General features: G+C 37.2%; 1 protein-coding gene across 1 annotated transcript; it reads left to right on the top strand.

The window, feature by feature from the left end:
• Positions 1-26,066: 26,066 nt before the first annotated feature.
• SH3BGRL (SH3 domain binding glutamate rich protein like) lies at positions 26,067-117,478 on the top strand. The gene is made up of 4 exons (XM_067722370.1): positions 26,067-26,336; positions 97,681-97,866; positions 102,288-102,368; positions 115,936-117,478. Exons 1-4 carry the CDS (start codon positions 26,292-26,294, stop codon positions 115,966-115,968), a joined length of 345 nt encoding a protein of 114 aa, XP_067578471.1. The 5' UTR covers positions 26,067-26,291; the 3' UTR covers positions 115,969-117,478.
• Positions 117,479-144,179: the final 26,701 nt, after the last annotated feature.

The raw sequence follows: 144,179 nt of genomic DNA, 5'->3' as shown, positions 1-144,179 counted from the left end.
TTCCAGCTTGTCCATGTTATTGGTGTAGAGTGGCTTACAGTAATCTCTCAGGATCCTTTATATTTCTGCAGTGTTAGTTGGTACATCCCCTTTTTCATTTCTAATTCTATTGATTTGAGTCTTCTCCCTTTTTTTCTTGATAATTCTGGCTAATGGTTTATCAATTTTTTTTTATCTTTTCAAAGAACCAGCATTTAGTTTTATTGATCTTTGCTATCATTTCCATCATTTCTTTTTCATTTATTTCTCATCTGATCTTTATTATTTCTTTCCTTCTGCTAACTTTGGCGTATTTTTTTGTTCTTCTTTGTCTAACTTCTTTAGGTGTAAGGTTAGGTTGTTTATTTGAGATGTTTCTTGTTTCTTAAGGTAGTATTGTATTGCTATAAACTTCCCTCTTAGAACTGCCTTTGCTGAATCCCGTAGGTTTAAGTTATCGTGTTTTCATTGTCATTTGGTTCTACGTATTTTTGATTTCCTCTTTGATTTTTTCAGTGATCTCTTGGTTATTAAGTAGTGTGTTGTTTAGCCTCCATGAGTTTGTATTTCTTACACATTTTGTCCTGTAATTGATATCTATTCTCATAGCGTTGTGGTTGGAAAGATGCTTGATACGATTTCAAATTTCTTAAATTTTCCAAGGCTTGATTTGTGACCCAAGATATGATCTATCTTGGAGAATGTTCCATGAGTACTTGAGAAGAAAGTGTATTCTGTTGTTTTTGGATGGAGTGTCCTATAAATGTCAATTAAGTCCATCTTGTATAATGTATCATTTAAAGCTTGTATTTCCTTATTTATTTTTATTTTGGATGATCTGTCCATTTGTGAAAGTGGTGTGCTGAAGTCCCCTACTATGATTATGTTACTGTCAATATCCCCTTTTATGGCTGTTAGTATTTGCCTTATGTATTGAGGTGTTCCTACGTTGGGTGCATAAATAATTACAATTGTTATATCTTCTTCTTGGATTGATCCCTTGATCATTATGTAGTGTGCTCCTTTGTCTCTTTTAATAGTCTTTGTTTTAAAGTCTATTTTGTCTGCTATGAGAATTGCTACTCCAACTTTCTTTTGGTTTCCATTTGCATGGAATATCTTTTTTCATTCCCTCACTTTCAGTCTGTATGTGTCCCTAGGTCTGAAATGGGTCTCTTGTAGACGGCATATATACGGGTCATTTTTGTATCCAGTCAGCCAATCTATGTCTTTTGGTTGGAGCATTTAATCCATTTACATTTAAGGTAATTATCGATATGTATGTTCCTATTACCATTTTCATAATTATTTTGGGTGTATTATTGTACGTCTTTTCCTTCTCTTGCATTTCCTGTGTAGAAAACTTCCTTTAGCATTTGTTGTAAAGCTGGTTTGGTGGTGCTGAATTCTCTTTGCTTTTACTTGTCTGTAAAGGTTTTAATTTCTCCATCAAATCTGAATGAGATCCTTGCTAGGTAGAGTAATCTTGGTTTTCTATTTTTCTCCTTCATCACTTTAAATATGTCCTGCCACTCCCTTCTGGCTTGAAGGGTTTCTGCAGAAAGATCAGCTGTTAAACTTATGGGAATTCCCTTATGTGTTATTAGCTGTTTTTCCCTTGCTGCTTTTAATATTTGTTCTTTGTATTTAATTTTTGATAGTTTGATTAATATGTTTTGGCGTGTTTCTCCTTCGATTTATCCTGTATGGGACTCTCTGTGCTTCCTGGATTTGATTAACTATTTCCTTTCCCATATTAGGGAGGTTTTCAACTCTGTTCTCTTCAAATATTTTCTCAGTCCCTTTCTTTTTCTCTTCTTCTTCTGGGACCCCTATAATTCGAATGTTGATGCATTTAATGTTGTCCCAGAAGTCTCAGAGACTGTCTTCTATTCTTTTCTTTGTTTTTTTCTTTATTCTGCTCTGTAATAGTTATTTCCACTAGTTTATCTTCCAAGTCACTTATCCTTTCTTCTGCCTCAGTTATTCTGCAACTGGCCCCCTCTAGAGAATTTTTAATTTCAGTTATTGTGTTGTTCATCACTGTTTGTTTGCTCTTTAGTTCTTTTAGGTCCTTGTTAAACAGTTCTTGTATTTTCTCCATTCTATTCCCAAGATTTTGGATCATTTTTCTGAATTATTTTACAGGTAGACTGCCTGTTTCCTCTTCATTTGTTAGGTCTGGTGGATTTTCTCCTTGCTCCTTCATCTGCTGTGTGTTTCTCTGTCTTCTCATTTTGCTTAACTTGCTGTGTTTGCGGTCTCCTTTTTGCCGACTGCAAGTTCGTAATTCTCGTTGTTTTTGGTGTCTGTCCCAGTGGCTAAAGTTGGTTCAGTGGGTTGTGTAGGCTTCCTGGTGGAGGGGACTAGTGCCTCTGTTCTCGTGAATGAGGCTGAATCTTGTCTTTTTGGTGGGCCATTCCACTTCTGGTGGTGTGTTTTGGGGTGTCAGCAGCCTTATTATGATTTTAGCCAGCCTCTGTGCTAATGGATGGGGTTGTGTTCCTCTCTTGCTAGTTATTTGGCATAGGGTGTCCTTCACTGTAGCTTGCTGGTCATTGATTGGAGCTGGGTCTTGGCGTTGAGATGGAGATCTCTGGGATATTTTCACCCTTTGATATTATATGCAGCTGGGAGGTCTCTTTTTTACTAGTGTCCTGAACTTGGCTCTCCCACTTCAGTGTCACAGCCCTGACACCTGTCTGGAGCACCAGGAGCCTGTCCTCCACACAGCTCAGAATAAAAAGGAGAAGAAAAAAAGAAAGAATAAAATAAAATAAAGTTATTAAATTAAAAAATAATTGTTAAGGAAAAAAAATTAGGTAATACAATAATAAAAATGAAAAAAAAAACCGGACAGACAGAACCCTAGGACAAATGGTAAAAGCAAAGCTATACAGACAAAATCCCACACAGAAGCATACACATACACACTCACAAAAAGAGAAAAAGGGAAAAAGAAAAAAAAAATATATATATATATATAATTGCTCCCAAAGTCCAGCTCCTCAATTTGGGATGATTCATTTTCTATTCAGGTATTCCACAGATGCAGGGTATATCAAGTTGATTGTGGAGATTTAATCCACTGCTCCTGAGGATGCTGGGAGAGACTTCCCTTTCTCTTCTTTGTTTGCACAGCTCCCGGTTTCAGCTTTGGATTTGGACCCCCCTTTGCGTGTAGGACACGTGAGGGCGTGTGTTCTTCGCTCAGACAGGACGGTTTTAAAGGAGCAGGTGATTCGGGGGCTCTGGGTCACTCAGCCCGGGGGCGAGGGAGGGGTACAGATGCTCTGCTGTGGCAGAGGCCAGCATGTCATTGCGCCAGCCTGAGGCACACCATGTATTCTCCCGGGGAAGTTGTCCCTGGATCATGGGACCCTGGCTGTGGCGAGCTGCATAGGCTCCCAGGAGGGGAGGTGTGGATGGTGACCTGTGCTTGCACGCAGGCTTCTTGGTGGTGAGAGCAGCAGCCTTAGCTTCTATTGCCCATCTCTGGGGTCCGCACTGATAGCCGCGGCTCACACCCGTCTCTGGAGCTCCTTTAAGCAGCACACTTAATCCCCTCTCCTCATGCACCAGGAAACAAAGAGGGAAGAAAAAGTCTCTTGCCTCTTCGGCAGTTCCATGGTTTTTCCCGGACTCCCTCCCAGCTAGCCGTGGTGCACTAGCCCCCTTCAGGCTGTGTTCACGCAGCCAATCCCAGTCACCTCCCTGGAGTCCTACCTCCGAAGCCCGAGCCTCAGCTCCCAGCCCCTGCCCACCCCGGCGGGTGAGCAGACAAGCCTCTCAGGCTGGTGAGTGCTGTCCGGCACTGATCCTCTGTGCGGGAATCTCTCTCTTTTTCCCTCTGCACCCCTGTTGCTGTGCTCTCCTCCGTGGCTTCGAAGCTTCCCCCCTCCGCCACCCACATTCTCCGCCGGCGATGGGGCTTCCTAGTATGTGGAAACCTTTCCTCCTTCACAGCTCCCTCCCACTGGTGCAGGTTCCGTCCCTATTCTTTGTCTCTGTGTTTTCTTTTTTCTCTTACCCTATCCAGGTACATGGGGAGTTTCTTGCCTTTTGGGAGGTCTGAGGTCTCCTGCCAGAGTTCATTCGGTGTTCTGTAGGAGTTTTTCCACATGTAGATGTATTTTTGATGTATTTGTTGTGAGGATGGTGATCTCCACGTCTTACTCTTCCGCCATCTTGAAGCTCCTCCATTTGTGTTTTTTTTTTTTTTTTTTTTTTTTTTTTGCGGTACGCGTGCCTCTCACTGCCGCGTTCTCGGGCCCAGCCGCTCCGCGGTATGTGGGATCCTCCCACACCGGGGCACGAACCGGCGTCCCCTGCATTGGCAGGCGGACTCTCAACCACTGCGCCACCAGGGAAGCCCCCCAATTGTGTTTTTATATTGCAGTTACAGACATTCTAACTTTTTGAAAGGAAATATAAATGACTACAAACAGACACTTAATGAAGAAGGCCACAATAGGAGAACTTGCTCTACAAGTTTTCAAGATGCCCGTCTCTGCGGTCTGCGCCAGAGGTGGGCATAGTAAAATTGATGGTAATTAAGGTAGTGTGGTTTTGACACAATGATAGATAAACAGACAAGTGGAATAGAAGGGAGATACCAGGAGCAGACACATGCATGTATGATCACTTGATCTTTGGCAAAAGTGACATTGCAAAGTGGTGCAAAAAGAATGTTTTTTTCAATTACTAGTGCTAGAATAATTTGATATCTATTTGGAAAAAAATTAAATTTTATCTATATCTCATACCTTACATGAAAATCAATTCTGGGTGGATTGTAGCTCTAAAAGTAATTTAAAAACCACCACAATAAAGCTTTTTAAATGAATATGAGAACATCTTCATGCCCTCAGGGTCTGGAAAGACTTCTTAAATAATTGACATGAAGCCAATTAACCATAAAGGAAAAGATTGATGTATTTAAATAAATTAAAATTAAGAGCTATTGTTTATAAAATGAAACTATTAAGTCAGGCTGGAAGACGTTATTTACAGTACAGATAAGGGACACAAAGCTGCTATTTGGGATACAGACAAAGAAAGGCACACAAACTTAAAAATGAGCAAAAGTTCTGAACAGATATACTGCAAAATAAAATATCAAAAAGACAATAAATGTATGAAAAGGTGCACAACTTCTTAGTATACAGGGAAATGCACAATAAGATTACCATTCCCCACTAACAGGAGAGCTAAAAGAGAAACACTGGGTCCTGAATGAGAGCCCCATAGTACTCTACATGATGCTAGTCATACCATGCTTGGAGCATGATATTCAGTTCTGGGGATCACCCTTTGCAGAAGAGAGAAATTGATAAACCAGAGCATATTCAGAGGAGAGACCTCTAGACATCTATCACAGCATATGGACAATGGTTAGAAAAACTGGAAATATAAACTTGGAGGAGAGAAGTCCTCCATTACAAAGGCTTTCACAAGAATAGAAATGAGTTAATAACTGGAAATTATTAGTATCAAAGAAAAATAAAAGAAAATAGTTCTCAGCTCAACCTCATAAATTATTTTCTAAAGTTTTGAGCTCACGCCAAAATGGAATGGGAATGCCTCAGGAATTGTGAGTTTACTGTAACTGGAGGTGTTCACAAGCATTGTCCAGGCAACTACTTGATGAGGTTATTATTACTAGGGTGTGGAGGAAGCTAGGGCTTTAGACTGACTTCTGAGGCCCTTTTAAGATTTATAATTACATAAATCATGGTGTGTTTGCATGTGTATGTGTGTGTGTGTGTGTGTGTGTGTGTGTGTGTGAGAGAGAGAGAGAGAGAGAGAGAGAGGGAATGGGACCTCAGAGCAGGCCACTCTTTGGAAGAAATAATACCTGAGAAATCACCCTCCACCCTAACTTCGTCACATTTCTTCTAAAGACAAATGAGTTAGCTTCACAGGTTGACTCACTACTCTTCTCGAATCAGTGATAACCAATGAAAGAATAAGGGGCCAGTGACCCTTACTCTAGGTATCAAAAGGTTTTCAGAAATAGTTGTTTCTCTTGCCTGGAGTCCCATTGTTCCCTGAGATATTTTCTTGTTACTGTTCAGGGACAATGGATGAAATGACATTCTAACTCTCTTCTGGAATTCTGTACAGAGCTAACAATGTTGTCTTGCTTTTCCAAGCACAGAACATTTTTCCCATGAGTATGTGGCACCCTCTAGCGGCCACAACTATGGACATAATGTCTTGGGAGAAATCAGAATTCTAGACCCAACCAAGACAATTTGTGGCACCAAGTCCTAAAGTCGTGTCCTGCTGATGCACAACACCATGTAGCAGGTGACTGAGACAGGCTTAGAAATCCTAAGTACAACACTCTGTCATTGACCTACCCTATTTCCACTGCAGATATTGCCCTTGCTGCTGAAACTTGGAAAGAACAACAGTAGGTCCTTCAGAGTGCAGGGGGGTTTTGTTTTTGTTTTGTGTTTTTGGATTTAGATATTTTTGTAATAATGTGCTGTCTCTTAATAGAAGAAAAATGTTATATTCCTAGTCTCCCATCTGCCAGAGCAGTCAGAGAGGTGGGGACCAGGGAATCATTGAATAACATTGTTGGTGGTTCCAGCTAACTATCAAGGCTCTTTGAATACCATCAAGATCCCAGCCACTGGGAGACCTTCAAGATGGCAAAGGACTAAGACGCAGAGACCAACTTCCTCTCCACAAATACATCAGAAATACATCTACATGTGGAACAACTCGTACAGAACACCTACTGAACACTGGAAGAAGACCTCAGATTTCCCAAAAGGCAAGAAACTCCCCAAGTACCCGGGCAGGGCAAAAGAAAAAAGAAAAAACAGAGACAAAAGAATAGGGACGGGACCTGCCGCTCCGGGAGGGAACTGTGAAGGAGGAAAGATTTCCACACACTAGGAAGCCCCTTCGTGGGCGGAGACTGCGGGTGGCAGAGGGGGAAAGCTTCAGAGCCACGGAGGAGAGCGCAGCAACAGGGGTGTGGAGGGCAAAGCGGAGAGATTCCCGCACAGAAGATCATTGTGGACCAGCACTCACCAGCCTCGGAGGCTTGTCTGCTCACCTGTTCACCTGCCGGGGTGGGTGGGGGTTGGGAGCTGAGGCTCAGGCTTCAGAGGTCAGATCCCAGGGAGAAGATTGGGGTTGGCTGTGTGAACACAGACTGAAGGGGGCTAGTGCACCACAGCTACCCTGGAGGGAGTCCGGGAAATAGTCTGTACCTGCCTAAGAGGCAAGAGACCATTGTTTCAGGGCGCGCTTTGAGAGGGGATTCAGAGCACCGCCTAAATGGGCTCCAGAGATGGGCACGAGCCACGGCTATCAGTGTGGACACCAGAGACTGGCATGGGACGCTAAGGCTGCTGCTGCAGCCACGAAGAAGCCTGTGTGCAACCACAGGTCACTATCCACACCTCCCTTCCCAGGAGGCTGTGTAGCCCGTCACTGCCAGGGTCCCGTGATCCAGGGACAACTTTCCCGGGAGAACACATGGTGCGCCTCAGGCTGTGGCAGCGTCATGCTTGCCTCTGCCACCTCAGGCTCGCTCCGCATTCTGTATTCCTCCCTCCCCCAGGCCTGAGGGAGCCAGAGCCCCTATATCAACTGCTACTTTAACCCCATCCTGTCTGAGCAAAGAAGAGACACCCTCAGGTGACCTGCACACAGAGGTAGGACCAAATGCAAAGCTGAACCACAGGAGCTGTGTGAACACAAAAGAGAAAGGGAAATTTCTCCCAGGAGCCTCAGGAGCAGTGGATTAAACGTTCATAATCAACTTGATGTACCCTGCATCCCTGGAATACCTGAATAGACAACAAATCCTTCCAAAATTGAGGTGGTGACATTGCGAGCAACTGTAGACTTGACGCTTGCTTTCTGCATGTAGTTTGTTTCTGGTTTTATGTTCATCTTAGTTTAGTATTTAGAGTTTACTACCATTGGTAGATTTTTTAATTGATTTGGTAGCTCTCTTTCTTTATATATATATACATATATATTTTTTTCTCTTTTTCTCTTTTTGCGAGTGGGCATGTGTATGCTTCTTTGTGTGACTTTGTCTGTATAGCTTTGTTTTTATCATTTGTCCTGGGGTTCTGTCTGTCCATTATTTTCTTTTTTTTAAATTGCTTTTTAATTTTTTTAAAATTTTTGTTAATTTTTAATTTTTTTTTACTTTAATAACTTTTCTTTCTTTCTTTTTTCCTTCTTTCCTTCCTTCCTTCCTTCCTTCCTTCCTTCCTTCCTTCCTTCCTTTCTTTCTTTCTTTCTTTCTTCTTTCTTTTCTTTTCTTTTCTCATTTTTCAACTGAGCTCTGTGGCTGAAAGGGCCTTGATGCTCTGGCTGCATGTCAGGCCTGTGCCTCTGAGTTGGGAGAGCCATGTTCAGGACATTGGGCAACCAGAGACCTCCTCGCTCCATGTAATATCAAAGGGCAAAAGCTCTCCCAGAGATCTCCACCTCAGCGCTAAGACCCAGCTCCACTCAATGACCAACAAGTTATAGTGCTGGACACCCCACATGAAACAACTAGCAAGACAGGAACACAACTCAACCCATTAGCAGAGAGGCTGCGTAAAATGATAATAAGGTCACAGACACCACAAATCACACCACCGGATGTGGTCCTGCCCAACAGAAAAAAAAAAAAGATCCATGCTCATCTATCAGGAAACAGGCACCAGTCCCCTCCACCAGAAAGCTGACACAACCCACATAACCAACCTTAGACACTGGGGACAGACACCAAACACAATGGGAACTATGAACCTGCAGCCTGTGAAAAGGATACCCCAAACACAGCAAATTGAGCAAAATGAGAAGACAGAGAATCACACAGCAGATGAAGGATCAAGGTAAAAACCCATCAGACCAAACAAATGAAGAGGAATTAGGCAGTTTACCTGAAAAAGAATTCAGAGCAATGATAGTAAAGATGATCCAAAATCTTAGAAATAGAAAGGAGAAAACACAAGAAAGTTTAAGGACTTAGAAGAACAAAAGAGCAAGTAAACAATGATGAACAACACAACAAATTAATTTTAAAATTCTCTAGAGGGAATCAATAGCAGAATAACTGAGGCAGAAGAACAGATAAGTGACCCAGAAGATAAAATATTAGTAATAACTACCACAGAGCAGAATAAAGAAAAAAGAATGAAAATACTTGAAGACAGTCTCACAGACCTCTGGGATAACATTAAATGCACCAACATTTCAATTATAGGGATCCCAGAAGAAGAAGAGAAAAAGAAATGGACTGAGAAAATATTTGAAGAGATTATAGTTGAAAACTTCCTTAATATGGGAAAGGAAATAGTGAATCACGTCCAGGAAATGCAGAGACTCTCATACAGGATAAATCCAAGGAGAAACATGCCAATACACATATTAATCAAACTATCAAAAATTAAATACAAAGAAAAAGTATTAAAAGCAGCAAGGGAAAAACAAAAAATAACACACAAAGGAATCCCCATAAGGTTAACAGCTGATCTTTCAGCAGAAACTCTGCAAGCCAGAAGGGAGTGGCAGGACATAATAAAGCAATGAAAGGGAAAAACCTACAACCAAGATTACTCTACACAGCAAGGATCTCATTCAGATTCGATGGAGAAATTAAAACCTATACAGACAATCAAAAGCTAAGAGAATTCAACACCACGAAACCAGCTTTACAACAAATGCTAAAGGAACTTTCCTAGGTAGGAAACAGAGGAGCAGGAAAAGACCTACAATAACAAACCAAAAACAACTGAGAAAATAGGAACATACATACAGATAATTACCTTAAATGTAAATGGATTAAATGCTCCAACCAAAAGACATAAACTGGCTGAATGGAAACAAAAACAAGACCTGAATATATGCTCTCTACAGACCTAGGGACACATACAGACTGAAAGAGTGGGGATGGAGAAAAATATTCCATGCAAATGGAAATCAAAAGAAAGATGGAGTAGCAGATCTCATATCAGTCAAAATAGATTATAAAATAAAGACTCTTGCAAGAGACAAGGAAGGACAGTACATAATGATCAAGGGAACAAATCAAGAAGCAGATATAACAATTGTAAATATTTATGCACCCAACATAGGAACACCTCAATATATAAGGCAAATGCTAACAGCCATAAAAGGGGAAATCAACAGTAATGCAATCATAGTTGGGGACTTTAACACCCCACATTCATCAATGGACAGATCATCCAAAATGAAAATAAATAAGGAAACACAAGTTTTAAATGATACATTAAAAAAAGATTGACTTAATTGATATTTATAGGACAGTCCATCCAAAAACAGCAGATTAAACTTTCTTCTCAAGTGCTCATTGAACATTCTCCAGGATACATCATATCTTGGGTCACAAATCAAGCCTTGGTAAATTTAAGAAATTGAAATTGTATCAAGTATCTTTTCAGACCACAACATGATAAGACTAGATATCAATTACACGGACAAATCTGTAAAAACTACAAACACATGGCGGCTAAACAATACACTTCAAAATGACCACGAGATCATTGAAGAAATCAAGGAGTAAATAAGAAAAATACCTACCCACAAATGACAATGAATATGTGATGACCCAAAACCTATGGGATGCAGCAAAAGCACTTCTAAGAGGGAAGTTTATAGCATTACAGTCCTACCTCAGGAAACAAGAAACATCTCAAATAAACAACTAATCTTAAACCTAAAGCAACTAAAGAAAGAAGAAGAAGAAAAAAAACAAAGTTAGCAGAAGAAAAGAAATCATAAAGATCAGATCAGAAATACATGAAAAAGAAATGAAGGAAACAATAGCAAAGATCAATAAACCTAAAGGCTAATTCTTTGAGAAGGTAAACAATATTGATAAACTATTAGTCAGACTCATCAAGAAAAAAAGAGAGAACACTCAAATCAATAACATTAGAAATGAAAAAGCAGAGGTAACACCTGACACTGCAGAAATGCAAAGGATCATGAGAGATTACTGCAAGCAACTATATGCCAATAAAATGGACAACCTGGAAGAAATGGAAAAATTCTGAGAAAAGCACAACCTTCTGAGACTGAACCAGGAAGAAATAGAAAATATAAACAGACCAGTAACAAGCACTGAAATTGAAACTGTGATTAAAAATCTTCCAACAAACAAAAGCCCAGGACCAGATGGATTCACAGGCGAATTCTATCAAACATGTAGCAAAGAGCTAACCCCTATCCTTTTCAAACACTTACAAAATATAGCAAAGAGACAAACACTCCCAAACACATTCTATGAGGTCACAATCACCCTGATACCAAAACAAGACAAACATGTTACAAAGAAAGAAACCTACAGGCTAATATCACTTATAAACAAAGATGGAAAAATACTCAGCAAAATACTATCAAACAGAATCCAACAGCACATTAAAAGGATCATACACCATGATCACGTGGGGTTTATCCCAGGAATGCAAAGATTCTTCAATATATGCAAATCAATCAACGTGATACACCATATTAAAAAATTGAAGGAGAAAAACCATATGATCATCTCAATAAATGCAGAAAAAGCTTTTGACAAAATTCAACACCCATTTATGATGCAAACCCTCCAGAAAGTAGGCATAAAGGGAACTTACCTCAACATAACAAAGGTCATATATGACAAACCCACAGCCAACATCGTTCGCAATGGTTAAAAACTGAAACCATTTCCGTGAAGATCAGGAACAAGAAAATGTTATCCACTCTCACCACTATTATTCAACATAGTTTTGGAAGTTGTAGCCACAGCAATCAGAAAAGAAAAAAAAATAAAAATTGGACAAGAAGAAATAAAGCTGTCACTGTTTGCAGATAACACGATACTATACATAGAGAATCTTAAAGATGCTACCAGAAATCTACTACAGCTAATCTTTGAATGTGGTAAAGTAGCAGGACACAAAATTAATGCACAGAAGTCTCTTGCATTCCTATACACTAATGATGAAAAATCTGAAAGAGAAATTAAGGAAACTCTCCCATGTACCACTGCAAAAAAAAAGAATAAAATACCTAGGAACAAGCCTACCTAAGGAGAAAAAAGACCTGTATGCAGAAAACTATAAGACATTGATGAAAGAAATTAAAGATGATAGAAACAGATGGGGAGATATACCATGTTCTTGGGTTGGAAGAAGCAACATTGTGAAAATGTCTATACTACCCAAAGCTATCTACAACTTCAGTGCAATCCCTATCAAACTACCACTGACATTTTTCACAGAACTAGAACAAAAACTTTCACAATTTGTATGGAAACACAAAAGACCCTGAATAGCAAAAGCAGTCTTGAGAAAGAAAAACAGAAGTGGAGGAATCAGGGTCCCTGACTTCAGACTATACTACAAAGTTACAGTAATCAAAACAGTATGTTATTGGCACAAAAACAGAAATATAGATCAATGGAATAGGATAGAAAGCACAGAGATAAACCCATACACCTATGGTTACCTTATCTTTGATAAAGGAGGCAAGAATATACAATGGAGAAAGAACAGCCTCTTCAATAAGTGGTGCTGTAAGAACTCGACAGCTACATGTAAAAGAATGAAGTTAGAACACTCCCAAACACCATACACAAAAATAAACAAGAAATGGATTAAGGACCTAAATGTAAGGCTAGACAGTCTAAAACTCTTAGAAGAAAACATAGGCAGAACACTCTGATATAAATCATAGCAAGATCCTTTTTGACCCACCTCCTAGAGAATGGAAATAAAAACAAAAATAAACAAATGTGACCTAATGAAACTCAAATGCTTTTGCACAGCAAAAGAAACCATAAACAAGATGAGAAGACAACCCTCAGAATGGGAGAAAATATTTGCAAATGAAGCAATTACAAAGGATTAATCTCCAAAATTTACAAGCGGCTCATGCAGCTTAATATCAAAGAAACAAACAACCCAATCCAAAAATTGGCAGAAGACCTAAATAGACTTTTCTCCAAAGAAGATATACAGATTATCAACAAACCCATGAAAGGATGCTCATCATCACTAATCATTAGAGAAATGCAAATCAAGACTACAATGGGGTATCACCTCACACCAGGCAGAATGACCATCATCAAAAAATCTACAAACAGTAAATGCTGGAGAGGGTGTGCAGAAAAGGGAACACTCTTGCACTGTTGGTGAGAATGTAAATTGCTACAGCCACTATGGAGAACAGTATGGAGTTTCCTTAAAAAACTACAAATAGAACTACTGTATGACACAGCAATCCCATTACTGGGCATGTACCCTTAGAGAACCATAATTCAAATAGAGTCATGTATCACAATGTTCATTGCAGCTCTATTTACAATAACCAGGACATGGAAGCAACCTAAGTGTCCATCGACAGATGAATGGATAAAGAAGATGTGGCACATATATACAATGGAATATTACTCAGCCATAAAAGGAAATGAAATTGAGTTATTTGTAATGAGGTACATAGACCTAGATTCTGTCATACAGAGTGAAGTAAGTCAGAAAGAGAAAATCAAATACTGTATGCTAACACATATATATGGAATCTAAAAAAAAAAAAGATTCTGAAGAACCTAGGGTCAGGACAGGAATAAAGACAAAGACATAGAGAATGGACTTTAGGACACTGGGATTGGGAAGGGTAAGTTGGGACGACGTGAGAGAGTGGCATGGTCATGTATACACTACCAAATGTAAAATAGTGGGAAGCAGCTGCATAGCTCAGGGAGATCAGCTCAGTGCTTTGTGACTACATAGACTTGTGGGATAGGGAGTGTGGGAGAGAGGCTCAAGGTGGAGGGGATATGGGGATATATGTATACATATAGCTGATTCACTTTATTATAAAGCAGAAAGTAACACACCATTGAAAAGCAATTATACTCCAATAAAGATGTTAAAAAAATATATAAAAGAGGCACTCTCATTTTGGAGACACTACTCCACAGTGTATCAAAATATAAAAATTCAAATGTACCTACACTCTTACCTAGATATAAATATTTAAAAAACTATTATTAAGATTTTATAGTTTGTTTTAAATTTAAAATCATTCAGCACCATGCAATTGATTAAATTATGCTTGACAGTTATTTCTCTGCAGCTATTGTATATACTTGGGAATTCTGCTGATGTAGAAAAAAATCTAAACTCCAAATTATTTTCAAATGAAATGAAATTTTTATGAATACCAAGTTTAATATTTAAAGAAGTTGACATGGTAATATTTTGTAGATATGTCATTAAATATTTCCTAATTGTGGTTTTATAGTCTTCTTTCTGTGTTATAGGGTAAATAATATATTAGCTTTCTCACAGTTTAAAAGTAGGGGAAATTTCTGCTCTAGCAATGGTGGACTTGGTAATCTGAACAGCCCTCTTATCAAAGGAACTTTAGAATTTTAGAACGCACTTAACAAAATCTTAAAAACTTCAAAGACCTTGACAAGAAAGAGAGGAATTACCAGTGTAAGAAAAGGGGATGAGAGAAAAGGGAATCGGGAAGATGGCAGAAGAGTAAGACGTGGAGATTTCCTTCCTCCCCACAGATACACCAGAAATACATCTACACGTGGAACAACTCCTACAGAACACCTACTGAATGCTGGCAGAAGACCTCAGACCTCCCAAAAGTCAAGAAACTCCCCACGTACCTGGGTAGGGCAAAAGAAAAAAAAGAATAAACAGAGACAAAAGAATAGGGATGGGACCTGCACAAGTGGGAGGGAGCTGTGAAGGAGGAAAGTTTTCCATACACTAGAAGGCCCTACACAGGAGGAAACTGTGGGTGGCAGAGGGGGGAAGCTTTGGAGCCATGGAGGAGAGCACAGAAACAGGGTTGCAGAGGGCAAAGTGGAGAGATTCCCGCACAGAGAATCGGTGCCAACCGGCACTCACCAGCCCGAAAGGTTTGTCTGCTCACCCACCGGGGCGGGAGGGGCTGGGATCTGAGGCTTAGGCTTCAGTCGGAGCTCAGGGAGAGGACTGGTGTTGGCGGCATGAACACAGCCTGCAGGGGGTTCGTGCACCACGGCTAGCTGGGAGGTAGTCCGGGGAAAAGTCTGGACCTGCTGAAGAGGCAAGAGACTTTTTCTTCCCTCTTTGTTTCCTGGTGCGCAAGGAGAGTGGATTAAGAGTGCTGCTTAAAGGAGGTCCAGAGATGGGCGTGAGCCGCGGGTAACAGCGCGGACCCCAGAGACGGGCATGAGACGCTAAGTCTGCTGCTGCCGCCACCAAGAAGCCTGTGTGCGAGCACAGGTCACTATCACCACCTCCCTTCCAGGGAGCCTATGCAGCCATCCACTGCCAGGGTCCCGGGATCCAGGGACAATTTCCCCGGGAGAACGCACGGCGCACCTCAGGCTGGTGCAACATCACGCTGGCCTCTGCCTCCGCAGGCTCGCCCTGCATCCGCACCCCTCCCTCCCCCCAGCCTGAGTGAGCCAGAGCCCCCGAAGCAGCTGTTCCTTTAACCCTGTCCTGTCTGAGCAAAGAACAGATGCCCTTCTGTGACCTACACACAGAGGCAGGGCCAAATCTAAAGCTGAGCCCCTGGGAGCTGTGCAAACAAAGAAGAGAAAGGGAAATCCCTCCCAGCAGACACAGAAGCAGCGGATTAAAGCTCCACAATCAAGTTGATGTACCCTGCATCTGTGGAATACATGAATAGACAACAAATCATCCCAAATTGAGGAGGTGGACTTTGAGAGCAAGGTTTTTTATTTTTTCCCATTTTCCTCTTTTTGTGAGTTTTTCTGTGTATGCTTGTGTGTGAGATTTTGTCTGTATAGCTTTGCTTTCAACATGTGTCCTAGTGTTCTATCTGTCCGTCATTTTTTTTCTTTAAAATTTTTTTTTCTTAATAATTATTCTTTATTTTAATAATTTTATTTCATTTTATCTTACTTTATTTTATTTTATCTCCTTCCTTCCATCCTTCCTACCTTCCGTGCTTCCTTCCTTCCTTTCTTTCCTTCCTTCCTTCTTTCTTTCTTTCTTTCTTTCTTTCTTTCTTTCTTTCTTTCTTTCTTTCTTTCTTTCTTTCTTTCTTTCTTTCTTCCTTTCTTTCTTCCTTTCTTCCTTTCTCTCTTTCTCTCTTTCTTTCTAATTATTCTCCCTTTTATTCTGAGCTGTGTGGATGAAAGTTCTTTGTACTGCAGCCAGGAGTCAGAGCTCTACCTCTGAGGTGGGAGAGCCAAATTCAGGACACTGGTCCACAAGAGCCCTCCCAGCTCCACATAATATCAAATGGCAAAAATCTCCCCGAGATCTCCATCTCAACACCACCACCCAGCTTCACTCAACGACCAGCAAGCTACAGTGCTGGCCACCCTATGCCAAACAACCAGGAAGACAGGAACACAACCCCACCCATTAGCAGAGAGGCTGCCTAAATTCATAATAAACCCACAGACACCCCAAAACACACCACCAGTACATGGACTTGCCCACCAGAAAGACAAGATCCAGACTCATCCACCAGAACAAAGGCACTAGTCCCCTCCACCAGGAAGACTACACAACCCATTGAACCAACTTTAGCCACTGGGGACAGACAACAAAAAAAACGGGAACTATAAACCTGCAGCCTGCAAAAAGCAGACCCCGAACACAGTAAGATAAGCAAAATGAGAAGACAGAAAAACACACATCAGATGAAGGAGCAAGCTAAAACCCACCAGACCTAACAAACAAAGAGGAACTAGGCAGTCTACCTGAAAAAGAATTCAGAATAATGATAGTAAAGATTATCCAAAATCTTGGAAATAGAATAGAGAAAATGCAATAAATGTTTAACAAGGACCTAGAAGAAGTAAAGATGAAACAAGCAATGATGCACAACACAGTAAATGAAATTGAAAATACTCTAGATGGGATCAATAGCAGAATAACTGAGGCACAAGAATGGATAAATGACCTGGAAGATAAAATAGTGGAAATAACTACTGCAGAGCAGAATAAAGAAAAAAGAATGAAAAGAACTGAAAACCGTCTCAGAGACCTCTGAGACATCATTGAAAACTTCCCTAATATGGGAAAGGAAATAGTTAATCAAGTGCAGGAAGGACAGAGAGTCCCATACAGGATAAATCCAAAGAGAAATACACCAAGACAAGTATTAATCAAACTGTCAAAAATTAAATACAAAAAAAAATATTAAAAGAAGCAAGGGAAAAACATCAAATAATGCACAAGGGAATCTCCATAAGGGTAACAACTGGTCTTTCAGCAGAAACTCTGCAGGCCAGAAGGGACTGGCAGGACATATTTAAAGTGATGAAGGAGAAAAACCTACAACCAAGATTAGTCTACCCAGCAAGGATCTCATTCAGATTTGATGGAGAAATTAAAACCTTTACAGACAAGCAAAAGCTGAGAGAGTTCAGCACCACCAAACCAGCTTTACAACAAATGTTAAAGGAACTTCTATAGGCAAGAAAAAACAAGAGAAGGAAAAGACCTACAATAACAAACCCAAAACAATTTAGAAAATGGGAATAGGAACATACATATTGATAATTACCTTAAATGTACATGGATTAAATGCTCCTACCAAAAGACACAGACTGGCTGAATGGACACAAAAACAAGACCCATATATATGCTACCTACAAGACACCCACTTCAGACCTAGAGAGACATACAGACTGAACGTAAGGAGATGGAAAAATATATTGCATGCAAATGGAAACCAAAAGAAAGGTGGAGTAGCAATTCTCATATCAGACAAAATAGCCTTTAAAATAAAGACTATTAAAAGAGACAAGGAAGGACACCACGTAATGATCAAGGGATTGATCCAAGAAGAAGATATAACAATTGTAAATATTTATGCATCCAATATAGGAGCACTTCAATTCATAAGGCAAATGCTAACAGCCATAAAAGGGGAAATCGACAGTAACACATTCATAGTAGGGGACTTAAACACCCCACTTTCACCCATGGACAGATCATCCAAAATGAAAATAAATAAGGAAACACAAGCTTTAAATGATACATTAAACAAGATGGACTTAATTGATATTTATAGGACATTCCATCCAAAAGCAACAGAATACACATTTTTCTCAAGTTCTCATGGAACATTCTCCAGGATAGATCATATCTTGTGTCACAAATCAAGCCTTGGTAAATTTAAGAAAACTGAAATTGTATCAAGTATCATTTCTGACCACAACGCTATGAGACTATATCAACTACAGGAAAAGATCTGTGAAAAATACAAACACAAGGAGGCTAAACAATACACTACTTAATAACAAAGAGATCACTGAAAAAATCAAAGAGTAAATCAAAAAATATCTAGAAACAACAATGGAGACACGATGACCCAAAACCTATGGGATGCAGCAAAAGCAGTTCTAAGAGGGAATTTTATAGCAATACTATCCTAACTCAAGAAACAGGAAACATCTCGAATAAACAACCTAAAATTGCACCTAAAGCAATTAGAGAAAGAAGAACAAAAAAATCCCAAAGTTAGCAGAAGGAAAAAAATCATAAAGATCAGGTCAGAAATAAATGAAAAAGAAATGAAGGAAACAATAGCAAAGATCAATAAAACTAAAAGCTGTTTCTTTGAGAAGATAAACAAAATTGATTAACAATTAGCCAGACACATAATGAAAAAAAGAGAGAAGACTCAAATCAATAGAATTAGAAACGAAAAAGAAGTAACAACTGACACTGCAGAAATACAAAAGATCATGAGAGATTACTACAAGCAACTCTATGCCAATAAAATGGACAACCTGGAAGAAACGGACAAATTCTTAGAAATGCACTACCTGCCAAGACAGAATCAGGAGGAAGTTGAAAATATGAACAGACCAATCAAAAGCACTGAAATTGAAGCTGTGAATAAAAATTTTCCAACAAACAAAAGCCCAGGACCAGATGGCTTCACAGGGGTATTCTATCAAACATTTAGAGAGCAGCTAACACCTATCCTTCTCAAACACTTCCAAAATATAGTAGAGGGAGGAACACTCCCAAACTCATTCTACGAGGTCACCATCATCCTGATACCAAAACCAGACAAGGATGTCAAAAGAAAGTAAACTACAGGCCAATATCACTGATGAACATAGATGCAAATACCCTCAACAAAATACTAGCAAACAGAATCCAACAGCACATTAAATGGATCATAGACCATGATCAAGTGGGGTTTATTCCAGAAATGCAAGGATTCTTCAATAGACACAAATCAATGAACATGATACACCATATTAAAAAATTGAAGGAGAAAAACCATATGATCATCTCAATAGATGCAGAGAAAGCTTTCAACAAAATTCAACACCCTTTTATGATAAAAACCCTGCAGAAAGTAGGCATAGAGGGAACTTTCCTCAACATAATAAAGGCCATATATGACAAACCCACAGCCAACATCATCCTCAATGGTGAAAAACTGAAAGCATTTACAGTAAGATCAGGAACAAGACAAGGTTTCCCACTCTCATCACTCTTATTCAACATAGTTTCAGAAGTTTCAGCCACAGCAATCAGAGAAGAAAAGGAAATAAAAGGGATCCAAATCAGAAAAGAAGAAGTAAACCTGTCACTGTTTGCAGATGACATGATACTATACATAGAGAATCCTAAACATGCTACTAGAAAGCTACTAGAGCTAATCAATGAATTATTAAAGTAGCAGGATACAAAATTAATGCACAGAAATCTCTGGCATTCCTATACCCTAATGATGAAAAATCTGAAAGTGAAATCAAGGAAACACTCCCATTTACCATTGCAACAAAAAGAATAAAATATCTCGGAATAAACCTACCTAAGGAGACAAAACACTTGTAGGCAGAAAATTATAAGACACTGATGAAAGAAATTAAAGATGACACAAATAGATGGAGAGATATACCATATTCTTGGATTGGAAGAATCAACATTGTGAAAATGACTCTACTAACCCAAAGCAATCTACCAATCAATGCAATCCCTATCAAACTACTACTGGCATTTTTCACAGAACTAGAACAAAACATTTCACAACTTGTATGGAAACACAAAAGACCCCGAATAGTCAAAGCAATCTTGAGAACGAAAAACAGAGCTGGAGGAATCAGGCTCCCTGACTTCAGACTATACTACAAAGCTACAGTAATCAAGACAGTATGGTACTGGCACAAAAGCAGAAATATAGATCAATGGAACAGGATAGAAAGCCCAGAGTTAACCTACAGACATGTGGTGACCTTATATTTGATAAAGGAGACAGGAACATACAGTGGAGAAAGGACAGCCTCTTCAATTAGTGGTGCTGGGAAATTGGACAGGTACATGTAAAAGTATGAGATTAGATCACTCCCTAACACCATACACGAAAATAAGCTCAAAATGGATTAAAGACCTAAACATAAGGCCAGAAACTATCAAACTCTTAGAGGAAAAAATAGGCAGAGCACTCTATGCCATAAATCACAGCAAGATCCTTTTTGACCCACCTCCTAGAGAAATGGAAACAAAAATAAAAATAAACAAATGGGACCTAATGAAACTTCAAAGCTTTTGCAAAGCAAAGGAAACCATAAACCAGACCAAAAGACAACCCTCAGAATGGGAGAAAATATTTGCAAATTAAGCAACTGACAAAGGATTAATCTCCAAAATTTACAAGCAGCTCATGCAGCTCAATAACAAAAAACAAACAACCGAATCCAAAAATGGGCAGAAGACCTAAATAGACATTTCTCCAAAGAAGAGATACAGACTGCCAACAAACACATGAAAGAATGCTCAACATCATTAAGCATTAGAGAAATGCAAATCAAAACTACAATGAGATATCATCTCACACCAGTCAGAATGGCCAACATCAAAAAATCTATAAACAATAAATGCTGGAGAAGGTGTGGAGGAAAGGGAACACTCTTGCACTGCTGGTGAGAATGTGAATTGGTACAGCCAGTATGGAGAACAGTATGGATGTTCCTTCAAAAACTACAAATAAAACTACCATATGACCCAGCAGTCCCACTACTGGGCATGTACACTGAGAAAACCATAATTCAAAAAGAGTAAATTACCAAAATGTTCATTGCAGCTCTATTTACAATAGCCCAGTGATGGAAACAACCTAAGTGTCCATCATCGGATGAATGGATAAAGATGTGGCACATATATACAATGGAATATTACTCAGCCATAAAAAGAAACAAAATTGAGCTATTTGTAATGAGGTGGATGGACCTAGAGTCTGTCATACAGAGTGAAGTAAGTCAGAAAGAGAAAGACAAATACCATATGTTAACACATATATATGGAATTAAAAAAATGTCATGAAGAACCTAGGGGTAAGACAGGAATAAAGACACAGACCTACTAGAGAATGGACTTGAGGATATGGGGATGGGGAAGGGTAAGCTGTGACAAAGTGAGTGAGTGGCATGGACATATATACAGTACTAAACGTAAAATAGATAGCTAGTTGGAAGCAGCCGCATTGTACAGGGAGATCAGCTCAGTGTTTTGTGACCACCTAGAGGGGTGGGATAGGGTTGGTGGGAGGGAGGGAGATGCAAGAGGGAAGAGATATGGGAACATATGTATATGTATAACTGATTCACTTTGTTATAAAGCAGAAACCAACACACCATTGTAAAGCAATTATACTCCAATAAAGATGTAAAGATGTAAAGAAAAAAAGTTCAAAAAAAAGATACTAGAAAACGAAAATCATATTAAAGCTAAAGCAAAAAAAAAGAAATAAGATCAATGAAGAAATCAATATGACTGAAAAAGAAGATAGAAAATCAGTGAAATCCAAATCTGTTTCCCTGAGAAGACCAACAAACTCAATAATCTTCTAGCCAAACAGATCAGAAAAAAAAATAAAGATGCAAATTTCCAATGTCAGAAATGAGAGAGGCGATACCACTAAAAATTCTACACATATTAAAAGGAGAATAAGACAATATTATGAACGACTTTATGCCAATAAATTCACAACTTAGGTGAAATTGAAAAAAAAAAAAGAAAAGAAAAGGGGATGAATTTTAACTTCAAAGAGCTCAGTGATGAGTTAGCACTGCTTTTGCCCAGAGTGGGAATTTGCTGAGCAAGATAATGAAGCTTCTAGGCAGACCTTCTCTTTCAGCATGCGGAATGAAAATAACCCACCTGGAGACAACTAACACTGAGAGGGTTGTGAGAGCATAAGCAGTCTCCACTTGCAAAAGGTAAAAGCTGTCCTGACGAAGTAGGTATCAGTTAAGGCAAGGAGATAGAAGGAAAATTCAGAGAAATGTTGATGTGGGAGAGTTTTCTCATCATAAAGCAGAACCTCTAGTGAATACAGCAAAAATGTTTCAGAGGAGTGAAGCATGGAGATTGAAACCTGAGGTAGAATTTCTGGATGTGAGACGTCTTCTAGTTTACATCCTATGTCATATGCACGACCCATATCTACCAGAATTTATTAGACACCTGTGTGAAACCATTCCATGTGACAGATATCCTCAATTCTGTAACCTTCATATTCTATCTGTTCACCTGTGCCCATGCCATTCACCCCAATTCTACCACTGTATGTACATCTCACTGAAACTGTCCTATGCCCTCCAGCTCAGCAGTTGGCCCAAAAATTCAGCACAGAGAACCAAAATGTATGTTTCTGTGTAGTGCTGTATTCATTCTAATGCCATTACCAGTATGAGTGCCTGGTGCATCTAAGGAGGTATGGGGCAGGGAAGTATATGTAGGAACTTACCTGCCACCTCAGCAAAGTTCCAAACGTTAGGGACTTATATCAGGAAAATCAGTGAGGGAGAAGAGGAGAGTAAAACCTGCCAAGAACTGTCCTTAGATTCCATTCTCTACAACCATGGCCATAAAGCCTCTACTCAAACCTCCCCAACCGAATTCTTGTGATTGGGAAAACATCAGCTAGTTTTTCAATGAAATCAACATTCTTTTCCTCTCAGATCAGGGCAATACTGGGTCCAAATTATAACATTATAACAATAGGCTAGAGTAACTCTCCAGTTTGCCAGCAATTGCACATCTAGGAATTTACTTTGAAAAAATTTTTAGAGATGTGGGCAAAGATTTATTGATAAATGTATACTGCAGTCCTAACTACATAGAATAATTAAAAACAAGCAATATGTTCAATAATACAGAAATGTTTAAATACATTTTGGTACATCTGTAAAATGGAATCATGTAAAGCCATTAAAATCATGTAGGATAATATTTTCTGTCCTGTGCTAAGTTTTAAAATATATTTTCTAAGTGACAAAGAGCAATTAAAAAATAGTATGTATCTTGTAATAAATTGGAAAAATACATTCTCTCTCTCTCTTCCTCTTTACCACTTCTCTCAACCCCTCAACCCACCCTCATCTATCTATCTCTGACTAGGTTGGAAATGCTTATGCCACCATATTAAAAGTAGTTATCTCCAGATACTACTTTTAATATAGTAGTATTACTATATTAAATAGTAATGTGGGTGATTTTTTTCTTGTCAATGTTTGTTAAGTTTTCTGCACACAGTATAAAATCATTTTATAAGTTATGAAAAATATTATTTCATTAAAAAATGAATAGATTTCCTGTGGCAATTGGTCACAAATACTGTTTGAAAACCCTTGATCCATCTTCTTTAATCAGACCTTAACCTTTCCAGTTGAATTATATGAACAGATGGTTTTGGAGACTGCTCTATGAACTATTAAAATGAAGCAAAAATGACCATTCTAAAATGTACATTCCAGAGATGGTTAACTATAGTAAGGAACAAGTATAATATAACCTACAATGTTATTTTCTAGGATAAAATCATTGGTAAAGCCCCCCTGCCCCTTGTATCCCAAGTATTGTTAATAAGGACCAATAGATTTTGTTTATATATGAATTTATGGGGAAAATTTTCACTTAGGTTAATACATCTGTATTTAAAAGAAATGAAACACCAGGAATTGTCTTCCCATTTCTCAAAGTTCCTGATAAGATCCACTGGACTCATTGCTAATCCTGTCTGCCACTCAGTTTTCTGGAGATGTTAATTTTGTCATATGCGTATGTAGAATACATAGAAGAGTTTTCCTTTCTTTCTCTTTATTTTTTTATCAATTCAAAATAAACTATAGGTCCAAATAGAATATATATTGACCACTGAGAGGTGGTAGGTTAGATTATGTTATTACATGGCAAATTATGCCCATTATGCCAAATCACAACCTGAAGGAAGATTTTCCTGTTCTGTGGTCTAGGAAGCACAATAACAGTCACCCTGATGTTGACCATGATGAGGGTGGCTAGGTCACCCTGACTTACTTCAGTCTGATCATTAGTATAAAGATTTTGATTTGCATCTAATAAAGGTAAGAGTTGGACAGATGGAGAAGGCAGAAAAGTATGACGATGTGGGGAAAAGGCAAAGAAAGGAACAGGAAGAGCAAAGGCATGGAAATGGTAATAAGTATGGTTATTGCAGTGGGGAGTCACCAATGATTATTCAAGGAAGTTAGTTTGGGGGAGCAATGGGTAAGACTGTATGGATAGTGTAGGGCCAGATTACGGTGGGAGCACTTTAGAAACATAATCTAGCAATGGAAACCTATCTTTTTTTTTTTTTTTTTTTTTGCTGTGTGCGGGCCTCTCATTGTTGTGGCCTCTCCCGTTGCTGAGCACAGGCTCCGGATGCGCAGGCTCAGCGGCCATGGCTCACGGGCCCAGCCGCTCCACGGCATGTGGGATCTTCCCAGACCGGGGCACGAACCCGTGTCCTCTGCATCGGCAGGCGGACTCTCAACCACTGCGCCACCAGGGAAGCCCTGGAAACCTATCTTAAGTATTTCAGCCTACATTGTCTTTAGTGACACATGAAACTGATATTTTAGGAAGAAAAATAGCTAACAATTATTGAGTACTTTCCCTGTTACAGGCAGTGTATTAAAATGATATTTAAGAGGGTGGCCTTTGGAGTTGGTTGGACTTGAAGACCAATCTTAACTCTGGAATTTACTAGCTAAATAACTTTAGGAAAAGTATTTTCCTGGGTTTGTTTCTTCATCTGAAAAATTGATGTGATAATATCCACCTCTTGAGGTTGTTGTATGGATCACAGAGTTTGGAGAAGGGAGAATCTGTGAACAGGGAACAGTTAGGAAGCTGTTACAATTACTGAACCTAGACAAAGATGATAAATCACTAGAATGGAGAGGGAGGACAAACTTCAAAGTAAAGGTAAAGAAGTAGGGCAGGCGACTGACACCCTTTCTCCACTCTCATTCATCTTGCAAGTTCCTTATTTCTGTTCATTTGACATAATTTGGGAAGGTGAAATTACACTTTTGAAGTATATAGTCCCTCTCTGGGCATTACCAATTGTTTGCTCATTTCCCTAGAGCTACAAATAACCATTTGCTCTCTCTGTTCACCATTTCCACATCTCCTGCAACATATGATACAAACTCCCTTTCCCCAGTCAGTTAGAAAGCAAACAAAACGTAACAGAAATCTTTCACGTTCTTACACTGTATTTTCCTTTTTTTTTTTTTTTTTGATTTGCAGTTTCTTCCTCCATTCTTGAGTTTGCCAGTCAATCAGGTTTCCTGCAAATTCTCACGGAAGCAGGATTCCGTAATTTAACAAAAAGCAAAACTCAAAAAGAAAACCAATCCTGCTGTTTCTGGGCTTTGGGAAACTTGACACTTTTCCTAAACCTTCCAAGGCAGCGCTCAGTGCTTCAAAGTCCAATTCCTGCCACCAGCTAACATCAGAACAATCACTACGTAATAGGAGTCTTAAAATGCACAAGGCTTTGAGACCTTGGTCTTTATCACTAGTGTCTGGATTCAACGCAGAACTTCCTCTTTTAAAGAAGACATCTTATTTGCATACACTTCTGAGCAGGAAGTTACACGCAGAACTTTGAGTCTACGTGGGAAAATATCCTTCATCGCAATCTAATTTAATTCAACGCTCTCTCTTTCTTTTTCTTTCTCCTTTCCCTCTTCTCAGAGAAGGAATGGTCAAAAATAAATGTTTCAACAGATCTCGCGGTGCTATTCGAGATTCCCAATTAAAAAAAAAATTTAGAAATGATGTAAACGAGCCTGTGCCTTCCGGGGTTTGGGGCTGGGACTGCCGCCCTCTGAGCCCAGTGAAAGCAGCCAAGGGAGGAGGCGGGGCTCTGGCGAGTTCCCCTTCCACCTTCCCCCACCCTTCTTTTCCAACCTCTGTAAGGCCCCTAGCTTGATTCCAGCCTTTGCTGCAGCTGCTTTCCAGGCGTTTGCAGGACTCAAACAACTACAGCCGCTGTTCCCAACCAAGATGGTGATCCGTGTGTATATTGCATCTTCCTCTGGCTCCACGGCGGTAAGGAGGGTGGGAAGCCCACCTTTGTTGTTTTTCTACACATCAGTCTCCTGCTGCCCCAGAACCGTTAAATTGCAGAAGTTAGTCTGGCAGTTTCTCCTTCGTTAGACACCCGCATTTCCCACCCCACCCCCTTCTTCCCTTTCTTCTCTTTGTTGCATCGATTTCATTTTTCCATGGAGTTTAGCTTTGTTTGCCTAGTGATGTTAGTCCCACATTTCTTCTCTGAAGAAAAAAGAAAGCTACCGAGTTTTGGTAAATGGGAGATGGTGGTATAGGGTCTTTGGGGTTAGGTGAAGAAGTCAAGAAAGTCTCACACTGGTAAGTTTCAAGAGTGGGACATTTCACATATTTGCTGTAGGTACTGAGGCAGGGGCAGGAGTGCACATCTGTAAAGGATGTAAAACATGCTGTTACTGATGATGACTGAGTGGAGGCCTACTGAGGCACTGTGATTATATTTCACAGAGTGAGACCCTTGTAATCAAATAGTTATATTTTGCCACTGTGTAGGAGGGGGTATTTAACTTCAGCCTAAAGAGTCTGTTAGAACTAGACAGAATGGGAGTAGAAGTTGGGAACAATGATATAAAGTTGTGGGTTTTCTTTTTAAACAATGTAACAAGGGACCTGTTTTTCCCTTCCATATTGTCCCTTATTTTGACCTTTTCTTTTCTTTCAAAAGATGCTACTTCAAACAGTTTCTAACTGCTTCAAATACATTGAGAACTGGAAGGGAACTAACAAGTGCCTTCTTGTGTATTTGCGGATTCCAGTGGTGGCTTCTTCAAATGATAGGGAAACCCTCTCTCATCCCCCGTGCTCTTAATTTAGAATAACAATTTTCACCAGTTGTGGGGAGAAATAGGCTAAGCTGGAGTGAAAGCAGAGTGTATATTCATGGTAAATGAAAGTGTCTCTGTGTTTCACAGCTCAGGAGAAAAGGCAACAGTGGCAAGAGCAGATGTGTGGGATCAGAATGTAGAATGTATGAACCCCCTCCCTCTTCTGAGCTTCAGAGCAGCAGCTATCCCATGTTTTCTGTTGCTGTTGTGTTTTTGTTTTTGTTTTGTTTACCCCCTAAGAGGGTTTGGAATAGAACTGAAAGTTGCGTGAAATCACAAGGAGTTTGAACCTTCAACTTGTCTTCTCTGGCTACCACTTGTGGGTGTGTTTAGACAGTTTTGAAATAGAATACTTAAAGTTACACTTTTGGAGCAAGTTTAGGTTGGAAAAAAGAAAACTTTTTATATTGTCTTTGAACTTCACTTTATGAGCCTCTTGCCTTATTATTTTCCATATATATTATGATATTTAAAATATGTTAAAGCTGCCCAGAGTCTCAATTCCAATAAAATAATTGTAAAATTTAAAACATCAGCTTAATACCTTTAGTTAAATCCCTAATTAGGTTGGGCAGATCAGGAAGCTAGTTTTGGTGATTTCACTTTGGGTGACGTGCAGTTTCAGTACTGCTATTTATTCTTTGCTTTCTTGCTCTTCTACCCCTCCCTGAAAAGCAGATTCAAGAAGAAACTCCTTTCAGAATTTCTATTCAAATAAGAACAACTATACCTCTCTCTTTGTTAAGACTTAAGTTTCTTAGGGCCTTAAAAATGACTACTGTCTCCTACTATGTACATTATTAGATTCCATTGTTGAAGACTATGCAAATAAGAAATATTTATGCTTTTTTTGTTTTGTTTCAATTGTTTTTCTTATGGGTAATTATAAATTTGTTTGTTGTTGCAGTAATTATAGTTCCTATGAACCTGATATCAAAATTCTACTGCATATTGCCAAAATAAATTCTATTGTATTATAATCTTATAGTACTTTTAAATAATATTAAAACAGGATAAAATGAGTATACTTCAGAAGAGCTCCTTTGTAACATAAATGGGGACTCTTCAGCTTGCAATACTAAGGTTTTTTCCTTTAAGAAAGCTGTCATGTTGTTTTTAACATACGGTTTAGAAATTTTGGGGCAAACATCCTAACACGAATCCAGCAATTGTACAAAGTGAGATGCTTCTATAAGTGACTAAGTGTAGTTTTCTGAAGAGCATTTAAAAGAAAGCTTTTGGTTTTGGATTATGAATCTTTGACTATTTTCTTACTCCTGCTAGTGATTTTCATAAAAATAACCAATACTAGATGTTGTATCAGGCAAGGGAGGATCTATGATGATTGCAACTTAGTGTGACCTTAAGACTCCCTTTCCTTCATAGACCAATTTAAAAAAAAAAACTTTTCAAACTTGTACTCAACTCTGCCGTAATACAGAGGTATAGCACTTGCTTCTCAAAAGTTTATAAATGAGGGCTTCCCTGGTGGCGCAGTGGTTGAAAGTCTGCCTGCCGATGCAGGGGACACGGGTTCGTTCCCCTGTCCGGGGAGATCCTACATGCCGCGGAGCGGCTGGGCCCGTGAGCCATGGCCGCTGAGCCTGCGCGTCCGGAGCCTGTGCTCCGCAACGGGAGAGGCCACAGCAGTGAGAGGCCACAGCAGTGAGAGGCCCACGGACCGCAAAAAAAAAAAAAAAAAAAAGTTTAGAGATGAAAGCAGGTATATTGGTTTTTTGTTTGTTTGTTTTGTTTTTTTTCTGCCTCTCCCGTTGCGGAAGACAGGCTCTGGACGCGCAGGCTCAGTGGCCATGGCTCACGGGCCCAGCCGCTCCAGAGCATGTGGGATCTTCCCAGACTGGGGCACGAACCCGTGTCCCCTGCATCGGCAGGCGGACTTTCAACCACTGCGCCACCAGGGAAGCCCAAGGTACATTAGTTTTTGCAATGGATTTCTTGATAGTAGCCATAATAGTGTTAGTAAGTAGGAACACTTAAGTGTGTCGGGTAGAATCTCATTTTTTCTTGGCAATTTCTAGTCCTATGAGTTAGATACTATGATTATCTCTGTTTTCAAGATAAGGAAATACAGGTTCAGAGAGGTTAAACAACTTTCTCAAGGTCACACAAATAGTAAGCCACAGAGCTTGAATTCAACACAAGCTGTTTGAATCCAAATGACATATGTTTAAAGAAATACATTGTCCCAGTGATGCATGACATCTAGGAGGCGTGCAGAGATAAATGTGAACATGAGATGAGAGGTACAGAAGGGAGTAAGTCCTGTAAGTGGAATTGCTTGGGCATATACATACAGGAGAATAGAAAAATGAGGAGCTAGTGTAGAGGAGGGATAGCATGTCTAAAGGTGAATGTCAGTAAGTAGGCTAAATTCACTGAAGGCCAGGAAGATAGAGAAGATGCAGATTTGGAACTGGTCTAGTATAGGTCAAGGTGAAAATTCAGGTCTTAATACTTTTTTTTTTTTATGAAAACCATTTAGCAAGAATGCACCTCCCAAGTTGTTTGTCAGTAGGAAGTGATTTCTGCCTGTTCAAAACTGTTTGTGCATGTTTTGACCTATTGTAAAAAAATAATATACGCCATATTTTTCCTCGAAATTGTAATGTCCTGTAAGTTTGCATTTAATGGAAAAAGACTAGTAAGCACAGAACCTATAATAAACTTAATAAATTTCAATAACTTTTAACAAAAATCAACATTGGCCTTTGATCAGGATTGCTAGAGAGATGATAGCTTGGAGAATTATAACTGGTTTGGAGCTTTCTTCCCATACTTCTTTTCCTCAGATCCATAATAATCTGCATTTCACAGTCTCTATGCATTTTAGGTGTACTTGATGTAGAAATTTTAAGATTGTGGTAGATAGATAGATTGTATATTTCTGAGGGTGTTATTTATGGTCTAACTTTTGTAAAATGATCTCTTTTATGACTGCTAAAACATAAACTAGTTGTAGCTTGGATTGTCCATATAGTAAATGAAATATATGTGATTTTCCTCTGTGGCATTATTCTGTGCACAAGTTATAGAAACAAGCAAATAAAATGAACACTTGCGATTGCCAAATCATTAGTCACTAGGCAGTATTTTCTTCATTGGGATAATATGGATGTAGAACAACAAGCCACAGTTCTTCATCTATATGATTCAAAAGTAATTGCATTTAGGTGAAGAGTATTTTGCTCCTCTGTCTCTTTTTTTTTCATGGGAAGGCATTTTATTTTAAATATGACAGTGTGTGTATGTCAATCCCAAACTCCCAATCTATCCCCCCCACATCCCCCCTGGTAACCATAGTTTATTCTCTAAGTCTGTGAGTCTGTTTCTGTTTTGTAAATAAGCTCATTTGTATCATTTTTTTTGATTCCACATATAAGCGATATCATATGATATTTGTATTTCTCTGTCTGACTTACTTCACTTAGTATGATAATCTCCAGGTGCATCCATGTTGCTGCAAATGGCATTATTTCATTCTTTTTAATGGCTGGGTATTATTCCATTATATATATATACCACATCTTATTTATCCATTAATCTGTCGATGGACATTTAGGTTGCTTCCCTGTCTTGGCTATTGTAACAGTGCTGCAGTGAACATTGGGGTGCATGTATCCTTTCCAACCATGGTTTTCTCTGGATATATGCCCAGGAGTGTGATTGCTGAATCATATGGTAGCTCTATTTTTAGTTTTTAATGAACCTCCATACTGTTCTCCATGCTCGCTGTACTAATTTACATTCCCACCAACAGTGTAGGAGATTTCCCTTTTCTCCACACCCTCTCCAGCATTTATTGTTTGCAGACTTTTTGATGATGGCCATTCTAACTGGTGTGATGTGATATCTCAATGCAGTTTCGATTTGCATTTCTCTAATAATTAGCAATGTTGAGTGTCTTTACATGTGCCTCTTGGCCATCTGTGTGTCTTCTTTGTAGAAATGTCTCTAGGTCTTCTGCATATTTTTGATTGGGTTATTTGTTTTATTTTTGATATTGAGCTTCATGAGCTGTTTGTAAATTTTGGAGATTAATCCCTTGTCAGTTGCTTTGTTTTCAAATATTTTTCTCCCATTCTGTGGGTTGTCTTTTCATTTTGTTTATGGTTTCCTTTGCTGTGCAAAAGCTTTGGGGTTTATTTAGGTCCCATTTGTTTATTTTTGTTTTCATTTCCATTACTCTGGGAGATAGATCAAAAAAGAACTTGCTGTGATTTATATCAAAGAGTGTACTGCCTACGTTTTCCTCTAAGAGTTTTATAGTGTCTGGTCTTACATTTAGGTCTTTAATCCATTTTGAGGGTTTTTTTGTGTGTCTGGTGTTAAAGAATATTCTAATTTCATTTTTTTATATGTAGCTGTTCAGTTTTCCCAGCACCATTTAGTGAAGAAACTGTCTTTCTTCCATTTTATAGTCTTGTCTCCTTTGTCATAGATTAATTGCCATAGTTGTGTGGGTTTATTTCTGGGTTGTCTATCTTGTTCCATTGAGCTATAATTCTGTTTTTGTGCCAGTACCATACTGCTCTGATGACTGTAGCTTTGTAGTATAGACTGAAGTCATGAAGCCTGATTCCTCCAGCTCTGTTTTTCTTTCTCAAGATTGCTTTGGGGCTTCCCTGGTGGTGCAGTGGTTGGGAGTCCACCTGCCGATGCAGGGGACACGGGTTCATGCCCTGGTCCAGGAAGATCCCACATGCCACAGAGCGGCTGGGCCCGTGAGACATGACCACTGAGCCTGCGCGTCCGGAGCCTGTGCTCCACAACGGGAGAGGCCACAACAGTGAGAGGCCCACATACTGCAAAAAAAAAAAAAAAAACACAAAAAACAAAAAAGATTGCTTTGGTTGCTTGGGGTCGTTCGTGTCTCCATACAAATTTTAAGATTTTTTTGTTCTAGTTCTATGAAGAATGCCATTGGTAATTTGATAGAGATTGCACTGAGTCTGTAGACTGCCTTGTGTAGTATAGTCATTTTGACAATACTGATTCTTACAATCCAAGGACATGGTATATATTTCCATCTGTCTGTGTTGTCTTTGATTTCTTTCATCAGCATCTTATAGTTTTCGGAGTACAGGTCTTTTGTCTCCTTAGGTAGGTATATTCCTAAGTTTGTTATTTTTTTTTTTGATGTGATGGTAAATGGTATTGTTTCTTTAATTTCTCTCTCTGATCTTTCATTGTTAGTGTATATAAATGCAACAGATGTCTGTATTAATTTTGTATCCTGCAACTTTACTGAATTCATTGATGAGCTCTAGGAATTTTCTGGTAGCATCTTTAGGATTTTCTGTGTACAGTATCATGTTGTCTGCAAACAATGACAGTTTTTCTTCTTTTCCAATTCGAATTCCTTTTATTTCTTTTTCTTCTGTGATTACCATAGCTAGGACTTCCAAAACTATGTTGAAAAAAGTGGCTAGAGTGGACATCCTTGTCTTGTTCCCGATCTTAGAGGAAATGCTTTCAGCTTTTCACCATTAGTATGATGTTAGCTGTAGGTTTGTCATATATGGTAGCTTCTCTGTCTTTGTATTTATAAATTGAACGTCAATTTGATGTATGCTATGGTCTTTGTCGTAGCTGCCAAGGTTTGTTTGAATGCTGTGTAAAGTTATTCATAAACTAAGAGAAAACTTAGAAACTCTTCATGAGATGACTGTTTGGATATGCTTTCTGGATGCCCTGAACAATGGAAAATGGCAGCTCTCCCATGGCAAATGCAGGAACTCAAGATCATTGCCTTCAGATTGGTGCCCTATATTTGGTGACTGATTTCCTTAAACACACAGCAACAATGGCAAAGCCTTTGGAATACTTTGGCCCAATTTAAAGAGGCTTGGGAAACACAGTTATCAATGATGGTGATTATATGGTACTTGAAAGTAGAATGGTTATAAGAAAGAATATATTGCAGAAGGGTAGTAAAAGTTTCCTAATCTGGTAGGATAAAGGGATAAAATAGGTTCATTTTTGCTCAAAGACTAGTTACTCTATTGAGGAAAGGGTTTTGATCAATAAACTGTAAGGTCAACCCTCCCCCTAGGTTGAGCTGGAAAAAAAAAATTGAAGCCCCAGACACAATCAGATAGAATGTTCTAATTCTCTGTAGTTAATCTCTAAATTCTTTTCTAAAATATATATTGTGCCATAAAACATATATATTTTACAGGAATATTTTCTGCTTTAATTGAATTTTCAAGGGTGAATGTTGTGTTTCATTTCTTACCGATAAAATTAAACAGGTTGACATTTGTTGATGACTATCTGACCATCTGTTTGCTTTCAGCTCTAATTTGCAACCCACCAGAAAACCTTTTAAACCCAGTACTTAATTACTTCTTCTGATGCAGACCAAAATTAAACAAACATATGTTTAGAGAGAAGGGGCAGCTCATTTATGATGACTATTTTTATTAATATGAGAGCAGAGCTGACTTTTCACACTTGGCCAATAGAGAAGAATTCTAAGCAAGGGGATTATTTTCTAGCTCAGTCCCTCACGTTCTGGCTTTATTAGTTTGTTTGAACTGTTTTAGGTTGCCAGAACATCAGGCAAAAGTTAAATATAAACTATAAAATATCATGACCAATTAAAAAATTATTATATTTAATAGTATTCAGTATTAGTGATGCTAGATTTTTGTTTCATTACTTTTCATTAATGTGACTAATCAAGATTTGACTTTAGTAATAGTAAAGCCTAACATTTATTTATGCATTGTGTATGTCAGGCACTGTACCCAGTGCTTTACATACTTTATTTCAATTAGTTCAATACTTGTGGTAACATTTTGAGGTAAGTACTAGTAATAGATCCATTTCATGTAAGTGGAAGGGATATCTCTAAGACCCAGAAACTAGGTACATTGCTCAAGATCAAACAGTTAAAAATGGCAGAACTGGGATTAGAACCCAGGTTGTTCTGACTCCAGAACTGGCTCCTAAACACTGTGCTATTTACACTCCCTTTTAGAGTAGAGATATTGGACAGAAATTGTGTCAATAATACATTAAAATCTTATCATGTGATTGGGAATCTATAACTGCCATTTAATAACTGGATGATGCCTGAAAAGAAAGAGAAAGGCTGGATGATGCCTAACTAGGCAAATGTGTCTTCATCCATAATCTGCATGTGAGAGTTAGGTGGAAGTGAGGGAGATAGGTTAGTAGCAACAATTTCATATACAATTTAGTTCTTTTTAAAATAAAATTGCCTAACCAAGGGCACATTTTTAAATAGCATTTGTGACACATATTGAACTTTTATGACTTTGGTTCTCTTCCCTGAAAACTATCTTTGTGTGGTTATAGACCAGCATAATTAAAATGTGGCTTTTTATGATTCTATAAATCTGAATTGATCAAGAAAGCAGTACATCTATGGCTTGTAAACTCTGGTTCTGGACTCTAGCCTTTGAGTTCTGTTCTTTTTGCTTAGTCCTTTCTGGAAATAAGACCCTATCATAGAGTTAGAGCAGAGCCAGTTTTGCTGAGGGAATTTCCAGCAGTGAGTCAAGACAAAAAGAACTTCACCTTTTAGACACCGGAGAAAGTTCATCCCAGTTAAGAGTTACAACATGGGAAAATTTTGTCTGTTTGTTTCACCACTACTCAGCCAATTGTTTTACCATTAGTGCAGCATATTTCTCAACACTGAAATTAAAACAGTAAATATATATTTAATAATGGCTGTATTTTATGAGAAACCATTCTATCCAGTGTGATTTGGAAGCAAGATGAGTGTAGACAAGTACTTAATATGTTAAAAATATGATAAAACATTGCACTTTAATTTCTCATGCAAATAATTTGTCAGCTTTAGTTGATAATAATAACAGCTATCATTCTTTGAGCTCTTAAAATGTGCCAGGCATAGTGGTAAGAACTTTAGGTGTGTTATTTAATTCTTGTGACAACCCAATGAAGTCAGTATTCCTATTATGTCCATTATTTTCTTCCTTTTTTTCCTTCGTTTTTATTGTGATATAGTTGGTTTACAATATTATATGTTTTAGGTGTACAACCAGTGATTCACAGTTTTTAAAGGTTGTGCTCCATTTATAGTTAATATAAAATATTGGCTATATGCCGTGTGCTGTACAATATATCCTTGTAGCTTATACATTTTACACATAGTAGTTTGCATCTCTTAATCCCCTGTTATTTTTCCTATTTTTAGGAAGAGGAAACAGGCTCAGAGAGCTAGCAATGTCAGAGAGCTAGCAAAGCACCCCTCGTGTCTGTCTGATTCCAGAGCCCATAATCTTAACCTTTATGCTGTTCTGCCTACTGAGTGTTATTTATTCATAACCCAGTATGAATGTAGCTATGAAACTACTTTAAAAGTCATTGTAAAATTGCTTTTCTTCTGAACTTGGAAAATCATGAAAAGTACTTCTTAATTGGTCTATAGCAGTACCAAGAATAATTCTAGTGGCCTGTTACATCATGTAAAAAACTTAAAATTCTTTAGAGCAGAAAATTAAAGTCATAATAGCTTAGTGTATATGATTAGTTAGATTGCATAACATGTACTTTTATCCCAATATAAGAAAATTACCTTGTGTAAGACAGTCTAACTAAAAGTAGATAAGACACATTGGTTGGGGAAGGGAATTTAAGTTTTTAACTAGAGCATGTAGATTTAGGGTGAGGTATGCGTTATGTCCTGTTGTCTGTGTGATTTGAGTACACCACTAAACCTTTGTTTCTCATTACCCTAACAAGTGAAATATAAATGACATAAAATTAAGAGTATTATGGAAGAAAACTTCTGCAAGTATCGTCATTGGAAATCTATTACTGAAAATTGTAGAACCTGATCTCCTACTTTCAGAAATTTAAACATAATTAATTGGTCTTGCACATCAACTAAATATTTTGAACTCAAAAAACGGAAGTGGTTGGGGTGAAGATTTTTCAATGAGTTTCTACTTAAAAAATTTAGAAATAAATGTCTTAACTTAAATCTTCAGAGCAATATTGAGGGGGCACTCAGGCGTGGTGGTGGTGATATAGAGACTGGGCCAGGCAATAAGACAAACACCTGGTGAGTTTTTTAACATCTTAATTGGAGTATAATTGCTTTACAATAGTGTGTTAGATTCCGCTGTATAACAAAGTGAATCAGCTATACATATACATACAACCCCATATCTCCTCCCTCATGCATCTCCCTCCCACACTCCCTATCCCACGCCTCTAGGTGGACAAAAAGCACCAAGCTGATCTCCCTGTGCTGTGTGGTTGCTTCCCACTAGCTATCTATTTTACATTTGATAGTGTATATATGTCCATGCCACCCTCTCACTTTGTCCCAGCTTACACATCCCCCTCCCCGTGTCCTCAAGTCCATTCTCTATGTCTGCGTATTTATTCCTGTCCTGCCCATAGGCTCTTCAGAACCATTTTTTTTTTAGATTCCATATATATGTGTTAGCATATGGTATTTGTTTTTCTCTTCCGGACTTACTTCACTCTGTATGACAGACTCTAGGTCCATCTACCTCACTACAAATAACTCAATTTTGTTTCTTTTTATGGCTGAGTAATATTCCATTGTATATATGTGCCACATCTTCTTTATCCATTCATCTGTTGATGGACTCTTAGGTTGCTTCCATGTCCTGGCTATTGTAAATAGAGCTGCAATTAACATTGTGGTACATGACTCTTTTTTTGTTGTTGTTTAATTAATTAATATATTTTTGGCTGTGTTGGGTCTTTGTTTCTGTGTGAGGGCTTTCTCTAGTTGTGACAAGCAGGGGCCACTCTTCATTACATTGTGCAGGCCTCTCATTGTCGCGGCCTCTCTTGTTGTGGAGCACAGGCTCCAGATGTGTAGGCTCAGTAGTTGTGGCTCACGGGCCCAGTTGCTCTGCAGCATGTGGGATCTTTCCGGACCAGGGCTCGAACCTGTGTCCCCTGCATTGGCAGGCAGATTCTCAAGCACTGCGCTACCAGGGAAGCCCTACATGACTCTTTTTGAATTATGGTTTTCTCAGGGTATGTGCCCAGAAGTGGGATTGCTGGGTCGTATGGTAGTTCTATTTTTAGTTTTTTGAGGAACCTCCATACTGTTCTCCATAGTGGCTTTATCAATTTATATTTCCACTAAAAGTGCAAGAGGGTTCCCTTTTCTCCATACACTCTCCAGCATTTATTCTTTGTAGATTTTTTGATGATGCCCATTCTTACTGGTGTGAGGTGATACCACATAGCAGTTTTGATTTGCATTTCTATAATGATTAGTGATGATGGGCATCCTTTCATGGGTTTGTTGGTAATCTGTATATCTTCTTTGGAGAAATGTCTATTTAGGTCCTCTGCCCACTTTTGGATTGGGTTGTTTGTTTTTTTGTTATTGAGCTGCATGAGCTGCTTATAAATTTTGGACATTATTCCTTTGTCAGTTGCTTCATTTGCAAATATTTTCTCCCATTCTGAGGGTTGTCTTTTTGTCTTGTTTATGGTTTCCTTTGCTATGGAAAAACTTTTAAGTTTGATTAGGTCCCATTTGTTTATTTTTGTTTTTATTTCCATTTCTCTCAGAGGTGGGTCAAAAAGGATCTTGCTGTGATATGTCATGGAATGTTCTGCCTATGTTTTCCTCTAAGTGTTTGATAGCGTCTGGCCTTACATTTAGGGCTTTAACCCATTTGAATTTATTTTTGTGTATGGTATTAGGGAGTGTTCTAATATCATTCCTTTACATGTAGCTATCCAGTTTTCCAAGCACCACTTATTGAAGAGGCTGTCTTTTCTCCATTGTATATTCTTGCCTCCTTTATCAAAGATAAGGTGACCATTGGTTCATGGGTTTATCTCTGGGATTTCTATACTGTTCCATTGATCTATCTTTCTGTTTTATTGCCAGTACCATACTGTCTGGATTACTGTAACTTTGTAGTATATTCTTAAATCGGGAAGCCTGATTCCTCCAATTCCGTTTTTCTTTCTCAAGATTGCTTTGGCTATTCGGGGTCTTTTGTGTTTCCATACAAATTGTGAAATATTTTGTTCTGGTTCTGTGAAAAATTCCATTGGTGATAGGGATTGCATTGAATGTGTAGATTGCTTTGGGTAGTAGAGTCATTTTCACAATGTTGATTCTTCCAATCCAAGAACATGGTATATCTCCCCATCTGTTTGTATCATCTTTAATTTCTTTCTTTCGTGTCTTATAGTTTTCTGCATACAGGTCATTTGTCTCCTTAGGTAGGTTTATTCCTAGGTATTATATTCTTTTTGTTGCAGTGGTACATGGGAGTGTTTCCTTAATTTCTCTTTCGGATTTTTCATCATTAGTGTATAGGGATGCAAGAGCTTTCTGTGCATTAATTTTGTATAGTGCTACTTTACCCAATTCATTGATTAGCCCTAGTAGTTTTCCGGTAGCATCTTTAGGATTCTCTCTATATAGTATCATGTCATCTGCAAACAGTGACAGCTTTACTTCTTCTTTTCCAATTTGGATTTCTTTTATTTCATTTTATTCTCTGATTGCTGTGGCTAAAACTTCCAAAACTATGTTGACTAATAGTAGTGAGAGTGGACAACATTTTCTTGCTCCTGATCTTAGAGGAAATGGTTTCAGTTTTTCACCATTGAGGATGATGTTGGCTGCGGGTTTGTCATATTTGCCCTTTATTATGTTGAGGTAAGTTCCCTCTATGCCTACTTTCTGGAGGGTTTTTATCATAAATGGGTGTCGAATTTTGTCAAAAGCTTTTTCTGCACCTATTGAGATGATCATATGGTTTTTCTCCTTCAGTTTTTAATATGGCTTATCACATTGATTTATTTGCATATATTGAAGAATCCTTGCGTTCCTGGGGTAAACCCCACTTGATCTTGGTGTATGATCCTTTTAATGTGCTGTTGGTTTCTGTTTGCTGGTATTTAGTGGAGGATTTTTGCATCCATGTTCTTTATTGATATGGGCCTGTAATTTTCTTTTTTTGTGGCATCTTTGTCTGGTTTTGGTGTCAGGGTGATAGTGGCCTCGTAGAATGTGTTTGGGAGTGTTCCTCCCTCTGCTATATTTTGGAAGAGTTTGAGAAGGATAGGGGTTAGTTGTTCTCTAAATGTTGATAGAATTCACCTGTGAAGCCATCTTGTCCTCGGCTTTTTTTGTTGGAAGATTTTAAATCACTGTTTCAATTTCAGTGCTTGTGATTGGTCTGTTTATATTTTCTATTATTTCTTCCTTGTTCAGTCTGAGAAAGTTGTGTTTGTCTAAGATTTTTTCCATTTCTTCCAGGTTGTCCATTTTATTGGCATATAGTTCTTGTAGTAATTTCTCATGATCCTTTGTATTTCTGCAGTGTCAGTTGTTACTTCTCCTTTTCATTTCTAATTCTATTGATTTGAGTCTCCTCCCTGTTTTAATCAATGAGTCTGGCTAATGGTTTATCAATTTTGTTTATCTTCTCAAAGAACCAGCATTTAGTTTTATTGATTTTTGCTATTGTTTCCTTCATTTATTTTTCATTTATTTCTGATCTGATCTTTATGATTTCTTTCCTTCTGCTAACTTTCAGGTTTTTTGTTCTTTTTTCTCTTATTGCTTTACGTGTAAAGTTAGGTGGTTTATTTGAGATGTTTCTTTTTTCTTGAGGTAGGATTGTTCTGCTATAAACATCCCTTTTAGAACTACTTTTGCTGCATCCCTTAAGTTTTGGTTCATAACGTCTTCATTGTCATATGTTTCTTGGAATTTTTTGATTTCCTCTTTGAGTTCTTCAGTGATCTCTTGGTTATTTAGTAGTGTATTGTTTAGCCTCCTTGTGTTTGTATTTTTACACATTTTTTTCCTCTAATTGATACATAGTCTCAGAGCATTGTGGTTGAAAAAGAAACTTGATACAGTTTCAATGTTCTTACATTTACCAAGGGTTGGTTTGTGACCCAAGGTATGATCTGTCCTGGAAAATGTTCCATGAGCACTTGAGAAGAAAGTGTAATCTGCTGTTTCTGGTTGAAATGTCATATAAATATCAATTAAGTTCATCTTGTTCAATGTATCATTTAAAGCTTGTGTTTCCTTACTTATTTTCATTTTGGATGATCTGTCCATTGGTGAAAATGGGGTGTTAAAAGTCCCCTACTATGATTGTGTTCCTGTTGATTTCCCCTTTTATGGCTGTTAGCATTTGCCTTATATATTGATGTGCTCCTATGTTGGGTGCGTAATATTTAAAATTATTATATCTTCTTCTTGTATTGATCCCTTGACCATTATGTAGTGTCCTATTTTGTCTCTTGTAATAGTCTTTATTTTAAAGTCTATTTTGTCTGATATGTGAACTGCTACGCTATCTTTCTTTTGATTTCCATTTGCATGGAATATCTTTTTTCCATCCCCTCACTTTCAATCTGTATGTGTCCCTAGGTCTGAAGTGTGTTTCTTGTTTTTGTATCCATTCATCCAGTCTATGTCTTTTGTTGGGAGCATTTAATCCACTTACATTTAAGGTTATTATCAATATGTATGTTTCTATTACTATTTTCTTAATTGTTTTGTATTTGTTATTTTAGATATTTTCCTTCTCTCTTGTTTTCTGCCTAGAGAAGTTCCTTTAGCATTTGTTGTAAAGCTTGTTTGGTGGTGCTGAATTCTTTTAGCTTTTGCTTGTCTGTAAAGTTTTTAATTTCTCTGTCAAATCTGAATGAGATCCTTCCAGGGTAGAGTAGTCTTGGTTGTAGATTTTTCCCTTTCATCACTTTAAATATGTCCTGCCACTCCCACTCCCTTCTGGCTGGCAGAGTTTCTGCTGAAGAATCAACTGTTAACCTTATGGGGATTCCCTTGTATGTTATTTGTTGTTTTTCCCTTGCTGCTTTTAATATTTATTCTTTGTATTTAATTTTTGATACTTTGAATAATATGCATCTTGGTGTGTTTCTCGTTGGATTTATCCTGTATGGCACTCTCTGTGCTTCCTGGACTTGATTGACTATTTCCTTTCCCATATAGTTTCCTATTTTCAACTATAATCTCTTCAAATATTTTTTCAGTCCTTTTATTTTTCTCTTCTTCTTCTGGAACCCCTATAATTTGCATGTTGGTGTGTTTAATATTGTCCTAGAAGTCTTTGAGATTGTCCTTAATTCTTTTCATTCTTTTTTCTGCTCTGCAGTAGTTATTTCCATTATTTTATCCTTCCGGTCACTTATCCATTCTTCTGTCTCAGTTATTCTGCTATTGATTCCTTCTAGAGAATTTTAAATTTCATTTAGTATGTTGTTCATCATTGTTTGTTTACTCTTTAGTTATTTTAGGTCCTCGTTAAATGTTTCTTATATTTTCTCCATTCTATTTTGGATCATCTTTACTATCATTACTCTGAATTCCTTTTCAGGTAGACTACCTATTTCTTTTACATTTGGTTGGTCTGGTGAGTTTTTACCTTGCTCCTTCATCTGCTGTGTATTTTTCTGTCTTCTCAGGTTGCTTAAGTTACTGTTCTTGGGTTCTCCGTGTCGCAGGCTGCAGATTCGTAGTTCCCGTTGTTTTTGGTGTCTGCTCCCAGTGGGTAAGGTTGGTTCCGTGGGTTCCATAGGCTTTCTGGTGGAGGGGACTGGTGCCTGTGTTCTGGTGGATGAGGCTGGATCTTGTCTTTCTGATGGGCAGGACCACGTCCAGTGGTTTGTTTTGGGGTGTCTGTGACCCTTTTATGATTTTAGGCAGCCTCTCTGCTAATGGGTGGGGTTGTGTTCCTGTCTTGTGAGTTGTTTGGCATAGGGTGTCCAGCACTTTAGCTTGCTGGTCATTGAGTGGAACTGGGTCTTAGCGTTGAGGTGGAAATTTCTGGGAAAGCATTTGCCCTTTGATATTACATGAGGCCAGGAGGTCTCTGGTGGACCAATGTCCTGAACTTGGCTCTCCCACCTCAGAGGGTCAGACCTGACACCTGGCCAGAACACCAAGACTGTTTCAGCCACATGGCTCAGAAGTAAAGTGAGAAAAAGAAAGAAGAAATAAAGAAAGAAAAGAAAGAAAGAAAGAAAGAAAGAAAGAAAGAAAGAAAGAAAGAAAGAAAGAAAGAAAGAAAAGAAAGGAAGGAAGAAAGGAAGGAAGAAAGGAAGAGAAAGGAAGAAAGAAAGAGATAAATTGATAAAATAAAATAATATTATTAAAATAGAAAAAAATATTTAAAATTAAAAATGAAAAGATCTAATAAAAAAAGAAAGAGAGAAAGAAAAAAGAAAGCAACCAAATCAAAAAACAAATTCACCAGTGATAACAAGTGCTAAAAAACATACTACAAAAAAACAAAATGAACAAAAAAAAGGACAGTCGGAACCCTAGGACAAATGGCAAAAGCAAAGCTATACAGACAAAAATCACACAAAGAAACATACACATACACACTCACAAAAAGAGAAAAAAGGGAAAAATAGATAGATAGATAGATAAAAAAGAAAGAGATCAACCATATCTATAAAGAAATCTACCAATGATAATAAGCTCTATATGCTAAACTAAGATAAACATAAAACCAGAAACAAATTAGATGCAGAATGCAAACCCCAAATCTACAGTTGCTCCCAGAGTCTACCACTTCAACTTTGGGATGATTCGTTGTCTATTCAGGTATTCCACAGATGCAGGATACATCAAGTTAATTGTGGAGATTTAATCTGCTGCTCCTGAGGCTGCTGCGAGAAATTTCCCTTTCTCTTCTTTGTTCTCATAGCTCCTGGGTTTCAGCTTTGGGTTTGGCCCCCCTCTGCATGTAGGTCGCCTGAGGGCATCTTTTGGGAAGTTTGAGGTCTTCTGCCAGAATTCAGTTGGTGTTCTGTAGGAATTGTTCCACATGTAGATGTAGTTTTGATGTATTTGTGGGGAGGAAGGTGATCTCCACCACTTATTCCTCCACTGTCTTGACGGTGCCCCCACACCTGGTGAGTTTTAAAGGGTATAAGTAGGAAGTGTGACAAGATCCAGAATAAGGCCAATTCTATACCAGACTTGGAGTTTATGTGATTTTTTAAAAAAGAAGTTGTTGAAAGGCAAATATAAAAATATTGTAGGATAATGTGACTAAATATTTACTTTGTCCAGTTGCATTAGGACTTATCATTATACTTTGAAGTTCAAATTGAAGAATGATTTTTGTTTAGTATGTATTTGTATCCCTTTTATTGTATGGTTATGATCAGGGTCTGCATGGGGGCTTAAGAGAGGTGTATGCATATATCTGTCTTGGCATTTAGTCTGACTCTACCGAAAAGTTGACCTTGAACTAAAGCTACACATCCCAGTGGATCCTTACACTGCCCAAATGTCAGGGACTGTGTGAGGGAGGTCCCACCAACCACACAGCATGTATATTCTTTCAGAAATTTGGTGACTCTAGATTTCATGAAAAGTGATGTACCATGTGATGTTTTGAAACACAAAGCATCTAACACAATATTATCTAAATAATTCATGTCTGGATACCTAAGTAGATTTACTATATATCAATATCTAATTACTTTTTGAAAATCATTCATTTACAGAGATGGATTTTAGTTTTTCACTGCATAACGTGGTTGAATAGAGAAGTATTAGAATTGTACCTTCAGGTTAATGTATAAAACTAGGGTCACAGTGCGTAAACGTCTTATTGCTTGGAATATATAGAGAACATCTAAAAAGGGGCTATCATTATAAGAATTAAATACCATATTGTGCAACAGCTTATGTTAAGAGATTCTGTGGGAAGAAAAATTGCATAACCTGAACTTTTGGGTTGTCAAAACATGTATCTGTCCAGTAAGCAATTAAAAGGAAAGGTAGTTAGACAATTTCCTAATGAGTGAGATAATTATGACCTAATTCTATACCCATGTTTGCAAAAGGACCACCATTTGATGTCCTTATAAGGCTTCATGAAAATATTTGAAGTTGCAATGGTGGACATTAATTTATGTGTCTATTTTGTTTTAATAAAAATGTATAGCAATTTTCATTTCATATGATTAGTTGTGAACCTTTATTATATGTAAAAGAATATGATAAAAAAGACAGATGCATGTTGTTGTATATAATAGCATTAATTTTTTTTCTAAATATTTTCTCAAGCTATAGAGATTGTTTCTACTATAGTAATTGTTTTCAAGTTACGTAATGCAGGTTTCTGTACATAAAAGAACAGATATTAAAGCCAAGTCAAAACATTGAACAAACTTAATAGTATATGTATACATACATACCATATAAACACTTGGCAGAGATGCTCAAGTGCAGAGCCTTACATAGGGTAGACAGTTTGAATAAATTATATGGGCAGGTCCTGCTAATGCTGGACCTATAGGCTGTGTTGGGAATTTTCTTCCTTTCACCCCCGAATTTATTAATTCATTGAGAAAATATTTATTGCCATCCACTGGGCTAGACTCTGGACCCAGGTCCTCAAGGGAAAAAAGCCAGGAATAAAGATTCCTCAGCCTCTTCCCTGAGCCAGAGGATGTGAGGTAGTATGGAGATGTCAATTTTAGGGACTATGTTATACAGTCTACAAATAAGGAGTTGTATGTGAGGGGCTCAAAGGCAGAAGTACCTCAGGAACTACTTGCCTGAAATTTGGTATGCTGTCTCACAGGAATCAACATTCTACCTCCCAACGAATGTCTCAAAGTACTTTGTCTACCCCTTCTAGTCACCCTGATGATGATCTCCTCCTTGAATAACTATTCTGAAAACAACAATAGTTTATTAGTTCAATTCAAGCTTTACTTAGTTTTCCTGCCATTTCACTAGAGAAGGGTGCGGGAAGTAGATCCTAGGCACAATTTGCACTTTCTTCTTATATGTGAACATTTTTCACAGGCATGATTATTATACAGTTATGATTAAAGCCAAATGTAGCAGTGATGACAAATTAAAGATTTGTGGTATCATTGCCTAACTATTTCTATCAGTTACCTTGGGATTCTGGAACAAAGCATGCTATGCCCCTTTTTCATTATCTGAAAAATGCCTTTTAGATTTCTCTATAATTCCTTCACTTTGGGACCACCCTGACCTTGAGCTTTTGTGTAAACAATTATGCCTTACAAAAATCTGAGGTGTATTCATTAACTCTGTTATTTATAACACCCCAACCATTTTATGTTCATTCTCCCTTCCTGTTTTCCTTGGCTGTTTCTTTTTTTTCCCCAAGGATTATAGGATTAAACCAACAATATGGTTTAATGTTTGGTTCAGGGTTCTACGTATCAATGCCCTTTATTTACTTTGGGTTTAACTCATGCCACTGCTATGCTAAATTTGATAAGGATCATCTCTTGAGCCAGACTTTCCAGTGTGGAAGCTATTCAGTGTTTGCCTTTGGTCAAGCATATAGCAAAGAGGCTAAGTGCTGAAATAATCAATATTTCTCCTTACGTTTCCACCAAATCATTAGATAAATAAAGAAAATTTTAGCTCCTCCTTCCCCCTCCCAACATATTTCTAACTCTCCTCACCACAAGCATTTGAACCTGATCAAAAATGGTTCCATCCATTACCAAGATTAATAGCATCGAAATCCAGTTGGGCCTTATTGTTCTTGTGGATAAATTTTCTCCTAGTACCAGACTGTTCTTAAAATAGCATTATGGGGAATTCCCTGGAGGTCCTGTGGTTAGGACTCCACACTTTCACTGCAGGGGACACGGATTTTGTCCCTCGTTAGAAAACTAGTATCCCGCAGGCTGCGTGTGGTGGCCAAAAAAAAAAAAATAGCATTATGGCTTTCAAATGTTTATAACAGTGCTTTAGTGGGCTAAAGCAACTATATCTAGATAGAAAGGGCATGGTAAAAATTAATCTATTTTTTGATTAATGTCACTTGTTATTAAGAAACCTAGAGTATAACACTGGAAGTCCCTTCTTCATTGTGAAAATAAAAATGGCTTTCACTCTTTTCCATTTTTCTCAGCATCAAACATGCTAAAAATAAAATATTAAAAGCATCTGGGTAGAAGGAATCATAGGAGGTCATCCAGTCTATACACATAATGACTGCCTGTGAACTGTCCCAGAAAGATCGTAATCAATTTTCTCTTAGAAAACTCTCCAAAGAAGGAAATATACAACCTCCCTTGATAATATGCTACAGTACTACTTTCTATTCCTTGTTGTTCTAGACTCTGGGACTAAGATTGTGGAAATCTGGGTGACCAGTGAAGGTTATTTTTTACCTCTTTTTGTATAGTGAAGAGAAAGATTAGATTCTTGAAGCCGTGGAAGCAAAGGAAGTAAAGCACTGTACAGTACATAGAGATCCACCAGTAATCAATTCAACACATATTTCCTGAATACCTGCTGATAAAAATATTCAGCTCTGTGGGGGACAAGGTATTCATCCTGAAAGAGTTTACAACCTACCTTGTTTTAGAAAGCTTAAAATAGGTCTGATTTTTTTTTCCTCTTCTCTTCTGCCCCTCTCTTTTTTAGGAAGCATTCTGGGCCGTGTTCATGCCTGTAGATTAGTACACTCTAAGATCATGCCATAAGAGAATATTCCCATATATTGGTTATTTTGTGAGATGTGATTTATTGAATTTATACTAATCTCAAAATCAGCATCAGAGTAAAAAAAAATCATGAAAAAACATTTTAAAATCAATAATCCCCTAAGTCCAAGTATTGGGCATTGTTCATTCATAATAGTTGAATGTGTTATTAATGAAAAAAATCATATGGCATGGCTAACGTAAGACCTAATGTGATGCCTTTAAAAGGTTCAATTTTGAGAAAAATATTTTGTTATAAAATTATGGATTATACTACTTACTGTTGTAGAGAAAACACAGCTGTTTTAGAACTCTGAACTGAAGGCTGTGATTTTTTAATGTTGTTTAATAGTAATTTGTTTGGAATCCTTCCGATCATTAGTGTACTAATCAACAAGGGAGCCTTGGATCAGGGAGTAAAGGCGTTAGGATAATGATTAATCTCTATGCTTTTTTTCCCCATGTAAAATAGAAGAAATGACCTTATCTCCACTTCCCATGAATGTTAGATTTTTTAAAATGTGATGAATAGCAAGTACTTTGAGTTTCTTTGAAAGGAAAGGATTTTTCTTTAGCAGCCTGAAACATTTTGGCAAAACTCTTAAGGCAGAATGGTCTTTTCTATTTTTCTTTTATAAGTTGGCATTTTGCATTTTGTTTTTAGTAGTCCAAGATTAGGCTTCAAGAGAACCTCAACTCCTTGTTTTCTTTTGAAATCCTAATATTGCACATGAGAGAGTTTTACCTATCATTCTTTTCCATTGAAAATTAACTAACCTGTCTCTCGCTTTGTCACAAGCGAGAGAGAGGCATGGACATATATACACTACCAAACATCAGATAGATAGCTAGTGGGAAGCAGCTGCATAGCACAGGGAGATCAGCTCGGTGCTTTGTGACCGCCTGGAGGGGTGGGATAGGGAGGGTGGGAGGGAGGGAGACGCAAGAGGGAAGAGATATGGGAACATATGTATATATATAACTGATTCATTTTGTTGTAAAGCAGAAACTAACACACCATTGTAAAGCAATTATACTCCAATAAAGATGTTAAAAAAAAAGAAAATTAACTAAACTGTTAAGGAGAAATACTATAGACTTTTATGTTGTCTCTCTCCTCTCTCTCTCTCTCTCTCTTTTCTTTCCTCCACTTCCTCCCTTCCTCTCTCCCTCTCTCTCTGATTCTTTTCTATGCCCTTGTAAGAATGCACAGTGATATGCAGTTAGTTGAATGTGACGTTTAATAACAAAGTTGAGACCTGAAGAAGTTACATTTTAAGCTAGGAAAAGGGTACTAAGAAAAGATTATACAGGACCTTCAACTCAACTCTAGAAAATAGGCTAATAATGCTGTTTGTGACATTCACATTTCCGAATTGGAGTTGACACATATAAAAACTTATAAATGTATATTATTGTGTTCTAGAAAGAGAATTTTATGCTATTGAAAATGATCACATTCTTTTCATTGATAATCACTCTTTTCGGATGATTTCCTCCTTATCCTTCATTTCTTCTGAATCTATGTCAGTAGCTCTTATGCTTATTTGTAAAATATTAAAAATCTACTCTCTTTGGGTATTTTTCAGCTATTTCAGGCAAATTTACAATAGGTTCCGGTCTCAAGACCTTCCTAAAATTTAAACAAATTTTGTGAAACCGTATTATATATACCCCAAATATGGCTTCTTTAAAGTAAAATTTATGAACCAGGAAGACAAGCTGAGGCACAGGTTATGTGCTTAACCCCAAACTACATAGTTCGAAGCAAAACTGTGAGTGAATCAAGAATAGACACTAAAAGGCCTTTTTGGGGGGGTCACAATCTGTGAGATTAAGATGGTTTGTATATACTAACTTAATTTTATACAAAAGCTTATTTTGAGTCTCCTTTATGATTCCACTGCATTTGTCTTAAACTCCATTTTTTGACATAGTATAATAAAAGGACCACTAATCATCCTTTGTTCAGCCTTTTTTTTTTTTTTGTCAACAGTCTTTTTCCCCAACTCTGGGACTGGGAACACAGTTTTGTTTTGCTTTTTGTGTTTTTTGAAAATTTTTTTGGCTGTACCTCATGGCATGTGGGATCTTAGTTTCCTGACCAGGGATCGAACCTTTACCCCCTGCATTGGAAGCACGGATTCTTAACCACTGGACTGCCAGGGAAGTCCCCAGTTTTGTTTTTTTTTTAAACAAAGTCATTACAGAAACCATGAGGGGGTGGTGGTGTTAGTTTCTTCTTGGAGATTGCTGCTTAAAGCTGACTCAATTTCTGTCTTTTCTAAAGAAGATAATAGATCAGATAATGACCTGATGAGTGAAATGTAGAGCTAAGTAAACCTGGCATCCTCCTAAAGGCCCTGCACAAATGGAGACTATATTTCACTCAACACCCATGCCTTTCTTCAAGGCTTTCAAGCCTGAAGAAAGTTCTGCCACCCCCAATACCAGTTCTATTAATTTTATATAATTAAGAGTAAGGAAACATAATGATCCTAGTTGGACTGTTAATCAAAATTTGGGCCACTACCAATTATATTGTAAATAAAGTCAAGGCCTCAGAAAGACGATTGCTGTACCTTAACCTAAGTATGGGTAGTAATTTAATTTTTCTTTGGAAAAAAATGAAGTTTCTTTTTAAAATTAGGCCTTTGTCACATTTTTAGGCATCTGCATTCAGCCCAATGTTCTTCTGAATATTCTTTGGTGAAACCGATGTATTTATAAATATTAGCTGACCTTTTGCTCCTATAAAGTTTTTTTCCCCATAATGAGTGAGGTTATGTTGATAATATTAATCTTGAGAAATAGGAGGACATGAATTAGGAATCTTAGCATCCATTTGATAATATATATATTTCTGAGAACTACAGGGTAAAATGCCAGCTGACTTAAATTGATACTTTATCTTTTATTGGGAGAAAAATCGTTCTCTCAATTTTCTCTCCCTCTGCAATCCATTCCACACAGTATCCTCATATTAACCTTCCTAAATATACTTTAATGTTTTCCAGAAGACACCCTCAACTTAGGTTATGTGTCTTTTTATAATCTAGTAGCACCTTGTGCATATTTTTATATCATAGCATATTGGATTGGCCAAAAAGTTCGTTCGGGTTTTCATATGAAAACCCGAACGAACTTTTCAGCCAACCCAGTATTATAATTTTCTGTTTATATCTGTCTTTCCCACTAGACTGTGAACTCCTTGGGCTCAGGGTCTTTGTTTTGTGCACCTCTGTTGTATTCTCAGTCTGTAGCACAGTGCCCAGTCCCCAGAACTATGTAATGAATACATGCTTATGGACTTAGTGGATGTATAAATGAATGCATGTGTGAATAAAGCACTTGATTTATCCCAAACAATGATTTCAGTAAAATCATGGATTTAATGTGCTAATTACCTATTTTTTCTATTACACATTAGCATAAACACATACAATTAAAGAAACATCTTTAATCAGGTACTAAAAATCACCTTGTGTGCCATCAATGGAAAGCGCTGCACTAGAGGCACTGTTTGGTCCAGACATCTGAGTTTACTACTTCATGCATGTGTCAGGTATATCATCACCTCTGTGCCTTTGCTTCCAGTGTTTCCTCCACCTGAGTTATCATTCTTTTCCCATTCCACAGGCCTTGGTCTTACCCATCTTTACCCCTCCTCCCTAATGAAGTCTTTTCTGGCTACTTAAAGTAAGGCAGTTCTCTCTACCTCTAAACTCCTTTAGCATTCATTTTCTATGTTTCATAAGGGGTACTCATCATACTGTTAGCTATGTTCTGATTACTCCATTAAAGTCTCTGAGGATGGAGACTATATCATATATGTCTTCAGTCCCTAGCCCAGAGAGACGTTCAGTAAATGCTTGTTGCTCAATTACTTTTCTCAGTGATGTTATTGCCTTAATAAAATAAGCAACATTAGTGTAAGATTTTATGTGAAAGGAATTGTATCTATCAGTGAAGTCTAATTCAAGACCCATATAATTTTTTAGGTGAACTGGACCTATAGCCCAATCTGTCTAACATTTTACCCAATGCAAACATGTTTTTTTAACAGCCTTTTAAATATTGACCTTCTCCATGGATACTTCTAGTAATTCTTCAAATAGATTGCTCCATTGTCAGAAAACTCTGGTTAATGTATACTAATAACTACTACTATTAACTCCTAAGTTAGTAAATAGAACTTCTAGAAGATATCCAAGTCCTAATTTCTGGAACCTGTGAAGATTACCTTAAAAAGGGTAAACTTCACAGGTTCCAGAAAAAGGGACTTTGCTGCTATGATTCAGTTAAGGATCTTGAGATAGGGAGATTATTCTGGATTATCTAGGTGGGCACTAAATGTAATTATAAGCGTCCTTATAAGAGGGTAGCAGAGGAAGATTTGATGACAGAAGGGAAAATAGGAGATATGATGATGGAAATAGGTTGAGAGTGATGCAAGGAAGGGGTCATAAGCCAAGAAATGCAGGTGGCCTCTAGAAACTAAAAGAGGCAAGGAAAACAGAATCCCTCCTAGAGCCCTCAGAAGGAACCAGCGCTGCCACCATCTTGATTTTAGCTCCATGAAACTAATTTCAAACTCTGACCTCTAGAACTGTAAGTGAATAAATCTGCATTGTTTTAACCTACTAAACTGGTGGTAATTTCTTTTTGTGACCATAAGGAACTAATAGAACTCCCAGCTCTGCCATTGATAAGTCATATATTCTTGGCCAAGTCACTTAACTCTGTCAATGTTTTTGTTTCTCTTAGGTAAAGAGAATGGATTTAACATTGCCTATATTACAGATCATTCAAGCCTGTTGTGAGGAAATTCGTAAAGTTGTACCTGAAATAAATGCTTTGGGCTTTTACAACAGAGATATCATCATGAAAAATGGAGGGCCAAAGACCAAATGAGAAATTGGTTGTTAGACCCCCAACACCAGTTAAAAACGTGGTGCAAATTTTTAGATACTTCATGGATTTTAGACTGCCACATTTTATTTTGATCTGAAGGAAATTCCAGAGCTATTACTAAGGCAATCAGTTAGTCTCTCATTTAAGAGTTCTATTTTATTTTTCTGCTTAAAAGCAACCAAAATGTTCTCTTCTGTACATTTCCCACCGCCATATGCCCTTACTCTGCTGATCTATTTCAGAACAGAGAGCCTGTCTCATTGCTTACAAAACCCTTGAGGCTCGAATCTATGTGGAGAATGCACAATAATTCCTGAACAAACTATCAGATGGGACTGTTGACAGCTTCCTAGTTTGAAGGAAACCAGTTGTCTTATGTTTTCACTTTTGCTTTAGAAATGAGTTATTTTTTACTTGCTGTCTTGATAAGTTTCTAAAAGGCACAATGATTTCATTTGCTTTTTAAGCTTTTAGTAATAATAATATTTTACTTGCAAATATTCTTTAAATCATAGGATTTTTGAAAATCAGTTGTTTTTTAGTTATTGTAAGCTAGACGTGCTATTAAATTGCCTAAACCAAGAGTGGGTTGAGTACAATGAATGGTGAAATAATGCTTGGAGTATTAACCCACATGATAACATATTTCACTCATTTCATGGATTTGCACTCTCTTGTAATTCACAGAAGTTATTACAAAATAAACTGTGACCATGTTCATATGTTCATGTTCTCTCATATATTTCACTAAGCAGGGAATTTTAGGTACTAGGGCTCTAGAAAATACGATTACAGTGATTGCACATAAATATGTATAGACATTTCTTTGTGATAGTTAATGTGTTTACAAGAACAGTCCATTTTAACAGTCCAGAGTATATAGCTAATCCACTTTGTTTATATGTTTTGTGTATATAACTCTAAATTCTTTGTTTCAACAAAATGACATGAAGTGTGACACATGAGGTATAGCTTGTGAGTTACATATAGAACTTAGAGGTTTTAAGATTAGCCCCACTGAAGTTTGGGAATCCTGAGTGGCCTGGATGGAATGCTGGTCCTCTTTTGAAAAGAACATAGATAATTGGTTAACTCTTTTTTAGGGAAGTCTGTGATGCATATTCATCTCAGCTGCCTAGAATTCATTTTCTAGGAGGCTACGGAGGAGGTATCAATGATTAAATTACATGGGGTTACTAGTAATTAGAGAGTTTCCGGCCATGTAGTATAGTGGAAAATATACTGGATTTGGAGTAGAAAGTTCAGAGGTTGAGTTTTAGTTCCACCATTCATAGCTATCTTATAGTTTCCCTAGTTTCTGTGAACCTCGGTGACCTCAACTAAAAAATGAATATACTAATACTTGTTCTACCTATTCCATTAGGTTATCGTAATGAATGAGTGAATATATATTAATTTATCAAGTATATTTTGAACATTTTCTATGTGCTTGGTTCTGTATTAGGCCCCAGGGATTCTGCAGTGAACACGATTGACATAACTCCTACTTTCATTAATCTTACATTCTGATGGAAAAATTAATAAACACATAAATAAATATGTAATTACAACTTGTGATAAGTGCCATGAAGGAAGAAGACAGGGTTTAGCATGAGAGAGTAACAAGAGACTTACTTTAGGTAGTGTGGTCAGGGAAGGTCCCACTGTGAAGGTGATAATTAAGCTTAGTCCTGAAGGAAAAAAGGAAGAACCTGGTAGATGACATGCAAGAAAAAGAACATTTCAGGCAGAGGAATAGCAACTGCAAAGACCAAGAGGAGGAAATGAGCTTGGCATACTTGAGGAATACAGACAATCCCTGGTGTAGCTGGAACAAATTGAAAAACTTGAAATAAAAATGGAGTAGAAGTCAGAAGATAGAACAAATAGAGCCTTGATAGTACAATGGCAAACTTTATGAACTCTAAAATCTTCTGTAAGTTTAAAGTGGTGATAGCATTGGTGGCACCACTATTATCAACATAATATCCCTGAGTTCTTTCATCCCTTTAATATGTGAGAGCTAAATGGGATGAAAACCAGATTTCTCTCACTTGCCTTAAGATCAAAAGTATGCTAGGTGTCTTCCATGATTACTTTCCCCCAAATGAGATTATTGGTTCCTTGGAGTTCCTAATTACTTCATACTAGGTTGAAGAGTTTTAGCTGTTTGTAACATCAACAGTTTCATTCATGTAAAATGAGTAGAGAATTCTTCTATCGAGAGTGGCCACTAGAAGGTATACGTCTTTACATAACACTTTTCAGGTAAAACAAGGGCTTACTTTTCCAACTAGTTTCTGGAGGAGATAGAGATTCAGGGAGAACTGCACATCCCTTACCCTACCTGGATTATCTGGTTGTTAAAATGGAAGACTTCTTGGGACAACAACATAGCAGAGTAGGAAGTGTCCTTAGAAATTAGCTATTTCATATTCCTTGTTATATATATAAAGAACTGTAGCTCAGGGACTAGACTCCAGGTCACCTGACTCCCAGGTCAGTGCTTTTTAGAACAATGTGTTCATATGTTGAAGTAAGGCAAATATGTTCTCTAGTTGGTGGTCTGTGGCTCTTCAGGGAGAGAAACCAGAAAAAGCATGTTGAATTGCCCTTGGAAAATTTTCAAGTAGAAATGGGTTTAAATATTGTTTTAGTAGAAGCCTGTGAACACAAGCATTGTTCACTCTTAATCTTTTATGAAAATAGTTTTCTGCCAACAAAAATAATACATTTCACCAGACATATCTAAAAAGATGGACTTGCAGATGAAGTTTTATTTGTAAATTCGGAGGCAAGCAAATACTTATCACTCCTAACTCCTTTTGTCATTTAAAACAGCTGTGAAGAACAGTGTCTTTTTTTTTTAAGTGAGGAGAGTTGAATTTCATTTTGTGTATATTATTAGCCTTTGAAGGTATCAGTATATATCGTTTGTCATTTTTAGAACAGAAAAATTAGGTTATATTTTTGGACACTTCCTTTTAATAATCTTTTCTATCTGAACCTAAGGATCTAAACAAAGTAGTAAACTGTATTATGGGATTTTTCCTCTGTTAGAAAGCAGTCAACTTGTTGCTATAGCTGATTAGAAGGGGGATTCCTAACTCTTAACAACTGCTAGTAGTTATCAATTTAACTGAATTGCTATCTGTTAAATGATGATTGTGTTGTCAATTTTTGTGAAGAACTAGTCAAATTTTTGCTGAAAAGTTAAGTATAGTTAAGTTCAAAAGAGATTATCCAATATGTGTAAGATTAAGGTGTGCTAGCAGTTTTCAAAATGACTCATAATTTAAGTATTTGAATAACATTGTGATATTATATATATATATATGTGTGTGTATATATATTTTTTGTCTGTCTCTGGTTCCTGGCACAGAACTCCTAAAACCTTTGGAGTATCCTTAGAGATAGGAGTGCCTTTTGTTATTCATAATGGCACCTTTCAACCACACCTGAGTTTATGCTGATGAGGTGGCTCTTGTCAGAGTGGGGCCTCTAGATAGCTTCCAGGATTGGGGGGCTGGTCTCCAGAGACACCAACCAATAGATTAGAGGGTTGGAACATTTACCCCCCACAACCCCGGGGAGGGAGAAGTTCTGGAGATTGAATTCAGTCACCAATGGTCAATGATTTAATCAATCATGCCTACATGAAACCTCCATTAAAAACTCCTAAATAACAGGGTCTGGGGAGCTTCCAAGTTTGTGAATACTATATTCACATTCCAGGGGGTGGTTCACCTTGACTCCACAGGGACAGAGGCTTCTGTGCATGGGACCCTTCCAACCCTCACCCTATTTACCTATTCAACTGGTTGCTTATTTGTATCCTTTATAATAAACTATAATAGGAAGTAGAGCACATTCCTGAGTTCTATGGGTTGTTCTAGTGAATTAGCGATGCTGAAGGGGGCTTGTGGGAGCTTGAATTTGTAGTTGGCCAGGCAGAAGTGTGAGTCACCTGGGAACGCTACTTGTGGTTGGCATATGAATTGAGGGCAGTCTTGTGGGACTGAGCCCTCTAATTTGTGGGATCTCATCTAACTACAGGTAGTGTCAGAACTGTATTGATGGATACCCAGTTGGTGTTGGAGAATTGGTTGTTGGTATAGAAAAATGACATGTAGTTGTCAGAAAAACCACACAATCATGTTGGTCAGTTTCTTTTGAGATTAGAATGTGAATATTTGCCATTTAAATTCCAAGAGTCTTTTTTGATTCTGGTTTCATAACCTTATTAGCTTCTGTAGGTTATAGCAGTAATATCTCTATGAGAACATTTTGGAGCCTTATACTATATGGAACTCAATCAGATAAAGACTAATGCCAAGTTGATAGAAGGACTCCAGTTGTAAAAATGGCTGCTTTGGGTACAAGACTGCAGTAGCAATATTCTCTGGGCATGAGCAAATGAAATTAAATGAGACAATGTATGTGGTACTTAGCATAATAATCTGCCACAAAGTAGATGCTAAATATATTACATATATGTTCATATATATGTGTACATATATATGTATCTATCTATCTATCTATCTCTATATATATGGTTAAAAATGATTAGATAAAAGAATTTAGGAGATACAAACTTTAACACTTCATGAAGCAGGCCGCCTCTATTCAGAGAACTGCAAAATGGGACAGAGGGCAGGAAACTTTTATAAGATAAAGAATAATGAACAAGGAAGAGAAAAATAGAAAATACTTAATTGGTTGGGACCACATAGTCAACCTTGTTTGGGGTAAGAAGGCCCAGGGTTGGCTTGGCGTTTGGGGATTGGCTGACTGGATATACTGCATTTCGGTCAAATGGAATATTTACAGGGACATGAAAATGGTCTATGTTTGGGTTTCCTGACACGGCACCCTGGGCAGGAGCAGCTCCATCTTGTGTCTAGAAATTTATTTCAACTATACAGTTGACCCTTGAACAGCAAGTTTTGGAACTGCACAGACCCATTTATAGGTGGATTTTTTCAATAAATATAGTATCTGTTTTTTTTTCATTTTACAGATCTTTAAGTTAACTAAGTTTGGGAAAAGTTAGTGTTTAATTAGAGATCACAATATGTGGAATCACAAGAACTAGGGTTTGAATCCTGATTCTATCCAAACTGTTTTAGCTTCCTGCTGGTGGGTGAGTCATTTATCAATCAATTTGTTTTTGAGGCAGAGATTTCCCCTGCTGTATGGGGATTTTTGACTGTGTCGGGACGCAACACCCCTAACTCCCACCTTCTGCAAGGGTCAACTGTGTGTGTGTGTGCACGCACGTGCATGCACACACACACACAGACACACAGAGAGTAAAAACAGTGATAGTTAAACCTAACTTCCTTGGCTGCTATAAAGTTTAAGTGAGATAAAATGTTTAGCACAGTGCTTAAAACAGTAACTGTTCAGTGTTATTTGATATTATTGTTTTTATTATTTTTAAAATTATTATTTTATTAGTTATTATTTATTTTTATTATTGTTTTTATTATTGTTATTATTTTAGGTATACCTGGATATATTCATATTGTCCCTAAACTTCTTTACTAGGTTCAACACTGTATACAAGTCATTTAATTCCTTCTGAAACCCAGTTAATAAAATGGGGGTAATAGTACATATACATCACAGAATCATTGTGATGACTAAACAGGATGAAGCTCTTAATGTAGTGTTTTGCATACCGTTAAGTATTCATCAAATAGTAGTGATGATGATGATGATGATAAAGAAGATGATGTCTCCTGCCCTCTGGAAAATAAGTGTAGGCTAGCTGTCACCTTTCCAAACAGTAAGACTTTTACTGCTTCACTGATACTCTCCCAGAACTCTTTTTCCTATTACTAAATTAAGACTTTCAACATGTATACCCATCTCTCTCTCTGTTCTCATGCCTTCCCCAGAGCTCTCATATTTGCAGTGTTCTTTGTGTGCCAACGGCAACTTTTTATTTGTGAAAGCACTCTCGGCATGGATTAGCTTACTCTTTTGGAGATCCAGCTAAAAACTGTAATGAACACTGTGTATTGTAAAATAATGGCCCAGTATTTGATTCTTCTTTAGACATTCAGGGTCAAATCCTCAAAATGCCTATGAACCAGAATCTGACCCTGCACTTGTCTGACTCATCTCATTTACCTCCCCACAATCCTGGCCCTGTCAGATCATGTCTTATTTAAAATTTTGGTATTTTGTTCATTATCTATATTTGCATTAATTTTTAATTAAAAATTTCTTTAACATGTTATCTATCTTGATTACTGAGCTTTTCTGTGACCCTCAAATTTTCAGTTGAAGTGAGTACCTCACTTCCTTCACCCTAGTCCAGGCTTGCTCGAAACAACTGGAGAATGTCATACAACAGTAGAAACACGTGACAGTGGGAGTCAGCTTTTTCAGAGTATAAATATGGAAATCTACCATAATATTAGTTAAATTTTTACTATCCTTTGGCTAAGAAAATAAATAACAAAAACTACTATACCACTTTCTATGGGGATATATGTGTAGCTGATTCACTTTGTTATAAAGCAGAAACTAACACACCATTGTAAAGCAATTATACTCCGATAAAGATGTTAAGATTTCAAAAAAAAAAAACTACCATAAATTTGCTAACACTTTGAAATGAATTTGTATTTTAATTTACACAACAGTATCTATACATATTAGAAAAGAGTTGTATGTTTTAGTGCAAAACTTATTCTTTTAGTCTCTAGAAAATGCTTTGTGTACTTAGAGATTTGTCGGCTTTTTGCAATAACTGTTCTTCCCTCTCCCTCCTCCTCCCCACAGTGATCTCTGGACCACAGATCAAAAACTACTGCTATAAGAATTCAGATCTAAGAAAAATCAGTGCGCCTAAAATATATTCTAGGGAAGGTAAGGCTTGAGTTAGAAGAATGAGTAGGACAAAAGGAGGAGATGGGTGTGGAAAGACTTTCTATTTATTGAGTGCCTTTGGGGATCCAGGCTCAAAGCCAGGCACTTTATATTCCTCATCTCATTTAGCCCTTACATCTCTAGGAAGTAGGTGTATTATGCCCATTTTACATATAGGAAAACTGAGTCTCAAAGTGCTTGAATAACTTGGCCTAGGACTTACAGCCAGTAAATTTGCAGAGCCGGTATCCATACCCAGCATTTTACATTATCGTTAATCTAATAAGAAGGGCAGAAGTCAGCTACTGTTAATGCTGGTAAAGAAAGTGTGAATTTGAACTGGTAAGCCTGGAGGCCATAGAAATTATAGCAGTTGTACTTTCTCACTTGGCAGACCCATCTTAATTACCTCAATGTTTTTGAATATCCTGTTGAGAAAGCTTATGTTGTTTCTAGACTATCATTCAACAGATTATTTCATCTTTGACTTTACTATTAATGTTTAAATCTACTGTCTGGACTCATTCTATGGTCCAGAATAATCTATTTTCAACAGGCCATCTGAAGCAGGGCATAAAAACATCAGTGGTCCTGTGATTGACTCTCTAAATTCCTCAAATTGCACATGAAGAAGTAGCTTCCCATTACAAATAGGTTGCGCCAAAATAGAAATACCTTAACTTGCTCACTTGCTGAAAATAATAAAGCAAGAAGTATAAAATCAATTCTGCATTATTCATGAGGAAATGGTTTTCCTTACTTTCTCTTTAGTTGTCTTTGATTAATTTTGCAAAGTGCATTTGTGAATAGTTCACTGAAACTTTTATTTTTAAGATTTCAATGATTCTTTTCTTCCAATGTTGTTCTGATTATTTTACATCCAAAGATAGCCAGTAGATGTGATTGTTGATTACATTATTTTAAGATTTCTGTTACAGCAAAGTGTTCTTCATTGAGTTTTTTTTCCCTATAACATGGAAGAACTTTCTTCTATTGTCAGAGGATACAGGACTTTTAACATAGTAATAGACTTTACGGAAATTTCAAAATTTTTAGATGAGATGTAATTGGAATTACTCATCATTGTATCTCCCCCATCCTGTCTCCCTCTAAAATTATTAAACCTTTCTGGATCTTGAGGCACACAAATACTTGATCATGATTGTAAAACTTGGTGGTAGAGGTTTACCAGGTATGTTTTAATATCATGAAGGATTTTAATTCTGGGCTTTAGACTGTGTCCTTTTTCCCTACCTTTAAAATTTGTGCATCAGTGTCTTTGCCTCATGCCAGTAGTTACTGAAGATATTTATGAGCTGGCAAGTAGTCATGAAACACCTGTGTTTCCACAGGCTGCATAAGTTCAAATCCCATGTAGTAGTTTAAACCACCATTTACTGGCAGTTGTCTTGAGTAGGTTACTCAACTTTTCCCGCTCAGAGACTCTGTTCCTTTATCTGTCAAATAAATATAATAATATCAACCTTACAGATTTCTTTTGAAGATTAAGAGAAAATGTGATATGCTTCACACTGTGCCTAGTGCATAGTGGATACGATAAAATGTAAGGGATGATGATGATGTTTAACTTTAGCAAAGTAAACGTGTTTATGAGCTTAAGGATTTGGGATCTAGTATGCCTGTCAGAGACCACCTACCAAGCTGTCTCAGAAACGTAGTTGTCCTTATCCTTTGGGAAGTTTAAAGGAGTTTCTTCCCATTTAGGTCACCACAGAGCATTGAGTAAAGTTCCCTGTGCTGTACAGTCAGCTCTCACTAGTTATATATTTTATTCATGGTATCAATAGTGTATATATGTCAATCCCAATCTCCCAATCCATCCCAACCCCCTCCTTCCCCACTTGGTATCCATACATCTGTTCTTTACGTCTGTGTCTCTATTTCTGCAAAGAAAAAGGAGTTTCTAATTTAAAAAACCCAGATCTTGGAAGAATGGGGCAAAGAGGACAGAGGGAAAGAGGTCAGAGAATTTATCTTTTTAATGCTTGGGGTTCCTAGGTAGTTGGGTATCTCTGAAAGGCTGAAGTGGAAATAGGGAGAAGGAGAGAAATAGTGCCTCAAGCAAACTGAGAAGCAGTAGTTCAGTTTCTTATACATGATTTACACACTGCTCACTTGCACCTAGAGGGGTGTTTTTTAATGCAGATCCCTGGGCCATGTCTAGAACTCCTGAATTATATTCCAAGTCACATTAAGGTTTGAAAATCCATTAGTACAGAGAAATCAGATTGATCTGGGTTCAGATCTCTATTTTGCCACTTATTAACTATACTCAAGGCTTCCATCCTTCTCAAGTGTCCCTGCCATCTCTGCTCTTAGCTCCCTCTTTCCCTTCTTTTCCCCTTATTATTTTATAACCTACACCAACCACACAAACTCACTTAGGCAGTTGTGCACTAGCCATCTTTTTCCCTGAGACCACTGAGATGTTATCACTTGACTAATCCTTACTGAACTTGTACAATTTTCTAGCTGACAGCTATTTTTATTTGTTTATTTCTCATTCTCAATCGTTGGTCCTGACATGGCTGACAGCCCTCCTTTCTAGTTTCTATGTGGTTTGAGTTACTACCCTGACCAATCAGATGCTGAGTATTTTTTTACTTTTCTATTAGTCTACCCAATTTACAGGCTTTATAGCAAACTTAACTCAAGGGCACAGACTCAGATGTAAAACTTCAGCTTATAAAATCTAAAGACCCTATCATCACTTCCTTGTACCCCAGTGCTGATAATGTCCCATAGCTTGTTCAATAGAAAAGAGCACATCTGCTGGGTATGGGGGAAATGGACCAGGAGGCTGCATTTGAGCTGGATCTCAAAAACTAAGCAATATTTTCATTATTAGAGAAAGGGAAAGATCATTCCTGAGAGAGGCAACAGTAAGAGCAAAGATATGACTAGGGGACTCAATGTCAGGTGTTCAATAAACATTTCATTGTTTCTCACAGTGTATATGGGGATCACCTGCTTCAGAAATCTCACAGGATGCTTGTTCAAAATTTCATTCATGGATGCTGTAAACCTATTGAATTAGAATCTATGGGAATATGACTCAAGAAGCTGCATTTTGAGCAACAGGGACAGTGTCAAAAAGCAACAAGTAGCTATGTATAATAAGGCTACAGAGCTGAGGACCTGGGAAGACAAAGCCAGCTGTTTTTTAAAGGGGTAAAAACTACATAATTTGGAGAATGAATACTGACTTTCTGAAAGAAGTGGCAGTGTTTGAAATTAGTCTCAGTCCATGGAACCAACCGAGATATAATACATAGGATTTTAGGAGAAAAGGAAGGAAACTGATCTGAAGTCCAGTAAGTTTTGTGGTTGTATGTGTGTATGTGTGTGTGTGTGTGTGTGTGTGTGAGAGAGAGAGAGAGAGAGAGAGAGAATAGGATAATAGTGCAAAGAATTACTGATATGGCTTTGAAGTACCAGGGAACCTATAGTAAGAAAGCAGACACAGCCTGGAGACTTTGAGACCATGGGAATTAGATAGACTTAAGTGAGGAGTACGATAGTGAAAGAAAAGTTGGATGATTATATTGAATTACATCTTTATTTGATTATATTTTCAAAGTTCTTTCACATACATTTGCAGTAATACTCATGATAACTTATAAGTGTAAGCACCCATGTTACTCTATTGGACATTAGGAAGCAGAGGCCCAGAAATTTAAGTGACTTGCTTATGATTACATATCTAGTAGGTAGAATAGACAAATTTTTAAACAAGCTTTCTGACTCAAAGTCCAGTATTATTGCCAATACACCAATACTGCCTCTCTCACCTCTGGATATAATAATAACTTCAGTAATAACAACAACTTAACATTAATTGAATCATATGTGTCAGACATTGTTTAAAGCACTTTATATATATATTAATTCATTTTGATCCTCTTTCTTATTGAGTGATTTTTGTCTGTCAAAGATTGGTTTCCCATCCTGACTTCTAAAATCTTTATATTTAACATATGTGCCTTTCCTATGTAGACCCGCATAACTCTATGAAACAGACCAAAAGAAAAAAAAAAGTGTGAGAAAAGCCAAGAAAAAGGAGTGGTGGAAGGACACATAAATTACAGAACTGGACAGGTCATGTTTACTTGAGTTATGTTCATGAAGCCATCTCTGCCAATCAGTTGTGATACAGTAGATAAGTAGTAAGGCACCACCTAATTTTAAAGTGTTGATCAACATGAAAATTTTAACTGAGCCTCATCTTTTATGAACCTTGAGGAATTATGACTATACGCAGCACATAATTTCATGCCTGTAGCTCAAAGGTATATTTTTCATCTTTGAATTGTTTCCCTTCTCAAAATAGACAGGGAGAGAGCAAAAAACAGTTGTGTATATATAGTAATCTTTGAACTTTAACCAATTCTAGATAGCTCTTCTAGTGGCTCATACATCAAGTATTTGGTTAACAGCTTTAAGAAAGAGTCTACTGTCCACAAACAGAGGACATTTTAGGAGTTGGGGAGAGGAAAATAAAATCCTAGGAGTAGTCAGAGATGTTAGCAAAGCATTTTTACTTACTTCACTCCTTTGCCTGACTCTTTTCTGGCTTAGTTCTTGGGCCTAAAAGTTCGTATATTCTGCTTTTCTTGAGTTCCTTTACTTCTTATTTAGAATTAGACCAAAACAGGCTTTGATTAAAAAATGAAAATACTGCTTACAGTGGTAACAGTGCCAATAGAATAAATCCAGTTAGTATTCTCAGGACAGGAGAACCATCAAAGTGATGCATTATGTTTTAAATAAGATCTTGAAGGGGTCTTTACTTAAAAGTATTTATTGAGTACTAGCAATGTATAAGGCATTCTGTTTGGTATTCTGAGGGACACAAACATAAATTAGGTATGTAACCTGCCCTTGAGGAGATTGTAATCTAGTAAGGATAACAAGACTTATATGTTAATATGTGTATATATTTTTTTCAGAATTTTTTTTCCACACAAGGACTAGTAGGATGAGCAAGCGTGCTTTTTCTCAACAGTTAACTGTGAGAGTAGAAAGCAAAAGAGAAGCACAGTGAATTGATTTACCAATTCTTCATTCTCTACTGTGAATAGCCATTATATGTTTATAATAAACTGAAACCTCTTCACTTGTAAAGATAGCATTTACTGAATATATCATCTTGTTTTGCTGTACCAAGGTAGTTTTAAAAAAATTCTGATAGTACATTTGTTATCATACTCATGGGTTGTTTCCTCCTGAAAATAGAAGTCTTCTAGCTCAATTTATTTAAAACTTAACTCATCGTCTTTACTCTCTGCCACTCCCCTCACCATTCTTCCCTTCTTAGATATACTGCCCCCCAACATATACAATACACATACATATCGAAGGTCTGCCTTCACAATGTCCTGTGTTTGCCAATGGTTCCATGTTATTGTAAGTATCATCTTTTAATTAAATGAGATAATTTGTCTTAAAAAGCCTAGTCCATTAATTAGTACATATTTAGTTCCCTTGCACTTGTCCCTTTGTATCCTGGAAGTCATCTTTCATACTGATACTTTGATAACTTATGGAATTTATCAGTTAATCACTGTCTGAAATTATTTTGTCTATTAATTTGTTTTCCTATTATTAGATTATAAACTGTTTCCTCTCATTAGATTATAAACTCTGTGGGGGAAGAAACCTTCCTTGTCTGTCTTGTTTATTGCTCTTTCTCTGATGCCTAGAACCAGTGCCAGGAACCTAATAGACTCGGCTCAATAAATACATGTTAAATGAGTGATTGATTAAATAAATCTTATTCCTTAAACTTTCCCAACGTATCCATCAGTGAAGCCTATCAATTTTTCTTTTAATAATGTCTCTTAGATTCTCCTCTGCACTTTTACAGCTCACACCTTCCAACTGACCCTGTACCCTTTAAACCTAAACAATAACTTCTTACCCATAGTCTGTTTTCAACTCATCCATATCAACTCATCCATCCTGCATACTACTGCTATTCTAATTTTCCTCAAACACTGTTTCCCTCATCTCATTTCATGGCTTAAGAACCTTCTCCAAATGCTTCTTGGTTCAAATGAAAGTAATGGGTGTAAAAGCTTAAAGTTCTATGTGAAGGTTGTCTTTCTGTTGCTTATTGGATTGTAAGATTTACCAGCAATCATTTCCATCCTGCCTCTTCCATTGTTATTTCCTTTCTAAAACACCTATGGATCTTTCACTGTAGTCACCCTGATAACCTGATGGAAGCTCTGGAGCTTCCTCCCAAAGACATACACATATACATTTTAGGGGAGTCACAGACCCTAAGTTCTAAGTTAAGAATCCCTTTCATAATCTCACAACTAAGCATTCCATCAAATAACGTCTTGTACTGCTGTAAAGTTTCACATGCCTATGAGCTCCCTTCTTATGTAGTATTTTTATCTTCTCTTGTAGTCCCCAGAGAATGTAGTGCAATGCTGGGCCCAGAACAAACGTTTCATAAATACTTGCTGACCTGACATACAGACCCTTATCCATTTGTTTCTGTGAAAAAGCTAATAATAAGAATTCAGCAAAAGGGTTGAGAGAAACTGAGAAACCAGTAAGTAACTAGTAGTTAAGAAGAATATCTGTGAACTGAAATTTTAATTATAAAGACTAATGCTGCAAGGGGGTAGCACAAGGGAATTTTCGGGGGAGTCAGAGAATTTTCTGATTGTGGTGGTGGTTACATGATTCTATGCATTTGTGAAAATCCATAGAAATGCATACCAAGTGAGTGAATTTCACAGTGCATAAGTAAAAATAAATTAAAAATATTTTTAATATAGTAGAGGTTTTTGTTTTTTGGCCACACCACGTAGCTTGTGGGATCTTAGTTCCCCAACCAGGGATTGAACCTGGGCCCTCAGCAGTGAGAGCATGGAGTCCTAACCACTGGACCGCCAGGGAATTCCCTATAGTAGAGGTTTTAACTTTTAAAATTCAGTCTACTAAGCAGCATTCTGGTCTCCATGCTTTAGAATTATGGACTTGTGATTATTCTAATCTAAGTCATAATACCTTCTATAATGCAAATTTGGTGTTGTACTTCCTCTTCCTCGTCTCTTTTTTCCTCCTCCTCCTTTAAAATTAATTTTTTGGTATGGTTGGTGAAAGTTTGCATTCATTGGTATACAATAGCCTAATTTATATAAAGTTTACAAACTTCAGCTAAATTTTTTTCCTTTAAAGAACAAATTTTCAGGGCCAAATTGTGGTTCTTCATAAGGGGAGCCATATGTGCATTAAAAATACAGAATTTAGACCTTAATTTAAGCTTTTTTTCCCCTCACTAAATGGTGTTCACAAACAAGCATATCTTTTTTTCAATTGTACGAGTAGATTTATTAGAATCATGTATTGAATGTATGCAAATGTGTTCCTTCCCTCTGCTGGATGGAAGAGCTAGAGACCTTCATTCTGTGTCCTGCTGCCCCCGCTGAATAAACAGAAATTATGGGTATCTCCTTTCTAGACCAGGCCATGCCATATAAATCAGTTCTCTTGCCATGAGGGAGGGTTTGGTGAGGGCCCTACTCTGTGCTAGGCTAGAGGGAAAATTACTCCGATATACCAGATATCTTGATAGAAAAGGGTGAAATAATTGCAGCTGTCCTTTCAATGGAAAATTTTAACATTGCAAATAAATTCCATCTGTGTCTGCACATGTAGTAGTTACAAAAAAATATGCCACCCTTAACTTTTGGTCAAACGACTTCACAGTGTTTCGATAAGAAAGACCAGAATTTCCAGATCTTCACTAAACACACCTTCATCTAGATGAATGCCACAGATCATACTGATCAGAAGTTGTAATGAGAATTGTTCTCCGAACTGGTCAGCAGCTGTGTTGATTTAGAAATGAATGTATTCAGTACAGCCTCAAGGGAAATATATTCGATAATATACCATCTGGTGGAGAGTAGAAACGAAATACAGTTTTAACTTATACCATAGATCTTACTCTAAATTTCTGATATTTCACAAAAAAAAAAGCCTGCTGGTTTTAAATGAATACTACATAATTAAAGAAATTTCCTAGGACTTTCCCAAAGCAGGGAACACCTAGCTCTCTCCTTTTTATCAGAAACTAAGTTGGGCAATCTAATAAATTGTATGGTTATTGCTTGCTTTTTATACATTTTAAATCCATTTTTAATTTTAGTTCTAGTTTTGAAAAGAAAGTAATGCTGGGAAAATGTATTAGACAAAAATATGTACTAAAATGGATAAAACTGCTTAAAGTATGTTTCTGTAAGTCTTAAAAGAAAGTAATTTTATATTTTAATCTTATACTTTTCTAAAGCCATTGGTTTTTTCATTGACTACTGGTTACCTTACTCCTTTTCAATCCTTAGAATGAAAACTTTCCTAATTATTTAAAATATACTAGCATTATTTTCTTATTTATACCTCAATTACTTAACTTCCATTTGTATAATGTGGTGGATTCAAGCAGCTGGAGTCAAGCTGCTTACTTTGAATCTCCATTCCACCATTATCTCACTGTGTCTTCTTGGGAAAGGTTAACTGCTCTAAGAGCTGTATTCTCATCTATTAAAATGAGATAATGCATGTAAAGTGCTTAGTGTAATATTTAGCACATGACATAAATATTTTAAAATATTTACCTATCACAAATATTTTACTGAAGTGTAGCAAATTGAATTTAGTGTCCTACTAAATTTTAAACTTTTCTAAAACAGGAATGGTGTTTTCTCCTTTTATGTTCCCTGAAGAGCTAGGCTGTGGAACAAGAACTTATCTACAAGATTTTGGGGTGGGCGGGGGGAGATTTCATGGACTGAAGAAAATAGAAAAAATATTTAAAATTATTTTTAAATTAAGTACAGTATAGCAGCAAATCTCTTTAAACTATGTTCAACACTTTTACTTGTTTTTACACTAAGAAAAGTAGATTTAGTGATTTTTCCCTGTTACCCTACAAGACTAGTCACCGAAGTGTTTATGTGTCTAAAACCTAATGTTAAAAATTTGCAGGATACTATGATGAAGAATCATTAACAAATACTTCTCATGTAGATCTTTTAAAAGTTCCATTAATGCTTAAGGAAACTGCATATCTGCCAATCAACAAACAGGTATTATGAGATTTTATTGCTTTGGTAGATTGCACAGAGTTAATAAGTAACATTCAAATTTTAGAAAGGCCATGATAGGCATGGATTCAATACTTGTTTTCTGTTAATTATACCTGTGATTCTTTTCTATAGAATGAGTGAGTCAGATGCTTAGGGAAATTAGATATATGTCAGTAAATTATCTACTATCAGATCATGAGGTGATTCCTTGGAATAATTCATTCCCCTGTGCGTATAAATTTTAATGAAGAGAATATATCTTATTGGCTTCCCATGGAAAATGTCCTATAATCTGTTGTAAGCAGTGAAACACTTTAAAAATCATAAGGTAAAATGAGTATTTTAATTTCAGCAATTTATATTCCTTACAATTTATGCTTCCTTTTAATATTGATTAAAATCAAAACAGAACAAAATAGAAAGCAATTATCCTACATAGCATTTTAGTAGTAACACCAGACATTAAAATCCTTCTTTCATATACTTTACTTTCAATAAGAATTCTGTAAATATAACTGCCGGGTTTTTTTCTTTTTTAAACTTGACTAGTATTAGATTTATTTCAACAAATCTTTTCCTGAATCAGGAACAAAATCCTTAGGGTAAAAGCATGTTTACAGAGAGAATAAATGCTTTGCAGCTTGTCTAGACTTTAAAATGAGATCATGATTTAGTTTCTGTCTTTTGGCACACATATGGATATTTGGGTTTAGAGTGAGAGAAGTTAAAGATGTAACATTGGTCACAAGAATTGATTTTACCAATAAACAACCCATATTATGAGGGACTGCTGAATGAATGTGTTATCCCTGGATGTAGAATAGTTCAGTCTTACAGAATCCATGATTTCTATTTTTAATTGAATTGCTATACAACTTCACTCCTACAATTTTCTATTCAGCCAGGTGGTGAAATTACAGGATTTCATCACCCAAAACTGCATTTAATGTTGATATTAGCTTCACCTTCAGAAATGTATAGGACAAGAGCTGAGAACTCTATAATAGCCAAATAGGTTGTACATGGTAGATGCTGGCAGACAGTTTTCCATTCATCTCTTGTATTTGCGTACATCTTGTAAGCAGAGGCAATGACTTTTTGTTCTGTATTATCTTTTCAAGGATGCAAACAGCCTTAAAAAATGAGATAGTGTCTGTCTCTAAAGCAAAGGGAAGATTTGCTTACTGCTCATTATGAAAGATCCAGGTTCCCTAACCTGGCACCCTGTGTCACCCTATAAGAATTGAGGATCAGGGAATAGGTACAAGAAAATGCTGATACTCTGGCTACTGCTGTTGCTATGACCCAGAAATCTCATGTTTTCTGCCACCATCCTTAAAACTGTGGCAGGTTTACTTATTAGTTTGCAAGTGGAGTAAAAATAGCAGACATTTCACCATCCTTGACAGCAGTTCCTATTGCTGGACATGCTGTTGTTCTCGATGGTCATAGTCCAAATAACAATGGTAGCAATTAAATTGCACCAAAAAGTCACTGATGAGCCCACAGAACTACCTGACTCAGGCCTCTTTTGTTTTAGCAGCCTTAGCTTGCTAGTTGGTTAATTTCTTGGACCATTTGATCTTAGTCTTATTTAACTAATTAGGTAATACATGGCAATTGTTCTCAGCTGGACAGTTTGGAATATGCTTTATGGCTTGAGTCTGGGAGTACATTCATATTGTTCTCTGGAATGTTCATGTGGGGCACACTGTTCAGGCTTCAGACTAATTTTTTCTCCTATGGCAAATGGATTTGTTTGGGCAAGGATACAGAATGCTCTGAGTTGCCATGCTCCCTTGAAAGGAAAGTGTTTAATTTCCTTTGTTATGAAATATTAATCACCTCACCAATTATAGAAGAAAAAAATCAGTACTACAGCGAAGTTAGTGTGAAATGGTAGTATTTGGGTTTTGTTTGTTTGTTTGTTTATGTGTTTTCTGAAATCACAGGCAGCCCTTTAGGTGTAAGGATTATGCTATGGACCCACCATTAGCTGGATGTGGTTAGCAGTTATTTTCCCAGAAGGGTCTAGAGAGAGTGACCAGGGACATGCAGTTTTTTGTGTATGTGAAGGTAACCAGACCAAGAATTATCTACCAACTGAGCCTACAACCCTGAAGAAACATTCATATAAAAAACTTTTAGATTGTTAAACATTTAGTAATATACATTTCTTTGTGGATATTCTCACAAATTCCATTAAAAAAGCAAAAAACATGTAATCATCATATGTTTGTGTAAGGCCACTTAAAGTCCTTTACCTTAAATAGACTGTAACTGAGGGTAGCTTTAAATTGGGTGGCTATATTTGTTTTCAGTATGAAAAAAAGTGAAGTCATACCTATTTGTCTCACTATATGACAGTAATAAAGCATGCTATTTAGTTAGATAAGGTTTTAATTATTTGGAAAGCTGACCCTGTGATCTAAAATCTGACAACTATTTGTGAAAATTGCCCCATTAGATAACGTATACAAAGATTCACTATCTCCTGTTATTACAGATTTGATAAAATAGTAATTTTAAGGGTAAATAAATTGAATTTAAGGAAGATGAACTGGAGCATTTTGTGCCATTTCCATGAATTTGATCAATGTGAAAAGATTATGGTTCTTTTCTGCATTTGATGCTTTGCTTCACGGTGGGTGTTAGACTGAGATTCTCTGCCTACTTTGAGTGATGCCATTAGCAATATGTCAGACCTCCCTGAAACATTCTTTATGTTTTGTTCCCCTTCTGTCTATTGCTACAATAATATGACTCTTGAATTTGAAAAAGTAATTGCCTTAAAGTATTTTTATTGTACTGAGGGAGAATTTGGTCATAGCAAAGAGATGTCTTTGGGTTGAAAATTCAGTAAGTCATATGTAAATACAGCTTCCTTTCCCTCTGAAAAAGTAAAAGGAAGTGGAGAAATCATTTTCTTTCAACCTAGAGTGATTAGAAATTGCATTTCTGAGAATGTGCATGTGTCTTTGTCTGTGTGAGTATTATTGTTTTTCTTCACAAAATGATTTGGGGGACTTTCAGAGATTGAGTCAATGACTTCCTTACTCATTGTTCACCAATATTTTTGGTCTTCCCTTTTTCACAGAAACAAATATTGGTGGATTTTTACAGTGAACACTAGCTGAGTATTGTGGGTATAAGTTTTGTGATTCAAGTTGACTTAACTTTGGAATTTTTTCTACTGCTTCAGATTTATTTATCAATTGGGAGCCTTTTAATAGATGCCAGGAAAAGAAGCCAATCTATGAAAAAGAACAATTTTACAATATGGCAGGATGTTTTTAATGGAAATTGACTAGGTCTCAAGGAATGTATTGCTAGACAATATTTAACTGCCAGTCAATTTTCTATTAGATTCTCTTATATTAGAAGTACTTTTTAATGGATTGTTACCAGAGTAATTTTTTTTACTTTGGAAGACACTTTTTCTGAACACAATGCTGGGATTTTGATGTAACGCAATAAATAGTTGCATCTTTCTGAGGTTTCTCATGGAGAATTTTACAGTCTCTGAGTGGTCCCTCAAACATTTCCTGGATGTGCTAAATAGCCCACCTTACTTCTCAAGAGCCCCATGAAGTGACTGAGGAAAGTCATTAGACATTACAAATGTTCAGGCATCAGTCCAGCATTTTACAAACCACTCATCGTGACTATCTAGTGACTACACTGCTTGATTTAAATACCTCTTTTATCATCTTCATATAAGTATATTTTCTATTGATATTGATAGCAGTTTATCGAAAGATTACATTGAATTGTGCAGATACAATTTTCTTATGTTTGATTCCAGAGTCTGGCTCCTTATCTGCATATCCTCACTATCATACTGCTCCAGAAAGGCTGTCCTATATTGTGATTGATGCACTATGGGGTAATTCATTGTTTTTAATACCTTGAAGGCAGGGGTTCTCTTTCAATTATGTATAACTACAGTTCCTTATGTATATTTAAAGTAGCTACATTTCCTTGAGAGCTTATCTCATTTATTTATTCATTTGGTGCATATTTATAGAACACCTGCTATGGGTCAGATATGATTATAGACACTGTATAGAATGATAAGCAAGATAGATGAGGTTTCAGCCTTCAGAGACCTTACAATTTACAATCTAGCATATTTTGTGGCAGTCAGTTTTAAAGGCACATTGCTTCTGTTGTCTGTAATTTTCTGTACAACAGTTCTGGGAGGCGAGTATTATTACTCTCAATTAATAAATGAGGAATTTGAGAGTCAGAGAGGTTAATCAACTTGCTCTGTCACACAGATAATAAGTGAAGGATCTGAGATTCAAACCCAAGTCATTTGAGTTCTGTATTAGTTTTCTATGCTGTTTAACAAATTACTATAAATTTAGTGGCTTAAAATAATACACATCTATTATATCACAGTGCCTGTAGGTCAGGAGTCCTGGTATAGCTTAGCTGGGTCCTACAATGCTGTAATCAAGGTGTCAACCAGGACAGGTTTCTCATCTGGAGACTCTACTATAAAAGAATCCATCTCAAACTCATGTGGTCATTGGCAGAATTCATTTCCTTGAAGCTGTTGTATTCTTGGCAGTTGCTTCTTTGTATCCAACAAAGGAGAGAGAGACTCTAGTGTGAGTCAGCTAGAAAGATAAAGCCTGGTGTAATAACATCATCACTAGAGTGACATCCCAACACTTTTGCCATATTCTACTGATTGGAAGCAAGTAACAGCTCCTGCCCACACTCCAGGGGAAGGGATTCTATAAAGAAGTAAATGCCAGGAGGTGAGGATCATGGGGGCTATAGTCAGTGGTCTTTCCATTATATTGTATTGCCTCTACTATGAGTTCAATATACATGAATTGATTTTTTTGAAATATTTTTTTAAAATTATGTAAAGCTATATAAAACCACTGGAAAAGTTTGGCAGCGGGAATTCCCATAATCTCATAATCCCAGCACAGCTTAATTAGTCGTCTGAGCAAGGTGCTAAACCCTCACTCCTGTTCTAAGAGGTTGTAATAATTGTGTTTGAATTCCTGTCTAGTCTTTTAAAAACATACATAGTTCTCCTTTTCACAGTTGGAATCACAGCTAAAACATGATTCTGTAGACTTCTTTTTTCACTCTTTATATCATAACTATTTTTCCTTGTTGCTACATAATTGTACAGTGGTCAGTTTTAATGTGTTCATAGCAATCTTTTGAATGATCACATCACTGTTTATTTAACTAAGTATAAATGGTTGGACATGCAGGCAACTTTCAATTCTCCACCACTAAAAAACAAACAAATTAATGAAAACAAGAAAAACACACCAAAACATTGCATAACCTCTTCAGGCACACAATTTCTACCCTCTTTTGGATTATTTACTTAGACTAGGAATCTAGAAGTGAAATTACTGGATCAAGGAACATGAAGGTTTCCATGGCTCTTGATGCACCCTCTCAGAATGCTTTTGGTTTTATTTGACTTTGACTGAATTAGCAGCTTTCAAAATTACCAAGGCATATTGATAATGCTAATTAGAATTCTATGATCATTGGAAAAAAGGACAGTATCTTACCTGCTGTTAATCATGGGGTTTTGGTAGTGAGAAGTAGGGGAAATTATCTTTTCTTTATGTTGTTCTATTCTTGAGTTTAAATGAGGACAAGGATCCCTGCAGGCCTTATCTTTAGTATCAAATGATGTCACTTATATGGATATTTTTCTTAGTCATAGTGTAGGACAGTGCCTTCCTTACAATGGGGCAGACACTATTCTCATGGAGCTCTTGGGAAATCTGTATTTCTTTCTGTAGGCAGATTGGACTAGTTTATTTAGATGTAATACCCTGTTGCCCACTTCGGCTGCACATTTCACAGTAGCCTTTCCTGCCGCAGAAAAGGAAAGGATGAAAAAGGCAAAACTGGTGTAATATACGGTAGACTGGATCATATTTGTCATCCAGTCAGCACTAATAAAAATAGATTAATTGCTTATTACTTTTCTTGTGATTCAAGAACTTGGAGTTCATGGTTGCAGGTTTTTTTTTTTTTTAAGTATCTGTTGTGAGCTGGAGAATTTAACTACCATATTTGGTTCTCATGTGCCTGCCCTGTGACCTTACATCAGCCTGTTGGAGGATTTGTGTGTTTTTGCTTACCCTTATATGGCTGCCTGGCGAATCTGTCTGACTGGAATTTGAAGCCCTGTAGCATTTGCAGGAAGTGTGGCTTTAGGAGAAAGCTGTGGTTTTAGTAATTAGGTTTCCTCACTGCCAGAATTTGTTTCATAGAGAGGTGGTGAGTTGGAGAACATCTTTGCTGACTATAAAATCACCAGCGTTTTATACCTCTTCATTTTATATCTCTTCATATACCAAATTCCCTTCCTTCTATTATGACAAAATTCTCCTAAAGAGGAATGAAATCTGTATAGTAACTCACTGTACTGAGTTGATAATGATAGTGATTAAGGCAGGGAGGTGGAAGCTGAAATGAATTGGTCCGTTTATTTTTAAATTCTTAGTGCAAGCAATCTGAAATTTTATGGAACATAAAATCCACCTATGTTAGACTAGTAATTGTCACAAATATTTAGGTTTGATGTTTGATTGTATTGTAACAGTGTGATTTGTTTCAAGGAAGGCTTTTGCTTTAAGGACACTCCAAAAGCTGCCAGAACAGCCTCAAGCACCTGTTATCCTATTTCCCCCTCAGCACTCATTTCCCATAGGCACCTTTGGTCACAAGTCACTGATACTTTTGTGGAAACACTTTGGACTGTTCTCAACTTCATATTTTATTTGTCCAAACAATTGGACTGTTCTCAACTTCGTATTTTATTTGTCCAAACATATGACAGTTTTAAATGAAGATAACTTTTTCTTCTTTTGGTATAAGCAATGGAATTAATATGAATCATTGATTCTTCATGGTAACTTTTTCTTACCAAGTCTTAAAGTTCCAGGAGGCTTTTATTGCTTTTGGCATGTTTCTTTGTTTCATTATCACAGTACTTCAGAGTGGGAAATGACTGAAGGGGTCATCTAGGAAAATCTATCCTGTGTATTAAACTTTAAAAAAAATCAACAGGTTTTCTTGCCCTTACTTTAGACCAAGCTTTAGAATTAAGAAGGATACAAAAGAATTATGAGCCATTTCTGCACTCATGGAGATGTCATTAAGTTGACAGACAGTCTAATTAGCATGAGATAACAAGTATGGTAATATTTTGTTATTCATTATGTTTAGTGTTTAAGTGGTGCCTTTTACTTTGACAGATCTTGGGCAAGTGTGTGCTTAGGAGAAAGTTTCTAATCCATTTAAATATTAGTTTCTTCATCTGTGAATCTGGAATGAAAATAATAGCAGCTCATAAGATTTTTGTGATAATTAAATAATGTAAGCAAGTATAGTGCCTGGCCCATAAAAAACACTTAGTCAGTAATATTATTATACTATAATTTAGAGTAAGAGTAAATTTGGTGCAAAGCAGAGAGGGACCTGCTACATATAAAATTCTGCGGTCCATTGTTAGCACACCCTAAATCGGGGTCTGTGTCCCTTTGTTTCCTTTTATCAGCCCATTCCTAATGCACACATTTCCCTTCAGCAGAAAGAGACCAGTCTTTGATTAAGGGATGGGTATATTCCATTGCTTAAATCACCTGCTAGTATGGAATTTATAATCTTATAGTTTATAAATTCCTTGAACCCATAAATAACATCTCTATCTTATTTTATTTTTACTGATATTAAGGTAAGAACAATGGCCTTCAGGCCCAGTGTGTACTTAGGAACTTCATTCTTTCTTTTACTCTTTTTTCACAGAAAGATGCAACTTTATTTTTTATCCAGTATTACTGAGATATAATTGACATACAACACTGTATAAGTTTAAGGTGTACAACATAATGTTTGATTTACATAATCATGAAATTATTACTACAATAAATGTAGTGAATATCCATCATGTCATACGGATACAAAATTAATTAAATAGGAAAAAAACATTTTCCTTGTGAAGAGAACTCTTGGGATTTACTGCCTTTTTTTATATATATCTTTATTGGAGTATAATTGCTTTACAATGGTGTGTTAGTTTCTGCTTTATAACAAAGTGAATCAGTTATACATATACATATGTTTCCATATCCCACCCCTCTAGGTGGTCACAAAGCACCGAGCTGATCTCCTTGTGCTATGCGGCTGCTTCCCACTAGCTATGTATTTTACGTTTGTTAGTGTATATATGTCCATGCCACTCTCTCTCTTTGTCACAGATCACGCTTCCCCCTCCCCATATCCTCAAGTCCACTCTCTAGTAGGTCTGTGTCTTTATTCCTGTCTTACCCCTAGGTTCTTCATGACATTTTTTTCCTTAAATTCCATATATATGTGTTAGCATACGGTATTTGTCTTTCTCTTCCTGACTTACTTCACTCTGTATGACAGAATCTAGGTCCATCCACCTCATTACAAATAGCTAATTTCGTTTCTTTTTATGGCTAAGTAATATTCCATTGTATATATGTGCCACATCTTCTTTATCCATTCATCTGATGATGGACACTTAGGTTGTTTCCATCTCTGGGTTATTGTAAATAGAGCTGCAATAAACATTTTGGTAATTGACTCTTTTTGAATTTTGGTTTTCTCAGGGTATATGCCCAGTAGTGGGATTGCTGGGTCATATGGTAGTTCTATTTGTAGTTTTTTAAGGAACCTCCATACTGTTCTCCATAGTGGCTGTACCAATTCACATTCCCACCAGCAGTGCAAGAGTGTCCCATTTTCTCCACACCTCTCCAGTATTTATTGTTCTTAGATTTTTTTATGATGGCCATTCTGACTGGTGAGAAATGATATCTCATTGTAGTTTTGATTTGCATTTCTCTAATGATTAATGATATTGAACATGCTTTCATGTGTTTGTTGGCAGTCTGTATATCTTCTTTGGAGAAATGTCTATTTAGGTCTTCTGCCCATTTTTGGATTCAGTTGTTTGTTTATTTGTTACTGAGCTGCATGAGCTGCTTGTAAATTTTGGAGATTAATCCTTTGTCAGTTGCTTCATTTGCAAATATTTTCTCCCATTCTGAGGGTTGTCTTTTGTTCTTCTTTATGGTTCCCTTTGCTGTGAAAAAGCTTTGAAGTTTCATTAGGTCCCATTTGTTTATTTTTATTTTTGTTTCCATTTCTCTAGGAGGTGGGTCAAAAAGGATCTTGCTGTGATTTATGTCATAGAGTGTTTTGCCTATGTTTTCCTCTAAGAGTTTGATAGTTTCTGGCCTTGCATTTAGGTCTTTAATCCATTTTGAGCTTATTTTTGTGTATGGTGTTAGGGAGTGATCTAATCTCATATTTTTACATGTAGCTGTCCAGTTTTCCCAGCACAACTTATTGAAGAGGCTGTCCTTTCTCCACTGTACATTCCTGCCTCCTTTATCAAAGATAAGGTGACCATATGTGTGTGGGTTTATCTCTGGGCTTTCTATCCTGTTCCCTTTATCTATCTTTCTGTTTTTGTAGAAGTGTCATACTGTCTTGATTACTGTAGCTTTGTAGTATAGTCTGAAGTCAGAGAGCCTGATTCCTCCAGCTCCGTTTTCTTTCTCAAGATTGCTTTGGCTATTCAGGGTCTATTGTGTTCCCGTAAAAATTGTGAAATTTTTTGTTCTAGTTCTGTGAAAAATGCCAGTGGTAGTTTGATAGGGATTGCATTGAATCTGTAGATTGCTTTGGGTAGTAGAGTCATTTTCACAATGTTGATTCTTCCAATCCAAGAACATGGTATATCTCTCCATCTATTTGTATCATCATTAATTTATTTTATCAGTTTCTTATAATTTTCTGCATACAGGTCTTTTTTCTCCTTAGGTAGGTTTATTCCTAGATATTTTATTCTTTTCTTTGCAATGGTAAATGGGAGTGTTTTCTTGATTTCATTTTCAGATTTTTCATCATTAGTGTATAGAAATGCCACAGATTTCTGTGCATTAATTTTGTATCCTGCTACTTTACCAAATTCATTGATTAGCTCTAGTAGTTTTCTGGTAGCATCTTTAGGATTCTCTACGTATAGTATCATGTCATCTGCAAACAGTGACAGCTTTACTTCTTCTTTTCCGATTTGGATTCCTTTTATTTCCTTTTCTTCTCTGATTCCTGTGGCTAAAAATTCTGAAACTATGTTGAATAAGAGTGGTGAGAGTGGGCAATCTTGTGTTGATCCTGATCTTAGTGGAAATGCTTTCAGTTTTTCACCATTGAGGACGATATTGGCTGTGGGCTTGTCATATATGGCCTTTTTTATGTTGAGGAAAGTTCCCTCTATGCCTACTTTCTGCAGGGTTTTTATCATAAATGGGTGTTGAATTTTGTCAAAAGCTTTCTCTGCATCTTTTGAGATGATCATATGGTTTTTCTCCTTCAATTTGTTAATATGGTTTATCACATTGATTGATTTGCATATATTGAAGAATCCGTGCATTCCTGGAATAAACCCCACGTGATCATGGTGTATGATCCTTTTAGTGTGCTGTTGGATTTAGTTTGCTAGTATTTTGTTGAGGATATTTGCATCTATGTTCATCAGTGATATTGGCCTGTAGTTTTGTTTCCTGGTGACATCCTTGTCTGGTTTTGGGATCAAGGTGATCGTGGCCTCCTAGAATGACTTTGCAGTGTTCTTCCCCCTGCTATATATTTTTAAGAGTTTGAGAAGGATAGGTGTTAGCTCTTCTCTAAATATTTGATAGAATTCGCCTGTGAAGCCATCTGGTCCTGGGCTTTGGTTTGTTGGAAGATTTTTAATCACAGTTTCAATTTCAGTGCTTGTGATTGGTCTGTTCATATTTTCTATTTCTTCCTGATTCAGTCTTGGCAGATTGTCATTTCTAAGAATTTGTCCATTTCTTCCAATTTGTCCATTTTCTTGGCACAGAGTTTCGGGTAGTAATCTCTCATGATCTTTTGTATTTCTGCAGTGACAGTTGTTACTTCTCCTTTATCATTTCTAACTCTATTGATTTGATTCTTCTCCCTTTTTTTCTTGATGAGTCTGGCTAATGATTTATCAATTTTGTTTATCTTCTCAAACAACCAGCTTTTAGTTTTATTAATCTTTGCTGTCGTTTCCTTCATTTCTTTTTCATTAATTCCTGATCTGATTTTTATGATTTCTTTCCTTCTGCTAACTTTGGGGTTGTTTTCTTCTTCTGTCTCTAATTGCTTTAGGTACAAGTTTAGGTTGTTTATTCGAGATGTTTCCTGTTTCTAAGTCCGATTTTATTGCTATAAACTTCCCTCTTAGAACTGCTTTTGCTACATTCCATAGGTTTTGGGTCATCGTGTCTCCATTTTCATTTGTTTCTAGGGACTTTTTGATTTCCTCTTTGACTTCTTCAGTGGAAACTTTGTTATTAAGAAGTGGTGTATTGTTTAGCCTCCACGTGTTTGAGTTTTTTATGTATCTTTTCCTGTGATTGATATCTAGTCTCAGTGTTGTGGTCGGAAAAGATACTTGACACAATTTCAATTTTCTTAAATTTACCAAGGCTTGATTTGTGACCCAAGATATGATCTATCCTGGAGAATGTTCCATGAGCACTTGAGAAGAAAGTATGTTCTGTTGCTTTTGGATGGAATGTCCTATAAATATCAATTAAGTCCATCTTGTTTAATGTACCATTTAAAGCTTGTGTTTCCTTATTTATTTTCATTTTGGATGATCAGTCCATTGGTGAAATTGGGGTGATAAAGTCCTCTACTATGAATGTGTTACTGTTGATTTCCCCTTTTATGGCTGTTTGTATTTGCCTTATGTATTGAGGTGCTCCTATGTTGGGTGCATAAATATTTACAATTGTTATATCTTCTTCTTGGATCCATCCCTTTATCATTATATAGTGTCTTTCTTTGTCTCTTCTAATAGTATTTATTTTAAAGTCTATTTTGTCTGATATGAGAATTGCTACTCCAGCTTTCCTTTGGTTTCCATTTGCATGGAATAACTATTTCCATCCCCTTACTTTCAGTCTGTATGTGACTCTAGGTCTGAAGTGGGTCTCTTGTAGAAAGCATATATATGGGTCTTGTTTCCGTATCGATTCAGCCAATCTGTGTCTTTTGGTGGGAGCATTTAGTCCATTTACATTTAAGGTAATTATCAAAATGTTTGTTCCTATTCCCATTTTCTTAATTGTTTTGGGTTTATTATTGTAGGTGTTTTCCTTCTCTTGTGTTTTTTGCCTAGAGAAGTTCCTTTAGCATTTGTTGTAAAGCTGGTTTGGTGGTGCTGAACTCTCTCAGCTTTTGCTTGTCTGTAAAGGTTTTAATTTCTCCATCAAATCTGAATGAGATCCTTGCTGGGTAGAGTAATCTTGGTTGCAGGTTTTTCTCCTTCATCACTTTAAATATGTCCTGCCACTTCCTTCTGGCTTGCAGAGTTTCTGCTGAGAGATCAGCTGTTAACCTTATGGGGATTCCCTTGTGTGTTATTTGTTGTTTTTCCCTTGCTGCTTTTAATATGTTTTCTTTTTATTTAATTTTTGACAGTTTGATTAATAGGTGTTGTGGCATATTTCTCCTTGAATTTATCATGTATGGGACTCTGTGCTTCCTGGACTTGATTAACTATTTCCTTTCCCTTCTTAGGGAAGTTTTCAACTATAATCTCTTCAAATATTTTCTCAGTCCCTTTCTTTTTCTCTTCTTCTTCTGGAACCCCTAAACATTGAATGTTGGTGCGTTTAATGTTGTCCCAGAGGTCTCTGAGACTGTCCTCAGTTCTTTTATTTCTTTTTTTCTTTATTCTGCTGTGCAGTAGTTATTTCCACTATTTTATCTTCCAGGTTACTTATCCGTTCTTCTGCCTCAGTTATTCTGCTATTGATCCCATCTAGAGTATTTTTAATTTCAGTTGTTTGGCTGTTCATCGTTGCTTGTTTCATCTTTAGTTCTTCTAGGTTCTTATTAAATGTTTCTTGCATTTTGTCTATTCTATTTCCATGATTTTGGATCATCTTTACTATCATTATTCTGAATTCTTTTTCAGGTAGACTGCCTATTTCCTCTTCATTTGTTAGGTCTGGTGGGTTTTTTCTTGCTCCTTCATCTGCTGTGTGCTTTTCTGTCTTCTCATTTTGCTTATCTTACTATGTTTGGGGTCTCCTTTTTTCCGGCTGCAGGTTCGTAGTTCCCGTTGTTCTTGGTGTCTGTTTCCAGTGGCTAAAGTTGGTTCAGTGGGTTGTGTAGGCTTCCTGGTGGAGGGGACTAGTGGCTGTGTTCTGGTTCATGAGGCTGGATCTTGTCTCTCTGGTGGGCAGGTCCACGTCTGGTGGTGTGTTTTGGGGTGTCTGTGGACTTATTATGCTTTTAGGCAGCCTCTCTGCTAATGGGTGGGGTTGTGTTCCTGTTTTGCTAGTTGCTTGGCATAGGTTGCCCAGCACTGTAGCTTGCTGGTCATTGAGTGAAGGTGGGTGCTTTTGTTGAGATGGAGATCTCTGGTATATTTTCGCCATTTGATATTATGTGGAGCTGGGAGGTCACTTGTGGACCAGTGTCCTGAAGTTGTCTCTTCCACCTCAGAGGCACAGCACTGACTCCTGGCTGCAACACCAAGAGCCTTTCATCCACACGGCTCAGAATAAAAGGGAGAAAAAGTAGAAAGAAAGAAAGGGAGGGAGGGAGGGAGGAAGGAAGGAGGGAAGGAAGGAAAGAAAGAAATAAAGAAGATAAAATAAAATAAAATAAAATAAAGTAAGATAAAATGAAGTTATTAAAATAAAAAATAATTATTAAGAAAAAAAAATTTTTTAAAGAAGAGAAAAAAACAGGACGGATAAAACCCTTGGACAAATGGTGGAAGCAAAGCTATACAGACAAAATTTCACACAAAAGTGTACACATACACACTCACAATAAGAGGAAAAGGGGAAAAAATCATAAATCTTGCTCTCAAAGTCCACCTCCTCAATTTGGGATGATTCGTTGTCTATTCACGTATTCCACAGATACAGGGTACATCAAGTTGATTGTGGAACTTTCATCCACTCTTTCTGAGGCTGCTGGGAGGGATTTCCCTTTCTCTTCTTTGTTCTCAAAGCTCCCAGGGCTCAGCTTTGGATTTGGCCCCGCCTCTGCATGTAGGTCGCTGGAGGGCGTCTGTTCTTCACTCAGGATGGGGTTAAAGGAGCAGCTGCTTCGGGGACTCTGGCTCACTCAGGCCTGGGAGAGGGAAGGGTACGGAGTGCGGGGAGAACCTGCAGCGGCAGAGGCCGGCGTGACGTTGCACCAGCCTGAGGCGCGCCATGCGTTCTCCCGGGCAAGTTGTCCCTGGACCCCAGCACCCTGGCAGTGGCGGGCTGCACAGGCTCTCCTGAATGGGGGTGTGGATAGTGACCTGTGCTCGCACACAGGCTTCTTGGTGGCGGCAGCAACACACTTAACATCTCATGCCTGTCTCTGGGGTCCGCGCTTTTAGCCACAGCTCATGCCCATCTCTGGAGCTCCCTTAAGTAGTGCTCTTAATCCCCTCTCCTTGCGCACAGGAAACAAAGAGGGAAGAAAATGTCTCTTGCCTCTTTGGCAGGTCCAGACTTTTCCCTGGGCTCCCTCCCAGCTAGCCGTGGTGCACTAACCCCCTGCAGGCTGTGTTTACGCCGCCAACCCCAGTCCTCTCCCTGCTCTCCCACCGAAGCCCGAGCCTCAGATCCCATCCCCACCCACCCTGGCGGGTGAGCAGACAAGCCTCTCGGGCTGTTGAATGCACGTCGGCAGGGATCCTCTGTGTGGGAATCTCTCCACTTTGCCCTCCGCACCCCTGTTACTGTGCTCTCCTCCTTGGCTCCAAAACTCTCCCCCTCCGCCACCTGCAGTCTCCGCCCGCGAAGGGGCTTCCTAGTATGTGGAAACTTTTCCTCCTTCACAGTTCCCTCCCACTGGTGCAGGTCCCGTCCCTATCCTTTTGTCTCTGTTTATTCTTTTTTCTTTTGCCCTACCCAGGTACGTGGGGAGTTTCTTGCCTTTTTGGAGGTGTGAGGTCTTCTGCCAGCGTTCAGTAGGTGGTCTGTAGGAGTTGTTCCACGTGTAAATGTATTTCTGGTGTATCTAAATTAGTAAGCAGGAATCCAGATTTCAGGACTCTCAGTTCGAGTCCCGTTTCCACCATTCCAATTCAGGCTGATGATGTTTCTTCCCAAACATGGCGAGGAAAAACAAAACAAAACAAAATCAAACAAAACATCGCTTTTTGTTGGTTTCTTGGAGCCAAGGAGCCTATTTGTGGTCTCTTTGAACAACAATCCAGCCAAAGTGGGATGCTGGGCCCTGCAGTGTTGTGAGGCGCGGGCAGGACGGAACCAACAGCCTCTGGGCCGCGCAGCGGAGTTACTGTCTTTAACAACTTTCATATATAGTATATAGCTGTTTTAATTATATTTCTTAGTTGTACATTACATCCCTAGCACTCATTTATCTTATAACTGGAAATTTGTACTTTTTGACTACCTTCATTGAATTTCCCCTCCCTCCAACCTGTGCCTCTGGTAACCACAAATGTAATCTCTTTTTCTATGAGTTTGTTTTACTGTTTAGTTTTGAAGTATAATTGACCTATGACACTATGTTAGTTCCTGGTACACAGCACAGTAATTCAATATTGCTATATGTTTCAATATGATCACCATAATAAGTCTAGATACCCTCTGTCACCTTACAAAGATATTACATAATAATTGTCTATATTCCCCACACTGTACATTTCATACCCTTAACTCATTTATTTTGTAACTAGAACTTTCTGCCTCTTAATCTCCCTCACCTATTTCTCTCCTCCCCAGCTTTCCCTTCCCTCTGCCAACTACCTGTTTGTTCTCCTTATCTACGACTCTATTTCTCTTTTGTTATGATTGTTCATTTGTTTTGTTTTTAGATTTGACATATAAGTGATATCATATAGTATTTGACTTTTTCTGTCTGACTTATTTCATTTGTATAACACCCTCTAGGGCCATCCATGTTGTCACATGTGGCAAGATTTCATTCTTTTTAATGGCTGAGTAATATTTCAGAGTGTAGGGACATCCCTGGTGGTGCAGTAGTTACGAATCCACTTGCCAGTGCAGGGCACACGGGTTCAGTCCCTGGTCCTGGAAGATCCCACATGCTACAGAGTAACTAAGCCTGTGTGCCACAACTACTGAGCCTGCACACTAGAGCCCATGAGCCACAACTACTAAGTCCCTGTGCTGCAACTACTGAAGCCCAAGTGCGTAGAGCCCGTGCTCTGCAACAAGAGAAGCCACAACAGTGAGAAGCCCTCTCACCACAACAAAGAGTAGCCCCATCTCGCCACAACTGGAGAAAGCCCGTTTGCAGCAATGAAGACCCAATGTACCCCAAAAAATTAAAAATAAATAAATAAAATACACAACATAAAAAAATTAAATATTCCAGTGTGTATATATATCACATTTTCTTTATCCATTCATGTATTTTTTTTATTTTTATTTTTATTTTTGCTGTATGTGGGCATCTCACTGCTGCGGCCTCTCCCGTCGCAGAGCACAGGCTCCGGATGCGCAGGCTCAGCGGCCATGGCTCATGGGCCCAGCCACTCCATGGCATGTGGGATCTTCCTGGACTGGGGCACAAACCCGTGTCCCCTGCATCGGCAGGTGGACTCTCAACCACTGCGCCACCAGGGAAGCCCCTCCATTCATGTATTGATGGACACTTAGGTTGCGTCCATATCTTGGCTATTGTAAATAATGCTGCAATGAATATAGGTGACCATGTTTCTTTTCAAATTAGTGTTTTCATTTTTTTTTGGCTAAACACACAAGAATGGAATTGCTGGATTGTATGGTAGTTCTATTTTTAATATTTTTGGAAAACTCAGTATTGTTTTTAAATAGTGGCTGCACCAGTTTATATTTGCAGTGTTACTGCATGAGGTTTTCCTTTTCTCCATATCCTTGCCAACACTGGTTATTTGTTGTCTTTTGGATAATAGCCATTATGACAGGTATGAGGTGATATCTCATTTTGGTATTGATTTCCCTGATGATTAGTGATGTTGAGCATCTTTTCATGTGCCTGTCCTTCTGTATGTCTTCTTTAGAAAAATTGTCTATTCAGGTCTTCTGCCCACTTTTTAATTAGCTTGTTTTTCTTGATGTTAGTTGTTTGAGTTTGTTGTGTATTTTAGATATTAACACCTCATTGGATATATTGTTTGTAATCTCCCATTAAGTAGACAGCCTTTTCATTTTGTTTAGTTTCCTTCACTGTGCAAGAAGCTTTTTAGTTTAATGTAGACTCATTTGTTTATATTTCTTTTGTTTCCATTGCCTGAAGAGACATATCTAAAAAGTATTGCTGAGACTGATGTCAAAGAGCATACTGCACATGCTTTCTCCTAGAAGTTTTATGGTTTCAGGTCTTACATTTAAATCTTTAATCAATTTTGAGTTTATTTTTGTATATGGTGTGAAAAAGTAGTTTGGTTTGCTTCTTTTACATTTAGCTGTACAGTTATACCAGCACCATTTATTGAAGAGGCTTTCTTTTCCCCACTGTATATTCTTGCCTCCTTTGTCATAGATTAATAGGCCATATAATGGGTGCACCTCTGGGCTATCAATTCGGTCCCAGTAATCTGTGTCTGTTTTTGTGTTGGTACCATACTGTTTTGATTACGGTAGCTTTTTAGTAGAGTTTGAAATCAGGGACTTTGATACCTTCAGCTTTGTTCCTCTTTCTCAAGATTGTTTTGGCTATTTGGGGTCTTCTGTGTTTCCATAGAAATTATATAATTATTTGTTTTGGTTCTGTGAAAAATGCCATTGGTGTTTTGGTAGGGATTGCGTTGAATTTGTAGATCACCTTGGATAGTATGTTAATTTTAACAATATTAATTCTTCTACTCTATGAACACAGTATATCTTTCCATCTGTTTGTGTCATCTTCAATTTCTTTTATCAGTCTCTTATAGTTTTTCGAGTACAGGTCTTTTATCTCCTTACTTAGATTTATTCCTAGGTATTTTATTCTTTTTGATGTGACAGTAAATAGGGTTGTTTTCTTAATTTTTCTTTCTGATAGTTTGTTTTTAACGTATAGAAATATAACAGATTCCTGTATATTAATTTTGTATCCTGCAACTTTACCAACTTCATTGACGAGTTCTAATAGTTTTATTGTGGCATCTGTAGGATTTTCTATATGTAGTATCATGTGATCTGCAAATAGTGACAGTTTTACTTCTTCCTTTCCAATGTGGACTCCTTTTATTTCTTTTTTTTTCTGTCTGATTGCTGTGGCTAGGATTGCTAATACTGTGTTGAATAATAGTGGTGAGAGTGGGCATCCCTGTCTTGTTCCTGATCTAGGAGGAGGTGATTTCAACTTTTCACCATTGAGTATAATGTTAGCTGTGGGCTTGTCATATATGGTCTTTATTATGTTGAGGTGTGTTCCCTCTATGCCCACTTTCTGGAGAGTTTTTATCATAATTGAATGTTGAATTTTATCAAAAGCTTTTTCTGCATCTATTTAGATGATCATATGGGTTTTTTCCTTCCATTTGTTAATGTGGTGGATCACATCAATTGATTTGCTGATATTGAAAAATCCTTGCATCCCTGGGATAAATCCCACTTGATCATGGTGTATGATCCTTTTAATATATTGTTGGAGTTGCTGTGCTAATATCTTGTTGAAGATTTTTGCATATATGTTCATCAGTGATATTGACCTGTAATTTGCTTCTTTTGTGTGAGATCTTTGTCTGGTTTTGGTATCAGGGTGATGCTGGCCTCATAGAATGAGTTTGGAAGTTCCTTCCTCTTCAGTTTTTTGGAATAATTTGAGAAGGATAGGTTTTAACTCTTCTATATGTTTGTTAGAATTCACCTGTGAAGCCATATGGTCCTGGACTTTTGTTTGTTGAGAGTATTTTAAATTATTAATTCAATTTCATTACTGGTAATCTTTCTGTTCATATTTTTTATTTCTTCCTGATTCAGTCTCAGGAGATTGTACATTTCTATGACATTGTTCATTTCTTCTAGGTTCCCCATTTTATTAATGTATAATAGTTCATAGCAATCTCTTATGATCCTTTGCATTTCTGTTGTGTTGGTTGTAACTTTTACCCTTTTTTTTCTGATTTATTGATTTGGACCCTCTCTATTTTTTTTCTTGATGAGTCTGGCTAAAGGTTTATCATTTTGTTTATGTTTTCAAAGAACCAGCTCTTAGTTTCATTGTTTCTTTTTCTATTGTTTTTTTTCAGTATTTCATTTATTTCTGCTCTGCTCTTTATTATTTATTTTCTTCTACTAACTTTGTTCTTCTTTTTCTAGTTCCTATAGATGTAAGGTTAGACTTTTATTTGAAATGTTTCTTGTTTTCTGAGATAAGCTTGTATTGCTATAAACTTCTCTGTTAAAACAACTTTCACTGCATCCCATAGTTTTAGGACCATTGTGTTTTTATTTGTCTCCAGGTATTTTTTTATTTCCTCTTTGATTTCTTCAGTGATTCATTGTTTAGTAACATAATGTGTAGCCTCCATGTGTTTGTCTTTTATTTTTTGTAGCTTTCTTTTTTAAATTGGGGTATAGTCTCTTGACCATATTGTGTTAGTTTCTGCGGTACAATGAAGTGAGTCAGCTATATGTATGCATATATCCCCTCCCTCTTGGACCTCCCTCCCCAACATCCCATCTATCTAGGTCACCACAGAGCAGTGAGCTGAGCTCTCTGTGATATACAACAGGTTCCTATAGCTATCTGTTTTACACAGGGTAGTGTATATATGTCAATCCCAATCTCCCAATTGGGGAAAGAGGGGCAGGAGGAATTGGGAAATTGGGATTGACATATATACACTATTGATACCATGTATAAAATAGGTAACTGATAAGGGCATACTGTGTAGCACAGGGAACTCTACTTATGCACTGTGGTGACCTAAATGGCAAGGAAATCAAAAAAAGAGGGGATATATGTATATGTATAGCTGATTCATTTTGCTGTACAGTAGAAACTAACACAACTTTGTAAAGCAACTCTACTACAATAAAAATTAATCAAAAAAAAAAGGAAAATAGGGGGCTTCCCTGGTGGCGCAGTGGTTGAGAGTCCACCTGCTGATGTAGGGGACACGGGTTCATGCCCTGGTCCAGGAAGATCCCACATGCCGCAGAGCAGCTGGGCCCGTGAGCCATGGCCGCTGAGCCTGCGCATCCGGGGCCTGTGCTCTGGAACAGGAGAGGCCACAACAGTGAGAGGCCTGCGTACCACAAAAAAGAAAAGAAAGAAAGAAAATGCAGCTGTTTATCTTATATTTTATTTCTTGTCTCATAGCACTATGGTCAGAGAAATGCTTGATATGATTTCAGTCTTCTTAAATTTACTGAGTTGTTCTGTGGCCTAGCATGTGATCTATCCTGGGGAATGTTCCATGTGCACTTTAAAAGAATGTGTATTCTGTTGCTTTTGGATGGAATGTTCTATATATGTCTATTAAGCCCGTTTGGTCTATTGTGTCCTTTAAGGCCTGTGTTTCCTTATTGATTTTCAGTCTGAATGATCTGTCCATCGATGTAAGTTGGCTGTTGAAGTCTCTTACTATTATTGTGTTACTGTCAGTTTCTCCCTTTATGTCTGTTAATATTTGCTTTATGTATTTAGGTGCTCCTATATTGGGTGCATATATATTTACAATTGTTATATCTTCCAATTCTGTGTTTTAAACTCTATTTTTTCTGTGTACAAAGGAACTCATGTACACTGTTGGTGAAAATGTAAATTGGTGCAGCCACTATGGAAAACAGTATGGATGTTTCTCAAAAAACTAAAAATAGAACTACTATATGACCCAGCATTTCCACTCCTGGGTATATATCCAGAAAAACCCAAAACACTAATTCAAAATGATACCACACCCTGATGTTCATAACAGCATTATTTACAATAGCCAAGATATGGAAGCAACTTAAGTGTTCATCAACAGATGAATAGATAAAGAAGATGTGGTATATATATACATATATACAATGGAATCCTATTCAGCCATAAAAAAGAATGAAATTTTACCGTTTGCAGCATCATGGATGGACTTGGAGGGCGTTATGCTAAGTGAAATGAGTCAGAAAGAGAAAAACATATACTGTATGATATCACTTATATGTGGAATCTAAAAAATACAAGTGAATATAACAACAACAAAAAAGAAGCAGACTCACAGATATAGAGAACAAACTAGTTACCAGTGGGGTGGGGGGAAGGGCAATACAGGGGTGGGTGAATGGGAAGTACAATATGGGTGAATATAGCCAATATTTTGTAGTAACTGTAAATAGAAATTAATCTTTAAAATTTGTATACAAAATTTTAAAAAAAATTAAGAGATGGAAACAAAAAATAAGAATTTACTGGCACCATTGTCCTTGAAGTAGAATGAGCTCACAGAAATGGCTACTGCCAGAGTCTGTGTCCTAGTGTGATTCCTAGCTGCCTCCTGCCTCTCCAGGAGGCTCTCCAAGATCAGAAAGTTGGTCTGACCCAGGCTTCTTTCGAATAACTGCTTCTGCCCTGTGTCTCAGAGTGTGTGAGCTTCTGTGTACCCCTTTAAAGAGTGGAGTGTCTGTTTCCTACAGCATTCTGGTTCTTCCAAAAGTAAGCCCCACTGGCCTTCAAAGCCAAATGTTCTGAAGGGTCATCTTCCTGGTGCAGGACCCTGGGGCTAGGGAGCCTGCTGTGCATCTTGGATCCCTCACTCTTTGGGAGGAACCTTTGCAATTGTATTTATCCTCCCATTTGTGGGTCACCTACCCCGGGGTATAGGTCTTTTGACTATACCTCATCTCTATCCCTCCTACCTGTCTCTGTGGTTTCTCCTTTATATCTTTAGTTGTTGAAGACCTTTTCTGCTAGTCTTCAGGTTGTGCTCATTGACAGTTGCTCTGTAAATAGTTGTAATTTTGGTGTACCTGAGGGAGGAGGTGAACTCAGAGTCTTCCTACTCTGTCATCTTGGTCAGTCCATGAACTGCATTCCTGACTGAATGGTAGTGTCTAACATCATCTAGGCAGGAGTCTGACACTAATCCTTTCCTAGCAGCAGAGGATCCTAGAGTTGAAATTGGGTATTCCAGTCACTTTTTGCTCATAATAATTTGAAGATTGATTAGATTGTGTGCATACTCACTTGGATGATAATGGGAACAAAATCACGGTCTGGTAAGTAGAATTTAGAATTAAATTATATAGTAAGAACACATCAAAAAGTGGTATTACTCTTTGTAAGAGCTTGTCGACCTTATATAAAAATCTCTTAAGAAAAAATATCCATGCAAAATATCTTGAAGCTAGACAGGGCAATGTATTGGAACAAACTTAATCATTGGAGTTAGAGACATTTAGGTTTGAATACCAGCTCTGCCACTGACTAACTTTGTGACTTTGGGTAAATTTACTTAACCTTTTTGAGCCTCAATATTCTAATCTATAAAATGAGGGTAATAATATTTACCTTACAGAATTATTATGAATATTAAGTTAAATAATGTATCAAAACACCTGCTTTAGCAGCTGTCACTTAATTGGCCTTCTATAACTGGTATGAATAATAAGACAATATCTGTCTCCCAGTCTTGTCTGTACTCAAAATTCCTGTGAATTTGGGAATAATTCCTGAATACCTTCTGATACCCCAACATATGCTGGATGAACCCATAGCTTCTTTGAGTCCAAAAGCTCTAAATCTTGTGAAATTTTTGAGCTTTAATTCTTCTAAGCTTTGCTTAGAACAGCTGCTATCTCCCTACCATGGAATGTGCTAGCAATGAGGTGCTCTGTTTGGGTCTGGAGATTTCTGAAGGCTGTATTTTATAATCAGCTTTGTTCTTGGATTGCCAAGTGGTAATTTGGAGAATAAAGACTTACTTTGCTAGTTAGGGATGAACGAGAGTCTATGTGCAAACAGTAATAACCAACAATATTTCTCTGCACTCAAATTCTAGGTAATTGGAATTTATATTGTCATATTGTACATTCCAGTCATTAGTACTTCAAGGGTTCAGGAAATATCTGATATTGAAAACAGTGGCTAAAACATAACTAAAACCCACCATTAAATGGCATTTTTTCCAATCCCTTTTGGAGAACCCATCAATCTAATATGATGCACGAAATGTTTAATCCTGGGAATTCTTTTGAAGACATATTTCCAGATAACACTTAATCTTTGAGAAATCCAGCCCAGTCAGCCACAAAGACTAATGTATATTACTTTAGAATAGGCTTTAATAGGTTTTAGATTATAGCTACCTACTTTTCTCAAACTTCCCTGACTCTTTTGAAACTTTCTTAGAAAGTAGTCAGATTCACAGTATGCTGTAAGAGTTTTAAAAAGAGACACTTTTCTTGCTTTATATAGCTGGAGTTATTTTTTTCCAGATTTATTGATGTATAATTGATTTATTGAATTGCTTCCAAAACATAGAGTGTGGAAATATAATCATCCAAAAAACATCAGACAAACCTGAATTGAGGGGCATTTTACAAAATACCTGACCAATACTCCTCTGAACTGTCAAGATCATGGGAAACAAGAAAAGTCTGAGAAACTGTCACAGGCCAGAGGAGACTAAAGAGACATGACTAAATGTAATGTGGTATCCTGGAAGGGATCTTGAAACAAAGAAACAGACCATAGTGGAAAAACTGGTGAAATCCAAATAGTCTGGAGTTTAGCTAATAGTACTATACCAATGTATCAGTGTTGGTTTCTTAGCTGTGACAAATGTGCCACTGTGAGGTAAGGTGTTACAATAGGGGAAACAGTGACAGTTATATGGGAACTCTCTATATTAGATCTGCAAATTTTCTGTAAATCTAAAATTATTCCAAAATTGAAGTTTATTAAAATAAAAAACTAAAAACAAGCATTTTGGAGGTCCTGGATTTAAAATGAAGTTGTTAGATCAATCAGTATTAACTACTTTGTGTCCAGCCTATGAGGTGAGCACTATGTAGGAAAGCTTAAACAAAAGGCATGGCCCCTACCTTCAGGTGGTTTAGCAACTACTTGAAGAGATGAGACTTTGACATGTGAAAAGATTAGCAATCATTGGTACTATTTGATTAAGCTCCAAACTGGGTGATACTGACTGTAGGAGGTCAGAGGGAGAAGACTGGAGTGGCCACCAAGGGTTTCACAGAGGGAGTGCACCTGGATGAATAAGTTAGAATTGTATCAGTGGAAAGAGGGGAGACTTGCAGTAGAAGGTAACAAAGAGAAAAGCACTAAGGTCTTGGGCACAGCAAACTCAGGGAAAAATAAAGGCAGCTTGATATGTTGTGGGGCGCCCAGGGAATGCATATTTTTAGAGAAGATAGAACATTATGCAGAACCTTGAAAGTTAAGCAGTAGGGGTTGAGGTTGAAACTGGCCACAGGGAACCAGTGTAGCAGCAGTAGGATTACAGTATATGTTTTGATTCTGTGGCTTTCAACCTTTTGTCAAATTTGTCTATTATTTATTAATCTGCTAACACTTCACTTGGCATGTACATTTGATAAGACTATGTGGGGATGAAATTCACCTGCAAGAGATGAAAGTACAGTCATGCTCATTTTCTGAATTAAAAGGGCTTTTCTTGACTAAATGAAATTTGAGTTCTGAATAATCTCATCTTTATAAGATAATGAGAATTTGGGAATGATTCCTGAATACCTTTCTTGCCTGGCACTTTTCTCTGTCCATACTGTTTCCCAGAGTCAGAAGGAACTTTAGTCCTGCTGTTACTGACTCAGTAAAAGCTTGTTTTTACTTTCTTTTTTTTTTTAAAAAAATATTTATTTATTTATTTTGGCTGCATTGGGTCTTCATTGCTGTGCGCGGGCTTTTTCTAGTTGTGGCAAGTGGGGGCTACTCTTCATTGTGGTGCACGGGCTTCTCATTGTGGTGGCTTCTCTTGTTGTGGAGCATGGGCTCTAGGTGCACAGGCTTCAGTAGTTGTGGCACACAGGCTCAGTAGTGGTGGCTCGCAGGCTCTAGAGCGCAAGCTCAGTAGTTGTGGTGCACGGCCTTAGTAGCTCCGCGGCATGTGGGATCTTCCCGGACCAGGGCTCAAACCCATGACCCCTGCATTGGCAAGCAGATTCTTAACCACTGCTCCACCAGGGAAGTCCCTGTTTTTACTTTCAAGTGAGTAGTGCATTGTGTTCAGATAATTTTGCTCTTTGAAAAGGTTGTTGGACTTTCTTTTTTTAAAGTGATGGGTACACTGCTTATTTTAAAAAAGTAAAGAATGGGAGGGGTCTGATGCCCTTGCACTTTCTCATCTGTTTCTCTGTAAATTTAAAGTACAGAAATACGCCTCTATACCAGCTTTGCCCACTCAGAACTATTAAGTGACCGAGCTCCTGACAAAGGGGAGACATGGGCTACATTGTTTTCAGTGTAATCAGCAACAAACCAGAGGCCTCATGACATTCCATTCAGTTCTTCTGTGTGCATGCTGCCCATGTGCAAGCAAGCCCACAAGTTGGTGGGCTTAGGAACTCAGTTTAGACTGGTCAAGGGGAAAGAGACCATAATAACTAGGAAATCAAATTCAGTAAATTAGGCTATTTGGAAGAGAACATAAGATATCTCAGCTTTTGTTGTCTTTCTATTTTGTATCACATAGTTTAGAAGAACTCTTCCATATATTTCCGTCTTATTTCCCCAGCAAGATTGGGAATTCTAATATGTACTGCATGTATTGAAAAAGAACAGGGTTTTGCAGTCAGATAGCTTTATATTTTTAATTTAGTACAAGCAATTAAGAGATCATTCTTCTTGCGCAGGTATCTTAACCTATCTAAGCCTCAATTTCCTTTGTTGTAAAATGGGGATAATCATACTAACCTTTCAGAATTGTTATGAGCATTTCAGGGGATATATGTACATAGCCTCACAAAGAGTTTGGTACTCAGCAAGCACTCAACAAGTCTTAGTTCCCTTTCTCCTTAAAGGTCTTTATCTGGTACAAATCTTAACCCAGTACTAACATATAATAAGGCTTGGAAATTTCCTCTTTGGATTATCTTGGGAGGCCATTCCTGGTACACATTTTGTGTACCCCTCTATTAGAATTATATAGGGACAACTCTGGCAAAATTCTAAGGCAGACAAAGAAACGTCACTGTTTCCTTGCCTTTCTTCTCTCCGGGCAATCCCTCCCTCCACTCCAAATATGCACACTGACTGCCCTTTCTATGAAGACCAAACTGGTAAACCGGTCATGGTAGAGTTTCAAGCATCAGAAGAATTGAATTTTAGGGTAGATGGTACTCCCAGTGCTCCTTGTTTCACAGCTTCCTGGGTCTACACATACAGCCATGTCTGAAGGAAATGGAGAGAGACTGCAGTTCCTTCTGACTCTGGAAAAAGCTCCAGATTAGAAAGGGCTGGATCCTCTTTAATAAGTGGTGCTGTGAAAACTGGACAGCTACATGTAAAAGAATGAAATTAGATCACTCCCTAATACCATACACAAAAATAAACTCAAAATGGATTAAAGACCTAAATGAGAGGCCAGACACTATAAAACTCTTAGCAGAAAACATAGGCAGAACACTCTATGACATAAATCACAGCAAGATCCTTTTTGACCCACCTCCTAGAGAAATGGAAATAAAAACAAAAATAAACAAATGGGACCTAATGAAACTTAAAAGCTTTTTGCACAGCAAAGGAAACCATAAATGAGGAAAAGACAACGCTAAGAATGGGAGAAAATATTTGTAAACGAAGCAACTGACAAAGGATTAATCTCCAAAATATACAAGCAGCTCATGCACCTCAATATCAAAAAAAACAACCCAATCCAAAAATGGGCAGGAGACCTAAATAGACATTTCTCCATAAAAAGAGAAACAGATGGCCAACAAACACATGAAAAGATACTCAACATCACTAATTATCAGAGAAATGCAAATCAAAACCACAGTGAGGTATCACCTCACACCAGTCAGAATGGCCATCATCAAAAATCTACAAACAATAAATGCTGGAGAGGGTGTGGAGAAAAGGGAACCCTCTTGCACTGTTGGTGGGAATGTAAATTGATACAGCCGCTATGGAGAACAGTATGGAGGTTCCTCAAAAAACTAAAAATAGAACTACCATATGACCCAGCAATCCCACTCCTATGCACGTATCCAGAGGAAACCATACTTCAAAAGGATGCATGCACTCTGATGTTCATTGCACTATTTATAATAGACAGGACATGGAAGCAATGTAAATGTCCATTGACAGATGAATGGATAAAGAAGATGTGGCACATATATACAATGGAATATTACTCAGCCATAGAAAGGAACGAAATTGAGTTATTTGTAATGAGGTGGATGGACCTAGAGTCTGTCATACAGAGTGAAGTAAGTCAGAAAGAGAAAAACAAATACCATACACTAACGCGTATATATGGAATCTAAAAAAAACGGTACTGATGAACCTAGTGACAGGGCAGGAATAAAGACACAGATGTAGAGAACGGACTTGAGGACACAGAGGGCAAGGGGAAGCTAGTATGAAGTGAGAGAGTAGCATTGACATATATACACTACCAAATGTAAAATGGATGGCTAGTGGGAAGCTGCTGCATAGCAGAGGGAGGTCAGTTCGATGCTCTGCAAAGGCCTAGAGGGTTGAGTTAGGGAAGGTGGGAGGGAGGCTTAAGAGGGATGGGATATGGTGATATATGTATACATATAGCTGATTCACTGTGTTGTACAGCAGAAACTAACACAACATCTAAAGCAATTATACTCCAATAAAGATAAAATTTAAAAAGAATGGGCTGGATAGATGAGATTTTTCAGAACTGATAAAGAAAAGCCTTTTTAACCCAGAAAATTAGGCATGACTGTACTTTCTTTACTGTGACCACCTTAAGACATAGCTGTTTTTTGAGAAACTACCTTTAAATATCTACACTCCTCTTTTCACACAAGGCTCTACTGAAATTACTTGAGCCTTAACATCTCTCTAGACATAATGTGGTAGAACTGCAACTGAAAAAGAAAGTAATAACAGTATTTGAGGAGGCAGACAGCGGTAAAATAGCAAACCTTACATTGTGCTCTTATGCTGCCACATCTTGGAACATCTGTCAGGAGAACTCCAGGGAGCTAGGGGTAGAGATAGGAGATCAACAAGAAAATTCTTAATAGTCTTACCCTAGATTTGTTGTAGACTTGTTGGTAAAGAGATGTGAATTACAAGCTTTACATGGCCGATTGTGACCAAAGCATTTTTTAAAATATTTCAAAACAGGCAAGCTGAAAACAAGTGTTTCTTGCTGTGGTTATACCATTAGATTAAGCAGTAGGAAGCCAGTGGCTTAAGGACTCATGACAGTATTCATTTAAAATGCACACAGATCTCTTTGTTTACCAAATGACTACACAGTGGCAACACTGCAGTAGTCTAGTGCCAAACAGACTAACTGGGGATTCAGACTTGATTTTCCTTTTGGGTGTATTTTGTAAGTAGATTAGTAAAAGACTGAAAAGGCAGCTTTAAATTCTATTTGTTCATGCTTCCTTCACCCCATTCTTAAATCGATAGGCACTGGCTAGGCAAAGACAGTCTTATTATTTAACTACAAATTAGTGTAGCCCTTCTTGTGGCAGCATTTGAAACAAACAGAACCAATTGGAAGGAATTTATATATCTGAATTTCTCTTTGCAGAAGTTGACTGGGTCACAAATTATAACCTATTTAAAAAGACAAAATACACACCCACACAAGTGTTTATTCATTTAGAGACTTCAATTATGTGTAAGAATTTAGTCATAGAAATTATGAGCATCCATTTAGAAAGTTTCCAAGTTTATTTTGTAATACTGTACCTTTATTGTTCTAGTTCAATATGCTGTAATATTTGTGAGCTCATTTTTCACAGCTGGACAATTATATTAAACTTTACTAAGTATATCATGCTTTCACTAAAACCATAGACTGCATGCAATATAGATGGATGTAGTATGCAGCATGTGTGCTGTCAGTATTAAGCTTAGTCTAAGTGGCATCACTCATAGCAATAAGCACTTGCTCTCTCTTTTAAGTTCCTTGCACTCTTGGCTTTGTCATTCACTTGACTCCTCTCACCTGACCACCTTAGCTTCATATTTAAATACCATGTTATAATTGAAAATTTTAATATATCTATGTCTAATACCTCCCTCTAGATTGTAATTTTAGGAGGGAATCTGCTATTTTTCTTTAGACATTTTAAAGAACCTGATAAATTTCTTACATACTTAAGAGGCACCAAAGAAATATTGTTGAATAGCTATTAAATACAGTTTCGGACAATCATTTTAGATTTTAGTGCATCACAGTTGGAACCTCTGTTGATCTTCAATAAAGTGTTAGCTGAGAAAATGCGACAGGTTGATTATAAAACAAGACAAAGCCCCATCTTGATTAAATGTGTTGTTGTAGCTCAGCACTTTCATGAAAAAGACTCTTGTTTACTTGTTCAGTTTCTGTTCCAAATGATGAAAATTGACACATAGAGTCTTGTAACATTCTCAAGGAAATATTCATTTCTGTTAACTGTATGATGCTTATTAAGACAGGAAGTAGACTCAGGTCGTTTGGAATGACTTTCAACAAAGGCTAAAATTAAGAGAGGCTTGTAGATAATCGGGAAACACACCTTGCCACTACTCAAACTTTTGAGTTAATTGCACTTGAGGTTATTGCTATGTATCAGCTATCTTTTCTTCTTCATGATTAGATGTGAGCATTTCAGTGAAAAAAAGGAAAAGTTGGGTTGATAAAAGGATCTGTGAACTGAAAGCTCTTCAATCCACTTGTGAGACAACATTAACAACAAAATAATAGAGGGAAAACTATATATCTTCTGTTAAACCACAAATCTTGATCCATGTCTGAATTCATTTCTGCTAGTTCATTAACACATTTTTTGTTGAATATGATAAAAATAATAAAAGCTGTTTGTTCAACAATATAACTTCTTGTCCTTTGGGCCCTAGATTAAGAAGAAACAGCAAGATGTGCTTGGTTTCTTAGAAGCTAACAAAATAGGATTTGAAGAAAAAGATATTGCAGCCAATGAAGAGAATCGGAAGTGGATGAGAGAAAATGTACCTGAAAACAGTCGACCAGCCACAGGGTACCCCTTGCCACCTCAAATTTTCAATGAAAGCCAGTACCGTGGGGTAAGGAACCAATTAAAATTCTTGTTTTTTTTTTAAAATGGATTGCCTCAAACTCATCCACTTTCTTTTACTCCCACCCCATATCTACATACAGTCATTTCTCCTGTTCATCCTCTACATCCATCCTAGGCAGCTAGGGTATTTTGCCTTCTACTAGAAGGCAAATGGATGAGTCATTCACCAAAAAATTATCTGTGAATGTATAAGTACATACCAGAGCATTTATATTATTTCTGGTATGTCCATGAAGAAGCCACTGAAAACAGGTGAGCTGTTTTACTTATTTAGATTAAAATTAGTTTAAAAAGAGGAATATCTCAGTTTCTGCTTCAAGGTAGTAAAACTTTTATTTGAGTATTATTAATGAATTTTCTTAAAATTTTGAGTTAGCTAATTGAACTAATGTATGGATGAGGGAAACAGGAGTAGAGTTTTTACTTTTTGACTGGTGCTTTCAAGTTTGTCATCTTGGTTAGCCTTCATTTAAACCATGAAGTAGTTCCCTTCAATGTTCATTCACTGTGTATTTAAGTAACATTTGTAGCCTGTGGCCACTCTAGGTACCATGGCAAGTACAAGTATGTATAAAACAAAGCCTCTTTTCTTAAAGAGCTGATTGGGAGTGTTGTGTGGGTAGAATCAAACACACCTGAAACAGAGAGAGTGGTTATGAGGCCACATCCATGTGATGACATGGTACAGAAAGCATATGTAAGGGCTATAGGAATATCCAGTAAAGAACTGTTTGCTTTGCTGTGTCCTCAGAGTTAGCATAATTGAGGAACAAATGTTTTTAGAGCCAGCAATCCAAATCTTCTAACTCATGTGTTTATATGGGAGTGAGAAGGAGAACACCTAGGAGAGGGTATGGCAAAATTGAGAAGTTCATTAGCATAAAATATTTTCTCTGTGAATTGAATTTGTCACTTCTGAGGAGGGGCCAGAAGATTTCTTCTGCTGCTGCAAACAGGGCCAATGTGTAAAGACATATTATGTAGATAAGGAAAAGACAATTAGGCTATTCATTTAGATGGTGAAACCTCAGTGCTTCTATATTTGAAATTTCTGCAAATTGTCAACTCTCAGGGGCTGAAACAGGCCTCAGAGGTCATCCAGTCCAATCTAAGCCAGCATATATTGTCTTAATCTCTCCTTTTTGAAGCAGGAATTTCAATTTGTTTGACTTTTTAAAAGAAACACATTTTGGGTTATAAGGGTGATGTTTGAGAAGCCAAATTTACCTGGTTTATTTCTCCCTCGGAAGCCATACTATAAGGGAATGGAGTATGTTATGGAAAAAAAGGCAAGTATCACTGAGAAATGGGAAGATGAAAAGGAAGGTGCAGGAGGTGAGATGCAAATCAAACAAATATTTGTTAATGGAAAAGGAATCCATTTTCTATTGAGTGCCTGCTGTGTGCCAGGCACTGAGTTAGGAGTTTCATAACAATAATTAAGATTTGTCCCTATACAGACGTTAGGGAGAAAAGTGTATAGCAACCGTTCATAGAAAGCATATTATATGTCAGCTATTGTGCTACATACTTTATGTGTACTATATTAATCAGTTCTCATACTAATCTCATGAGGTGTAGATATTGTTATTCCTGTTTCATAGATGAAGATATTGAGGCCTAGAAGAGGTTAACTAACTTCCTAAATCATACAATTATTAAGTGATGCAGCTAGAATTTAAACTTAGATCTGTCTTATTCTGAAGTTCTTACTCATTCTATTAAACCACTGTGCTGTTAATTTTCCTGTTTACTCAAAGATCCCATCTTCGTTCTTTTCTTGTTTCATTCTGTATTGTGGGAGGCTGACCTCAGCAAATTATATTTCCCAGTGTCCATTGCCAACTGGCTGCCTATTAGGTTTGGCCGGTAATAGAATGCACTGGTTGGATGAGTGGAGGGCAGGAGGAGAGGAAAAGCCAAGGTATCCCCCCTTTTTCTGGAGGTGTCCATGACAGTGGCTACATCTCCTTTGTGGTACCAGCTCTGTAATACTACCTTTTCCACTTTTCCCTTCAGCAGTAGCTGTGGTAGCAGCTTCCTGCTATTTCTAGTCTCTGGGCTGCCTCACCGTCTCCTGTCTGCCTTTCAGCTCTTTAATCTTTTGTAAGTGGTTCTTCATATTAAATTCCCTTGTTTAAACTGTCCCAAGGTTTCTCAACCTTGGCAATACTGATATGTTGGGTTTATGGGGGCTCCCTTGTGCATTGTAGAATGTTTAGCAGCATCCCTGGCTTCTATCCATGAGTGCTAGTAGCACCCTCCCAGTTGTGAAAAAACAAAAATGTTTCCAGATTTTGCGAGACATCCCTGGGGGAAAATTACCTCCTTTTTTAGAATCATTGAGCTATAGCTTAGGTTCTATTTCCAGATTAGGATGTAACTGAAACAATTACCCTGCCAACATAAATGAAGCTCTGCTATAAACGATACAAAATTTTTAAGGGTAATCTATGTTCTGAAAGAGCTTATGCTGTGTATATGAAGAACTAAAGCGCATTTTCATGAAATAATTAATATGATACAAATATATGGTAGAATACATTCTGGATTAATGTTATTGGAATCCCAAATATGTAAACAAAGTATATTTTCCTCAAGAGAATTCCTATAGAAGAAGCAGACTATGTTTTGTTTACTCTTGTATTCTTAGCACCAGGAACAGTGATTGGCATGTAGTAGGTGCTCAATACATATTTGTACAATAAATTAATTAATCCTGATTAATTGAGAAGATGATATTCTTTTCTCTCAGAGCTACAAATCTGTTTCTGTGTGCTAAGTTCAGGGCCAACAAATAATGTACTGTGATTCCCCAAACACCTGAAGCAGAGATAACTAGATTACCCTACATAGTATTTTATGATCAGATTTCAATGTATTTGAAGATCTACTTTCTTTCACATGAGTTTAAAGATTGACACAGACTGTTTTTATTGATTTGATTATAGTAAGAAATGTCTCTTGTATAACTGTTACGTTCTTTTAACTAGCATTTTGAGGTTACTTCCAAGTGGCTGAGTATAGATATGATGTATATTGCTTGTTTACCTTGAGTAACTTATAGGTCATGTGTCTCAGTATGGATTTTGTATCAAGATCCAGTTAGTTTCACTTTTGAATAGTGAGTTTAAAGAATATAGGAGGCTGGTCATAGATGCCTGTTGTTTATGATTTAATCCTTTGTCAACATCTAGGGTACACAAAAAGATGCTTTGAGACAATCCTTGAGGAGATCTCTGTGGCTCTAAACAATACTGACTGTGTTAAAAGAGTCCCTAAATGAGAGAAATTCTGATGTTTCTTGAGTTAGGGGTCAGATTTAGGGTCATCAATGGCTTGAGAGGCTGTAAACTTTATACCTCCAGATCCTCCAAGTACCAGGAACTATATATGCTAGAAAAGAACCTTGTAATTGGTGATCTGTTGGTGAGGCAATCTCTACAGAAGCCAGCAAATTATGAGTTCATTTTACCTCTAATAACTCAGCCAAAATGCCAAGTTGATCTCTGTGTTTTTGCGTTTTTTTAGAGAAATTTTGAAACACTTTATTATTTTTTTAATTTTTAATTTTTAAAATTTTTTTGGCCATGCCATGAGGCATTTGGGATCCCCGACCAGGGATAGAAACTGTGCCCCCTGTATTGGAAGGGCAGAGTCTTAACCACTGGACCACCAGGGAAGTCCCTCTCTGTGTGTTTTAAGTCAAACAAACTAAGGCCAGGTATAGACAATGGCTGTGTTTTCTAAGTATATTTGCTATTTATTATATGTCATAGTCAAATGTAGGCAGTTCGGTTGTTACTTTTGGAGCATGCATGGTGGTTTAGAGGATGACAATGGGAAGCCCAACTGAATTTAGTCACGTGAAGCTTTTATTGGATCCCCGGATTGTTTGCTCTTCCAGTCATATTTCATGAAAATCTCATACCCTTCCTCTGAACACAGCACAGATTTACTATTCTTATGGCCATGGGATAGCTAAAATCTGGTCTGCTGTAGGTTCTGAGGGCATCTCTACCTTAATGAATAATGCAAGAGAAATAATGGCAAACTGGAACAATAGCCTCCTCCCAAAAGTAAGCAACATCTTACTGGCAAATAGTTGGCTGCTTTGGGCTATGGAGAAAGCTGCTTGCCCTGAGGCAGATTTAAGTTCTATGCAGTATGAAATAAGTCCTTTTGCTATTTCTGTCTCACAGATCAGCATATCTTCTAACCCACATTAGTTGAGATCCAATGAGCCTTGACTCTTTACTACTCCTTCCAGAATTCTAGCATTATTGAAGTTAGCTAGCCTGTTTGCCTTCAAAGATATTGACCAGTCAGATAATTTTGAATTAATTTCCCCTTTTCTTTCCTTTGTTGGTTGTATATTGCTAATTCTTGTTGCCTTCTTTTATCAAGGACTATGATGCCTTCTTTGAAGCCAGAGAAAATAATGCAGTGTATGCCTTTTTAGGCTTGACAGCCCCACCTGGTTCAAAGGTATGATTCATTTTTCCCCTTCTTTATAAGCCATTTTATTGCTGCTGGGTTTTTTTAATCAGTAAGATTTGCACTTTATTAAGTACTCAGATTAAGCCAGAGGCAGTGCAACATAGCTAAAAGGAAATGTCCCTGCTCCGCATACACTTAATCCCTAGTAGGGAAGACAGATGTGCATAATTAAATACATAAAGTATGTGGATAGAAGGTAGGCCAAGTGACTTCCCTATCAAGCTGCCCAAGGCAGCAAATTTCTCATTGACCCATTCACAAATAAGTGGTTAACAATTTTAAAGACACCATTATTCCAGTTGCCATGTATGGTATTACGTGGACAGAAAGCATCTTAGTTCAAAGTAATCTTGTCAGTATCTATTGTCCTTGTGTGACATCAAATGCTAGAGTCACCTATTCAAATTAACTAAGAGCATTTGAGTATCAAAACTCATCACTAAATTGCTGGCTGAATTTGGAGCTTTTCCCCTGCCAACAACAAATTAATTTTTCAAGTGGTGGTGTTCCCAGGGAAGATCATACAAAGAAAAATATAAAAAATTAAGTTGCCTGTTTAAAAAAATGTCTCAGAGCTATGGACTTTAAATATACGTTTGCCTTTTACCATATTTCTTCTCCACAAAGGCTGGTTTAATCAAAGTGTATGTCCCCTGCTCTATCATTTTACATTTTGTTCTCAGAAGCTAATTTTTGTTAAACAGATTCTTCTAACTCCAGCTCCTTCTCCAGTTTTGAGAGTCTGTGTTATTGTCTGTATTTTCACTAGAGACTGTTTAGAGGCATTGTTGTCTGAGTCACTATGAAATTCTGTTTTCTTGCCAAACTTTCTTTTCCCATGGATAAAATGTCTTATTTTAGGCTTTGTATAATTTAAGTTGTAGGAAATCTTAGGTAAGGCATTTTTATTTAAACAAGTTAGTAAAACCCAAGTTAAGTCATTGATTTCAGTGCATATTGGAGGAAGTATAAAAGAAAAGATAGTCTGTTTTCTGTGACTGATGACTCTCTTTCCTTCAGTGAAAAGTATGAGCCATTCATTCATTTATTCATTCAATAAATATTTACTGAGTGTCAAACATTGACTTGATACTGATGATAGGGCAAATACGGAGAATACAACATAATCTCTACCTTCAAAGTGTTTATAACCTAGTGAGGAACATGTATATGAATAATTATACAACAAATATGTCTACAAATAATTATGATATAGTATGGTAAATTTTGTATGGTTGGTATGAATAAAGTACAGTAAGCATCCAAAGGAAATAATCATAAATTACTACTAAGGAGTTTGGGGAAGGTTCCACAGAGGAATTGGCATTTGAGCTGTTACGGATTCTAAAACACTGAAGTAACACTAGGCATCTTTCACAGTGGCTGCAATAGGAACCACTGCATTGGGAGGTACCTGCACCCAATGGTATGTTCAGGGAGCAGAGTATAATGCAACATGAATCTACTATAGAACATATTAAATAAGGGAGATGCATTAGGAGGTAATATTGGCTAGGTAGGGTGGGGCCAGATTATGAATACTGTGCTAGATACTTTCGGCTTTATTCTCTAGGCATCTAAAAGCCATGGTAGGGAATGAGAGAAGACAATGATGTGATTATCTTTGTATTTTAAGATGTGATTTGATCTATGTCTCAAGAAAATAAATTTGGCAGATGTGTGGATTGTGAAACATTGGAGAAATGAGATATTAGAGATGGGCTGACCCATTAGAGTGTTCCTTAAGAGTCCAGAAAAGCAATGGAGAAGGCCTAAAGTGGGACTGCAGTTACAGAAAGGAAAAGATGGATTTAGGAGACACAGAAAAATCACTTGTGATAGGATTTGGCAATTTATGAGATGTTTATGTATGGAAAGAACTGGGAAGGATTGAAGCTATCTCTGAGGCTTCTAACCTGGGTGATAGGGAAATGAAGCAAAAGTCATGGAGGAAACAGAAAAGTGAGTGATCCAAGGGAGGAGTTAGTCTTGGAAAAGAGAGGGCATGCAGTTTTCTTCTGAGACTGGATGGAATGAAGAGAGAAGGATAAAAATAGAAATTTTAATGTGTGGGGAGGTTAGGGAAGTTCACATTTGAAAATGTCTTATCTTTAGTATGAGGTAAGAAGAATGATCATCTGCTAGGAGTGATGGGAAATTTGAGAATTGAAAAGATGCATTTGCTGAAAATAAGCTAAAGAGTAGGCGAAGATCATGAATGGAAGGATGGCTGAGCAAGATAAAATTCCCTGTTGAAGTTAGAGTTGATGAGCCCACAGTGGAACCAGTCAGCTTGTTTACAGTGTTTTTTTTTTTTTTCATCCTTGTTTAACCCTAGAAGTAGGAATAGAGTAAAAGGACAGCAGATGTTATCAAGGATTGAACTAGAGGGAGCTGATAGATCGGGATAAAGAAAAGAGGTCTGGAATTGACAGTGGAGTTGAAGGGTGGATTGGTAATAGGGAGATTTTGAATGTTAGTATTTAATAGGTTTTCCCCAAGATTAAAAGTGATAAATTTGATATCAGAAGGATGATTTTTCTATCCTTCAGCTCAGCTTTCAGAGTTTTCCCCTTTAATTTAATAGGACAATAAGTCTTCCAGAAAGAACTGGCTGAAAAGAAAGTATACGCAATAAGAAATACAACTAATTAACCCGCATTGGAAAAGTGCATTCATAATAAAAAGAAATGTGATAAAATGAGATACAATATTCATCTGTGAAGTTAACAAAGATAAAACAAAGTGATAATGCTCAGTGCTGAGAAGTGTGCATTAAAACATATTCTCTCATATATTACTGGTGATGATATAAATTGGTACTACTGTTTGAAAACCAAAATAGCAAATATATATCAAGGACCTCAAAAATGTTTATACTTCTTCATCCAGTAATTGTACTGGGTAGTAAGGCCTAATGAAATAATTCATACATGGAAAAGTCTTTATGGATAAAAAAATAAATCAAAATGTTATTTTTAATCTTAAAAAATTTGAAAACAAGTTAAATGTCTAAAAATAGGGTCAACAGAAATGATTTATCCACTGAGTGAACTCATGCTCTCATTAAAAAATGAGAGTTTGTGAAAAGATACATTATAATGAGCTACAGAACTGTTTTTACTGTGTAATTAGCATTCTATTGATAATTATATTTAAAATCTATGTACAGGACAAAAAGAGACTGAAAGGAACCATAGCTAATAATATGAATGTTTTTCTTTTTCCTCCATTTATTTATTTTCCAAATAATTAGAATACATTCTCTTTACATTTAAAAATTATTGAAAGCCAGTGCACTGGAAAGCTTGATTTAAAAGTACCCAATGGCAAATATTTCTATAAGGCAAGGAATCCTCTGTAAGACAAATAATTTTTTTTTATTCTTTTGTATATTAGATGCAGTTAAACATGGTATATAAATATTTGCTCTTTACTCTTCTATTAATACAGAAGATAATTTCATAGCACTAGCATTTCTTATATTGCAGTATAGTTGATAGTTTTGATATGGAATAAAATAACTGATATATATATATATTTTTTTTAACATCTTTATTGGGGTATAATTGCTTTACAATGGTGTGTTAGTTTCTGCTTTATAACAAAGTGAATCAGTTATACATATACATATGTTCCCATATGTCTTCCCTCTTGCGTCTCCCTCCCTCCCACCCTCCCTATACCACCCCTCCAGGCTGTCACAAAGCACCGAGCCAATATCCCAGTGCCATGCGGCTGCTTCCCACTAGCTGTCTACCTTACTACGTCTGTTAGTGTGTATATGTCCATGACTCTCTCTCGCCCTGTCACAGCTCACCCTTCCCCCTCCCCATAACCTCAAGTCCATTCTCTAGTAGGTCTGCGTCTTTATTCCTGACTTACCCCTAGGTTCTTCATGACATTTTTTTTCTTAAATTCCATATATATGTGTTAGCATACGGTATTTGTCTTTTTCTTTCTGACTTACTTCACTCTGTATGACAGACTCTAGGTCTATCCACCTCATTACAAATAGCTCAATTTCGTTTCTTTTTATGGCTGAGTAATATTCCATTGTATATATGTGCCACATCTTCTTTATCCATTCATCCGATGATGGGCACTTAGGTTGTTTCCATCTCCGGGCTATTGTAAATAGAGCTGCAATGAACATTTTGGTACATGACTCTTTCTGAATTTTGGTTTTCTCAGGGTATATGCCCAGTAGTGGGATTGCTGGGTCATATGGTAGTTCTATTTGTAGTTTTCTAAGGAACCTCCATACTGTTCTCCATAGTGGCTGTACCAATTCACATTCCCACCAGCAGTGCAAGAGTGTTCCCTTTTCTCCACACCCTCTCCAGCATTTATTGTTTCTAGATTTTTTGATGTTGGCCATTCTGACTGATGTGAGATGATATCTTATTGTAGTTTTGATTTGCATTTCTCTAATGATTAAGGATGTTGAGCATTCTTTCATGTGTTTGTTGGCAGTCTGTATCTCTTCTTTGGAGAAATGTCTATTTAGGTCTTCTGCCCATTTTTGGATTGGGTTGTTTGATTTTTTGTTATTGAGCTGCATGAGCTGCTTGTAAATTTTGGAGATTAATCCTTTGTCGGTTGCTTCATTTGCAAATATTTTCTCCCATTCTGAGGGTTGTCTTTTGGTCTTGTTTGTGGTTTCCTTTGCTGTGCAGAAGCTTTGAATTTTCATTAGGTCCCATTTGTTTATTTTTGTTTTTATTTCCATTACTCTAGGAGGTGGGTCAGAAAGGATCTTGCTGTGATTTATGTCATAGAGTGTTCTGTCTATGTTTTCCTCTAAGAGTTTGATAGTTTCTGGCCTTACATTTAGGTCTTTAATCCATTTTGAGCTTATTTTTGTGTATGGTGTTAGGGAGTGATCTAATCTCATACTTTTACATGTACCTGTCCAGTTTTCCCAGCACCAGTTACTGAAGAGGCTGTCCTTTCTCCACTGTACATTCCTGCCACCTTTATCAAAGATAAGGTGTCCATATGTGCGTGGGTTTATCTTTGGGTTTTCTATCCTGTTCCATTGATCTATCTTTCTGTTTTTGTACCAGTACCATACTGTCTTGATTACTGTAGCTTTGTAGTATAGTCTGAAGTCAGGGAGCCTGATTCCCCAGCTCCTTTTTTCGTTCTCAAGATTGCTTTGGCTATTTGGGGTCTTTTGTGTTTCCATACAAATTGCGAAATTATTTGTTCTAGTTCTGTGAAAAATGCCAGTGGTAGTTTGATAGGGATTGCATTGAATCTATAGATTGCTTTGGGTAGTAGAGTCATTTTCACAATGTTGATTCTTCCAATCCAAGAACATGGTATATCTCTCCATCTATTTGTATCATCTTTAATTTCTTTCATCAGTGTCTTATAATTTTCTGCATACAGGTCTTTTGTCTCCTTAGGTAGGTTTATTCCTAGGTATTTTATTCTTTTTGTTGCAATGGTAAATGGGAGTGTTTTCTTGATTTCACTTTCAGATTTTTCATCATTAGTATATAGGAATGCCAGAGATTTCTGTGCATTAATTTTGTATCCTGCCACTTTACCAAATTCATTGATTAGCTCTAGTAGTTTTCTGGTAACATCTTTAGGATTCTCTATGTATAGGATCATGTCATCTGCAAACAGTGACAGCTTTACTTCTTCTTTTCTGATTTGGATTCCTTTTATTTCCTTTTCTTCTCTGATTGCTGTGGCTAAAACTTCCAAAACTATGTTGAATAAGAGTGGTGAGAGTGGGCAATCTTGTATTTTTCCTGATCTTAGTGGAAATGCTTTCAGTTTTTCACCATTGAGGATGATATTTGCTGTGGGCTTGTCATATATGGCCTTTATTATGTTGAGGAAAGTTCCCTCTATGCCTACTTTCTGCAGGGTTTTTATCATAAATGGGTGTTGAATTTTATCAAAAGCTTTATCTGCAAATATTGAGATGATCATATGGTTTTTCTCCTTCAATTTGTTAATATGGTTTATCACATTGATAGATTTGAGTATATTGAAGAATCCTTGCAATCCTGGAATAAACCCCACTTGATCATGGTGTATTATCCTTTTAATGTGCTGTTGGATTCTGTTTGCTACTATTTTGTTGAGGATTTTTGCATCTATGTTCATCAGTGATATTGGCCTGTAGTTTTCTTTCTTTGTGACGTCCTTGTCTGGTTTTGGTATCAAGGTGTTGGTAGCCTCGTAGAAGGAATTTGGGAGTGTTCCTCCCTCTGCTATATTTTGGAAGAGTTTGAGAAGGATAGGTGTTAGCTCTTCTCTAAATGTTTGATAGAATTCGCCTGTGAAGCCATCTGGTCCTGGGCTTTTGTTTGTTGGAAGATTTTTAATCACAGTTTCAATTTCAGTGCTTGTGATTGGTCTGTTCATATTTTCTATTTCTTCCTGATTCAGTCTTGGCAGGTTGTGCATTTCAAAGAATTTGTCCATTTCTTCCAGATTGTCCATTTTATTGGCATAGAGTTGCTTGTAGTAATCTCTCATGATCTTTTTTATTTCTGCAGTGTCAGTTGTTACCTCTCCTTTTTCATTTCTAATTCTATTGATTTGAGTCTTCTCCCTTTTTTTCTTGATGAGTCTGGCTAGTGGTTTTTCTATTTTGATTATCTTCACAAAGAACCAGCTTTTAGTTTTATTGATCTTTGCTATTGTTTCCTTCATTTCTTTTTCATTTATTTCTGATCTGATTTTTATGATTTCTTTCCTTCTGCTAGCTTTGGGAATTTTTTGTTCTTCTTTCTCTAATTGCTTGAGGTGCAAGGTTAGGTTGTTTATTCGAGATGTTTCCTGTTTCTTAAGGTGGGTTTGTGTTGCTATAAACTTCCCTCTTAGAACTGCTTTTGCTGCATCCCATAGGTTTTGGGTCGTTGTGTCTCCATTGTCATTTGTTTCTAGGTATTTTTTTATTTCCTCTTTGATTTCTTCAGTGATCACTTCATTATTAAGTAGTGTATTGTTTAGCCTCCATGTGTTTGTATTTTTTACAGATCTTTTCCTGTAATTGATATCTAGTCTCATGGCGTTGTGGTCAGAAAAGATACTTGATACAATTTCAATTTTCTTAAATTTACCAAGGCTTGATTTGTGACCCAAGATATGATCCATCCTGGAGAATGGTCCATGAGCACTTGAGAAAAATGTGTATTCTGTTGTTTTTGGATGGAGTGTCCTATAAATATCAATTAAGTCCATCTTGTTTAATGTATCATTTAAAGCTTGTGTTTCCTTATTTATTTTTATTTTGGATGATCTGTCCATGGGTGAAAGTGGGGTGTTTAAGTCCCCTACTATGAATGTGTTACTGTTGATTTCCCCTTTTATGGCTGTTAGTATTTGCCTTATGTATTGAGGTGCTCCTATGTTGGGTGCATAATTATTTACAATTGTTATATCTTCTTCTTGGATCGATCCCTTGATCATTATGTAGTGTCCTTCTTTGTCTCTTTTAATAGTCCTTATTTTAAAGTCTATTTTGTCTGATATGAGAATTGCTACTCCAGCTTTCTTTTGGCTTCCATTTGCATGGAATATCTTTTTCCATCACCTTACTTTCAGTCTGTATGTGTCTCTAGGTCTGAAGTGGGTCTCTTGTAGACAGCATATATAAGGGTCTTGTTTTTGTATCCATTTAGCCAATCTGTGTCTTTTGGTGGGACATTTAGTCCATTTACATTTAAAGTAATTATCTATATGTATGTTCCTATTCCCATTTTTTAAATTGTTTTGGGTTCGTTATTGTAGGTTTTTTCCTTCTCTTGTGTTTCTTGTCTAGAGAAGTTCCTTTAGCATCTGTTGTAAAGCTGGTTTGGTGGTGCTGAACTCTCTCAGCTTTTGCTTGTCTGTAAAGGTTTTAATTTCTCCATTAAATCTGAATGAGATCCTTGCTGGGTAGAGTAGTCTTGGCTGCAGGTTTTTCTCCTTCATCACTCTCAGTATGTCTTGCCACTCCCTTCTGGCTTGTAGGGTTTCTGCTGAGAGATCAGCTGTTAACATTATGGGGATTCCCTTATGTGTAATTTGTTGTTTTTCCCTTGCTGCTTTTAATATGCTTTCTTTGTATTTAATTTTTGACAGTTTGATTAATATGTGTCTTGGTGTATTTCTCCTTGTATTTATCCTGTATGGGACTCTCTGTGCTTCCTGGACTTGATTAACTATTTCCTTTCCCATATTAGGGAAGTTTTCAACTATAATCTCTTCAAATATTTTCTCAGTCCCTTTCTTTTTCTGATCTTCTTCTGGAATCCCTATAATTCGAATGTTGGTGTGTTTAATGTTGTCCCAGAGGTCTCTGAGACTGTCCTCAGTTCTTTTCATTCTTTTTTCTTTCTTTTGCTCTGCAGTAGTTATTTCCACTATTTTATCTTCCAGGTTACTTATCCGTTCTTCTGCCTCAGTTATTCTGCTATTGATCCCATCTAGAGGACTTCTAATTTCATTTATTGTGTTGTTCATCATTGGTTTTTTTCATCTTTAGTTCTTCTAGGTCCTTGTTAACTGTTTCTTGCATTTTGTCCATTCTATTTCCAAGATTTCGGATCATCCTTACTATCATTATTCTGAATTCTTTTTCAGGTAGACTGCCTATTTCCTCTTCATTTGTTAGGTCTGGTGCATTTTTATCTTGCTCCTTTATCTGCTGTGTGTTTTTCTGTCTTCTCATTTTGCTTATCTTACTGTGTTTGGGGTCTCCTTTTTGCAGACTGCAGGTTCGTAGTTCCCGCTGTTTTTGATGTCTGTCTCCAATGGCTAAGGTTGGTTCAGTGGGTTGTGTAGGCTTCCTGGTGGAGGGGACTAGTGCCTGTGTTGTGGTGGATGAGGCTGGATCTTGTCTCTCTAGTGGGCAGGTTCACGTCTGGTGGTGTGTTTTGGGGTGTCTGTGGCCTTATTATGATTTTAGGCAGCCTCTCTGCTAATGGGTGGGGTTGTGTTCCTGTTTTGCTAGTTGTTTGGCATAGGTTTTCCAGCACTGTGGCTTGCTGGTCGTTGAGTGAAGCTGAGTGCTGGTGTTAAGATGGAAGTCTCTGGGAGATTTTTGCCGTTTGATATTATGTGGAGCTGGGAGGTCTCTTGTTGACCAGTGTCCTGAAGTTGGCTCTCCTACCTCAGAGGCAGAACCCTGACTCCTGGCCAGAGCACCAAGAACCTTTCATCCACACATCTCAGAATAAAAGGGAGAAAAAGTAGAGAGAATTATTATAAGTATGAGGAAAGAAAGAAGGAAAGGAGGGAAGGAAGGAAGGAAGGAAGGAAGGAAGGAAGGAAGAAAGAAAGAAAGAAAGAAGGAAAGAAGGAAAGAAGGGAGGGACAGAGGGAGGGAGGAAGGAAGGAAGGAGGGAAAGAAGGAAAAAAGACAGAAAGAAAGAAGATACAGTAAAAATAAAATAAAGTATAATAAAGTTATTGAATTAAAAAATTCTTATTTAGAAAAAAAAAAAATAGGGACGGATAGAACCTTAGGACAAATGTTGGAAGCAAAGCTATACAGACAAAATCTTACACAGAAGCATACACATACACCCTCACTAAAAGAGGTAAAAGGGGAAAAATCATAAATCTTGCTGTCAGAGACCACCTCCTCAATTTGGGATGATTCGTTGTCTAAAGGAGGGAAGGAAGGAAGGAAAGAAAGAAAGAAAGAAAGAACGAAGGTAAAATATAATAACGTTATTAAAATTAAAATTAATTATTAAGAAAAAAAATTTAAAAAAAACCATGGACGGATAGAACCCTAGGACAAATGGTGGAAGCAAGACTATACAGAGAAGATCTCACACAGAAACATACACATATACATTCACAAAAAGAGGAAAGGGGAAAAAAATATCATAGATCTTGCTCCTAAAGTCCACTTCCTTAATTTGGGATGATTGGTTGTCTATTCAGGTATTCCACAGATGCAGGGTATATCAAGTTGATTGTGGAGCTTTAATCCGCTGCTTCTGAGGCTGCTGGAAGAGATTTCCCTTTCTCTTCTTTGTTCTCACAGCTCACAGGGGCTCAGCTTTGGATTTGGCCCTGCCTCTGCGTGTAGGTCGCTGGAGGGCGTCTGTTTTTTGCTCAGATAGGACGGGGTTAAAGGAGCCGCTGATTCGGGGGCTCTGGCGCACTCAGGCCTGCGGGGAGGGAGGGGCACAGAGTGCGGGGCGGGCCTGCGGCGGCAAAGGCCGACGTGACTTTGCACCAGCCTGAGGCCCGCCGTGCGTTCTCCCGGGGAAGTTGTCCCTGGATCCCGGGAACCTGGCAGTGGCGGGCTGCACAGGCTCCGCGGAAGAGGGGTGTGGAGAGTGACCTGTGCTCGCACACAGGCCCCTTGGTGGCGGCAGCAGCAGCCTTAGCGTCTACCGCCCGTCTCTGGGATCCGCGCTTTTAGCCACGGCTCGCGCCCGTCTCTGGGGTTCGTGCTTTTAGCCGCGGCTCGCGCCCGTCTCTGGAGTTCCTTTAAGCAGCGTTCTTAAACCCCTCTCCTCACGCCCCAGGAAACAAAGAGGGAAGAAAAAGTCTCTTGCCTCTTCGGCAGGTGCAGACTTTTCCCCGGACTCCCTCCCGGCTAGCCGTGGTGCACTAACCCCTTCAGGCTATGTTCAAGCCGCCAACCCCAGTCCTCTCCCAGCGCTCCGTCCGAAACCAAAACCCGAGCCTCAGAGCCTCAGCTCGCCGCCCCGCCTGCCCCAGCGGGTGAGCAGACAAGCCTCTCGGGCTGGTGAGTGCCGGTCGGCACCGATTCTCTGTGCGGGAATCTCCCCGCTTTGCCCTCCGCACCCGTTGCTGTGCACTCCTCCGCGGCTTCGAAGCTCCCCCCTCCGCCTCCCGCAGACTCCGCCCGCGAAGGGGCTTCCTCGTGTGTGGAAACTTTTCCTCCTTCACAGCTCCCTCCCACTGGTGCAGGTGCCGTCCCTATTCTTTTGTCTCTGTTTTTTTTTTTTTTTTTCTTTTGCCCTACCCAGGTACGTGGGGAGTTTCTTGCCTTTTGGGAGGTCTGAGGTCTTCTGCCAGCCTTCAGTAGGTGTTCTGTAGGAGTTGTTCCACGTGTAGATGTATTTCTGGTGTATCTGTGGGGAGGAAGGTGATCTCCGCGTCTTACTCTTCCGCCATCTTCCTCTCCATTCTCTAACTGATATATTTTTACTAAAAAATAAAAATCCAGTGATATTCATGTTGAGAGGAATACCACTCCTCTGGAAAAGCCGTGTTCACTAGTAGGTTGAGGGTATAGAACATGCTGGTTAAAGAAGTGTTCTTATTGGCTTTGGTTAAACCACCTAGCTTTAGGGAGGGGCCATGAAAATCTGCTTCTGCTGTGAGATTTGAAGCATTCCTATTTCCAGTAAGCCCATCCCATTTTATTGCATCTCCAAGAGAAACTGTATGTTAATAACACTTAGCTGTGGTGTTGGTCTTAGTGACTAGGCAGAAAGTGGAAAGGAAAACGTTAGGAAAGAAGTCTGGATACCTGCAATGGACTAAGCATTGAGCTACACAGTTCACATTCATCTCATTTTATCTTTACTTCGTCCTTATGAGCTAGGTGTCCTCAATACCATTTTACAGAGGAGGAAACTAATGATTAGATAATTTAAGTAATTTGTCCAAGGCTACATAATAATTCAGTAGCAGATATGGAATTTGAACCCGGGATTATCTAACTCAAAACCAATGCATTTATAGAATGATGTATATAGTGGGAGTAGAGGGTGAGAACACATCATATGCCTGTTTCTAGAGCTCTCTGGTTGATTAAATAACTCATGATACTATAAATACTGACTACTTACTTTTAGATAATAATAAAGCTTGTAGCACAATTTACATATTTGATGAATAAAACACAATTAGAAAAGTAAATAATTTAAATATGATGTATTCTTAAATACAAATTACAAAGAAGTTTGAATTGCCTTTTGTTTTGGATTTTTATGCTAGTAATTTCTTCCATTAAAAAGGATAAGTGAGAGCTAAGGAATTTATGACAAATTACAACAAAGATTGATAAGTGTAACTTTAGGGAACTAGGCTGTCTCCAAAATACTAGTTACTCAGAGGCATTACGTGCTCATAAGAAGAAGGACTTCACATTATCATGTGTTCACATTTTTATACCACTGCTTCCCCACCTATATATGCTATGCTATTGAGGGGTTTTATTTATTTTTATTTTTTATATTAATTTATTTATTTATTTATTTTTAGCTGTGTTGGGTCTTCGTTTTGGTGCACAGGATTCTCACTGTGGTGGCTTCTCTGATTGCGGAGCATGGGCTCTAGGCATGCGGGCTTCAGTAGTTGTGGCACGTGGGCTCAGTAGTTGTGGCTTGCGGGCTCTAGAGCACAGGCTCGGTAGTTGTTGCGCATGGGCTTAGTTGCTCCACGGCATGTGGGGTGTTCCTAGACCAGGACTCGGACCCGTGTCCCCTGCATTAGCAGGCGGATTCTTAACCACTGTGCCACCAGGAAAGCCCCACTGAGGGGTTTTAGTATAAAATTCACTGTGTTGTGTGAGGAAGTTTTTGGAAGCTTGTTCTATAAAATGAAACAAAATACATAATGTGGGTCTAAGATATATTCATTTAGACAGCCAAACACCATGTTAGAAATTTCAAAAGAGCTTAGGGAAGTTTGTTTTTGGTTTTTGACTAAGAGTTTTGGAAGGTGAGTCAGTAGTGTATTACATATGTTTTGTTAAGGATGTATTAAGAATGAATTACACTGTCCTCTGGTTTCCTTCTTTCTATCATTTCTACCTCTCTCTCTTTTTTTTTTTGGTAAAAATATAGCATCTTTTTGTTTGTTTGTTTTTTCCCCTTCTTCTGGGGTTAGCATTAGAGGCTTATTTTGGAATATGCAGCTGCTGTCACTCCTCCTGAGACTGTCAAGTACTCAATTAGTGACAGATGTTTAGAGTGACATTGTCTAGCATACATGATTTCTACAGCTCAAGTCTGAGGTTTCTTTCACCAGCGTCACTCTTGCCACCCATCCTTATTTCCAGAAACTTTCCTTGACGTGTATTTTGTGTCAAGTACTATGTTAAGTGCGAGAGCACACCTATAGGTCAGAGTTCCTATGCTAGAAGTACTCACCATCCACAGGAATAGAAAGACAACCTTACCTCTTCGAGCCTACTGCCATGAAATTTAAAAGCAACAATACTTTGGCAAATAACACATTTTCTAAGTAGCTTAATCCTTAAACAAAACTCACGTGACTGTAACTATAGGTGACAATGTTTTTGAACACTTAATTTTTGTGAAAAATCATTCAAAATGGAACTTAGCTACTTTTAAATAAAATGTCAACTATAATTGTAAATCACTTGCTTTTATGGAATTATAGACAGTCCTCTATGACATCTGTTTCTAGGCAGAAGTTTCTATTTTTTAATTTTTCTATTAAGAATTTTTAAGCAGTCTTTTCTGGCGGCTATTTTTCTGATTTTGAATATTCTTAGCAATTTGAGGTAATATAGTCTAACCAAAATACACACGGATGCCTGCTTTGTGATATTTAAATCTGTGTTGTTTGTTTTTCATTTCAGGAAGCAGAAGCTCAGGCAAAGCAGCAAGCATGAACCTTAAACATTCTGCCTTAAGCATCCTGACAAAGGAGTCTCCACTGCTTTTTATAAAATAGCAAAATTATCTTGGCTTCAAAAGAAATAGGCTTAATGTTGAAATAATAGATAGTTGTTGTTTTCACATGCAAATAATCAAAATGAATACATAATTAAAATGTGAACATTATGATAAGGAGAATGGGAGATGAACTTAAAATTTTAAGAGGTGTCATGGAATAGTATTGTTGTCTGCTAGGGCATTTTATGTACTTCAGTGATTTTAAAAAGCAAACACCTGTTCCCTTTTTTGATATTATTATTGCAGCTTAAGTATATCTGTAACTGTACATTAAGTAACTTTAAAAGATGAGTGAGAAAGAAAGAATCTCTCTTGTTCCCAAATTGCCTCAATTTTAGTGAACAAAAATATGTACCTTTTTGATGTGAAATTATTGTGATTAAAAAGTAGTTGCAGATAATGTTTATGATATGTCAGACATTGTAATTTCTGATGGTAATTATAACATTTACATTCTTTTGTAGTTAAAACTTCTATGTACTGAACCACAGGTTTTCTAGGCTTCTAAATGTAGCCTTTCATTGCATGTTTCAGTGATCGGAACAGATGACCTCCCACCAAAATAAAGATGTATTCAGTTGACAAATTTCTTGCTTAACTACACAGCTATGATGCAATCATGTTACTAAGTTGCTTGCCCCAGTGAAATATGCATATGTATGCTATGGAAGTATGATGGCAAATAAGTTAAAAACGGCATCCTTTTGCAAAGAGTTCAGACTTTTTTTTTTTTTTTTTTTTTTTTTTTGTGGTACATGGGCCTCTCACTGTTGTGGCCTCTCCTGTTGCGGAGCACAGGCTCCAGACGCGCAGGCTCAGTGGCCATGGCTCATGGGCCTAGCCACTCTGCGGCATGTGGGATCTTCCCGGACCGGGGCACGAACCCATGTTCCCTGCATCGGCAGGCGGACTCTCAATCACTGCGCCACCAGGGAAGCCCCAGAGCTCAGACTTTTAATTAAATATTTTAAAATAGGTTGGAACTCATTTTTCCCCTTTTAAAACCACTTGTGATCATGAATGCCACTATCTCTCAGATATTTGACCTTTTGGTTTCAGCTTAGGCATATATTGTATGAGTACATTAATCTAAGCAGAGAAAATCTTTTCTATGCCTCTATTCCAGTGAATAGCGTAAGTATCAGATAAAAGGATCAATTTAAAAAATGTTAATTTTGAAAACTTCTAAGAAGATAAGAAACATTATGGCCTAAATCACCCAGAAGACACATATATTGTACTTTAGTTCCACATTAATATTGTACTTTAGTTTCACATTACTAAAAGCAAACACCTTTTACTTTAAATTACTTTATCATATCATTTGATGTATGCAAGTCTGTGCTCTTTGCCAAAATCAATATACAATGAAGACATGGCTTTGTTTACTGAGATTCAAACATGATGCAATGCTTTAAAATAAACTCAGTACTGTCAGAAACATAATTTTTGTGTTCGTGTTCATGGAGTTTCTAAATAGTGTAATAATAATTTTAGAAGGGTAATATATTTTTTAGATGGTGGGGAAGGAGAAAAGAGAAAATAATAGAAAGAAAACAATTTGAATAAACTTTCTAAATTTCCTATTTAGGACTCTGAATTTTGCAATACACACTAGAATCAAACAACTAATCCATTTTTTTGTGTACAAAAATATGCTATGGAGAACTCTAAAGTAAACAAGGTATCTTGTAATAAATTCTGGAAAATGCTAAAACATTTTTCAATATTTTCTCCTGAGCTATATCAAATGCAGATGATGATACTTGCAATATTTTATGTGGGCATTTTTACTTTAATATCAAATAAGTTAACACTGTCAAAAATAGACATTCTTTAAAAACAGATGACATTTTTGAGATGTGTATATCTACTAGACTATACCTTACAATTAGCATATATGTATATTTAAAGTAAAATGTTTTATTGAGTCTTGCCAAATTGAAATCTTTCTTTTTGTCAGCTGAATACTATATGTCCTGTAGATACAAGAAAAGCAAGTGAAATTCTGAATATTAGAGAGCTGCCTTCAAGGCTATGCTGAGCCCCCCCCCACACTTTTTAAAATTTTTATTTTATTTATTCATTTTTTGTCTGTGTTGGGTCTTCATTGCTGCACATGGGCTTTCTCTAGTTGTGAGCGGGGGCTACTCTTTGTTGTGGTGCATGGGCTTCTCATTGCAGTGGCTTCTCTTGTTGCAGAGCACAGGCTCTAGGTGTGTGGGCTTCAGTAGTTGTGGCTCATGGGCTCTAGAGCACAGGCTCAGTAGTTGTGGCACGTGGGCTTAGTTGCTCTGCAGCATGTGGGATCTTCCCGGACCAGGGATCAAACCTGTGTCCCCTGCATTGGCAGGTAGATTCTTATCCACTGCGCCACCAGGGAAGACCCTGAGGCCTCTTTTAAGAAGGACTAAAGATGTTGCACTGTCCTAAAGACACACTAAACTCCAAGAGATAGTAGGAAGCTGCAATAACTAAGCCAGTGAAACCAGTACACAAGCCTGAAAGCAAAGCAGCGGGAAGGTGGGGTTTGGGTCTCTGGTATTCCATGAGCAACAGAGCCCCTGCTTTCCTAGATTGCTCTTGATTCAACTTTCTGAGGTTGGGAGTGTATACTCATTTTCTGAGATACCTACTCCCCAAAGTCTCCACCTCCATCGGTGTGCTGGTCTGCTCTGTTCCCTCCAATTACCAAGCAGCACACTAAGCAGGGTAGTAGCATGGTTCCCCACTGTTAAAGCTCTCTTGGTTTCCAGAACCAAGAAACAAGAAGCTTTAGAAACAGCTTCATTAGTAGTAGTAGTAGTAGTATTTAGGGAACACTATATAACCATCTACTTGTATGTATGAAATTAAACCAATATAGATACAGATGTGTGTGTGTGTATGTATATGTGTGTATATATATATGTATATGTGTGTATATATATATATATATATATATATATATTCACACAGCACCATCTACTATGACTCTTGGGGTATGTTAGGGAGTTAAGCAGGATTGCAAAATTCTTTTTGCTCTACTAAGGTTTTCCAGAAATGCCTATAAGGGAAGAGGTTTTTGGAAGCAGGGAGAAAAATTCCTAACTTCCTCCTGACAGGCAGGAACCCCAGGATTGAATGGAATTCCTTGTATCACGTGACTATTCTAGCTGGTGTGGGAAATGCCTTCATTTCCTAATGGCTCATTCAAGCTTCCAGATTATGGAACCTAATGGTGATCATGCAAGAAGTATCTGGAGAGCAGGAGCAGGCATCTTACTCTGCTAGGCAGCCTTTTAAATTAAGATTATTTTCAGCATAAGATGACAGACCACCAAGCGTTTCTCCCATCCCACTTCTGTCACTTGTACTAGAAGAAGTGCTCTTCAGTCCCCTTGTTATGACACCCCATAACCTTTATGCTTCATTTTTTAAAACCACTATATGAAATATAAAGGGGATTCCTCTGGACAAAAAAAAAGGATCTAAAAACCCTGCAATTGAGGGGTCTTATATGCAAAGGGATAAATGTTAGTACCCCAAGGAAGAGGACTGTATAAATACAGAGGGGTTTTATATGCATATTAACCTTATTTATAATTTTGGGTCTCTTTATTTCTTCCTGTGGAATTAAGTTAACATCTGGTGTCATTTCTTATTCCAGTATAGCTATATGCCCTTAGGACAACTTCCAGAACTTTCAGTTACTTTTGAATTTTCTTCAGTCAAATTGCTGTTTTGATGGGGGAATTTCTGCCATACTCCTTACTACACCATTACAAAAGCACAGCATGATTGTTTTTCATGATAAAATATATCTCATTTTCTCATTTCCTCCACAAGTTAAAACATTTTAACATTAGTTTTCTTTGGCTCTAACATGCTTGGAATGTACATGGAAATATAGTATGCCTTCAGTCCCTCCAACCTATCATGCCATGGGATTTATGAGAAAAATAAGTTTCCTCAAAGTTTTAGCAAAATGACACAGCCTTAAAAGTAGGTGATCTTCCTAGGTTTCTTATTAAAATATACTGTGGGAAGGTTAACCTCATGACCAAAGTTAAAAATGAAAGGACAAAGAAAAGGTCTCAATTTCAGAAATTGTTCAAGTCATTGAGATTCTTGAAGACCTTGAGTTATTAATTCATATTACTACTGGAGTAATTAATTTGCATTACTGCTGAATTAATGTAGGAGAAGAGACAGAGAGACAGAAGTGGGTACTTGTTTTAGCAACTTAATTTCTACTCTCCCACTTTTAAGTAAAGAAAAAAGAGCTACAGAGCATATAGAGCACCTTTTCCTTCTTCACTTTTTTCTTCACTTGAATCCTAATTATTTAGATTGTGACTGGGCATAGTGAAGGCTGTGAATCAACTCTGGGCATTCTGCTAGGTCATATGCCTACATAATTTTACTTAATCTTCACAACAGTCATGAGAAGTAGGTGTAATGGTTAAATTTATGTGTTAATTTGGCTAGGCTAAAATTCCCAGATATTTGGTCAAACACCAGTCTAGATGTTGCTGTGAAAGTATTTTTTTAGATGTGGTCAACATTTAAATCAACAGACTGAGTAAAACAGGTCACACTCCATACTGTGGGCAGACCTTTTCCAATTAGTTGAAGGCTTTAAGAGAAAAAGATCTAGACCTCCTGAGGAAGAAGGAATTATGCCTCCTGACTGCCTTTGGAATCAAGATTGCAACATCAACTGTTGCTGGAATTTCCAGCTTGCTGTCCTGCTTTGCAAATTTCAAACTTTCAGACTTGCCAACTACTACAATCACATGAACCAATTATTTTAAATGGATGTATGTGTTTTTTCTATTGGTTCTGTTTCTCTGGAGAACCCTAACTAATACAGTAGATATTATTATCTCCATATTTTTTATGGAAAAACTGAAGTTCTATAACTTGCTTGGGTCACACAGCTGGGAAATGGTAGTTACCTAAGTCTTAGTAACTCTAACATCTGTAGTTTTTCGTCACCCTAAAAATTATCATGAAAGGAATCTTCATTTTCTGCCCATCTCTACTCTTAGGGCCCATATATGAAATAAATACATTTCTGAAAAATTGACTATAAAGTCAAATTCTGGGGCTTGAATACTTTTGTAAAATTTACTTACATTTAAAAATTAAATCCTGGTCCTACTGAATATTGCTGTTGCTATGACAGCATAAAGTCTGAGCTGTGAAATGGAATTCTGAGGCAAATACATGCAAGCAATTTAGAAAAACAAAGAGGAAGTATAGATTTTACTTCAACGATTTTGCTTGTCCAATTTAAATCTGTCTCTTCACTCACAAAGCATTTTGATTCTTATGCTGACTTTATCAGCTCACTCAGATGAAAAAGTCAAATAAGGTATTGGATTGACAGCTTCTGGCCTGACTTCAATTGATTAAGTCAGTCAAAACAAGCAGGTTTGTTCATATAGATGGAGCTTGGGATAAATTATGGATAATTCCATTTCTTTTCATTTTACTCTCAATAGAGGAAACATATGCAAATCACATGTGGTTTTAGCTATTTATAAGTATTAGTAAAATATTAAGTGAAAGCATTGGAGAAGACTGTGCATTAAATTTATAATAACTAGCTTGAAGTGGAGGTGGGAAAAACCACAAAGTAAGCACCTGGTATAGTGACTGACACCTCAGCAAGTGGTACATCAGTCTTCGTAGCTGATGGCAAATAGCCTTTCCAACTCCATTCTACATATTTTGTTTGCTGCAATGGATTTGATATGCTCTGAGGAAATAAAAAATGCATTCCTGGTCATCAAAGAACTTTGTTTTAAAAATCTTTTTCTCTACATTTTATAATGTCTAAATTTTAAGGTGCTACTATGAGGGGTAATTATAATTAATCATTCAACCCATATTTTTAGTCACATACTGTATATTGATAGCAGGCACATTTTTAGGGGTGAGAATACTGCCATGAACAAGACATTATCTCTACTTTTAAGAAACTAATAGTGTAGTGTGGGATGATGTACAAATTGCTAGGCATTTCTAATACAGAAAGGTAAGTGGTGCTAAGAGAAGATTTAGGAGCGATACCTCATTATGTGTTGTATGTAGGAGGTGATCAGGCATACTTTCCTATAGGAAGTGATATATAAACTAAGACATAGAGGCTAAGAAGGAGTTAGGTATAAAAGTAAGGGGAGTGCAGCAGTGTGTTCCCCGGCTTGGATGCGAGAGACATCATGGAGCATTAAAGAAACTATAAGTACATCAGCATGGCTAAGGTAGAGACTATCCGTGGTCAGCACACATATTACAAATGTGAGGGTGCTTGTGATAAGAAGCTAGGGAGGTAGGCAAGTCTTATATATATATGTTTGTTTATTTTGGCTGCGTTGGGTCTTAGTTGCAGCACGTGGGATCTTTCGTTGCAGTGTGCAGGCTCCAGACCACACGGGCTGTGTAGTTTGCTGCACGCAGGCACTCTAGTTGAGGAATGTGGGCTCAGTAGTTGTGGTGCACGGGCTTAGTTGCTCTGTGGCGGCATGTGGGATATTAGTACTGGGACCAGGGATCAAACCCATGTCCCCTGAATTGGAAGGCGGATTCTTTACCACTGGACCACCAAGGAAATCCCTTTAATATATTTTTATTCTTCTTTGAAACTTCCTACTGCCATTATTTGGCAGTCTGCTTTTGTAATGAGTGGTCCATGTAATTTTTTTCAGTTTAAAAATTAATTAATAGATTACTTTTTAGAGCAGTTTTAGGTTTAAAGAAAAATTGAGCAGAAAGCACAGAGCGTTCTCACATATTCCTCTCCATCTCCCAGTTTCCAGTATTATTAACATCTTGCATTATTGGAGTATATTTTGTTATGATTGATGAACCAATATTGATAAATTATTATTTACTTAAGTTCATAGCTTACATTAGGCTTTACTCTGTATTTTACAATTCTATGCGTTTTGACAAATGTGTAATGTCATATCCATTAGAGTGTTATAATGTTACATTACATTACAGTAACATAATAATTTCATCGCCCTAAAAGTCCCTTCTCTTCCACCTATTCATCCCTCCCTCCCTGCCCCATTCAAGTCATTTGATTTTCTATCTGCTCAGAAATTTATTGCATTTACTCATTTACTCATATGCTTTACATTTTACTTGATGTACTTTTTTAAAAAAATGTTACATTCCTTAAGATTGGAAAGGATTTTAAGAGATCGTGTAGCCCAGGGATGTTAAATAAATTGCCCAAAAGTTTTCCTTACCCATTCCATTGTCCATGGAAAATATTGTTAAAGGATCATAGTGCTCTTTCCTACTGTGTGTCAGAATCCTTCTAAACACATTACTTTAGAAAGGCAATAACACTCACCAGATTTGGCACAAGAGTTAAAACCTATTTGCTACTTTAATCTTTTCTAAACCAACCTCATTTTACCAAAAAGGAAATTGAAATCCAGAAAACTCAATTGATTTACCCTAGGACACAAAGCTGGTAACTTGCAAAATAAGAATATTTTGCAAGTTACGTATTCAAGAGTCTAGGGTTTCTTAATCCAGTGATGTTTCTACTATGCCTCTCTTAGGGTCATCTTGAAAAAGAAGTTGGTGAAGTGACAAAAAAATCATTATAAAGGGCATACTTCAAGATTTTTTTCAAAAACATACATTTCTATTTCCAATACTGATCACTTCTGGTTACGAAGCAATCACCAGTTAGTGCTTTTTAAAGCTGATCGGTACAACTTTTTCTTCAAGGTAAATATGAAGTAGGTGCCTGGTATGGAAGACATGCACGTGGAGTTTTTCTGATTAAAATAGGTGTGTGTTTATATTTGTATTTGGGGGAATATGAGTCATGCTGGCTCTACTTTCTCCCCCGTACTCTGCCAAACATCAAATAATTCTAGGGAACTCCTAAGACTCTAACAAGAATAGTTTGAAAGCCTTTGCACTAGAGGAACAAGTATTTATGCCTAAGGAATTATTAACTGTATATATTCATACTTTACAATATATTTCCACATCTCAGATACCATATATCTTTTCTTAACACAAAGGCTCATAGACTGATGTATCGATTATCTCCCCAAATTATTCCAACAAATTATTAATGACTCATCTTTATAATGTACTTGATTTAATAAACAGACTTCATATTAGATAATTAAATCAGGTCAAAGCTGCTATAGGAGACTATCTCTGTATAAGTAAGGTAAGATTATTGAAATATACCTTGCTTACTTATGCTATGTTATACACAATACTTCTGTTTTTTAAAAACTAACTTGAAATATATTCTAATCTCATTATTACGCCCCTGTCATAGAAGGAAGGGACTCAGAACAATCCAAATGTTCTTTAGCCAGCCTCTCTCTCTCTCCCTCTCTCTCTCTCTCTCTCTCTCTCTCTCACACACACACACACACACACACACACATACACACACAGTCTGAAAAAATGTATATTTTTTTAAAAAAAGAATGTAAAAAAGCCTTAATTTTAGGTTTGGGTCATCTGTTTCAACCCATTACAATAATGGCTTTCCAACTTTGTTGGTTATGATCTCCAGTGACACACACATCCTAAATCATGATAATAAATAAATGAATACACATCTATATGTGTATGCACCTCTGTCTACACCTATCTCTCTATATACACATTTATATACATGTAATCAATTTCTCCATATATGTTTATAACTGGAAAATAAATTTTACAAAAGAGTATTTTTTTCCTTTCCCCACTTTCTCTAATGCAATTAGGAAGAGTCTACCAATCTCATTATATTTGTGAGTTTGACAAAAATGTTCTAAGGCATCAAATACATAGTCACCCAGAACCTTGCCTTTTATAAGTATTTTATCAGGAGTTCCAATGGCAATATTTTGCATTTCTCTATTAACACATAATTCCTGGACTATTGATTCCCATTTTACCATTGAAAATAGAGTCATTAATGCATTTAAATCTGATAAGTTTAGAGAGACAATTGCAGAAACCTCAGAAACAAAAGAGAAAAAACTCAATCTTTAAGGTTCTGTTCCTGTAAAACCGCTCTAGGTACCAAAATCTCTATCAGTGAGGGTTCTTCAGAGGAACAGAACAGAAGAACAAATAGGATATATATGCATATCTAGGATATATATATATGTCCTATATATATGTAGGAATTATTTTATATCTGAATTATAAATATATATTAATTATTTTAAGGAATTGACTCACACGATAATGGTGACTGGAAAGTCTGGAATTTGTAGAGCAGATTGGCAATCTAGAAACTCAGATAGGAGGTAATGCTGCAGCTTTTTGTTTGTTTCCTTATTTGTTTATTTTATGAAATTAAACCTCCTTGTTCATTAAGCAGTTTATTCCCATTCCAACTCCCCCAAGCACCAGGCAACCAAAAATCTGCATTCTGTCTTTATAGATTTATCTATTCTTGACATTTCATATAAATGGAATCGTACAATATGTGACCTTTTGTGTCTGGCTTCTTTCACTTAGCATAATGTTTTGGAGATTTATTCATGATATAGCACGTATCAGTACTTTAATCTTTTATGACTGAATAACATTCTATTGTTTGTATATACCAATTTAACTACTCATCTGTTAATGGACATTTGGGCTGTGTTCACCTTAGGCTATTATGATTAAGGCTACAATGAACATGTGAGTACATGTATATATATCTAGGAGTATATGTTTGGGGTCATATGATAATTCTATGTTATTTTTGAGGGACTGATCAACTGTTTTCCAACAGGGCTACACAATTTTGCATTTCTACCAGCAGTGCACAGAGTCCCAATTTTTCCGCATCCTCTCCAACACTTGTTAATATCTGTTTGTTTGATTTTTTTTGTTTTGATAATAGCCATCCTAATGGGTGTGGGGTGGTATCTTATTGTGCTTTTCAATTGCATTTCCCAAATGACTAATGATGTTGAACATCGTTACCTGTGTGTTGGCCATTTGTATATCTTCTCTGGAAACATGTCTATTCAAGTCCTTGCCCATTTATTAATTGGATTGTTTGTCTCTTTGTTTTTGAGTTATGAGTTCCTTATATATTCTAGATACTCCACTCTTACCAGATACAAGACTTACAAATATTCTATCCCATTCTGTATGCTGTTTCTTCACTTTCTTGATAGTCTCCTTTAAGGTGCAAATATTTTTAATTTTGATGAAATCCAATTATTTTTTATGTTTGGTTGCTTCTGTTTTGGTGCAAGAAACTACTACCTAATCAAAAGACACAAAGATCTAACTCTATGCTTATTTCTGAGAGGTTTATAGTTTCTGATCTTACACGTATGTCTTTAGACCATTTTCAGTTAATTTCTGTACCTGTATATGGTTTGAGATAGAGGTCCATATTAATTATTTTCCATGTAGATAGACAGGTGTACCTGCATAATTTCTTTAAAAGACAATTATTTGCATTAATTTTGTATCTGCTACTTTACCAAATTCATTCATTAGCCCTAGTAGTTTTCTGGTAGCATCTTTAGGATTCTCTATGTATAGTATCAGGTCATCTGCAAAGAGTGACAGATTTACTTCTTCTTTTCTGACTTGGATTCCTTTTATTTCCTTTATTGCTCTGATTACTGTGGCTAAAACTTCCAAAACTATGTTGAATAAGAGTGGTGAGAGTGGGCAACCTTGTCTTGTTCCTGATCTTAGTGGAAATGCTTTCAGTTTTTCACCATTGAGGAAGATGTTTCCTGGGGCCTTGTCACATATGGCCTTTATTATGTTGAGGAAAGTTCCCTCTATGCCTACTTTCTGCAGGGCTTTTATCATAAATGGGTGTTGAACGTTGTCAAAAGCTTTCTCTGCATCTATTGAGAAGATCATATGGTTTTTCTCCTACAATTTGTTAATATGATGTATCACGTTGATTGATTGGCATATATTGAAGAATCCTTGCATTCCTGGAATAAACCCCACTTGATCATGGTGTATGATCCTTTTAATGTGTTGTTGGATTCTGTTTGAAAGTATTCTGTTGATCATTTTTACATCTATGTTCATCAGTGATATTGGCCTGCACAGAAATCTCTGGCATTCTTATACACTAATGATGAAAAATCTGAAAGTGAAATCAAGTAAACACTCCCATTTACCATTGCAACAAGAAGAATAAAATGTCTAGGAATAAACCTACCTAAGGAGACAAAAGACCTGTTTGCAGAAATGTATAAGACACTGATGAAAGAAATTAAAGATGATACAAATAGACGGAGAGATATACCATGTCCTTGGATTGGAAAAATCAGCATTGTAAAAATGACTCTACTACCCAAAGCAATCTACACACTCAATGCAATCCCTATCAAACTACCACTGGCATTTTTCACAGAACTAGAACAAAAAATTTCACAATTTGTATGGAAACACAAACGACCCCAAATAACCAAAGCAATCTTGAGAACAAAAAACAGAGCTGGGGAATCAGGCTCCATGACTTCAGACTATACAACAAAGCTACAGTAATCAAGACAGTATGGTACTCGTACAAAAACAGAAAGATAGATCAATGGAACAGGATAGAAAGCCCAGAGGTAAACCCACGCACATATGGTCACCTTATCTTTGACAAAGGAGGCAGGAATGTACAGTGGAGAAAGGACAGCCTCTTCAATAAGTGGTGCTGGGAAAACTAGACAGCTACATGTAAAAGTATGAGATTAGATCAGTCCCTAACACCATACACAAATATAAGCTCAAAATAGATTAAAGACCTAAATGTAAGGCCAGAAACTATCAAACTCATAGAGGAAAACATAGGCAGAACACTCTATGATATAAATCACAGCAAGATCCTTTTTGACCCACGTCCTAGAGAAATGGAAATAAAAACATAAATAAACAAAGGGGATCTAATGAAACTTTAAAGCTTTTGCACAGCAAAGGAAACCATAAATAAGACCAAAAGACAACCCTTAGAATGGGAGAAGATATTTGCAAATGAAGCAACTGTCAAAAGATTAATCTCCAAAATTTATAAGCAGCTCATGCTGCTCAATAACAATAAAACAAATAACCCAATCCAAAAATGGGCAGAAGACCTAAATAGACATTTCTCCAAAGAAGATATACAAACTGCCAACAAACACCTGAAAGAATGCTCAACATCATTAATCATTAGAGAAATGCAAATCAAAACTACAATGAGATATCATCTCACACCAATCAGAATGGCCATCATCAAAAAATCTAGAAACATTAAATGCTGGAGAGGGTGTGGAGAAAAGGAAACACTCTTGCACTGCTGGTGGGAATGTGAATTGGTACAGCCACTATGGAGAACAATATGGAGGTTCCTTAAAAAAACTACAAATAGGGCTTCCCTAGTGGAGCAGTTGTTGAGAGTCCGCCTGCCGATGCAGGGGACATTGGTTCGTGCCCCAGTCCGGGAAGATCCCACATGCCGCGAAGCGGCTGGGCCCGTGAGCCATGGGTGGTGGGCCTGCGCATCCGGAGCCTGTGCTCTGCAATGGGAGAGGCCACAACAGTGAGAGGCCCGTGTACCGCAAAAAAAATAATAAAATAAAATAAAATAAATAACAACTACAAATAGAACTACCATATGACCCAGCAATCCCACTACTGGGCATATACCCTGAGAAAACCATAATTCAAAATGAATCATGTACCAAAATGTTCATTGCAGCTCTATTTACAATGATCTGGGGATGGAAACAACCAAAGTGTCCATCATCAGATGAATGGATAAAGAAGATGTGGCACATATATACAACAGAATATTACTCAGCCATAAAAAGAAATGAAATTGAGCTATTTGTAATGAGGTGGACAGACCTAGAGTCATACAGAGTGAAGTAAGTCAGAAAGAGAAAGACAAATACCGTATCCTAACACATATATATGGAATTTAAGAAAAGAAATGTCATGAAGAACCTAGGAGTAAGACAGGAATAAAGACACAGACCTACGAGAGAATGGACTTGAGGATATGGGGAGGGGGACGCATAAGCTGTGACAAAGTGAGAGAGTGGCATGGACATATATACACTACCAAACCTAAAATAGATAGCTAGTGGGAAGCAGCTGCATAGCACAGGGACATCAGCTTGGTGCTTTGTGACCACGTAGAGGGGTGGGATAGGGAGGGTGGGAGAGAGGGAGACACAAGAGGGAAGAGATATGGGAACATATGTATATGTATAACTGATTCACTTTGTTATAAAGCAGAAACTAACACACCATTGTAAAGCAATTATACTCCAGTAAAGATGTAAAAAAAAAAAAAAAAGACTGTTCTTTCCCCAGTGAATAGTCATGGTACCATCATCAAACATTAATTGATCATAGATATATAGGTTTTATTTCTGAGCCCTCAATTCAATTACATTGGTCTATATGTCTACCCTTATGCCATTGCCACACTGTTTTGATTACTGTAACTTTGTAGTAAGTTTTGAAGTTGAGAATTGTGAGTTTCCAACTTTGTTCTTCTTTTTCAAGATTGTTTCAGCTATTTGGGGCTCCTTGCAGTTCCATATGAATTTGAGGATCAATTTGCCCATTGCTGCACGAAAAGGCTGTTGGAATTGTGATATGGTTGAATTGAATCTGTAGATTGATTTGGGTACAGTACTGCCATTTTAACATTAAGTTTTCCATTCCATGAATGCAGGATGTTTTTCCATTTATTCAGGTCTTTAATTTCCTTCATGAGTAATTGGCAGTTTTAAGTGTATAAGTCTTTCATCTCCTTGGTTACATTTATGCTTAGTTATTTTATTCTTTTGGATGCTACTGTAAATGGAATTGTTGTCTTAAATTTTTTTCATATTTTTCATTGCTCTTTTATAGAGACACAACTGCCTTTTTGTCTGTTAATCTTTTACCCTGCAACTTTGCTGAATTAATATAAGCTCTAGTTGCTTCTTTGTGGATTCCTTGAGATTTTCTATATATAAGATCATGTTATCTGTGAGTAGTAATAGTTTTGCTTCCTCTTTTCCAAATTGGATGCCTTTTATTTCTTTTTCTTATCTAATTTCTATGGATGGAACTTCCAGCAAATTGTTGAATAACAGTGGAGAAAGCAGACATCTTTGTCTTGTTTCTGATCTTAGGGAGAAAGGTTTCAGTCTCCACCAATTTAGAATGATGTTAACAATGTGTTGTTGTTGTTTTTAATAAATTCCCTTTATCATTTTGGAGAATTTCCCTTGTAGTCCTAGTTTACTGAGAGTTTTTTTTTTATCATGAAATGGTATTGGATTTTGTCAAATGCTTTTTTGGCATCAGTTGAAATGATTATGTGTTTTTTTATTTCCTTCTGTGAATGTGGTGTATAGCAATAATTGATTTTCTTATGTTGAACCACTCACATTCATAAGATAAGTCTCACTTGTGGTGTATAATCATTTTAATATGCTGTTGCATTCAGTTTACAAGTAATTTTGTGAATATCTTTACACCTATATTCATAAAAGATATTGGGCTGTTATTGTCCTTTCTTGTGATGTCTTTATCTAGCTTTGGTTTGAGGGTATGCTGGCTTCATAGAATGAGTTAGAAAGCATTCCATTGTTTTCTATTTTTCAGAGTAGTTTGAGAAAGATTGGTTTTAATTATTTTTCAAATGTTTGGCAGAAATTACCATTAAAATTTTCTGGTCTAGGACTTTTCTTTGTTTGGAAAATTTTGATGAGAGATTTAATCTCTTTATATAGTTCTCTCCAGATTTTCAATTTCTTCTTGAGTCAGTTTTGGTAGTTTGCATGTTTCTCAGATTTTTGCCCATTTCATTTGGGTTATCTAATTTGTTGTTCTACAATCATTAATAGTATTCTCTTATAATTCTTTCAACTTCTCTAAAATTAATAGTAATGTTTCCATCTTCTTTCCTTATTTTAATATTTTGAGGCTTTTTTCTTTGTCAGTCTAGCTACAGGTTTATAAATTTTGTTGATCTTTTCAAAGAACCAAACTTTGGTTCCATTGATGCTCTCTTGTTTTTCTATTCTTCCTATCTGGTCTATCCTAGAGAATAGTCCATATACTCTCGAGAAGAAGGTGTACTCTGCTGCCGTTGGGTGGAGTCCTTTATATGCTTAGGTTATATTGTTATTCAAGTCCCCTTTTTCCTTATTGACCTTCTATATTTCTAATTGATACCACCTTATCTGAAATAACATATAAAAAATTTGCTCTTATACAGCTTTTTCAAACACCCCTATATGTTGTTTTTTAATCACAAATTGCATCTTTATTATGTAACCAATGACACAGATTTTTATGCATTATCTTTTAATTCACACAGGAAATAAACAGAGGAGTTACAAACAAAAATAAAATAATACTGGCTTTTATATCTATCTGTGTAGTTACCAATGCTGTGATTCTTTACTTCTTTGTATGGCTTTGAATTACTGTCTAGTGTCCTTTCATTTTATCATGAATGAACCCCTTTAGCATTACTTGTATTGTAGGTCTACTGGTAACAAAATTCCTCAGCATTTGTTTATCTGGTGAAGGTGGTTTTTCTCTTTTATGATTTTCTGGCTTCTTTTTAAATAGAGATGTAGTTGATGTACAATACTATATAAGTTACAGGAGTACAATATATTGATTCACTATTTTAAAGGTTATACTCCATTTATAGCTATTATAAAATATTGGCTATATTTCCTGTTTTGTACAATATATCCTTGTATAGTATTTATTTTATACATAATTCTTTTACCACTTAATCCCCTACTCCAAAATTTCCCCTCCCCCCTCCCCCTCCCCACTGGTAACCACTAATTTGTTCTCTATCTCTAAGTCTGTTTCTGTTTTGTTATATTCACTAGTTTGTTTCTTTTCTAATATTTCACATATAAGTGATATACACTACTTGTATTTCTCTGACTTATTTCACTTAGCACAATACCCTCCAAGTCCATCCATGTTGCTGCAAATGGAAAAATTTCATTCTTTTTATGGCTGAGTAATATTCCATTGTATCTATATCTATATCTATATCTATATCTATATGCCACATCTTCTTTAACCATTCCTCTGTTGATGAACACTTAGGTTGTTTCCATATCTTGACAATCGTAAATAATTCTGCTATGAACATTGGGGTGCATGTGTCTTTTTTTTTTTCAGATGTATACCTAGAAGTGGAATTGCTGGGTCATATGTTAGTTCTATTTTTAGTTTTTGGAGGAACCTCCATACTGTTTTCCATAGTGGTAGCACCAATTAACAATTAACAGTGTATGAGAGTTCCCTTTTCTCCACATCCTCACCAACATTTGTTATTTGTGGTCTTTTTGATGACAGCCATTTTGACAGGTGTTAGGTGATATCTCACTGTGGTTTTAATTTGCATTTCCCTGATGATTCACAATGATGAACATCTTTTCATGTGCTTGTTGTCGATCTGTATGGTTTCTTTGGAAAAAGGACTATTCAGGTCTTCTGCCCAATTTTTTTTTTTTTTTGGTGGTATGCAGGCCTCTCACTGTTGTGGCCTCACCCATTGTGGAGCACAGGCTCCAGATGTGCAGGCTCAGCAGCCATGGCTCACAGGCCCAGCTGCTCTGCGGCATGTGGGATCTTCCCGGACCGGGGCACGAACCCATGTCCCCTGCATCGGCAGGTGGGCTCTCAACCACTGCACCACGAGGGAAGTCCTTCTGCCCATTTTTTGATTGGGTGTTTTTTTGTTTTGTTTTGTTTTGATGTTGAGTCATATGAGCTGTTTATATATTTTGGATATTAACCCATTATTGGTCATATCATTAACAAATATTTTCTCCCATTTGATAGGTTTTCATTTCATTTTGTCTATGGCTTCCTTAGCTGTGCAAAAGATTTTAAGTTTAGTTAGGTCCCATTTGTTTATTTTTATTTACATTTCTTTTGCTTTAGGAAACAGATCCAAAAAAATATTGCTACAATTTATGTCAAAGTGTGTTCTGCATATGTTTTCTTCTAGGAGTTTTATGGTTTCTGGTCTAACATTTATGTCTTTAATCCACTTGGCTTTAGTCTTGTATATGGTATGAGAAAATGTTCTAATCTCATTCTTTTACATGTAGCTGTCCAGTTTTCCCAGCACCACTTATTGAAGAGTCTGTCTTTTCTCCATTGTATAACCTGCCTCTTCTGTCATAGATCAATTGAGTATAAGTGTATGGGTTTATTTTGGGCTCTCTATTCTGTTCCATTTATCCATGTGTCTGTTTTTGTGCCAGTACCATACTGTTTTGATTACTGGAGCTTTGCATTTTTAGTCTGAAGTCAGGGAGTATGATTCCTCCAGCTCTGTTCTTCTTTCTCAAAATTGTTTTGGCTATTTGAGGTCTTTGTGTTTCCATACAAATTTTAGTTATTTGTTCTAGTTTTGTGAAAATTGTTCTTCTTATTTTGATAGGGGTTGCATTGAATCTGTAGATTGCTTTGGGTAGTATGGGAGAATTAACAATATTAATTCTTCCAGTCCATGAACACAGTATAACTTTCCATCTGTTTGTCCTTGGTATTGTTTGCCTTTCTAAATTACCTAGTATACATGGGTACTTTTGAATGCTGTAATTCCCCAAAGAAACTCATTCCTCAGGTATTCCTCCGAAGCTTTAAGCAATGTATTCTATGTCTTAATTATAATTTTTGCCCCAGGTGTCTGTGGGCTTTTAATTCACCTTGCAATGTTTTCAAGCAATACCCACTGCTTTTCTATCCTGAGTGAGTCCTGAGTTAAAAACTTTTAAAAAAGATGTGTCATGCACTATAGTATTTTCTAGTGTTTTATTTCATTTTTAAGAAATGCTGGTGGCATACATCTATGTTAATTTCATTGTGTAGCCACTTGCCTTTTCAAAATATCTGCATTGCAGAATTTATAAAAGTTACTTGGGACTTCGCAGTGACTCTTGCTTTATTCCACTAGCTTTCTCATTTGTATTGTGAACTTGGCGGCATCCGTGTGTTCATCCTCTAATGGAGTAAGGGGAAACCTCTTCCTCTTTTGACTTCACCCATGACCCTAGATGGTTTTATTCCCTTTTATCTTAATTTTGGGAAATTGCACATGGGGCATAATATTAGTTTCCTGTGACTTCCATCACAAATTACCACAAAATGGGTGACATAAAAAAACAGATATTTAATTTCTCACTACCCTGGAGGCCAGAAGTTTGAAATCAATGTGTTACCAGGTCTGCATTCTCTCTGGAGGCTCTAGGGGAAAATCCATTCTTTGCCTCTTTCAGCTTCTGTTGTTTCCAGAAATTCCTTGGCAAGAGGTCATATCACTCCAATCTCTCCCTCAGTGGTCATGGTGCCTTCTCTTCTTTCTATAATATCACTCTAATAAGGATTATTGTCATTACATTTAGGACTCACCTGGATAATTCAGAATGATTTCCTCATCTCAAGATCCTTACATTTACAAAGACCCTTTTTCCAAATAAGCTAATATTCATAGGTTGAAAGGAATAGGATGTGGACATATCTTTTCAGGGGCCATTCAATCCATTACAGGGGATTTAGAAGGGGACATGAGAAAAATGCCTTCTCAGGGGATGGATATTAGGGTGCTGTATCTGCAAAATCAGTGCACTTTTTATGCTACCCAGATTAATAGTCCTTTGGGCAGCTCCAGTTAATGTTGTTATGCTGAATGACAATCCTCCTCAGTTTTCTTAGTCTCTGCCTGAAAGCTGGAGGAATAAGGTGTTAAAGGAGAGAACATTTTTCACATAATAGGCATTTTCTCTGTTTTAAAGAATAAACTGATTTTAAACTGCAGATGTTATGCCTATATCCCTCTATTCTCTGGTCACCAGATTCATAACAACTCTCATCATCCATTTCCTGAATTTGAAGGTTTCTATATCTGCTAGCTCACACTCAGCCACCTTTGATCCTATCTTAGAGTGGAATGTGAAACTGAATATACAAACAGACAAAGGCCAGTCCTCATATAAAAATAGAACTGAAACACATAACCTGCAACAGCTAACTCAGGAAGCCAAACCCCAACCTCTGCAGTAAACTGTGCAGGAAGTCAAACAACCTCCTGTAAGAATCAGTCCAAAAAGACCAGAACATGATAAACTTCCAGCTTCCCTAATTTTGGTCCTGCTTACAAATTGGAAGTAAGTGGAGGAAACCAAATATGCCCCCCTAACAGATTTAATCTAGGATGCCCTGCTTCTAGTTAGCCTGTTTTCAGCTTCCCCAAGGCGAACAGCTTCCAATCAGGACATATCTGAAGTCTTCCTATTTTTCCATTATAAAGCCTTCCCACTCCTTTGCCTGCCTTTGAGCTTCTAAAAAAGGTAAGTGATGGTGGCTGACTACTAGTTATAGCAATCTCTGAATAACTTTTAATTGTTCTCATTTGGTTGGTCTTTGTTTATTCCCATAAGAGGCATGGGGAAGCTTGGGGTGCCCTTTCACTCACTGTAATGGAAATGTAAGGCTTTACAAGGCTGCGCTCAATCCTATTACCTTAGACCCTCACTTAAGAATTGCAACTTCCCAGTTGTGGTGCAGTGAGAGGTTGTGAGAATTCTCTGGCTCAACTTTAGAAATAAGAGTTACCACTCTTTTCTGTTTTCTGGTTCCCCTAAAACTAGCTGGGAGTTTTAAGGACTATATCTCCCATCTCTCTGGGGGTTTTGACCATAAGAAGGGCCAATCTGTGGGACTTCTTTTATAGGGACCCACACCACTGATTCACTTTTTTGCTGCCTTCTCTTCTTTCAGATCCTCTTCTTGTTAAGAGCCTTTTACTTCGTCAATGCAATGGCTCCAAAATCTAGGTTTATCACTTATTAGCTGTGTAGCTTTTTGAAAATTACTACTTGGAAATTCATTTTCCTCATCCATAGAATGAGGATGATTATAGAACCTATCTCATAGAGTTGTAAGGATTAAATAAGGTAAGTTCATATAAAGCACTTTAGAACAGTGTCTGGAACACTGTGAGCACTGAAGAAGTATTGACAATTATGACTTTCAAGGGAGGTGAAAGTTCTAAACTGTTACTAGTGCTGCAATAAAATAGGTAGTAGGTCATCTAGGTCATAAAGAAAAATGGTGTTTCATTCTCTAAGGGAGGAAGAGGTCACAAAAGGCACCTTAGAGGAGTTTTATTTGAAATATCTGTAATTATTTGTCAAGCAGATGGTGGGATGATGTAAGCCTGCAGGTGTGTACAAAAAAAAGGCAAGATAATGCAAAGCTGATACATCCAGGAAACTACAAACAGGTAAGTAGGGTTAATGGTGGAGAGAGTTGGATGTAACTAAAAAGTGTGAAAAGAATGATCTACAGAAGTTTGTTTCAGAGAATGAATATGGAGTTTAGATTTTAACCTATAGATAAGCACTTCTCAAAAATTAGTGTGGTATCTGAAGCTACTCATATAAAATCCAAATATCTTTGCCCAGCTTTAGAGGTCTGGGGAAAAGTCCAGGAATCTACATATTTATTAAGTTATCCAGATGATACTGAGGAATGTGGTTTTCTTATACCAAACTATGAGAAACATTTTGCTGCAGGCTACATAGACTTGACTAAACTTATGTTTTGAAAGATCTCTCTAATTCTATTGTTCACAAGTTTAGGTTCACATTGAAATCATTAAAGGTGGGATCCAGACATGTTTTTTCAAGTTCTTCAGGTGATTCCAAAGTTCAGTAAAGGTTGAAAAGTCCTGACTTAACAGCAATGCAAAGGGCAGATATTAGAATATTAAAACTGGAAGTAGGGAGTTAAGATATTACTGCAATGGCATGACAAGAGTGATGAGGACAGGAACAAGGGCAATAGCTGGAGAGCTGGAGAAGTAACTGAGGTATTAAGACTAGCTCATCTAGAGTCTGGTGATTGATTGCATACAGGGGTGAGGGAGTGAGCGATATTAAGAATGACTCAGGGCTTCCCTGGTGGCGCAGTGGTTGAGAGTCCGCCTGCCGATGCAGGGGACATGGGTTCATGCCCCAGTCCAGGAAGATCCCACATGCCGCGGAGCGGCTAGGCCCATGAGCCATGGCCGCTGAGCCTGCGCGTCTGGAACCTGTGCTCCGCAACAGGACAGGCCACAACAGTGAGAGGCCCGTGTACCGAGAAAAAAAAGAAGAATGACTCAGGATTCGGAGTTGGGGTTTGAGTGAATGGAGGTGCCATTCAGCAAGATAGAAACCACAGGAGGAGAAACAAATTTTGGAGGAAGACTACCTTATAGCACAGGTGGAAGTCAAGGGAGGGATGACCTAAAATTTTTGTTATTCTTTGGTATTGGTTCCCAGAGTTTAGTGTACCAAAACAAAACAAGTCACCTGGGGAATTTGTTAACAGTACAAATTCTTATTCCCTCCTTATTTCCATTTGAGAGGATTTGGAATGGAGTCCAGTGATCTTTTTTTTTTCTTTTATTTTTTTAAACAGCCCCAGTACAGTATGCAGGCCTTTGTTAAATATACTGAGAAACATTTAAAAAATAATACTGAAAGTAAATTGAAAATTACATTAAAAGTCTATTTCATGACTAGAAATTTACAGCTATTAGTGACTTAAAAGAAAAGTTTGATGTTGATAGATATTTAACAGTTTTTGTTTTTACACAGCTTTATAAAATGTTCACAATGTAATAGAGTGATTTTAATGCATGATGGAAATAGAAAGACTCACATGTTAGTGATTACAAATTAGTCTAGGTAGCAATTAACTTTAATGAAACAGTTCTATTGTCATAATTAGAAGTAACTGATGTATGTGGAAGTATACGTAGATCCACCTTGGTAAACATCTTTTGTGTCATTGCTGCCCGTTCATTCCATCTTCAGGAATTTCAGAATCTCTTTGTTCTCCTTTGCCTTGTGAAACATTTCAAAATCCTAAAAAGAATTAAAATTAACTTATAATATCAATGTTGATAATTCCCAATTATGAAGTCACTAAACTCAAGTGTCTAGGTGAGTTTGTTAATTATCTTGCCTGGGCCTTCACAAACTGCTGCCAGCTAAGTTTGATAAAAAATTCTCCTCAGAGTAGCAGTCATTTCATACTATAATGTATGATGAAAAATACCACATAAGTATCCTAAAACAAGCAGCATGACAAAATTTCCTTTTATGATGTTTTCGTAATAAAGTACAAAGTGCCTTGTCTCCAGGAACATAATTAAGTTATTCCACAAAGGGATAAACCTGCTCTTCATACCCCATAAATGTATTATTTCCCCATGTACATGACCTTAAAATATGAAGTCACAATAAAATAAATATGGATATTTATTCTTACTCCACAATATTCTTGGACATTGAATATCTGAGATGTAGAGTCTTAGGGGTGGAAACCTTCATCCTCATTTCTTGAAGCACTTTCAAACTGACAGAAATGTCTATTAATTCATACTTTATTTTGTAAGTATTTAAAATTCTGGTAACTTCTTCCTGTCTCTATTTCACTTTGATAGACAAAGATATAGAAAGATATCAATCAACTGATCTCAGTGTTTTATGTTTATTTTCCCTGTCCATTATTCTATGGATGAGGAACAGCTTTTAATGGTGTAATATTTTTTGAGGAGCAAAAGTTAAGTAATTTTCTTGTTTTATGTATATATATATAGAGAGAGAGAGAGAGAGAGAGAGAGAGATACACACAGTATGTATGTAATATATAAATATGTTTAATATGTATATGAAGAATTACAGTAAGGTGTCAGTGGGGGCTGAAAATCTCTAATGGGTTGTAAATATTTACCAGATTGTTTTCAGACTGTGCATGAAGTGGTATGAACATTCTGCTAACAGTTGAAGCAGGCTTTTGAATTCATCACTGCATTAATTCATGTTAATATCAGTGGTAACTCTGTGTAGAAAATGGACACGATACCAGGTTTTTAAATTTGAGGGAAAGTTAATACATTTTCTAAAACCATAATCAGGCTGGTGGAGATCAAAATGATGGAGTAAGAGGATGTGGCACTCACCTCCCCTTGACAAACACATCCAAAATACATCTATTTACATGTAGAACAATCCTCACTGAAAACTAACTGGAAACTGGCAGGAATCCTGTACAACCAAGGTTATAAGAAAGATACATGCCTAATTGGGTAGGAAGAGAAGAAAAGTGATCAGGTTAAGACCTGTGCCCCTGTGACGGGACTCAGTGTAAAAGGAAGATTGCACAAGCAGAAACACACCCTGGGGAGTGAGCAGGTCGAGCTATAGACTGGACTTCTTGGTCCTGGGGTCCTATGTGGAAGAGACAAGCACCCTTGTCTGGTTAAAGGACCACTGGGACAGATAGAAAGGCAGGAGAAGCCAGGAACCCATTGTGAGGAGTGATCAGGTGTGCTGACTTGCCCTTGAGGCAAGGTGGAGAAAGGTCTACTTTAGTGGCTGCCAGGTTTCCTACAATTGTCTCACCACACACCCCACCCTGAGCACAGCAAATGTTCTAGTCCCACTCTCTCCATGCTACAGTGTGGTACTGGATCTGGGGAGGTCAGGACCAGGGAAAAGACTCAAACTTGGAACTCAGAGTTGACCCAGTCCCAGGACAGAGCCCAGGTAGGGCCATGGTGGTCATTATTGCTTACTAAAGTGGTGCCCCAGAAGCAGCCAAAATTTTTGATGGTAACCACTTGGTCACAGCTCACCCCCACCCCATACGTACAGAGAAACCACATAATGTCTGGCTCCCCTGTGGAGCAGTGCCACATCATATAGAGAGTGGTGGAAGCTGGTGACAGTGATCATCTGTGAGAGACAAAGGGGTCTTGCCCCTGAGGCAGGGCAGTGAGAGGTCTGCTCTAGTGGCTGCTGGGTTTCCAGCAACCACCTCACCATATACCCCAGCCCAGTGAGCCCCAGCCTGAGCTGAGCAAACACTCTGGCCCTGCTCAGACTGCATCAATGTGGCACTGGAACTGGGACAATCACGATCAGGGAAAAGACATGACCATGGGCCGCATCTGAGTTGAGCCATAGACACTTACACAGGGAAGACTTACACAGGGAAGTACACAGACTATAAAGTATGCTACTAGAAAACCAATGGGTCAATGATGAAATCAAACAGAAAATCAGAAAATACCTCAAGACAAGTGAAAATGGAAACACAACACTCCAAAATCTATGGGTTGCAGCAAAAGCAGTTCTAAGAGGGAAGTTTACAGCTATACAGGCCTTCCACAAAACAAGAAAAATCTCAAATGAACAACCTGAACTATCACCTAAAAATTAGAATAATAAGAAGAAATAAAGCCCAAATTCAGCAGAAGAAAGAAAGTAATAAAGATCAGAGAGGAAATAAATAAAATTGAAACAAAAAAGGCAATAGAAAACATCAATGACACCAAGTGCTGCTTTTTTTTTTTTTAAAAGATAAACGAAATTGATATACCTTCAGGCTGGCTCAACAAGAAGAAAAGAGGGAGGGTTAAAATTAACAAAATAAATGACAGAGGACAAATAACAACTGATACCACAAAGATACAAAAAATTAATAAAAGAATACTATGAACAACTATATGCCAACAAATGGGCAACTTCAAAGAAATGGACAAATTTCTAGAAACATACAACCCGACAAGAGTGAATCAAGAAGAAAGAAACAATTTGAAAAGACTGATCACTAGTAGTGAAATTGAATTTCTAATAAAAAAAAAAAACTCCCATCAACAAAAGTCCAAGGCTGGATGGCTTCACTGTGGAATTCTATCAAACATATAAAGAAGAACTAATACCTATCCTTCTCAAACTGTACCAAAAAATTAAAGAAGACTGAACACTCCCAAATTCATTCTATGAGGCCACCATCATTCTGATACCAAAACGAGACAAAGACACTACGAAAAAAGAAAATTACAGGCCAAAATCTTTGATGAATATAGATGTCAAAATCCCCAACAAAATATTAGCAAACTGACTCCAACAGTATATAAAAAGATCATACAACATGGTCAAGTTGGATTCTTTCCATCATGACAAGGGTGGCTCAACATTTGCAAATCAATCAATGTGATACACTACATTAACAAAAGGAAGGATAAAAATCACATGATCATCTCAACAGATGCAGAAAAAACATTTGAAAAAATGTAACATCCATTCATGATCAAAAAAACACTCATCAAAGTGGGTATAGAAGGACATATCTCAATATATTAAAGACCTTTTATGGCAAGCCCACAGCCAACATCATACTCAAGGGTGAAAAGTTGAAAGCCTTTCCTCTAAATTCATGAATAAGACAGGAGGGAAAAAAATGGAGCTAGAGGAATCAAACTCCCTGACTTCAGACTATACTACAAAGCTACAGTAATAAAGACAATATGGTTCTGGCATAAAAACAGAAATATAGATCAATGGAACAGGATAGGAAGTCAAGAGATAAACCCATGCACCTACAGTCAACTAATCTGTGACAAAGGAAGCAAGGATACACAATGGAAAAAAGACAGTCTCTTAAATAAGTGGTGCTGGGGAAACTGGACAGCTACATGTAAAAGAATGAAATTAGAACACTCCCTAGCACCATAAACAAAAATAAACTCAAAATGGATTAAAGACCTATATGTAAGGCCAGACACTATAAAACTCTTAGAGGAAAATATAGGCAGAACACTCTATGACATAAATCACAGCAATATCCTTTTTGACCCATCTCCTATAGAAATGGAAATTAAAAACAAAAATTAAAAAATGGGACTTAATGAAACTTGAAAGCTTTTGCACAGCAAAGGAAACCATAACCAAAATGAAAAGACAACCCTCAGAATGGGAGAAAATATTTTCAAATGAATCAATGGACAAAGGATTAATCTGCAAAATATATAAACAGGTCTTGTAGCTCAGTATCAAAAAGAAAAAAACAACCTAATACAAAAATGGGCAGAAGACCTAAATAGACATTTCTCCAAAGAAGATATACAGACTTCCAACAAACACATGAAAGAACGCTCAACATCATTAATCATTAGAGAAATGCAAATCAAAACTACAATGAGGTACCACCTCACACTAGTTAGAATGGGCATCATCAGAAAATCTACAAACAACAAATATTGGAGAGGGTGTGGAGGAAAGGGAACCCTCTAACACTGTTGGTGGGAATGTAAATTGATACAGCCACTATGGAGGACAGTATGGAGGGTCCTTAAAAAACTAAAAATAGAATTACCATATGACCCAGCAATCCCACTACTGGGCATATACCCAGAGAAAACCATAATTCAAAAAGACACATGCACCCCAATATTCATTGCAGCACTATTTACAATAGCTAGGTCATGGAAGCAACCTAAATGCCCATCAACAGATGAATGGATAAAGAAGATGTGGTAGATATATACAATGGAATATTACTCAGCCATAAAAAGAAAAAATTGGGTCATTTGTAGAGATGTGGATGGACCTATAAACTCATACAGAGTGAAGTAAGTCAGAAAGAGGAAGAGAAAAACAAATATCATATATTAATGTATATATGTGGAATCTAGAAAAATGATACAGATAAACCAGTTTGCAAGGCAGAAATAGAGACACAGATGTAGAGAACAAGTGTATGGACACCAAGGGAGGAAAGTAGGGTGGGGGCTGGAGTTGGTGGTGGTGGGATGAATTGGGAGATTGGGATTCACATATATACACTAATATTTATAAAGTAGATAACTAATAAGAACCAGCTGTATAAAAAAATAAATAAAATAAAATTCAAATAATTGCATCAAAAATAATAAAATACGTAGGAATAAGCTTAATCAAGGAGGTGAAAGACCTATACACTGAAAACTAGAAAAATTGATGAGGGAAGTTGAAGGTGATACAAGGAAATGGAAAGATATCCTGTGCTCTTGGATTGGAAGAATTAATAGTGTTTAAACTGACATACTACCCCAAACATCTAAAGATTTAAGGAAATCACTATCAAAATACCCATGACATTTTTTCAGAGAATTAGAGTAATCCTAAAATCCATATGGAAACACAAAAGACCCAGAATTGCAAAAGCAAAAAGAACAAAGCTGGAGGTATCACCCTCCCAGACTTCAGACTATACTACAAAGTTACAGTAATCAAAACAGTATTGTACATGAACAAAAACAGATACCTAGAACAATGGAACAGAACAGAGAGCCCAGAAATAAAGTTACACACCTATGGTCAATTAATCTATGACAAAGGAGGCAAGAACATACAATGGAGAAAAGACAGTCTCTTTAAAAGGTAGTGCCAGGAAAACTGGACAGCCACATGTAAAACAACGAGATTAAAACATTCTCTAACACCAAATACAAAAATAACCTCAAAATACATTAAAGACCTAAACACAAGACCTGAAACCATATAACTCCTAGAAGAGAACATAGGTGGAACACTCTTTGACACAAATCATAGCAATAATTTTTGGATCTGTCTCCTAAAGCAAAAGAAATAAAAGCAAAAATAAACAAATTGGACCTAATGAAACTGAAATATTTTCTACAGAAAATGAAATCATCAACAAAATTAGAAGGCAACCTACAGAATGTGAGAAAGTATTTGCAAATGGTATGACGAACAAGAGGTTAACATTCCATATAAACAGCTCATACAACTCAATACCAAAAAAAATGAAACGAAAATCCCAAACAATCCTATCAAAAAGTGGGCAGAAGACCTGAATAAACATTTTTCCTAAGAAGAAATATAGATGGCTAACAGGCACATGAAATTATACTCAACATAACTAATTATTAGAGAAATGCAAATCAAAATAATGAGATATTACCTCACACCTGTCAGAATGGCCATTCAAAAAGTCTACAAATAACCATTGTTGGATAGGATATGGAGAAAAAGGAACCCTCATACATTGTTGGTGGGAATGTAAATTGCTGCAGCCACTATGGAAAACAGTATGGAATTTCCTCAAACAACTAAAAATATAACTACCACATGATCCAGTAATTCCACTCCTAGGTATATATCCCGAAAAAAAAGAGTAACACTAATATGAAAAGATACGTGCACCCCAATATTCATAATAGCACTGTTTACAATAGACAGGATATGGAAGCAACCCATGTCCATCATCAGATGAATGTAAAAAATGTGGCATATATATATATATATATGTAGATATATAAATATATAGATATAAACACAGT

Source organism: Pseudorca crassidens, chromosome X, assembly GCF_039906515.1.
Source record: "Pseudorca crassidens isolate mPseCra1 chromosome X, mPseCra1.hap1, whole genome shotgun sequence".
In the NCBI taxonomy this organism is placed as follows: domain Eukaryota; kingdom Metazoa; phylum Chordata; class Mammalia; order Artiodactyla; family Delphinidae; genus Pseudorca; species Pseudorca crassidens.
Note: the sequence above shows the minus strand (reverse complement) of the source record. Positions and strands in the feature narration are given on the sequence as shown.

Excerpts from the sequence above, each read along its gene's own strand:
- SH3BGRL (XM_067722370.1), top strand. The coding sequence starts at position 26,292 with ATGGTGATCCGTGTGTATATTGCATCTTCCTCTGGCTCCACGGCG. Across the intron at positions 26,337-97,680 it reads CTTCCTCTGGCTCCACGGCG|ATTAAGAAGAAACAGCAAGA; the intron begins GTAAGGAGGGTG and ends TTTGGGCCCTAG. Across the intron at positions 97,867-102,287 it reads ATGAAAGCCAGTACCGTGGG|GACTATGATGCCTTCTTTGA; the intron begins GTAAGGAACCAA and ends TCTTTTATCAAG.